This window comes from Hermetia illucens, chromosome 1 (genome assembly GCF_905115235.1).
Source record: "Hermetia illucens chromosome 1, iHerIll2.2.curated.20191125, whole genome shotgun sequence".
NCBI lineage: Eukaryota > Metazoa > Arthropoda > Insecta > Diptera > Stratiomyidae > Hermetia > Hermetia illucens.
This window is the reverse complement of record NC_051849.1, coordinates 115,725,955-115,870,133: the sequence shown is the minus strand read 5'-3', so window position 1 is coordinate 115,870,133 and position 144,179 is coordinate 115,725,955.

The window sequence follows — 144,179 nt, the reverse complement described above, 5'->3', positions numbered from 1 at the left end:
TTTGAGCAGGTAGAGGCTGCGTTCCACACTAATCACATCACGTCGGACGAAACAAGATTTAAGTACGTGATACAATTTGCCGAGCCAGAAATCCTTCCGCATGTGATCTCGATAGCACGCAATCCTCCGTCCTGGTGTTAGCGATTTCTAACGAAGCAGACGTCGATAAATTGGTGAAAATGGCGGATTTAATGATCGAGATGCAACAACTGCCTTGCATTTCCACCGTTCAGAAGGCATCCACGGAAAATGATGTCTTGGAGCAAATATTGAGCCGAATTGACCGACTGGAAATCACGACACGCAACCGGTCCCGATCCAAACAAAGGAGTACCAGAAGGTAAAGATCAGGTTCACGGAATCGAGGGTTTTGCTTCTTTCATCAACGGTTTGGGAAACAAGCGCGTAATTGCCGACCGCCATGTAAGTGGCAAAATAATTCCGCGACTTCGGAAAACTAAATTCGTCGTTCCCGAATTTCGGCGGTCGAGGACGACTCCTCTCACAGTAAACCCAGCCGATTATTAGTACTCGATCGGAAAAGCGGCATGCATTTACTGCTGGATACCGGTGCTGATATTTCAGTTTTGCCTAAAGACGAAAATCAGCACACGCCAATGCAATTTCAGCTTTATGCCGCCAACAATACGCCAACAATACGCCGATCAAAACATATGGACATCGCATCATAACGCTCGACCTCGGCTTACGACGACCGTTTACCTGGAGGTTCGTTTTAGCGGATGTTCGACAACCAATAATCGGTGTCGATTTGCTGCATCATTATGGCTTATTAGTGGACCTACGCAGGAGGAAGATAATCGACGAAAAGATCAACTTATCCTGCATCGCAAAGCTCACCGACACCATACATAACTTGTGGTATGACAACACTGAAGTCTAGCGAAAGTTATCATGACATTCTGAGAGATTTTGTCGACATCACAATTCCATCTGACGGAGCGAAAGTGATGGCTATATCTACCACCATATCCTGACTTAAAGGACCGCCTGCTTTTGACCGACCCAGACGATTAACGCCCGAAAAACTGCGCGAAGCAAAGGCCGAATTTGACTACTTCTAAATCGAACGAGGAGCATCGGAAGCACTTATTGACGATATTTAATCGACTCCGTGAATACGGATTATCCATCAATGTCGATAAATGTAGCTTTGGAACATCTTCTGCCGAATATTTAGGATATTTGGTGAGCGAAAATGGCATCAAGCCCCTTCCAGGACGAGTGGAAACCGATTTTGAATTTCGGAAAACCGTCAACAATTGCCGATCTGCGACGATTTCTAGGAGCTGTTAATTTTTATAGAAAATCGTTGCAGAATGCAGCCGGAATTCAAGCACCTCTCCACGAGTATCTCATTGGTGCAAGGAAACGGGATACACGCAAAATCGAATGGAATCCACGAGCAGATGTCTCATTTGAAAAGTGCAAACAGCAAATTGCCAACGCTGCGTTACTACGACATCCCATTGAGAATGCACCATTGGCCATCAAATCAGACGCATCGCACACGGCTATGGGAGCAGTTCTCGAACAGTGGAACAACGATGTTTGGGAAACGCTCGGTTTCTTTTCGAAGAAGTTCTCCCCTACACAACGTAGGTACAGCACCACGATCGAGAACTCCAAGCAATCTACAGTGCAGTCAAGTTTTTTCGCTACATGGTCGAAGGTCGTCCTGTTATTAATCAAAACCGATCATAAGTCGATAACATTTGCTTTCCAACAGAAAGCCGACAAAGCTAGTCCACGGCAATTAAGGCAACTGGACTATATCGGCCAATTCTCGACCAATATCATATACGTCACTGGCGGGGAAAACGTTACAGCAGACGCCTTGTCCCGAATTAGTGCTGTTAGATTGCCGGTTGCCATAACCACCGAAGAATTAGCTACAGCGCAACGAAACGATGAGGAACTCCAACATCTACTGCGTTCTGAAACGACCTTGGATTTGAAAAAGTTGCGAGTTGACGACAAGGATACAATGTTGTACTGCGACGTGTCAACTTCCCAAATACGGCCGTATATCCCAATACTTCTCAGGAGGAGAATATTTGAGATTACTCACCGACTATCTCATCCAAGCGGACGCGTCACGAAGAAGCTGATTTGCCGAAAATATGTCTGGCCTAGTATGTCCAAGGACATTCTCGAGTGGGCACGAACATGTCTAGCGTGTCAACGAAGTAAGATTGGACGACACGCAAAACCAATCGCATGGCCAAATCGATATACCGGACACGAGATTCAGTCACGTACATATCGATATTGTCGGACCGCTAACGCAATCACAAGGTCACTCGTATGTATTGACTATGATCGATAGATTTACGAGATGGCCTGAAGCGGTTCCGATACGATCAATTACGGCAGAGGTTATCGCAGACGCATTCTACACCAACTGGATTTCACGATTTGGAGCACCTACTATATTAACGTCGGACCAAGGATCCCAGTTCGAATCCTTGATCTTCCAGTCGCTGACGCACTTAGTGGGTTGCAAAAAGGATTCGAACCACTGCATACCATCCTGCTTCTATGTGCCACAACAACCGTGAATGGGTCGAAGTGTTGCCAACGGTTCTGCTCGGTCTTCGTACAAGCGTTAAGGAGGATATTGGCGCAACCGCTGCTGAGTTAGTCTATGGGACAACGATTCGCATTCCTGGAGAGTTTTTTCTTGACGAGGAAATGCCTCCCGATCCGAAATTTTTCGTTGAGAAATTTCGTCACCATATGACGCAAGTTCGTGCAGCGCCAATCTCTCGACATGATAGAAGGAAGGTGTTCGTCCACAAGGATCTTTCTACATGCTCACACGTGTTCGTGCGGATTGATCGAGTGAAGAAGCCGCTAGAGTATCCGTACCAAGGACCATATAAGGTGTTAGAAAGACTTTCCGACAACGTTTTTAAAATCGAAATTCATGGGCAAAGCAACAAATATCAGCGTCGAGCGACTAAAACCTGCCTATTTCGAAGTAACATCTGATCCAACGGAAGCAGCCCAACGACCAATAAGTTTGGACTCCCAAAACGTATGTAGGACCAAGAGCGAAACCAGCGAGTGAGAGGCGAGTAATATTCGATACGTAGTTTTCCAGCCGTTAACCGTCAAAACTACTCAGGAGGGAGCAGTGTAGCGACATGGTAATGACATGACAGCACCAACATGGCAACGCCTTTCAACAGCTGATATGCTCAACAAAGTAACGTCACTATATGTATCGGCAAGGATATAAATTCGACGTCATTCCGACTCTTTTAGGCACTCTTTCTCTCGACCTTCTCGGTGCTTGTTGAATAAATGGGTAGAACCTTAAAAACATACTTTTTCATGTTTCTACAAGTGGAGCGCCGGTGGCGTCATCTGTCCGCTTGGTATTCGCGACATTCGAAATTATTATTTCGAATGCCGCTATTATCCTGCCGCGCCACAGGCTTTTCCGAAACTGGTCCCATATTTGATATCGGGTGAAATGTAGGGCTCAAACTATGACCCCTAAAAAGTGTAATAGGTCCCGTTCTCAGCACCTATCTAGCCGAGAAATCGGAAAAAAACACAGTGGTGAATCTAAATGAAATCTAGGCCTAAAAATACACCCCATCTCGATATCTGCACAAAAAAGTTAATAATAAGATATTAATATATTTTAGAAATTTAGCCGGAAGCCCTCCTTAAGTTCATGTTTTATTATTATTATAGGTTCTGAGAATGAGACCTGTTATGCTTTTTGGGTTTCATATTTTGAGCCTTCACTCTCCATCGCTTCACCTGATGTCAAATATGTTTCGGAAGTACTGCTTCAGAAAGTGCTGATTCAGCCCTTTCATTTGATATCCCACATAGCCACTATCTATGAAAAAAACTGTTGCGCCCTCCATTCACATGTATGGGGAGCCTCCTCCCCACTTAAACTTAACCCAAAATGACGCAGCTTACTGCATATAAAGGGTACAATGGTCCAGCCGTTTCCCAATAAACCGGGTGTGATAGACAGACAGATAGGCGGACAGAGTCTGTGAGGAGTGGCCAGATCTCCCATCAAACGCGACCCCAGCTGGCGGATTGGGGCATACCTATTGATGTGTAAATATGTGTTCATGCACTTTTCTTTTCTGACTGTGCATGGGCTAGTGATTAGTCATCTCTGGTGCGGGGACCAGAATAGCTATGGGAAGGATACCCAGAACATAAAACCACTATGGAAGACGTGAGAAGGTGGAAATTTACATGCAGGGGATCGGAACCCCAGTACCGGTGACTTTTGGCAGTGAGCGATCGGGCTCGCGGTCGTCGATATCCCACGACCGCAGTGCCTCGGTGGTGGGCAATTTGGCTACCGTGGTATCTAATGCTTCAAGTATTTTAGATTTAGAAATGGAAGTGTTCAAGCGAAGGGAATGTTCACTCTACCAAGAACACCAGTAACCAAAATCAAAGAAGGATGAATTGAAAGTAGATCGCTGGACGACAAAAACAGCAACAACACCGACCACACATATTCAAGAACAGCAGCAGCAGAAGGTACTCCAGGACCAGGAAAAGGACCCATTCAGAAGAAGTTCGTCAACTTTGAAAAAAATATAAAACGGAGGGAAGATCAACGAATGCCAAATGTGAAGGACTATTTAAAAGTAGTAACCCGGTTAGGACTCAAGGTGAGCAGAGCCCTGAAGCAGAGGAATTACCCTTCACACAGCTTGGTGCAAAACTAGTGGAGCTGTCTTAGTTCACCAACAACAATCACAACGTACACCAAGCCATAAAGAATATGGTGAGAGCTATTAGAATGCTCTACATGAAAACACAACTAGGGGAACGAAATTCCAAGGGCAAGTCGAAGTCGGTGTCACAGGCGACGCAAGTGACACCTAATCGTATTGCAATCAATCTGTCATCAAACAGGAGAGGGCAAGAAACAGGAAAAACGCCATACAAATCGTTTTAAAAAACGGGACTAAAAGCAACGAAGGGAGAAATCAGGCCCCCCAAGTGCGAGCTCCGGCAATCGACTCGGTAAAATCCAAGGGGAATGAAAACGGTGGATGAACCAAGATAGTTTAGAATAAAGACGAAGTCGAAGGTTTGGAAAGGCGAAGAAGAAGGCAAAAGTGCGAATTCGCCCAGAAGCGATTGTGATCCCCAGCAATGAAAGTTTGTCATATGCGGAGATACTGAAAATGGTCAAAACTGACCCCGACCTAAAAGATCTAGGCGAGAATATCAGCAAGATTCGAAGAACCCAAAAGGGTGACCTCACGTTTGAGCTGAAAAAAAAAACAGCTCGGAGAAAACTGATGGCTTCTAAACTCAGGTGAAGATCTCACTTGGGGACAATGTCACAGTACGGACCCAAAAACATGAGCTCTATGTACAGTGCAAGAATCTCGATGAAGTGACATCCAAAGGAGAAATTTGCACTGACTTGATAGGACAGTTCATGATGGAGGAACATGGCGAGGAGGCCATTGTGAGTTTGCGGAAAGCCTATGGCAATACTCAAACGGCCACATTTCGATTACCAGTGGACGCAGAAGTTATTGGCAGCCGAAATGTTCGACTCGGATGGGTTGTTTGCCGTCTGAGAGAGCAAATTTATCTAAAGAGGTGCATCAAGTGCCTCGCGTTTGGTCATTTCGCGAAGGCATGCAGCAGCGGCATTGATCGGTTCGATTGATGCAGAAGGTGTGGGGAGAAAGGCCATATTGCCAAAGCGTGCAATAGGGATCTGAAATGCTTATTGTGCGAAGGAAGTGAAGGACGGGATTACCGGCATATTGCCGGAAGTGGTAAATCCTCGGAGTTTAGGAAGGCGCTGACTTCAATAAAAAATCAGGTTTATTCAGATAAACCACAATCATTGCAGAGTCGCTCAAGATTTACTCTTGCAGACCACCTACGAATCCGAGGTGGAAATTACCATCATTAGCGAACCCTATAGAAACCGTCACGGTAGTGTGTGGATTACAGATTCGACTGGTGGAGTAGCGATATGGGCATGTATGGCCGACAAGCTATACAATATACTGGGAGTCAGACATACACCGGCTTTGTATGGGCGAAAATAAACGGGGTATATGTATACAGCTGTTACGACCCACCAAGCCTGACACTGCCCGAATTCGAGGAAATGCTTGACAGTCTCGTTCTAAACGCAAGGGGTCGTAGTCCAAGGGTGATTGTTGGTGACTTCAATGCTTGGGTCCGTGAGTGGGGTAGCAGAGAGACAAATTCAAGGGACCGCAGTCTATTGGACGCTTTTGTACAGTTGGATATCATCCTGGCCAATGAAAGATATGTAGATACTTTTCAGAAAGAGGGGTCTGCCTCAATCGTAGACCTAGCTTCTGTCCCACAGGGTTCCGTACTGGTCCCACTACTGTGGAACATCATGTGCAATGATGTATTTAATCTTCCCCTTCCGGAGGAAGTCACGGTGGTGGGCTGCGCGGAGGATATAGCGCTGGTTGTGGTTGCAAAGCACCTCGAAGATGCTGAGTTATACTCATGCGAAGCAATAAGTGCTGTTAAGGGTTGGCTAGAGAGTTCTGGTCCGATACTTGCCGAGAAAAAAACGGAAGCGGTCTTCATCACCAAGCGCCGTAAAAGAAATTTTGCCCGTATTCAAATTGGGAATCATATCATCCATTCTAACCCTGCCAATACTTGGGGGTGATGATAGACGGGAAGCTTGGCTATAAGCAACACGGGCAGTATGTTTGTGACAAAGCATCCACTACAAGTGTAGCCTTGGCAAGGATGATAGCTAGGGTAGTGGGTTCGACCCTGCTCTATGGAGCTCCAGTTTGGGGAAAGGCTTTCCAAGCTAACAAACTGAGTTCAGTCTACAGAAAAACAGCCCTAAGGGTATGCTCGGCATTCAAGACTGTCTCAGATGAGGTAGCATTCGTCATTTCTGGAATGATGCCCATTGACATCTTGGCAAATGAGATGAATATATATAATACAATGCGAAGTCTATCTCCTTTATCGCAGACGAAAAACGAATGCGAAGTCTATCTCCTTTATCGCAGACGAAAAACACCGAAAGGGAGAGATCTCTAAATAGAGCGTTGAGAACGCTCGGGAAAGAGTCGGTGGACACAATACTACCATTAAGGAGTAGTTGGAGATACCGGACGGCGGGATTAATTATAATCTTACCCAGTTTCTCACGGGACATGGAGAATATCACCTGTTCAGCTTTAAACTAAATGCCTCAACCGATTTTCCAAACTGCAATGGAGTCCCAGAGACCCAGTGCATGTATTCTTCAACTGTCCAAGGTTTGTGGAGGAAAGGAAGAACCTAGCGGAGACTCTAGGAGAGGTACTCGTACCAGAGAATTTGGTGCGAAGAATGTTAAAATGTCAAGAAGACGGGGATGCGATCAATTCCATGTATCTATCCAGAGCAAATTGCGAAATGCAGAGCAGATTAGAGAAATGCGGCTACGTACGCCGCGTAGAGACGAAAGAGGACCAAGTTAAAATGAGCTGACTCCGCCCCATGATGTAGTACCTTATAGTGGTTCCATGGGGCTTGGGAGGAGTCGGGGGTGGTTTTAGTGGGTAAGAATCCCACGCGCTAGCGTGTCCAGGCCAATATCTTTCCACCTCCTCAAACAAAAAAAAAACGGACAGACAGACATCAAAGCAACTGTCAACTCTGTTTCACGCAAAACCTTAAAAGTGTGCGTAGAAAGTTTCTCACATAAGATGAACACAAAACCTTTATACCTGAAGCTTCAGTTTCCGGTATTCTGATTTGTTTGGTATAGGAAACAAACTCAGAAAAGTCTACAAGCATTCATTAATTCTCGTTGTTCTCCGAAGTCAAAACGCCCAGTAACTCCACTGTTTAATAGATTCCAAATTTGTAACTGCATCAAGCTCCTTATTTACGTGAAAATTTTCCGAGCTCATTATTCGAACAAAAATGGATAATGCATACATATATACATGCCAGACATGCAAGTGTCTCTAGATTGTGAAAAAATCAGATTTTCTCATATGCAAGGTATAGTACAAGTAACCGTCTGGAATGAATCAGGAGCTCAATTATGCCGCAGATCCAGTAATGGGCACTTTACTGGTACTGCACACATAAATACAAACACGATGCATGCCATTAAAGTTTCATGCGGGACGTTCTGTTGAGCTCCGGACATAAATTTTCTGCAAAACTTTCTCGTGAACATCTTGGCTACCTTGAGAGTGATCCATAATCTGCTCTCAAAGAACCTAACAAGTTCCGGGTAAAGATGTTTCCAAGCAAACTAAATTGCAGACTCACTTATTGGGGAGATAAAATAAGGTCAAGGAGAAACGTACAAGATACAATATTTGCAGCATTTGAAAAAGTCCTCTGATACCACCTCTGTGATATGTGAGAGACAGTACTATGAAGGCAATATTGCTCCTAAACGGAAAGACTCAGTAAATATGTATTTGGTAAGTAGGGTACATCGAAAATAAAATTATAAATAGTATGCATGGATATGTGTTACAAATATTACGCTAATCATATTGTATGTAGATATTCAGAAACTCATCCCCAATTTGACTTGTCGGCAATAATGAAGTTCGTGTTTGGCCGCTGGTAGTCAGTGCCGTATCCTTTGCTTGGCGGCTAGTTCCGAGTGGAGTGCTATTCGCTAGCTTTCCGATTTGCCACTTTCTGACCGTAAACCTCTTATCTATTTATCTAAACACTTTCGAAAAACAGTTCAACTTTTCCCAAATCATTAATAATCAATTTGTTTTCAACTCTCAGGAGAGCATTAAATTTGTTGATTGATTTTTAAGTAGTTTCCTGAAATTTGGCAAATTTTTCAATTCTTCTTTTAGGCCTTTACCTTGTGAGATAATTAAAACAGAGGCGAACTCGCCATTTTATTTTTAATGAACGAGGGAGAACCCCGCTTGTGAACAGGGCAAAGTCTAAAGAAAAAAGAAGACAAATTCTTATTCAATTTCTTCCTTGAATTATGCTCCACGCTCCGTCATACCGTTTTAAACAAGTCGGGAAACTGGAAGCTTCAGGTATTAAAGGTTTTATGTTCGAACAAATAAACAAATTCTAATTTCCTTTTCGGTAGCCACTGGCTGTTTTTTCAGCGGAATACCACTGAAGAAGGCAGAAAATTAGAATTTGTTTATTTGTTCGGACATGAATTCTGTCAATGCAATCACCCTTCAACGACGTGGCCAGGAGCCACTTACGTGTGGCGCTTGCGGATGGTAATTCTGCTAGCGGCAAACTAGCGCCGCAGGTGTGGACCAGTGTTGAGGCCAGGCTGTCGGAGATGGTCTTTGAGCATTTCCTGGACACCGAATGCAAACACACGGGATTCATCCCCTGCTTTGATTCCTCTCAGGTGGTCCGTGGGTTCCACGTTACAGCTTTCGAGGACCAAAAGTCTCCAGGGATTTTCTCGGTTCGTGCGTCGCTTAGATCAGCGACGCCTCGGAGGGGGTAAAGCTGAGATTGCTCGTATCTGTTTGCCGAAGATCCGCATGGATAAGTGCAAGCTCGTTCAATCCCTGCGCCTTAAAAACCCCAGGATTCCCATGGGCGACTGGGTTATTATCAAGGAGGAGGAACTTCAGACAAATAGCCAACCTTTTCTATTCCATATAAACGAAGAGTTCCTGGAGGAACGCAAATTTAAAAGTGTTCCGCTCTGCGAAACCGGAGGAGGACCCACAACCAATCGACGCTATCGAGGAGGAGGAGCTGTTGGAGGAGAGCAGGATCGACAGTCCAACTGACGAACCCCCACCGCAAGTTGATCATGCTGAGGGTAACGCAGATAAATCTGCAGTATTCGCAGTACGCCTGGCCTCAACCGCTTGTTTTCCTCCTAGAGGAGGGACATAGACATCGCACTAATACAGGAGCCTTGAGTGGGAGGCGACCAAACCATTGAAGGGTCCAAAGTAAATATTTTAATTTATTCCACAGTACAGAAGACGCTGATCAGGACAGACGTAGAGCATGTATCATCACTAGGAAGAGTGTGCACGTCTGAGTTCCAGCGAGCGACCTAGCCCGTGGTCAAGCAGCAGGTGCAGGCGGGGGCATAGACTTCATATTTGCTCGGCTTATACGGCTCATGATCGATCAGCTCCGCTAGAAGAACTACAGCACCTGACGAACACCATAGCAGCAAAGAAGGCCAACCTTTTGATAGTACTGCGACGTCAATTCAGGACATACGCTTTGGGACAGCTCGGAAATCAACGAGAAAGGTGAGTCATTCTTTGATTTTATTATTACTCCAAACCTATCGGTGTGTAACAGAAGCGGAATACCGAACCTTCCATTTTGCTAGCTTGGAGGACTGTGGTGATTGGGAGGAGGTCCTTGATGTCACCCTAATAACCGACAGTGGGATTCTTAGGGTCGGGATTATGGAAAAGGATATTCGATACCGCCTTTAAAGTCTCTTGCCGTACTAAGTACAGTAAAAAAACACTGCCACCAGGAATAAATATTGGCAGTCATACAAGGACTGCCTGAAGGTCATACCGAAAGCGGTCAAGCGCGGTCATAAGTCTGCGAAGGACTTTCGAACAATCAGCCACACCTCTTTCGTGCTGAAGACCCTAGAGCGCGTCCTGGACATCCACTTAAGGATGATTATGGAGGCAATTGGCACGATCAAGCTGCCTTCTTGGATATAGAGGGAGTTTTCAACAACGTACCAATGCCACCAAGGAAGCCTTGACCGGTATTGGATTGGAGGGTATCTTACGCATTGGATTATATCCATGCTAAGTACCAGGATAATCCAGTGTTCCTCCGGTGTTCTGGTTAATAATAATGGGCTAAATTTTAAGAATATTGAATAGCAGCGGGGTGAAGTTGGTGACATATGCCGACGACTTGGTGATATTAGTATAAGGGATGTTTCCCGCCATTATGAACGACATCATGGAAGGAGCGTTACGAAAGGTGTGCCTGTGGGCCGCAAGATACGGGCTCGGTATAAACCGCAATCAAAACGGAACTGATGCTATTCATCACCGAGCCAAGTATACCTGAATTTCACCTTCCACGGCTGAATGAACAAAGATTGGTCCTTTCCTCTAATGTAAAGTATCTAGGTGTAATCTTGGATCGAAAGCTAAATTGGAGATTGAACATAGAACTGAGGGTTAAGAAGGTCTGTATGCCTGCAAAAGAACCTTTGCAAAGAAATGGGGTCTCCGGCCGAGGATGGTTGTGTAGATGTACACCGCTGTGGTACGTACAATCCTAACATACGGCTCTATTGTATGGTGACTGGCTTTGAGCGAAAAATACAATGGGATGAAGCTTGAAAGAATTCAAAAACCGCGTGTGCCGGTGCTTCTGGGGCTCTGCAGTCCTGCCCGATAGATGCCCTCAATTTACTCCTCCCCCTAGACCTCGGGAAATCTGGGAATTCTCCACGGACTATGCCACACGCAAGCTGAACTTTACGAGAAACTTTGCTGTGGACTTTCCAACTAGGGACAAATGGAAGACCGGCGGCGTGTTGCAAGGTTATGACTCAGTATTCTTTACCGATGGATCAGAGGATGTTCCGTGGAGTCAGCGCGGGTTTTTTTTTTCGAATACTCACAGTGTATCCGAGTCGTATGGTCTCCCAGGTTTCGCCAGTGTATTCCACGCGGAAGTACTGGCGATATTCGAAGTCTGTCGATGACTTGAGCGAGATCCGAGCCCCAAGCGTAACATAGCCATTCTGACTGACAGCCAACCGGCCATCAGCGCCTTGTACTCAGCGACGATATCCTCCACGGTGGTGCGGCAAGTGCAGAGACGCGCTGTTCTCTTTCTTTGTTAAATTATCATTCATTTTGCTTGTTATGTGCTTGAGTTGAACATTTGAATATTTGTTGGCAGACGTTTTCTATCAATAATATTTCAAAAGTGAATGAAATTAAAATAAATGAATTATGACGGCCAAAGGCCTAAGCTGAGTGTTTACGTTGTTACAATGGGAAAAGTGCACCATTGAGGTAGCTCCCTGTAGTAAAATAATCTAATTGGTAGCGTTAAATGAATAAAGTCGTACCAAGACAAAAATGTCCCTCTTTAAAAATTAAAACAAGTCGGGAAACCGGAAGCTTGACACTTCAGGAATAAAAGGTTTTGTGTTTCCCTATATGAAAAGCATATCACCGTTCTCCATTGACTGGTAGCATTGACTCAAGATATTTAAATCGCTCAGTTCTTTTAGCGCCAGCGACCTGCCCAGAACTGAGCGATTTAAATATATCGGGTCAATGCTACCAGCCAATGGAGAACTCCGCAATGAAATTGCTTGACGCATTAAAGCAACCTGGATGATGTGGTGTTCCAGAACTGGTGTTCTTTGTGATCGGCGTATCAACGAACATCTCAAATCTAAAATTCACCGCAATGTCGTACGTTCAGTCGTTTTCTATGGTTCTGAGTATTGGCCGACTACAAAAGACAATGTGTGGCGTCTTGCAGTAATGGAGACAAAGATGTTGCGTTAGACTAATGGCGTGACAAGTTTTGATCACATCAGAAATGAGGATATCCGTGAACGATATGGGGTTGCACTGATCGTATGAAAACTGCGAGAGAGGCGTCTTCGTTGATATGGTCACGTAATTCGCGCTAACAAGAATTCACTTGCCAAGATTGGTGTGAACATCGAACTGGATGGTAAGTGGCTAAAAGGTAGGCCGAAACAATGGTGGCTTGATACGCTGGATGGGGATTTAAAAGCCTCGCTTACATCCGGATCAGAAATTTCAAAGAATAAAGTGATGAAACCGGTCACGACGAGTCAACCCCGCTTGTGAACGGGACAAATGCTGAAGAAAAAGTAGAAGATATAGACATAGTTAAAAATTCCATTGCCCTCTATTTTTTAGAAAACTGTTTAAATAAATTATTTGATAAAAAGCACTGTATTGATGATAGTCAAGCTCACACGCTTCACACTCGGAGTTTAATATTGAGGAACTTAACCTACAACAGATACGAAAAGGGCTAGAGAGAACTAGATTCTTCATGAATGGAATTTTTCTATTTCACTCCGATGTCAATTACTCTCGTTAATTATCAGGCCAGCATCTTATTAGTGTAGCAGTAAATTGGCACTAAATTGATAAGTTTGAACTGCTATAACTTTGACACTAACAGTTGCATTTTCATGAAACTTGGCATGCGTATGCACCGTACTGTCCTCTATGCAAAATTTGGTACTCTTAGGATGAACTTAAGTGTAGTTTTCTAGTCAATTTCTAAAAGGTGGTAATATACTATTAGTAAATTTATTTTAGCAGATATCGAGTAGGACATCTTTCCAGGCTTACATTTCACATAAGTGTTTTACACAAAACCTTAAAAAGAGCGCATGGCTTTAGAGGCAATAAATTCCCGAGAAATTGCTGAATTTGAACTACTATAACTTTGACGTTAATAACCCGATTTACATGGCACGTGTAAGCAAGATATTGTCATTTGGTATCCCACACGGCTATATCAGGTGAAAACTTTTTTAAACCCCACTTTGCACTTTAAACTCAACCTAAATTTATGCCACTCGGTGAATGCGTGAGATTTCATACTTCCTGTCTGTCCACGAAATTTCGTTCGGACCGGTTAACCGTTTTGGAGTGTGTGTGACAGACAGATAAAGAGACAAACAGTGAATCGATTTTAATAAGGTTTTGTTTTACACAAAACCTTAAAAAGGATACATTGCCAGCGAACGAAAATTTTAAAAACATAAATATTCAGCACAATTACCTGTTTTATAGGAATCCATGGCTTTCTTCTCAAAAACTTCACTAAATACTGAAGAAAATCCAGTTAAAAATGTCTCCACGCAGAGATCGTTCAAAGGAATCAGAGGTCAAATTGCACCAACTGCAACTAACTGTATTTGCACGATGAAAGGAAATCATACCTGGAAACAGTCCATTCAGGAGTTGTTTCAATTAAGGCCAGTTTCAGCAGTTTCTAAACAAGTCGGAATACCGGAAGCTCGCGCTTCGGGTATAAAGGTTTTGTGTTCATCTTATGTAAGAGACGCACATTTCTCTGTCCGTATATAGCTACAAATCCAACATAATCCTTCATACTTTTCCAAACTACGAGACATACGTACATATTAGAGCCATAGATATCACGCTCACCCTAAACAAACAAACTGCCTATTACCTGCTGTACACATATAAGTTAACCCGAACGGAAATGCTGCACGCGCAAACACACCTGTGTCAGCACCACATCCAAAAGCGACGTCTGCAACTATTGGGGTCATCGGTGCAATCAATGAAATCGCATGATTGCACATTAGGCAGAATCATATTTCTTTTATATTTCAAAAATTGTAGTCAGTTGTAATTAGAATGCCAAACAGGCATGAAGCAATAAATTGTTTTCTTTTTTAAATTAAACCCGATATTTTTATTAACTGGCGCCCGAGCAGGGACCGCTTCGCACGTGTGATTTTTTGATAAGTCTTATCCTTAGAATCTCTAGTAACTTCGTTACATTATCGCAAAGTTTCCGCGAATTTTAAAACGATACGCGATAACCAAGTAATCGTTTTCGTGTAAACGCGAATGAAAAGTTTTCGGAGTGGAAAAGATAAAACCGGAATTAACCAAAATTTCGAAGCACGCGTGTTTTTCCTGATTTAGCCCCAAGTAGCCTTTGAATAACCAAAGGAGGCAAAAAGGACAATCGCTGATTAAGGATCCGAAGCAGTTCACCATAAAATTCGAACAAAACAAAATTTCATCCGATATGAAAGCAAGAGCGTTCTTAATGTAAGTAATTACAAATTATTATTGTAAAATTACGCCAAATTGATTTCTCTAAAAAAGCTAACCAGATTCAATTAGAATAAATTCAAAGTTTTAAAGGTTCAATTAAGAATTGTATGTTTTGTTTTACCTTATATTCATTTATTAAAGCTATTGCATTATTGTCACTAAATTGTCTTTTATATACAAAAATATTTAATTCATTTTAATTCAAAAGAAAAATATTCGAAAAGCGAATCGTTTGAATTGACATAATCAAAAGTGAAATAATTAAAAGTGATTGAATTCAGGAAGTGAATAGTGAATATCTGCAATCTTTTTGAATTTATCGGGAAAGGTGATCTTTTAGTTATTCAAAAATGTCGAATCCTCATAATTTGATTCAACCACCGCGATTAAATCTCGATGGCCTTGCTGATGCTTTGCCCACTTTAGAACCACCGGTTAATGGCAATCATAATGAGTCTAATAATGCTCCGAACTACGAACTGCTCCAAACTATTTCCCGAGTAGTTGAGGAAACTCTCCGTACTCAAGGGAGACAAATGTTTAGTGCATTATTGAATCCCGCATCTGACATTGGAGATGAAGTAGACGTACCAGTTAATATCAGTAATAATGAGAATCTGTCCGAAATGGATAGAATTCCTGACGTCGTTAAGAGCTTGAGGACATTTTCTGGGGAACCAGGTGAATTCAGCTCATGGCGAAAGAGCGTTGATAGAATCCTTCATATTTATGACCATCTAAGAGGCACGCCGAAATATTACGGTATACTATCGGTTATAAGAAACAAAATTGTAGGTAACGCAGATATAGCATTAGAATCGTACAATACCCCTCTGAATTGGACTAAAATCTCCAAATGTTTAAATCTGCATTACGCGGATAAAAGAGATCTTGGTACCTTAGAATACCAGATGACAACCTTAGTCCAAGGTGCGAATACCGTTTCCCAATTCTATCAAGAAGTGTATAATCACCTATCTCTTATACTTAACAAATTAGGGTCGATTGAAATGAGTCAGGACGCGATGAATATCATGACTCAATCGTACCGCGAAAAAGCACTTGATACGTTTATCAGAGGACTAAAGGGTGATTTGCCACGGTTGCTTAGCATTCGCGAACCGGCAGACCTACCGCAGGCCTTACATTTGTGTTTCAAACTTCAAAACATGGATTATCGTGCCCAATACGCGAATAATTCCAGCACCAATCCACGGAAGGTTCTCCATAATACTCCACCTCTTGTTCCACCACGTAGAATGATGTCTATTCCTTCTAGACAGGCACCAATACCAGCCCCTAGGCGCGATTTTCATCCACAATTGGTCCATAATCCTCAAGTGTCACAGAGACCACGATTCTACTCACAAGGTTACCAACAACCCCAACATGAGGCTCCCCAAAATAAGTTACCTCCTCCTCGACCACCACGAGGACCAGTACCTATGGATGTTGACCAATCCATCAGGTCTCACGCCATAAATTATGCCAATAGACCCCAAAACCAATGTTGGCTACCAAAACGTCCCCAACAAGCCTCCCAGAGGCATCACCCTCCACCTAAGATACAAAGAGTGTACTACACAGAACCTGATGAAACCAATGATGTTACAGAGGAACAATACGAACAAGACATGAACCAAGAGGACCTTAATTATGACCAGACCCTAACTGACTATGTGGACACTAGTGGCGAACCAAGTATCGACCAATCCGAGCAGCTGGACGATATCTATTTTTTAGATTAACACGCTCTTCACTCCCATATTTCGAGCATGTACTACGAAGTGGAGAGCGTCTCAGATTTCTTGTGGACACAGGGTCTAACAAAAATTATATACAGCCTAGACACATCCGAAACCATATACCAAACAACAGAGCTTTCTACGCTAACTCCGTAGGAGGTAGCATCGAAATTACGCATCATGCATTTGTAAACTTATTTGGCCCTGATGCAACGAAAATTCAATTTTTTATCCTTCCAAGTTTGATTTCATTCGATGGTATAATTGGTAACGACACCCTTAAACAAATGAAAGCTATCATTCACACAGACGAAAACTATATGACACTTCACCCTAACTTACACATTCCTTTGAAACAGCATATCTCAGAGACTGTTAACAGCATTAACATCAGAACAACACATCTAAGCCAGGAGCAATCGAGTAGGTTAAATTTAATCCTTAAGAATTGCTCGAAACTACTCACAGAACCCGACGAAAAGTTAACGTATACTAGCACAGTAAAGGGAGAGATACGTACGAAGACCGACGACCCTGTATACTCCAGGTCATATCCCTACCCAATGGCCTTGAAAGGAGAAGTTGAGAAAGAAGTAAACAAGCTTCTCAAAGATGGAATAATAAGACCCTCCAAATCCGCTTATAATTCACCAGTTTGGATCGTTCCTAAAAAGCAAGACGCATCCGGTGAGAAAAAGTATCGAATGGTAATAGATTATCGCAAGCTCAACACGGTTACTATCCCAGAGAGATACCCCATTCCCGAAATAAGTGAAATTTTAGCGAATTTGGGCAAAAACAAATTTTTCTCTATAATCGACCTGAAGAGTGGATTCCACCAAATCCCACTCAAGGAGCGCGACATACCAAAAACGGCTTTTTCCATTAACAACGGTAAATTCGAGTTTACCCGTCTTCCGTTTGGGTTGAAGAATGCTCCGTCCATTTTTCAGAGAACCCTCGATGATATTCTCCGAGAGCACATAGGGGTGTGCTGTTACGTTTACATTGATGATATTATCATCTTTGGAAGAAACGAGGAAGAACACTTTAGTAATCTTGAAAAAGTGTTGAAAACCTTAGAAGCCTCCAACATGAAAATCCAGTCGGATAAATGCGAATTTATGAAAACGGACATAGAATTCTTAGGATTCGTAGTAAGTAAGGATGGTATCAAAACTAACCCTCAAAAGGTCCAGGCAATTGCGAATATGGCAGTACCTAAAACATTGAAAGATCTTCGATCATTTTTAGGAATGTCAGGATATTATCGACGTTTTATTCAGGATTATGCAAAAATTGCAAAACCCCTAACGTCTCTTTTAAGAGGGGTAGACGGACGAGTGTCCAAAAATCAATCCAAAAACAAAATCGTTCACCTCGACTCGAAAGCCTTAAATGCTTTTAATAATCTAAAAAATTGTCTTGTGTCTAAAGAAGTAGTACTGACTTATCCGAATTTTGAAAAGGAATTTCATTTAACAACAGACGCTTCTGACTACGCCATTGGTGCAGTACTCTCTCAGGATAAAAAACCCATCGTCTTCCTTTCCAGAACATTAACAAACACCGAAGAAAACTATGCTACCAATGAGAAAGAGATGCTTGCCATTATATGGGCACTGACCTCATTGCGAAGCTACCTTTATGGTTCTCGAAAGATTAAAATATACACTGACCATCAACCACTTACCTATGCTCTTAGCAATAAGAACACTAACAGTAAGATGAAAAGATGGAAAGCCATCCTAGAGGAATACAACTACGAGCTAGAGTACAAGCCGGGTAGAGCTAACGTTGTCGCAGACTCGCTTTCGCGGCCTCCTAAATCAACCCTAATCAATTCCCTTACCCCTACAGAACATAGTGATGAGAGCTCGTCACACAACCTCATCCCTACTGTCGAGTCACCCATTAATGCATTCAGGAATCAAATTATTTTAAAATTCGGCAATGAAGACAGCTACCAGCTACAAAACCCTTTTCCAAATTATTCGAGACACATATTTATCAAGGCGCAATATTCAAATAATGAATTAATAAGTATCTTCAAGCGTTACCTCAATCCTAACACCATAAATGGTCTTCTAACTACCGAAGAGAATATGGGCCGCATCCAAGAAATTTACCCTGAACATTTCAGTAGCTACCGAATACGCTATACGCAGAAATTTGTCGAGGACGTCTCTAACGAGGCCGAGCAAGAAGAGAGAATACTACAGGTACATAAACGAGCGCACCGCAATGCCGAGGAAAATCGGTTACAGCTATTAGAGCATTTCTATTTTCCGAGAATGTCGGCAAAAATAAAAAGCATAGTAAAACGATGTTGTACTTGTAAAGTAAATAAATACGACCGACACCCTAATAAACCCTTACTAAACGCTACTCCTATCCCCGCATACGCAGGTCATACAATTCATATCGATCTCTTTAGCACTGAGGGACATAGAGTTCTAACTGCCGTCGATAAATTTTCTAAATTTGCCCAGGCTAAAATAATTGCTTCAAAATCCATCGAGGATATTAAACAACCCCTTACAGACTTACTTTTCTTTTACTGTGTGCCAGAAATCGTTGTCATCGACAATGAAGGAGCGCTTAGGTCCGCCTCCATAACCTCCTTATTAGAAGATGACCTTAAAATCCGAATCTATAAGACTCCCCCTTATAAAAGTGAGATAAATGGCCAAGTTGAACGCTGGCACAGTACGCTTACTGAGATTATGCGATGCCTAAAGGAAGAAGGACCACCTAGATCCTTCGAAAATCTCTTGCAGCGTGCTGTTTACGAATACAACCTTACTATTCACTCCACTACGGGAAAAAAACCAGTTGAGCTACATTTCGGCCGAACTCCAAGAATAGACCCAGACGAATTAGAACGAATTCGGCTATCAAATATTGAGAAATTAAGACAGAAACAACAGACGGACATAAAAAACCACAATAAGACGAGACAGCCCACTAAGCAATACGAAACTGGAGAAACTATCTACGTAAAACAAAACAAAAGAAAAGGATCAAAATTGACAGCACGATACAAACAAGAAATTGTTAAAGAAAACAATAATACAACCGTTTTAACTGAATCTGGAAAAATCATACATAAAAGCCACATACGTAACTAGTCTTCCCTTTTCAGGATCTTACCCTACTTGGTAAACGCCAAAATTGAGATTTTGGACTTCTCGAACTCCCAAATCGTCTTGTTTCACACAGGAAGAGCAAAAATACAAGACGGAAATTTTAAATTGATCCACACTATCAACATCGATCAATACGAGCGCTTCGTAACAGATATTGAACCTGTTCTTAATCTCCCAGAAGTCAGGCACTATTCTTTCTCATCTCATTTATCTTACGAGCTCAAGCAAATTCAGGAATTTATTCGAAATTTAAAACCACGAAAAATTGAAAGGTCACTTGATTTTATCGGCAGTACTTGGAAATGGATTGCAGGTAATCCAGATCACGAGGACTTTGTCACTATAAAAGCAAAAATTAACAATATGTTAGAAAATAATAATAGACAGGTTCTAATCAATCAAATGTACACTGAAAGAATCAATAATATTACACAAATTGCAAACGAAATTCAGAAATTATTTAAGGAAAGCAACAAAACAAATTATGATATGATATTAGATGTTAAATTCAGATTGTCAATAATTAAAGAAGAATTGAAAAATATAAACCTAGCAATTCATTGGGCAAAATTAGGCGTCGTTAACTCAATTATTTTATCAAAAATAGAAATGAAATTGGCTACTGACATTTTAGATAAAGAATTTGTACCGTACTCCACAATAGAAGAAGCTTTAGATTTCGCGGAAGTAAAAATAATAACAAATTTGTCATGTTTACTGTACATTATAAATATTCCTCTGACGACTAAGCCTATCTATGAAACATTATTAATTAAAGCTGTAAAGAAAAAACATATTATCAATTTCATCGAATTTAGTAAAATTTTGAAAAATGATGAACAAGTATTTGGCGTAATTGAAAACTGTAAAAATGTAAATTCCCTAACCATTTGTAAATCGGATGAAATTTTGGATATCTCAAACACCTCTTGCATACCAAACCTGATGAAAAGCCTTACAGCCACATGCAAGACAACCAGCAATGCGCACATACCAACCATTGAAGAGATTGCATCCGGTACCATTTTGCTGAACCAATTTACTGGTACAATCGAAGCTGAGCAGATAGCCCATAAACTAAACGGTACCTATTTAGTCAAAATCCATAACACGAGCTTAACGGTAAATGGAAGGACCTTTGTCAATCGCGATATAACAACGATGAATGTGCTACCTGCCATATTACAACCATCTCCAGAAGTTAACACTTACCAGGAAGTACTCTCACTACAAATGATGAAGAATCTCCACATAAACAACACCAGCGAGATTCAACTTATGCGTACCGAAACTAGCATCCATCGAATAACAACATACTCAACACTTACCATAATTGGCGTTTTTATCGCTTTCATCATTTCCTTCCAGTTATGCTTAAAATTCAAAACTAAGAATATCGTTTCAGAAATAAAGGTTAAGCAATCGACGGAACTACCATCACCGGTTCCGACATCATCGTCGTCTTCGAAATCCGATCCAGAACCGCCAACATCAATTCCAACATCAGATCCACGATCAGCAACTACCAAGGTCAGGTTCAACGACATACGATTCTTTTAGCGATTGGGGACTATCGCATTTAAAGCCGGGCGAGTTAACCCGAACGGAAATGCTGCACGCGCAAACACACCTGTGTCAGCACCACATCCAAAAGCGACGTCTGCAACTATTGGGGTCATCGGTGCAATCAATGAAATCGCATGATTGCACATTAGGCAGAATCATATTTCTTTTATATTTCAAAAATTGTAGTCAGTTGTAATTAGAATGCCAAACAGGCATGAAGCAATAAATTGTTTTCTTTTTTAAATTAAACCCGATATTTTTATTAACTTATATGCATGTATCTAAATTTATCGTACCCATATTTCCGATTTACGTCTTATATCTATCTGAATTAGGCACTAGCTGCAAAGTTCATTAGCACGCATATATTATATACCTACATATACACATGTCTGGTTGGCAAATAACTAAAAAACTAAAACAAAATAATTCTCTGGGACCCAATTCATAAGAATTCATTTCGTTGTGGTATTGACGAATTGATATGTGATGATGACGTCATGCGGGTTGTAGAGTGCACGAAATTCACAAAAAATTGTAAAGTTTCACCCCCAATAACTTTGTTAATAATAATTGGATTTTCTTCAAACTTGACCAAACTGTGCATTATATTCTTCGTTACACTCATGCCAAATTTTGTATTTCTGGGATGAACATAAGGGGGGGTGCCGGGTAAATTTCTAAAATGTGGAAATATACTATTATTAACTTTATTTGTGCAGATATCGGAACCGGATATATTTTGAGGCCTAGATTTCGTAGAGATGCACCACTGTGATTTTTTCCAGATTTTTCGGTTGGATAGGTTCTGAGAACGAGACCTGTTACACTTTTTGTGGGTCATATTTTCAACCCTTACTCCCCTATGTTTCATCTAATATCAAATATTGAACCAGATTCGAAAAGTACTAATTGAGACCTTTCATTTGATACCCTACTTGGCTACATTCTGTGAAAAAAAAATTTGCACCCTCCATTCACATGTACGGAGAGCCCCCCCTTAAACTTAACGCAAGATGGCGCCACTTACTGCATGTAAAGGGATCACCAGATTACATACTCTCACCAATTTTCGTGACAATCGGTGTAGCCGTTTCCGAATAAATCGGGTGTGACAGACAGACAGACAGACAGACAGACAGACAGACAGACAGACAGACAGACGGACAGACAGACACCGTCACCATTCTAATAAGGTTTTGTTTCACACAAAACCTTAAAAAAGGGTTTTGGCCGCTATGTGCGCCGTTCATTGTCTGTTATAGTCGCCCAAGACTAAGAGCCTTAGCAGGCGACAGGGTGGACCACATTGCGGTAAATTTTAGAATTCAGACATCCGTTCATATGTCGATTACAAAGATCGCCAGTGGGGAACGCCACTTCTTTCATGTTGCGCTAATGTGTCAAGCAATTTCCCAACGTAGTTCTCCATTGACTGACCCGAGATATTTAACACGCTGATCTGCGAAGGTCACTGCCACTAATAGTGATCCCACTTGTTTGATGAGGATCGGTTGACTGGACGGGAATGCCTATGAAAGGCCAGAAAGTTCCAGTTGAGGAATAATTCGACTTACAGAGGTTCGACTGTATATATAAGAATTTCATATTAGTAATAAAACTAATCGCTGCCACATCAGCCCAATTGGATCAGAGCAGGTACACTGAAGTCAACTGTCGGTGCCAATGTAGTCACCATTGCCCTCGCTCGATATTATTACCCTAATTTGACGCAGGTACTGATTCGTAGCCTGAGTCGACCGGTATCCGAAGTGAAATCACAATATAAATCCTAGCTTTGAGCCGCCCACTCACTCGACACTCAACATATTCTCATTAAACTTCATGATGATAACTTTAGGCGTTTTTAGTAACGCCAGGCAGATTGATAAGAAGATAACCTCCGTCCTAGCGAAGGGTTCCCCAGCACACAACAATCTTTTCGATAAATGGCTGCAAGCCTGAAGCAATTTATGTGTTGTCCATGCACTTACAGGGAACTCGCCTGCTGTATGCTGTATGACCTCCTACATTCAGTATCATTCTTGCAAAAGCCATACTTGCGGAAAATACCTTTTCGCAAGTACTCCACGTGCTGCTTAAAACTGAGCTTTGCTTCTATCATCACTCCCAAGATTTGATGGCTGGCTTGGAAGTGATGAGATTCCTTCACCAACGTTTGGTGCATGAAGACCAGTTGCGTTATTTGCGCCTTTCCTCAGGAAAGTGTCAGTGCAGAACTCTCAAACCACACCTTGAAGCACTGACTGCTTCGTATCAGTATAACTCAATATGTTCGAAGTACATGGCGACCACAACTAGAACAATGTCGTCGACGTGACCGTGTCCTCTGGAATCGGAAGATTAAGTACATCATTGTCAGGATTTTCCAAGTGTGGAGCCCTGTGAACACGCGAAGGCACCTGTAATCCTGAAGTCCGTCATCGGTGTCATACTAGAGCATCTGTTCTTGCAAGTAGCTATACACAATGGCAGTGAGGTAGAAGCGAACACCAAGAGTCGGCAGGGACTATTGTATAAGGTCCCAATTGGCCGAATAGAAGTGCATTTTGCAAGTCCAGGGTTACTAACATGTAATATTTGGTGCTACCCTTTTCGTGAATTGTATTTTCGCCCAAGTCAGTAATCAATTTGATGGCACCAATGGTTGGTTTGGCTTTACGGAAACCATACTGCCTACATGACAGGCTTCCTTGGCTCTCAGAAACCCACTTAATATTTTTCTAATAGCTGTCTAGAAAATATATAGGCCCTACAGGAGGACGCAGGAAAGTTTGCCAAACTTAGGCAACAGTACCAGCTTCTGCCATTTGTATGCTGTTGGAAATACCCCCCGGACGTGTATGCTTTGAACAACTCAGCGAGCATATCCAGTCTGGATTCCACGGGGAATAACAATTGTATGATTTTTAACAAGAAAATAGGGCACGTGGAATTTTTCCATGGTGGACTTCAGTCACTCGAATCAATAACACAATATACAAGTAATTTTAGTTGCAATAACGACATATCAGCAAACAGTGTAGACGCAGATACATAGAGCCTTGGAATACCTGGTCTATGCAGGGAGATCCATTTTCGGGAATTTGCTCTTCCGAATCCACCTCGAACTCTCAGCGGAAACTTCAGTCTGTTGCTCCTCAGTGCTGCGTGACATTGTGGTTGCCGCCGTCTCCACCATCGACTGTTGGTCAACAATCCCCGCGATGATATCCAATGTTAGCGGTAAAGCGGTTCCTACCCTGCGACCCGCTGCACAGTCAAGTGCCCGTATTGCGAGAAACAATTGTCAAATCTCTGGCGGCACAAGGGGCGGTAAGATGTTGTACCTGTCCTTGCCGTTATATCGTAGTCGGAACTGGATGTTGATGAGGTACACTTTCTCAGTTCACTTCATCAAACCGCCGAACGATTAGCGACTTTCGGCTCCATGTCGTCCATTACGAAAGCCCGACCAAGTGACAAAGTCACACGACCCCCGCCTATTATCCGTAGCCGACCTTATATTTCATTCTTTTCCTCATTTAGTGGATTTGCATTTTATATTTAACTGCGAAGCGTTGCGATAGTTTACTCAGTGAATAATTTGCAAGACTACAGAGCTCCTCCACCGTCCTCGCTTATCCTTGAGACGCTTGTCAGAGATTTATCTTATGTACATATAATCAAAGTTAAGTTAGAATTATATAATTTTGTAATTCCTTATGTTGTAATATCTTTGAATGTCAAGACGAGTGTGAAATAAAACCTTATTAAAATCGATTTCTGCTTAACCCTCCGTCTTGTTTGGAAATTATCCGGTCTTATCTCCCTCCGATCTCTTTTTCCTCCTCTAATATCAGCCCCATTAGACGGTCCCAGAATGTTGGAGCTCAAAAAGTCGATGGACAAATTTTTGAGCTAAAGCGTAAACTCGTTATGACGGACCTAAGAACTAGCAGGCCGGAGATCACTACAGCCTGCATAAATATAGATGGGCTCACCACGAAGAAGGAAGTTCGCGAAGCGCGGGAGAAGCAGTTCGGTCTTGTTGGACTACAGGAGTCACTAGGGAAAACGTTGAGGGAAGCCTATGGAGGAAAGCAAACCGCCAGGATCAGTCTCCCAGTAGAAACGGTTCAGTCGCCATCATGCAAGCGGTTGTTCGGTTATTGCAACACAGCGTGCATTTCGGAATCGCTTTAATTTAGCCCCGTTGGCTCCCGTCCCAGACCGTAAATCAATTGTTACATGGGTCACTACATTGAGACAAACTGCAAGTGCGACAAAAGGAAGAACTGGAGTCCCTCGGCCCGTTAGATCACCTGAGCACATTGAAGCAGTGAGAGCGTCAATGTTGCGATCGCCACGGCGTTCTGCGCGCAAACACGCATCTGCCCTTGGACTATCCGATCGTTCTGTGAGAAGCATTCTGCGTGATGATCTTCATTTTCATCTTTATAAGATGGCGATAGTGCAGGAACTTTCAGAACGTGACTTCAATTCTCGGATGAACGCGTGTGAGCTTCTTCTTGATGTCGTTCCCGAGGGTGCTATTGTTTTTTTTTAGCGATGAAGCCCATTTTCATTTGTGTGGGTCAGTTAACAAACAAAACATGCGGTACTGGGCTGACACCAACCCTCGAGAATTGCATCAAAAACCTTTGCATTCACCCAAAGTCACAGTGTGGTGTGCAATTTCCTCAGCTGGAATTATTGGTCCCTGGTTTTTTAAGGAAAATGAGGTTACAGTGACAGTGAATTCGGACCGGTATGTAAACATGCTACAGAATTTTTTTTCCCACGGCTAGAAAATTTGGATTTGAGGGGACACTTGGTTCCAACAAGACGGTGCAACAGCACACACTTCAAGAGCATCGATGGCTGTTTTGAGGGAACACTTTCCAGAGCGCCTTATCTCAAATAGAGGCGATTTGGAATGGCCGCCACGTTCTCCCGATCTGTTCCGTTGTGATTTTTTTCTATGGGGTTTTTTTGAAATCCTGTGTTTATGTGAACCGTCCAAGAACCCTACAAGATTTGAAGACCAACATCCAAGAAGAAATTGCCAACATAACACCTGCTATGCTAACCAGAGTCATGACAAACACCAGAAATCGGTTTACGCAATGTATGGAGAATGGGGGACGTCACTTAACAGATTTGATCTTCAAAACAATGTAAATAAAAACTTTAGACATGTACCTACATTATAAAATATAAATAAATATTTTCCGATGCGTACAATAGTTTCTATAGAGTTTTGAAAAAAGGAAGTTATGCTGCCGCACCCTGTACTATACCAGCAAGTACTGCGGAACTGACCCAAATTGCTTACTATGCGAAGGGATGGAAGGTGTGAACCATTGGCAACCATTGCAGGCAGCAGCGAGTGCCCAAAATACAGAAGAGCCCTTAACAAAAATCGCACTGCGCACTGCATCAACTTCAACCACTGCCAGGCGGCGCAGAACCTACTCCCGCAGACCTTATCGCAATCATGGTGGTGGCATGGGGATCAATGCCCAAAGGGGCCAATTAGAGAACAGGTTCTCCAAGAAACAATGGAGCACTCGGAAGAAGCTTTCATTATTGCGAAGGTGAAAGGAGTTCCTATCTACAGCTACTATGGTACACCCAGCGAGGTACTTGTCGAGTATGAGCAAATGCTGAGCGCTCTGGTTTTGGCTGCAAGAGGATGTTGAGTATGTGCGAATTTATCAGGCCAAATCATAAGTCGCCAGGAGGCGATGGAATTACAGCCGAATTGGTTAAATATTGAGGCGACCAGTTACACCAAGTGGTTCATCCACTTGTGCTCAAGGTATGGGACAGCGAATCAATGGCTGACGATTGGCAACGAGCCATTATCGTCTCATACATAAAAAGGGAGATATCACACAGTGCAGCAATTATAGAGCTATCACGGTACTGAGTACCATCCTGTTATGCCGGATAGCCCCACACACCCTGAACGTTATTGACCCATACCAAAGAGGCTTTCCAGGCAAATCAGCAACAGATCATATTTTCTCTCTGCGGCTAGCGATGGAAAAACTGTTGGAATATGGACAACAGTTGCATCATCTATTCATCGACTTTAAAGCCGCCTATGATAGCATGGCCAGGTTAAAACTGTACACGGCCATGAGAGAAATCAGTATCCCTACGAAACTAATAAGACTGACCCTGACCAATGTGCGAGACCAGATAAAAGCAGCAGGATCACTCTCAAGACCATTCGACATCAACAACGATCTACGACAAGGGGATGCGCTATCATGCGTCCTCTTTAACCTGGCCCTCGAGAAAGTGATCCGTGATGCTGAGGTAAATGCAAGAGGTACGATTCTCTATAAGTCCACCCAACTACTGGCATCGGCTTAAAAACCATTAGCCACCAGGAGCCACTAATGACTAGCATTTTCAGTCCCATACATAAAAACCGAGATATCATGCAGTGCAGCAATTTTAGAGGTATCATGTTGCTGAGTACCTTCTATAAGATATCCTCCACTATCTTGCTGGGTCGGATAGCTTCGCATGCCCAGAACATCGGTGGCCCATATCAAAGAGGCTTCACTCCAGACAACGGATCACCTATTGGAAAATGGATCAACTGTTGGGATATGGACATCAGTTGCACCATCCTTTCATCGACTTTAAATCCGCCTAAAACTAACTAAACCAGGGTAAAACTATACACGGCCATGAGAGAATTCGGTATCCCAATGAAATTGTTACGATTAACTAGGCTGACCCTAACTAATTTGCGAGGCCAGATAAAAGCAGCAGGATCACTCTCGACATCATTCGGCATGAACAATGGTTCTACCATTCGTCAGCTCTAACCTGGCTCTGCAAAAAAGTTATCCGTAATGATGAGGTAAATGCAAGGGGTACGATTCTCTTTAAGTCTATCCAACTATTGACCTATGCTGACGATATCGACATCATGGGAAGAACCACCCGAGACGTGCACACTGCCTTCATCCAAATTGAGCAGACGGTGGGAGATATTAAGCTGCACATCAATGAAGGCAAAACAAAGTGCATGGTGGCCATGTCAGCGCCAAAAACCAAATAACCAACAACATCAAACCGCACTGGTCAAACAGAAACAATGAAGATAGGAGACTACAACTTTGAGACCGTTGATAATTGCACCTATCTAAGGTCGAAAATCGCAAATAGTAACAGCTACTACGGCGAAATCTGCGCACGGTTGTTGATAACCAACAGAGCCTATTTCAGCTTACAAAAACTATTCCGCCCGAAACAACTCACCATAGGGTCAAAGGTCTTACTGTGCAAGACAATGATGATGCCAGTCCTCATGTATTCCTCGGAGACTTGATTTCTTAGCAAGAAAAATTGCGTACTCCTAGCCGCGTTGGAAAGAAAAAGTTTCCACAGCATTTGTGGTCCCATACACATGGATCGACGATTCCGTAGCCTACGTAACGACGAAGTTTGAATAAAAATATTAATAAAATCATATCCAATAGGTTGCGGTGGTCTGGTTACTTAATCCGTATAGATGAGGATGATCCAGCCCAACTCCACCATACTATTAACATAGTATGCTGGTCCCAAGCCCACGTAAAGGAGGAGGGTTTGAGGCAACGTCCTCTATACTATCCTCAGTAAAACAAAAACAAAATGCTGAGATCAGGGAAAGAGATAAATAGCGTATAGTTAGAGGGGGGAGGGGGGAGTTATTCTACTGTTCTCCTATAGCTAAATCCTATCCTGATCTCTCCTTGGTGACAGGTCCCGCCGCATGCCGACCGAAAAAATGCATACAATGTCGTTACAAACATGATGATCGGATTGAGTCACAAGCCTCGGAGAAATGCTAGGGCGTCCCACAATAGTCAACGCGGCAGGACGGGCCCCAGTCCTGTCGAAAAATGGGCAGGGGTTCTTAACGCATGGACGGCGTCAGGACATAAGCAGGTTAGTCCGAACAAAAGAAATACGTATCTGCACGCAAAATGTTGGTACCCTAACTGGAAAGACCGAGGAACTACGCTAGAGTCCCTTCGGAAAGGGTGCATTGATATCTGCGCCCTGCAAGGAAACCCGATGGCCTGGTGCCAAAAGCTGCGACATTGAACGCGAACGCAGAAAAAAATGGCTATAAACTTCACTATTTTGGTAACCCACACACTCAATACGGTGTTGGCATTGCCATCTCGAAGGGTTTCCGTGATGCCATGAAAGAAGTTGAACGATTTGATGATCGTCTGATGAAGCTCACCATTATATCACGTCTATGTTGGTGTTCATCAAGGAAGCGCCCTCTCACCACTCCTCTTTGTTCTTGTTATGGACACCGTCACACGGGATATCCAACGTCCAGCGCCCTACACACTGCTTTATGCAGATGATGTTTTCCTAGCATCTGATAGCAAAAACGATTTCGAGCAACTTGTTCAAAAATGGAATAATCGCCTCATGCAATACGGTCAATACAGATTGAATTTAAACAAAACTGAATTTTTGACGACCGATCACCATCAAACAGGCACAATCACTATCAGCGGCAATGATCTGCCCAGAACTGAGCTATTTAAATGCCTCGGGTCAACGCTATCAGCCAATGGAGAACTGCGTTATGAAATTGCTGCACGCATTAACGCAACCTGGATGAAGTGGCGTTCCACAACTGGTGTTCTTTATGATCGACGTATCAATGAACGTCTTAAATCTAAAATTTACCGCAATGTCGTCCGTCCAGTCGCTCCTCTATGGTTCTGAGTGTTGGCCGACCTATAAAAGACTAATGAACGGCGTCTTGTGGTAATGGAGACGAAGATGCTACGTTGGACTGGTGGCGTCACACGTTTATATCACATCCGAAATGAGGATATCCGCGATCGTTATGGGGTTGCACCGATCGTGGAAAAGTTGCGAGAGAGGCGTCTTCGATGGTATGGTCCACGCAATTCGTGCAAATGAGAATTCACTTGCCAAGATTGGTCTAACATCGAAGTCGATGGTAAACGACTCAAAAGGCAGACCTAAACAACGGTGGCTTGATACGCTAGATGGGGATTTGAAAGCCTCGAGATTGCACCCAGATCAGGCATTCGATAGAGCCAAATGGCCGAAGTCGATCACGACGAGGCGACCCCGCTTGTGAACGGAACAAAGGCTGAAGAAAGACATGTTCATGCGTAGGTTGGGTAGGTGGAAATTAAACGCCCACCAGTGGAAAAAAATTGGGTATGGAAAGGATACCCGCAAATGAATCCAAACATGGAATTACGATGCAGAGCTCGGGAAACCCAGCACGGGCTTTTTTTGGAGTAGGACAAGCTAATGTTACGAAGGCGCAGGGGGGACTAGAGGTCACGACAGACCCGTTCAGAAGACAGATACCCTCAGTGGAGAATGTGAAGAGAAAAAAAGAAACGTTGGCACCGAACAGTGCAAAATGCAGCAGCATAATGGGAGCTGGCTGTTTCTCACTGCGTAAAAACATTATGGAACTTTGTAAACTCACCAAAGCGTGCCGGAATATTCACCACAACACAAAGACATGGATAGCAGCCATCAGGTTGGTGCAAAGAAAGGAATGAAAGTGATGAAAACACGAGGGAGGAGAAACCGCAGAAGAGGCTACACGAACAGCTGAACGAAATAACATGCCAGCAAACTCCGAAGAGAAAAAAGGGCTCAATTTTCAAAAAACTTGAGCACGTGGCTGGAGCTGCCGACATGTGGCTGCAACTCTGGGAAAAGGAAATGAATCTCTCACAAAGGATTCGGAATGAATATAGAAAGATTAGAGTTAGATAAGACCGGAGCTTACCGTCATCCCAAAACAAGGTGAAGCGTCATTCAATGACATTCTCAGGAAAGTGAAGGCAGGCCCGAACTCATTCAGAGGGGAGAGTAAGAATCGATGTGGCTGTAATCAGTGAGCCGAAATCACGTTAGTGGCAGTTAGGACGAAGACCACATGGAGTAAGTAACGGTATACTTCCCAATCCAATAAGCCAACTGCAGATCCAGCATCATATTATCTGATTTCCATATTGGAGACAATGAGGATACAATAGACTGCTATCCACCGTCGAAAGTGGCAGTGGTCTGCCGCAGTCCTGGGGGGGGGCTACGACTACAGGCTTTGCGATGACCTCGCTTGTTAGAGCACTCAGAGGATGTGGAAGTTCACTCGAAGAATAGAGTAAAAACGGTAAACACTTGCCCTGAAAAAAGCCGGATCCCCGCTTACGATTCTTCTTCAGCTATTGTCGCCTTCAGAAGTGGGTCAGCTCCTCCTGGTTGGTTACGCCATTTTACTCTGTCAAAGGCCTGATCTGGATGCAGTGGCGACGCTTTCAAATCCCGATCCAGCGTATCAAGCCACCGTGGCTTCGGTCGACCTTAGGATAATTTCCCATCGACTTTGTTGATTACGGATTACGTAACCATACCATCGAAGGTACTTCTCTCGAAAAGTTTATCACTATCGGTGCAATCCCATATCGATTACGGATATAAAGGGGTGTTACGCTACCAGTCCGGCATAATATACCTTTTCTGCGAGATGTCGTTCATAGTCTTTTATATTCAACTGATACTCAGAACCATAGAGAGCGATAAATTTTAGATTTGAGACACTCGCTGATACTCCGACCACATTGATTGTGAGTCGCCAATTCACCCAGGTTATGTCAATGCATGAAACAATTTCACAATGCAGTTAACCGTTGGCTGATAGCATTGATCCGAGATTGTTAAATTGATCAGTTCTAGACAGACAACCGCCACTGACAGTAATAATATCCGTTTCATTACTATTGGACGTCAAAGCTTCGGTTTTAATCAGATTCAATCTAAGACAGTGTTGCATATCGATCATTCTATTTTTGAACAAGTTGCCCTGGATCAGTTTTGCCATGAGGTGCTAGGAGAAACTCAGTGTAACAATTCCCATAATGAACCAAGTCGGGAAACCGGAAGCCGGGCGCTTCAGGCATAAAAGGTTTTGTTTGCTTCTTGTGTGAGTATATTTGAGTGTAGAACTATCCCATTTGCACGTAGCCCATTTAGCATACCACTACCAACTTTTATAACTCTGAGATAAACTTAAGGAGGGTTTTACTCAATTTTCCCAAAAATATGGTAATATACTATTACTAACTTAATTTGAATAAATATCGATATGGAGAGTACTTTGAGGCCTGGGCTCCATATAGAGGCAGTTGCATGATTCAAAATTTTTCGGTTGGGTAGTTTCTGAGAATGGGTCCGTTAAATAAATCATCACTTCCCACCCCTCTCACTCATCGCCATTTTAACAAATCTCAAAACTAAGACCGGCTTCGTAAAGTACTAATTAAGACCTTTCATTTGATACTCCACATGACTACATTCGGTAAAAAAAAATTTACACCCTCCTTTTACGTGTATGGGTCCCCCCTAAATCTCTCAATCACTCACTGCATGTCTGGGGGTCCACATTTCCCACCTTTTCACCAAATTTCGTGTCACTCGGTATAGCCGTTTCTGAGGAAAGTGCCTGTGACAGACAGAGATACAAAAAAAAGACACTGCTAGTATGGCCCTATCGAGGATGATGCCGAACGTGGGAGGGCACGGCATACCTCTAGGCTGCTTATAGCAAGGGTGGTGGCCTCAATCATGCTCTATACGACCCCAGTTTGGAGGGAGGCATTGCAGATGTCAGTTAACAACAACAAACTGAGTGCAGTATACAGGAGGACAGCCTTGAGGGTATGTTCTGCCTTCAGGACTGTCTCAGATGATGCAGCATTCGTCATCTCTGGAATGATGCCCGATTGACATCTTGGCAGATGAGATGGCGAATATATGCAATGCGAAGCCAATCTCTTCCTTATTACAGACGAAGAACGCTGAGAAGGAGAGATCCATAAATAGATGGCAAGAGCGGTGGGAACTGCTTGGGAAAGGGCCGGTGGACTCACAGGCTCATTATTGCCATCAAGGAGTGGTTGGAGAGACGACACGGTGAGATTAATTGTAATCTCACCCAGTTTCTCACGGGGCATGGAGGATATCTTCAATACCTGCACAGCTTTAAATTGGCGACCTCACCCGATTGTCCAAATTGCGATGGAGTCCCAGAGGACTCACAGCATGCATTTTTCCACTGTCCCGAGATTTGTGGAAGAAAGGGAGGAAACTAGAGGAGACTCTAGGAGAGGTGCTGGTACCAGATAATCTGGTGCCGAAAATACTAGCACATCAAGAAAATTTGGATGCAGGTCAACTCCATGATCGCATCTGTCCAAACCAAACTGCGAAAGGCAGAGGAAAGGAGAAAAGCGCGGTCGCGTGCGCCGCGTATAGAAGAAAGGTGACTAAGCTAGAGTGAGCTGACTCCGCCCCGTGATGTAATACCTTATGGTGGTTCCGCGGGGCAGGGAGGGAGTCGGGGGTGGTTTTAGTGGGTAAAAATCCCACACGCTGGGGTGTCCAGAACAAAGTCTTTTGAAGATTTCCACCTCCTGAAAAAAAAAAGACAGACAGACAGACGTTGAACCGATTTAATAGGTTTGTTTTGCAAATAAAACGTTAAAAACAAACTTCAAACTTGAACAAACTTCGAACTTTACTTTTCGAATCGTGATAGACCAACTTAACCCAGTGCAACTGTTATCGTAGAGCATTCCAGATGAGTTTATGTAGCACCCGATTAAATGCTTTCTCCAGATCAAGAAATGCAATGCTCACGGTGTTTCGCGATAAGTAACTACGCAGCATGTAATGGTTCAAATGAAAGATCTCGATTAGTACTTTCCGAAGCCGGTCTTAGCTTTGACATCTGTTGGACAGGTGGGGAGTACGGGGGTCGATAGTTAACATTTATTTAACGGACCCATTCTCAGAAACTACATAACTGAAAAATCTGAAAAAAATCAGGAGGCTGCCACTATATAGGTGCATAGATTCCGAAATGCGCTTCATACCGATATCTGTTCAAATAAAGTTAAAAATAGTATATTGCTATGATTTTTAGTAATTGGTTGCTAAACCCCCCTTAAAGTCATTCTAGCACCATGAGATAGGGTATCATATAGATCAATACCCTAGCAAGTTTGGTGGAAATCACAGTACTACTAACAAAGTTATGATAGGTCAAAGTTGTAGCTTCTTTGCAAATTCAAGGCAGAATGTGGATATTCTCACATAATATATATGCATACATATGGTACGTACTAATGGGAAAAATGCCCAATCAAATGTCTTTATAAAAGAAATGCCCAAAAACCTTTCCGACCTTTCCACTTCCCGACTTGTTAGAATCGAGTCGATGTCTGCCTGTCTGTCTGTCTGTATGTTACACCCGATTTGTTCGGAAACACCTAGACCAATTGTCACGAAAACTAATGAGAAGCGTGTGATCTTTTGTTCCCTTTACATACAGCAAGTGGCGCCATTTTGTGTTAGTTAAAAGGTTGGAGGCTCCCCGTACTTGACAGGTATCAAATGAAAGAATTCAATTAGTACTTCTCGAAGCAGGGCTATATAATTCATCTAGAGGGAAAAGTAGGGGAGTGAGGGCTTAGAATATCACCACCGAAAAGTGTAACAAGTCTCGTTTTCAGAGCTTATCCAACAGAAAAATCTGAGAAAATCATAGTGGTGTATCTAAACGAAGTCTTGGCCGCAATATACATCCCGTTGCGACATGTTCACAAATAAAGTTAATAATGGTATATTAACATATTTTGGAAATTTAGCCAGAAACCCCCTTTAGTTCAAACTAGAAATACACAATTTGACACAAGCATAAGGGATAATGTAAAGCATAACTTTGGGCAGTTTGAAGGATATTCAGCTATTATGAACAAAGTTATAAAAGGTGAAATTTTTACATTTTATGTGAATTTCGTGCATTCTAAAACGTGTATGACGTCAGCATAACATATCAATTCGTCAATTCAGAACAAAGTAAGCTCTTGTGAATGGAGCTTCCACGGAAACATTTCGTGTTAGTTTTTTAATCATTTACATATCAAAATCATTTACCTGAGACAGATATAGGTATGTATTTATATGTATCTGCTAATGAAGCTTTGGAGTAGTGCCTAATTCATATAGACATATCCCTGTGTGGAGTTGCCAAATCTCCCATCAGGCGCGTCCCTTCGTGCGGATAAGGGAATGCTCGGCGAATGTGTCATGGCCATGCACATGCACGCACCCGGAGATGTGCGTGTATGGGCATGTTTATGCGCAGGCCGGGTAGGTGGGAAGTAAACGCCCACCCGTGGATAAAAATTGGCTATGGGAAGGATACCCAGAAATAAAACCAAACATGGAGGAGCAGAAGAAGAATGCAGTTACGGTGCAGGGCTTCGGAAACCCAGTGTCGGCGGTTTTTGGGAGTGAGCAAGCGGGCTCCCGGCTGTCGATATCCAACGACCGCAGTGCCTCAGTAGTGGGAACCTTGGCTACTGTGGCATCTAATGTTACAAGCGTACGGGAGGAACTTGAACTGGCTCCAGTGATGGATCCGTTCAGAAGGAGCTCGATTTTTCGCAGATCCCCTCCTACACGGGCACAAGCCCCCACGATCACTACCCCCAGTGGGAAGCGTATAGCGGGAGTCTTCGATGAGGAAGAATCGCTGACACCGATTCACCCGCGCGATGTTTTGGGCAATGATCAGTCTGGAGCTGCCTTTACTGCCCTCGGTAAAAAGATCATGGAGCTGTGTGAGTTCATAAAGGAGCGCAGGAACATTCACCAAAATATAAGGGCCATGATAAGAGGCATCCGTTTGACGTACGGCAAGGCCCAGGATGAACGAGTTGGGAAGTCGCCGATTGGAAAAGTGAACCAGGCAACTCAAGTAACGCCGGTTCAAAACACAAAAGGGGAGAAACCGGGGAAGAGGCTGCGCGAGAAGCTGAGTGACTCAACAGGCCAGCAAACCCCGAAAAGAAAAAAGGACTCAACTCCCAAAAAGGCGGAGTTCATGAAAAGTACGTCTGAAGCTACCAGGGAAAATACTGCAGTGGCTACCTCGAGAAAAGGGATCGAACCTTCAAAGGCGGATGCGGAAGCTTGGAGGAAGGTAGAACCGCGGAAAAAAAGTTATCGGAGGAAGATTAGACCGGAGGTGATTTTCATTTCCAAACGGGGCGAAGGGTCATACGCCGACATTCTCAGGAAAGTGAAGGCACACCCTGAACTCACCAATTTGGGAGACAACGTCAGCCGCATTAGACGGTCCCAGAAGGGAGATCTTATGTTGGAACTTAAGAAATCCAAGGATGTAACCGCGGACAAATTCTTGAGCCAAATCGGCAAGACTATAGGACAGGAAGCCGACATAAGAGCTAGCAGGCCGGAGATCACTATAATCTGCAAAGATATAGATGAAATCACGACGAAGGAGGAAGTTCGCGAAGCGTTGGAGAAACAGTTCGATCTTGTCGGACTACAAGAGTCAGTGGTGAAAACGCTAAGGAAGGCCTATGGGGGAACACAAACCGCCATCATCAGCCTACCAGTGGAGAACGCACTCAAACTGTTAGCAGCAGGGAGAGTGAGAATAGGCTGGGTTATGTGTCGCCTTAGGGAACAGGTGGCGTTAAAATGGTGCTTTAGATGCCTTGGTTTTGGTCACATTGCGAAGTCATGCACTAACCCAAATGATAGGTCAAAGCAATGCAGGAGATGCGGAATGGAAGGCCACATCAGCAAGGACTGCGGAGCTGACCCAAATTGTCTACTGTGCAAAGGAAAGGAGGGTGTGGACCATCGGCACATTGCAGGCAGCAGCAGGTGCCCGGAATACAGGAGAGCCCTTAGCACAAATCGCAGATGAGGTTAATATAAATCAACCTCAACCACTGCGAGGCGGCGCAGGATCTACTCGCGCAAACCATCCGCGAGAAAAACGTCGACCTGGCCATACTAAGTGAACCATACCAAAACCGCGGTGGTAGCGTTTGGGTCAAAGACCAAACGGGCCAAGCAGCGCTGTGGACTTGTGGAGAACAAGCCTTCCAGGAAATAATGGAGCACCCGGAGGAGGGCTTCATCAGAGCGAAGGTGAAGGGCATCCACATCTACAGCTGCTATGCTCCACCCAGCGCTACACTCGTCGAGTATGAGCGGATGCTTGCTGCTCTTGTTTTGGATGGAAGAGGACGTTGGCCGATCATAATAGAAGGCGATTTCAATGCGTGGGCTCTTGAATGGGGCAGCCGGATAACTAATGTGAGGGGACGTGTTCTCCTCGAAGCATTCGCGGAGCTGGACGTGGTACTGGCGAATGTTGGGTCTTCGTACATTTTCCGGGGAAGGGGCCTGGGGTCTATAGTGGACCTGACATACGTGAGTGCACTTTAGCCAGTAGAATCGCTTGGCATGTCAGTGAGGACTATACTCACAGCGACCACCAGGCAATCTGCATAGAGATCAAGGACGGATCGAGCTCGAAAAAGAGTTTTCGCAAAATGCCGGGTGGTATGCTTGGCTGGACAGTGAAAGCGTTCGAGGGGGACACGTTTTCCGCGGTGCTCAAATCCGAGATATCCCTGAATGGTACGGCTGGAGAGAAAGCCACCCAGATCACTCGATGGGTGACGGAAGCATGCGATGCTACTATGCCCAGAAGGCGATTGCTCCCCAGTAGGCAACCCAACTACTGGTGGAACAACGAAATCGCAAGTTTGCGAGCCGCATGTTTTCGAGCAAGGAGGCTTTGCCAGAGGCTCAGGGGAAAACCCGGTAGCGACGGTCGAGAGGAGGCACACCAGCAATTGCGTGGCCGCCTAAAGGAAGCCATTCGGAGGAGCAAAAAGAACTGCTTCAAACAGCTGTGCGACCATGCCGACATAAACCCTTGGGGCGAGGCTTACAGAGTGGTGATGAAAAGGCTGCGGAAATCACCCCAGGTGACCTGTCCGCGCCTCCTGAAACACATTGTTCCCACTCTGTTCCCTCACCACGAAAATAGGGGACGGCAAATTTTTGTCCAGCCAAATGACGGCATAATACCGCCTGTAACTGCGGAGGAGCTGCGGGCAATATGTGGTAGGTTCGGTGATAACTTGGCCCCAGGTTTGGATGGCATCCCCAACCGAGCTTTGAAACTGGCAAATAAGACTAGGCCCGACCTTTTCGCCAACACTTTCGAGGCGTGCCTAAAAGAAGGAATATTCCCTGCCCAGTGGAAAAAGCAAAAGTTGGTGTTGCTTCCGAAGCCTGGCAAGCAACCTGGAAACCCAGCGTCGTATCGTCCTATCTGCCTGTTGGATACAATGGGGAAGATGATGGAGAGAGTCATCTACAACTGACTCCTGCCCATCGTCGAAGCCAGCAATGGTTTGTCGGAACGCCAGTTTAGTTTCCGACGCGCCCACTCTACGGTGGACGCAATTGGCATGGTGGTAAACCTGGCAAAAGGTGCACTGATTTCTGGCGGCTGCTGTGCCGTGGTGGCGTTGGATGTCACAAACGCATTCAACTCGGCCAACTGGAATAGAATTAAAGGGGCGTTGGCTGACATAGGTGTCCCCGGATACTTAGCGAATTTGGTGGAAAACTACCTCTCAGAGAGGACTCTCTGGTACGGGACGGATGAGGGCCCCAAAGAGTACATTGTCACAGCCGGGGTACCACAGGGATCGGTACTTGGTCCCCTGTTGTGGAATATCATGTATAATGGGGTGCTTGCTCTTCCCGTCCCAGAGGGGACTATGATTGTCGGCTTTGCTGATGACCTAGCTGTGGTTGTTGCAGCAAATCACCCAGAAGATGTGGAGGTTTACGCAACGGAAACAGTGAGAGCGGTAAAGTCCTGGCTAGAAAAGGCCGGGCTGACCTTGGCGGACGCGAAAACGGAAGCGGTCTTGATAACGAAATGCAGGAAAAATAATACTGTAAAAGTGGAGGTCGGTGGACATACGGTCGTATCAAAGCCGGCTATCAAATACCTGGGGGTAATAATTGATACCAAATTGAGTTTTAGGGAGCACCTAGAGTATGCATGCCAAAAGGCAGCCAGTGCCACCACGGCACTTACAAAAATGTTGCCAAATATTGGTGGGCCGAAACATTGCCGGAGGTTGGTGCTAGCCGGAGTGGTGCGCTCCATCCTGCTCTACTCGTCGCCTGTGTGGGCAGAGGCGCTTGCAAACTCTCAGAGACGGAAGCAGGTGAACTCGGTTTACCGGTGGATGGCTTTGAGGGTTTGCAGTGCTTTTTGAACCACATCAGATGAGGCAGTATTGGTGGTGGCAGGCATGATCCCGGTTGACATTCTGGCCAAAGAAATGAGTGTCCTGTACAATGCAAGACATATGGAGGGGCATGCACAGCGTAGAAATGCGGCAAGGTCAGGGTCGCTTGATCTGGCAACGCAGATGGGACGAGTCTGCGAAAGATCGGTGGACGCACAGGCTCATTCCCAACATTAGGGTGTGGCTTGAGCGAAAACATGGGGATACCAACTACCACATTACCCAGTTCCTCACGGAACACGGTGGTTGCTGCAGGCAGTATCTGCACCGCTTTGGGTTGGATGATTCTCCGAACTGTCCCAGATGCGATGGCATACCGGAGGATCCAGAGCATGTGATGTTTAACTGCCCATGATTTGCGATGGAGAGAAGGAGCTTGAACCAGGTGCTGGGCAGGAGCGGGACCCCGGAGAGCTTGGTTACTGAGATGCTGGAGTCCGAGGAGAAGTGGCTTGCGGTTAGCTCCGCAATCATCCAAATGCAGGAGGAGTTGCTGAAAGAACAAAGAAGGAGGAAAGCTGCAAATAGGAGAAGGATGAGTGCCTAAGAGCAAACCTACCCCGCGAAGTAATACCTCAATGGTGGTCCCGCGGGGCTGGGGCTGGAGAGACCGGGGGTGGTTTTTAGTGGGTGTGAATCCCACACGCGCCCGCTGTTGTTCCGCCGTTCGGGCGGCGGAGCTGCGGCGGACGTGTCTTTCTAAGATTTTCCACCTCCGTGTACGCACAAAAAAAAAAGAAAAAAAATATATATAGACATATTTGTACATTGAACAAGCGGTATTTAGCATACGTACTTAACATGTACATATGTATACTTTTATCATCATCATCATCAATGGCGCAACAACCGGTATCTGGTCTAGGCCTGGCTTAATAAGGAACTCCAGACATTCCGGTTTTGCGCCGAGGTCCACCAATTCGATATCCCTAAAAGCTGTCTGGCGTCCTGACTGACGACTCCATCTCAGGCAGGGTTTGCCTCGTTTTCTTTTTCAACCATAGATATTCCCTTATAGACTTTCCGGGCTGAATTATCCTCATCCATACGGATTAAGTGACCCGCCCACCGTAACCTATTGAGCCGGATTTTATCCACAACCTGACGGTCAAGGTATCGCTTATAGATTTCGTCGTCATGTATCGGTTATAATTTTCGACCCTAGATAGGAGAAATTATCAACGGCCTCAAAGTTGTAATCTCCTATTTTTAGCCTTCCGCTTGACCAGTGCGGTTTGATATTGTTGGTTGGTTGGTTTGTAGTGCTAACGTTGCCACCATATATTTTGTCTTGCCTTCACTGATATGCCGCCTGCTCGACCTGGATGAAAGCAATTTGTACGTCTCGGGTCGTTCTACCCTATGATGTCGATATCGTCAGCATAGACCCCTCGCGTTACCTTAGCATCCCGGATCACTTTTTCGAGAGCCAGATTAAAGGGGACGCATGATAGGGCATCCACTTATCGTAGACTGCTGTTCATGCCGAATGGTCTTCAGAATGATCCTGCTGCTTTTATCTGGCCCCGCACGTTGGTCAGCCTAGTCAGTCTTAACACTTTCGTTGGGATACCGAATTCTCTCATGGCCGCGTCCAGTTTTACCCTGGCTATGCTATCATAGACGGCTTTAAAATCGATAAATAGATGGTGCAACAGATGTCCATATTCCAACGGATTTTCTATCGTTTGCCGCAGCAGGAAAATCTGATCTGCTATTGATTTGCCTGGAGTGAAGCTTCTTTGGTATGGGCCAATGATGTTCTGGGCATATGGGGCTATCCTGCCTAGCAAGATGGAGGGGAATATCTTATAGATGGTACTCAGCAACGTGATACCCTTATAATTTCTGCACTGTGTGTGTGTGTATGTGTGTTTGAAGCGGGTGGGGGAGAGAGAGGCAGAGCTGTACTCGATTCCCCCCTTCTAATAGAATATCCTGGATTCGTTTATGAATCGCAGGATTTTCGTTCATGGATGTGATGCTATTCGCTGCAGTTGGACCCATCAACACCGAAAATCTGATGTCTGCTGTGTCTTTACGCGGGACAATCACATAGAAAATGTCCCGTGGATTCCGCTTCCTCATTACAGGATGGATACGTATCACCTTGGATAATTCCTATTCTGAACATGTGCCCAGCTAGTGAATTATGGCCAGTCAGGATGCCCAGAATTCTCCTGCAAGCCTCCCTGCTGACAACACACTTTTCAGTATGTTTGTTTGGTTCTGACAGGAAAAGTTTGGTCTGTGTAGCAGCATTAAGGCTTCGCCACCTGTCATTATGGGTTGCTTGTTCCCAGTTTTAGATAGCAGTATCAGCTGCTGCAATGCTACCGACACCCCAATCGTTGATTCCGGTCCGGGCATAGGGAAAGTTGTAGCTGAGGCATCCGAGATTTAATTTGCCTGTACACGACTTGTTACCAGATAGCCAGAGTAAATCCACCGTATTGAATCTAGAAACAAAATCCAATCGGTCTCTACATTCCTGAACGATTTTTGAAGTGATCAAAGTGCCACTCAACGCCCCCAATGCAGATTGACTATCGCTATAGATTGAGATTCGCCTGCCCTTCAACCGCTCCTTCAATCATCCAGGTTCCCGTCCTTTAGGATAGGATACACTTCAGCTTGAAAGACCGTTATATATTGTCCCAGGGGACAATATCAAGAGGTAGACTCCTGCTCCAGAACCATTTTCTATCTCTGAGCCATCGGTATAGAAGCCGTAGGTACATCCTGGCACGCATTCTTCTGGTTTGTTTCAGTTTTCACCAAGTTTCAAGATAACATAATATCTTCTATCAAATAGATGTATGGGGATCTGAGAATCGGAAGGCATTGCGAAAACTATATTCAGTTCTCCTAATGACTCTTCCAATGTTCTGTGCCCCCCACGTCCACTGTTTCCTATAGATCTAATCGAATTAACCTATGAGCTGCTCCCATTGCAGTGCTCTGAATAAACAAATGCTGCACTGTGTGATGTCTCCCTTTTTAAGGTTTTGTGTAAACACAAAACCTTATTCAAATCGGTTTACCGTCTGTCTGTCTGTCTGTCTGTCTGTCTTTTTTTTTTCTTCCCGATGGAAGGTGGAAGGCTTCAAAAGCTACCGCAGGCTCCTGCCACACGGTTATGTGGGACTCTTACCCACTAAAACCACGTCCTTCTCCTTCCACTCTCCCCGCGGGACTCCCATTTGGTATTACGTCGCGGGGCTGGATCAGAATTTATTCTGCGCTCATGTCAACATTCGTGTTCCTCTCGCGTTCATTCTTTCGGATGACTTCCTCCTGCCTAAGCTTCTTTCCGATGGCTGTAATCACTTTTTCAACTTCGGTCCATATCCCCTTGGCTTTCACCATAAGCTCCATGATATTTTCGGGTGTAAAGTGCTCCCCGGTTGTAGCTTCTAATGTAGCCCTTTGGGTTTCGAATCTGGGGCAGTGAAAAAAGACGTGTTCTGCGTCCTCTGGAATGTTTACACACTGTGGGCAATATGGCGAATCATCGCGCCCAAATCGGTACAGATATGCTCGATAGCCTCCGTGTCCGCTCAAGAATTGAGTTAAGTCAAAACCTACTTCGCCGTGAGGTCGCTCGATCCATTTCCGGATATCCCATATGATTTTGTGAGTCCAACGGCCTTTTTCTGACTCGTCCCACTTCTCTTGCCATTCCGCGACAGTTTCAGCTCGTGCGAACTGTCGCCGACGGTCAGGAGATTCTCCGGTGAGGTACGTTCGATCGTAAAGTCTTTGTATTTCTTTCGCCAGAATCTCAATCGGGATCATTCCTGCTATCACGCAAGCTGCTTCATTAGAAATTGTTCTGTAAGCGCAACATGTTCGGAGTACACTTATGCGATACGCAGCTCCAATCTTTTTTTTATTTATTATATTTTCCAGTGCATCTGCCCATACTGGGGCTGCATACAGTAGGATCGAACTGACCACCCTTGAAATAAGGAGTCGACGGCTCGGCCTTGGGCCACCTATATTTGGTAGCATTCTCGCAACCAGCGCTCCGATGTTATATGCCTTGGTTGCTGCACCCTCCACATGCAATCTGAAATTCAACCTCTGGTCAATCATTACACCTAAGTACTTAAGTGCAGGCTTGGAATAAATTGTTTGCATTCCAACTTTGATCTTCATGGAAGTGCACTTTCTCCGCTTGGTAATAAGTACTACTTCCGTCTTATGCTGTGCGAGCTGTAGACCAGCATTCTCTAACCAGGATTCAATCTCATAGACTGCTTCATTTGCATAGAGTTCGGCTTCCTCGAGAAGGCGTGCAACAACCGTCACACCAATATCGTCCGCGAAACCAATGGAGGCCACACCAGTAGGAAGGTCTAGGGTCAGTACCCCGTTATACATAATAATCCACAAGAGTGGCCCTAGGACAGACCCTTGCGGAACTCCGCATGTCGTTTGGTAGGATTTCATTCCTTCATCTGATTCGCAGCACAGAGTCCTATCGATTAGGAAGTCGGCAACAATACGCACCAGGTACTTCGCCACGCCTAAGTTAATTAGGGACTCAAGTATCTTGCTCCATCTAGCGGAATTAAAGGCATTCTTCACATCAAGTGTAATCACTGCACAACATTACCGTCTGTCTGTCTGTCTGTCCGTCTGTCTGTCTGTCTGACTGTTTGTCTGTCTGTCTGTCCGTCACACGCATTTTTCTCGGAGACGGTTATAGCGATTGATACCAAATTTTGTACAAAGGTGGGAACTGTGAACGCTCACGCATACAGTGAATTACATCCTTTTACGTCGAATTTAAGGGGGGGTTCCCATACATGCAAAAGGGGGGTGTAAATTTTTTTTTCATCAAATATAGTCATGTGGGATATCAAATTAAAGCTCTCAGTTAGTACTTTTCGAAGCCGGTCTTAGTTTTGACATTTCTTGGAAATGTGGGGAGTGCGGGGGGTTGAAAGTGATCATTTCTTTAAGGGGGCCATTCTCAGAAACTACCAAACCGAAAAATCTGAGAAAAATCGGGAGGCTGCCACTGTATGGTGCCTTGGCTCCGAAATACCTTTCATACCGGTATCTGTTCAAAGAAAGTTAATAATAGTATATTACTATATTTTTATGTAATTGGCTGGAAACCCCCCTTAAATTCATCCTAGCGGCACGAAATTCTACAATGATGTAGGCTATAATGTAGAGCATGATCATACCAAGTTTCATGGAAATCGCATTATTACTAACAAATTTATAATACATCGAAATTGTTGCTTCTTTGAAAATTGAAGACTATCAATGTCAATATCACCCGAAAGTGGACATATGCTTATATTACGTGTTACGTACTAAGAAACACACAAAACCTTTCGTACCTGAAGCGTTCAGCTTCCGGTTTCCCGACTTGTTTATGTATGGGATAGATAATGCCTCTTTGCCAGTCGTCAGGCATTAATTCGCTGTCTCACACCTTGAGCACAAGTTGATGAACCACTTGGTATAATTGGCAGCCTAAATATTCAACCAATGTTTTTTCAGCCGATGAATTGCACGGACTGTTTCTTCTACACTTGGTGCTTGCTAGTATTTGTTCAGTCGTCTTCAGTTGGCCGGACCTCCAACCCGCCGATGTTGTGGTTGTTCAGTAGTTCACCAAAGTACTCATCGCTCCAATATGCCCATTCTGTTGGAAATCAGATTTTCCTCTTTGTCTCGGCAGGCTGAACATCGAGGTGTATAAGGCTTTTCATCCTGTTGATTTGTTGGTAAAACTTCCGCGTCCTGGGGCGGTTGTTGTTGTTGTTCCCTGTAAATTTCGAGTTCACAAACCTGTTAGTTCTCTCAGTGTGATAAGTCTATGCGCGTGACTGCATTCTTTGAGAATGCAACATTACTCGGTGTGCAGCACTCTTCTGTCCCATTGCTAGCTTACATTCATCGTCAATCCAGTCGTTCCGACTCATTTTGCGGCTGTGGCCAAGTATGTTTGTGGCCGTGTTTATGATGACGTTCTTCAGGTGATTCCGAAGATCATTTGTTGATGCTTCATCTCCGAGATCTCTGTTGACTACAGTTATTGCGGCATCCATTTCCATTATAGTTGTTGCGGAGGGATGGGTTGTGGATGGCTTCAGTGTTAACACTTGATTGCCAGGGGGAATTCTGGGTGGTGTTGTTATTCGAGCTCGGAGCACCATGCCAAGGCGATAGTGATTCGATTCTATATTGGCCCTCCCATATGTTCTGACATTCATCAAGGCTAATAGTTGGCGGCGTTCGATCAGCACGTGGTCAATTTGGTTGAAAGTCGTCCCATCTGGAAAAGCCCACATTTGTTTGTGGACCGCTTTCCGCACAAACCAGGTACTTCCAACAACCATTTCGTGTGACACTGCTAATTGAATAATTCGCAGTCTGTTATTTGTATTTTGATGATTTTGATATCAAATCTGGGACAGGCTTCGAGGTTCGTTTTACTGCCATCGTAGAAGGTATCCTTCTCTGACTCCGCAGTCTCCTCCATAGGGGCGTGAACGTTAATGAGGTTTATGTTTCTTAATTTGCCTCGCAAGTGCAGAGTGGATAATCGTTCACCTATGTCTTCAAAGCCGATAGCAGCAAGTTTAATTTTTTGACTGACAAAGAAATCTACTTAGAACACATGGTTTACTGGATGGCCACTATAATATATGGTGTAGTGACTCTTCTCCAGGAAGCCGGTCCCTGTTGATTACATCTGCTACAATGGTGTAACGTCAACCCTATATTTGGACAGTGTATCGGTTAACTGCTTGGCAGCTCCATCTCGGTACAGGGAGTGCACGTTCCATGAGAAAATGCGCAAATTCTTATTCCTTTTTCGTTTCCGAGTTTGTCGTTGTATACTCAGTCCAGTCCGAGGCTCCTGTTGTTGCTTCGCAACGTTAGTTTTCCATGTAGGGTTGTCAGCCCTACCCCACCCCCAACCTGGAGGATCAGTTGATACAATTTTTCCTTCTCCGTCTGCAGCTTTTCGTTAAGAAAGAGCTCCCAACGGTTATCACGTGGAGATGGAGATAAGGTTTGGTAGCAGAGTTATTGATGTTGGTTCAGCAGGCATTTCCCAGGTTTTATGCTCCATCGTGGGTATCAATCCAAATTTCGCCCTGGGACCTATACTACCATTTATCCACCGTATTTTATGCACAAAGTAAATCGAAAAGAGGTGTTCGAGTAATTTATAAACCTGCATGTATAAGTATAGTATTCGGTAATAGGCATTGTTTGCTTGGTTAGGGTGAACATAATGTCTACGCCTATAATATGTATGTCTTTTTTTTTAGTTTGATGAAATATGAAGGAATTTTTTAGGTTTGCAGCTATATGCGAATGGAAAAATTTGCGTAGAAAGTTTTCCACATAAGATGAACACGAAAATTTCATACCCGAAGAAGCACCTTCCGGTATTCCGACTTGTTTCGATATTTGATCGATGGTGCTTTCTTGTCTGTCAGATGGTGACCTTTGTTACCTTCCTTAGTAATCCGATGGAAGAATTCGCTATTCCTACATGTTGGGTCCCAAGCCTTCGCCTTGAAGAGTTCAGACTCAATGTCGTCAGGTCCTGTTGCTTTCTCCGATTTAATTCGTCTCATCGCTTTCGTGATTAAGAAACAAAAGCTGTCTTGATAACGAGCCGTAGAAAAAAAAGTGGTGAAGGTAAAAGTCGGTGACAATACGGTCGTCTCTGAGTCGGCTATCAAGTACATGTGGGGTGATAATTAACGACAAACTGCGCTCTAGGAGGCACCTAGAATATGAATGTGAAATGGCAGCTAGTGTCTCGGTGGCACTTGCGAGAATGTCGCCAAATATCGATGGGGTGAAACATTGTAGCAGATTTCTTTTAACCCGAGTGGTGTGATCTATTCTGCTTTACACGTCATCCGTGTGGGCGGTGGCGCTTGCAAAATCTCAGGGTAGGAAGCAGATGAATTCGGTTCACCAGCTGATGGCTTTGATGTTTTCAGCGCTTTGAGAACCACGTCAGATGTGGTTGTATTTGCATTGGCGGGTATGATCCCTGCCGGCATTCTGCCGAATGAAATGAGTATATAGTACCATGCAAGACGAATGAAGGGGCACAAAATGCAAGAACACGGCAGGATCAGAGTCACATGATCTCTAGCAGCGATGGGATGAGTCTTTAAAGAGTCTGTGAACGCACAGACGCATCCAAGTTGTGGCTTGAGCGGAAACACGGGGAGACTAACTATCACATTACCCAGTTCCTTACGGAACACGGAAGTTGCTACAGGCATTGTTCTAGATGCGATGACTTACCAGCGAATCCGGACCATGTGATATTTCAGTAATTGAAGTTCGCAACGGAGAGGTGGAATATAAGGCAAGCGCTGGGAAGCAGTGTGAGCCCGAAGAATATAGTAACGGAGATGAGATCGAAGGAGAACTGGCATACGAATTCCTCCGCAATCGTTAAAACACAGCAGGTGTTTTTGAGGAAGGAAAATAGAAAAAGCAAAAGTACGAGTGTCTAAAGGCAAACCCATCTCGCGAAATAATACCTAAACGGTGATCCTATGGGACTGGAGAAACCTAGGGTAGTTTAAGTTGGTGCGAATCCTACACGTGCTCGATCTATGTAATTGAAGCGGACGTGCCTTTCTAAGATTTTCCACCTCCGTATACGAAAAAAATACACGTATGCATGATTTGACGCATGGAGTTAAGGGTAGGATTTTGTGTAAAACAAAATCGCATTAAGGTAGGTTTAATTACTAGTCTGTCTGTCGGTCATGCGCGGCTTTATCCAAGATGCCCGTATCGAAATTTTGTGGATATTTGGAAATTATGAAACCCTCATAATAATTTGAGTGGAATTTAAAGGTTTTTTTTTCTTCAATCGCATCATATGAGATAACTAAATGGCCTAAATTAGTATCTTTTCGCCAAAATTTGAGTTTCGCTATGAAGCTGCTAAAATCCAACAAAATTGTTCGAAAAACAGATAATCAAACATTTTTCGTTCCACGGCAAAATGGTCATGATAGATACACGACACCCGCACAATGCCCCATACTCAAGTCAGTGACCTTCACCACCACAAACCAAAAACTATGTACGAAATTTAGACTATCCCATTCTGATGTCAGCTCAACAACAACAACAGCATATTACCAAATTTTTGAAATTAATCAGGAACCTCCTTAGAAGAATATAACATATGGTATGTACATATAAACATCAGCAAGCAGCTCTTGGACGTTAGACTCAATTCGCACATAGGTAATTGTAATTCGTCAATATCGTGGAATCAGGAAATAGTAATTACTCTAGAGTAGAGAGAGAGCTTCGTATAAGAAGCTGTTTATAAGAAGACTATATATATGTGCCAGAATGATTAGTAGTCGAACTTATTATTCCTTTACTTCTTAATTGAGGAAGTATTCACACGCTCCTTGCGGAAGCCAAGATAACCATTAAAACAATCCTGGAGCACAGCTAAGAAGACCTCAAAAGGCTGATCGGCAGAAAGCAGGCTGGTTTCCTGCTCTGAATCCTCCTGCACCGACCACGCACTAACATGTCTCGGAAGATTGTAAAGTATTCTTAGAATCTTAGATTCCTACTCCATTGTTTTTAAAGGTTTCGTTGAAAACAAAACTCTATTACATGCACTCAGAAATGGTTATATCTGTTGACATGAAATTTGGTGAAAACGTGGCAACTATAGACGTCCATGCATGCAGTGAATTATATCATTCTACGTTGAATTTAAGGGAGGGGTCCCCATACATGCAAAACAGGATTGTACAATTTTTTTTACAGAATATATTCACGTCGGATATCAAATGAAGGTCTCGATTAGCATTTTCCTAATCAGGTATTAGGTATAACGCCGGTTTGGGAAACGGAAAGGTGAGGGGGCATAAAGGGGCCACTTAAATTAAGGGGCAGAACTCGCAGAAACCGCACGCCAGAAAAATCTGAAAAAAAAATGAAATAAAGTTAATAATGGTAAGAAAATCTCTAGCAAACGCCAACTTAGAAATGGGTTGCAGGCAACATTCTAGTAGTCGGGTTACAGCGACGACGAATGTAAAGTTGTAGATCTTGCGGAATTCAAAACTTTTGTGTACTAAGAGATGTGGTAGTTTCGAAATCTACTTCATATGATCCATCAAGAGGCCGCACGGATAAACGATTATGAGCTACGCTCGTTGCTCCATGAGAAGCATATCTTTTTTGAGCCTCTTGTGATATTATTTACCATTGGTTAGTTCGATGTTGTGTTTTGAAAGCGCATTTCTTATTTTGTTCATTAACTACGCTTTCAAAACACAGCATTGAAGTAGTAAGTACAAGCACTACCAGACAACTGAGGACTAGATTCAACCAAAGAGAAATTGAAACAAGTCGGAATACCGGAAGCTCGTGCTTCGGGTATAAAGGTTTTGTGTTCATCTTATGTAAGAAATTTCAATGCACATTTTTCTATCCGTGTATAACTGCAAATTCAACATAATCTTTCAAATTTTTCCAAACTACGAGATATACGTACATATTACAGCCATAGATATTCCGCTCACCCTAAACAAACTGTCTATATTCCGAATACTGTACACATATATGCACGTATATAAATGGATCGTACCCAAATTTCCGATTTACTTCTTATATCTATCTGTATTTGAATTGGGCACCACTCGCAAAGTTCATGGTTGACAGATAACTAAAAAACTAAAACAAAATAATTCTCTGCGACCTAATTCATAAGAACTCATTTCGTTGTGGTCACAGTTAGATACTAGACAGCTACCTCACTCCCCATTGCCCCTCAAGGGGGAAATCAGTGCGAGTACACACGATTTCAAATTGTTTTGCCCTTGAGCATGAGCGAGATGTACCGAAAATCCCGATCAGCTGTGTTTGACATACCGCCCGGACTTGCCAATGTATTGGTGAGATCGGCAAGTTTTTGCTTATGTATAAGTGAATACGTGAAACAACTTTTTGCTATATGGGTGAGCACTCCGTAGTACCAGAATAGCAAAAGCTCACCGATCTCTCTCTTACCAATACGATTTGACGAAGATTATGCCTTTTCCTTGTTTAGCGTCTCTGATGTGTACAGATAAGCTTCTGCAAGCACATTTGCAAGTGGGGTAATTTTTGTAAGGGTACTGCCTATAGTAGATCTACTGTGGTTGTGGTATTGACGAATTGATATGTAATGATGACGTCATGCAGGTTGAGAGTGCACGAAATTCACAAAAAAATGTGAAGTTTCACCCCCTATAACTTTGTTAATAATAGTTGGATTTTTTTCAAACTTGACCAAACTATCCATTATGTTCTTCACTACACGCATTATGTTATGTTATGTTATGTTATGTTATGTTCTTCACTACACGCATTTCGTACTTTAGGGATGAACATAAGAGGGGTGCCGGATAAATTTCTAAAATGTGGAAATATACTATTATTAACTTTATTTGTGCAGATATCGGAACCGGATATATTTTGAGGCCTAGATTTCATAGAGATGCACCACTGTGATTTTTTTCAAATTTTTCGGTTGGATAGGTTCGGAGAACGAGACCTGTTACACTTTTTGATGGTCATATTTTGAGCCCTCACTCCCCTATATTTCACCCAACATCAAATATTGAACCAGTTTCGAAAAGTACTAATTGAGACCTTTCATTTGATACCCCACATGGCTACATTCTGTGACAAAAAAATGTGCACCCTCCATTTACAGTTCCCCCTTAAACTTAACATAAGATGGCGCCACTTACTGCATGTAAAGGGAACAGCAGATTACATGGTCTCATCAATTTTCGTGACAATCGGTCTAGCCGTTCCTGAATAAATCGGGTGTGACCGACAGACAGACAGACAGACAGACAGACAGACGGACAGACGGACAGACGGACAGACGGACAGACGGACAGACGGACAGACGGACAGACAGACACCGTCTCGATTCTAATAAGGTTCTGTTTCACACAAAACCTTAAAAAGAAGGGATGAGTGGAATTTATAAGGTCAGCTACCCAGAATGTGAAAAAGTATATATTGGTCAGACTAAAAGGCTAATGACCACAAGATTCGAGGAACACAGAAAAGAGTACACCAAACGAAAAAGCGATTACCCTCGAAACATAAAGTCAATGGTAGCAAGACATATTATGGAAGAGGGAAATACCGTAACAATGGACAATGTGGATGTTATAAAGCGGGTGTGGAAACACACCTTTTGGATGCAGCGGAAAGCATATGTATCATCAAAGAAGGAAGGCATGGGAAGGGTTAAATCACAATGAAGGAAGCTGCCCAACGACCTTGATAAAAAGAGGTATGCAGCAGGTCATAAAAAATAGAAAAAAAAATCGCACTGGAAATTGAGGTGGAATTCTACCTATTATTAACGTAAAGTAGGTCAAATTGTTAAAATGTCAGTATCCCGCTAAGATGTTTTTTTTTACTCTGGCAGGTCACAAGCCTTTCATTTGCCCGATGTAAATCTGTAAATTGTGAAATTGATGGGCCAGTAGTTTACTCCAAACTACAATCTTTATTTTTTAGTGTAGATATATATATTTCGGGAGCAACTTCAACACCCCTTCATCAAGTACAAAGCTACTCTAAGTAAATCAATTGTGTAAAACAAAACCTTATTAAAATCGGTTTACTGACCGTCTGCCTGCCTTTCTGCCTGTCTGTCTGTTTGCTACACACAGAAACGGTTGTATCGATTGACACCAAATTTGACGAAAAAATGGGCGCTTTGAACGCCCACGTATACAGTGAGTGCCATAGTTCTATGTGAAACTTAAGGGGAGTTTCCATATATGCGAAAAGGTGGTGTAATTTTTTTCGTCCAAATATAGCCATGTAGGGTATCCAAATGAACGATCTTGATTAGTACTTTTCAGTGCTATTAGCATTTAATGCAAAAAGGCGGAAAGCGGGACGGGAAAGTTATCATTTCCTTCATAGAACAATGCGAAGCAGCTACTTGGCCGATCTGAAAAGAATTACAAAGCAAGGCCTTCAAATACCCTGCATACCAATATCTGTCCAAACAAAGTTAATAATAGTACACTACTACAATTTTTAGTAATAAACTGCAAAGTCCTACTTCATCCTGGAGTCATGGGTGTATAGGCTATCCTAACAAGTTTGATGGAAATCGTACTATTACCAACGAAGTTATATTCGATGCGGAACATAAAAGTCTATTAAAAACAACAAGCCAACAAGTCGTAAATAAAATTACTGAAAATAAATTTTCGATCGCGGGATCGGATATCTTTGGTTTGGTAGATCAAAATATACTGTTGATTCGTGGCCAAATACCAAATTTGGCTGATACCGATAAAAAAGGTTAATCGCTATGCCATAAAACTCCTGAACAATTATATTTCCCGTTGAATAATCTCAGCCAAACTGATTTCTGTTAATATGTCCTAAATTTTACCACAAAAGTCAAAAGCTACACTTCTACAAAAAACAACACAACTGTTCCGTACTTCCCAATATCAATACATGGGTGGTGCTTAAACTTCATGGAGTCCATTCGAAATGCTGGAAGTGATTTTGCGGTTATATATGAAGCACAAGTTGCCACAGTGCGGTGATGGTCGCAATCAAAGAACCGTTCTATTTTGAGGATATTTGCTGCAATTCTCTCAGCAGTAATGGTACATATTTTATTTTTGGAGTAATTCAAGCTTTTGCCCAGGTTCCCAGATTTACATAAAATTCGTACATACATATATACATACAATAACCAGCGGCTAAATAATACAAGATTTGAAACATCTCGTACTGGGTAGCACCCACGATGTAGTGTAAGTGCTTCAACCCGGTGAATCCGGGGCACATGTTCCAGCATCTAAACTCTTTATCCAATGAGATTAAATAGCAGTAAAGTATCCTTGCAATGAGCACTTTCAGGGGACACTTACTGAAACGACGAAAGTCATAAGCACCCACTTTGCAGTGATTCCTGCACAAGCATCAAATGTCCACATGACTTTCTAAGTGTTTGACTAGCTATAAAAGCGATGAAAGGACATTGTGCAGGAAGTACTTTACGGAGCTTATCGTACATACGTGCATGATGAAACATAGTTTCCAAGCCCCTAGATTTCAAAGCAGACTGTTTATAGCACAGTGCTGAACGGCGGTAGAGCACTGCAAGTAAATAGCGTGGTAGCAAAGAATAATTAACTTCTTGTCAGAAAAAGTGTAATCACATGAAGTAGAAGAAAGTTGGTGCCCATCAGACATGCATTTGTAAGATTAGAGAGCGAAATCTTAAGAAATTTGAATCAAACAATGCCAGGACTAACAGTGGCGTTAACTAGCTTTGAATACATCATAAAATGGAAACTTGCAGGGGCTGAAAAGGCAATTTTAAGCAACAACATAGAACATGTTTGCGGACTGCATCCTGTTCAAAGTTTGAAGTGACAACACCGCAAATGATACTAAAACTTCTCCTCCTTGTACTATTAAAAGGAGTAGGAGGGGAAGATATTCAGTTAAAGGTTGCAATTTCTATCTACTATTCTAATGACCATGTAATCCAAGCGAAATTTTATTTTGTCAATTGAAACTATCATGTCGTAAATGTGAAAGTAACATCCCGTTGAGCTCAAACGTATATGGGAAGCATCCAGCTTATAGTCGTTGCGGGTTCAATTCGAGCGAAAGTTAGCCTGTTCTTCTGGGTCTATCCCATGGGATCTCCTGGTTGGGCTTTCGCTAGGTCCTTTTTAGTTTTCAATGCTTCCTTCAACCTCCTTCTCTTGATCTTGAATCTGAGTGAATGTGTTACCACATCTTCGACAATTTAGGGATATTCTCATCAAACGCAGCATAGGTACAGCCTATTTCAGCATGCATTTCCTGAAAGAAACGCAGTATAAGAGCCAATGTTTTGGAACCGTTTGCAGCTATCGAAAGAAGTACCATAAGATTGCTTTTGGTGAGGACTGTGGAACGTAGGGTGAGATTAGCTCATATGGAAGTAAAGTGTGATTTAAACAATTCAACTCCAGTTGAGGATTTAAACATTCGACTACAAAGTTGGAGAAGTCTGGTAGGTAGGGAGAAGTATGTATAAGATAAGAAAAACTTGGGACATTTAAAGAAAAATGGTACCCATCTTTTATCGCGATGATGATGAAATAATCTAGAGGGAGAGAGCAAATGTATTGATATCCCTTTATTCTAGCAAAAGGTTGTGAAATCCATTGAGACCCAGTCTAACGCTAGCATTAAGCCTGTTAATTTAGTACTCGACAAGGGCAGTGATAAGGAAAGATACTCCTAAACACTTATGGTAAACTACACCCAGACGGAAGAAATCGGAGTTCTATACCGAAGAAAAGTAATTACAAGGTAAATCATAAGATAATTAAGGCAAACTTGACGAAACCAAGTGAGAACTGGATGGTATTAAAAAAATGTCGGGCGATGACGGCTTTACAGTTTGTTACCAGAATAGAGGACAATCGTCAGACGCTGCCTCACCTCTGCCGGGGGGAGCAGCGTGACCGAAGATGTTAAGTGCTCCTTTATATAATTCGCAGAAAACAACATGACTACGAATTATATTGAGCACAAATCTGCCTTATTGACCAGAGCCTGGCCAGAGCTGGAAATATTTTTTTTGAGAATTGTGGGGTCCTAGTCCGAATCAACTGGATGGTATTGTTCAAGTTAATTCACTGCTACGGCTTTCGGATGAAGTTTTTTATGGATATTAGTGGTGAAGCAGACTAGGTAAGAGCATAAGGGAGAGGGAGCATCTTCATCTAGTGGAGTTCCACAACTGATTGTCTATGGGGACGCTTAATATGCGATGACCACATCCGAAATGAGGGTATCCACATCGCCATGGGTTTGCACCGTTCATAGAAAAACAGGGAGAGCCATCTTCGATCATCTTTTCGAAGGCTCGGCTCCACGCTCTTCGGGGATATATCTCTTATTCTCGCTGCCGTTGAATCCATCCGCTCTCTACTGTACAATAAATACAAGTTATTTGGGAAAACATCCGCTACAAATAATGAGTTTGTAATCGCATCGAACTATATCAGTGGCAGGCACAGCAATATGAATCGTACCACTTCATTCATTGTAGAATCTAGGTACGGTTGAATGTTTTTGGCGTTAATCATCATCCCCTCGTTTGTGTCTTCAACTTTGTCAAGAAGACGGCAATGGATTCTTTGAAATCTCGCCGCATCTTTATTCCCGCGAATTTAGCATCTTCTGCGACGAAATCAATCGAAACAAGTCGGAAGACAGGAAGCACTCGCTTTGAGTATAAAGGTTTTGTGTTCATCTTATGTAAGAAACTTCAATGCACATTTTTCTATCCGCATCTAGCTACAAATCTAACATATTCCTTCATCATTCATTCATTCATTCTTTTCCAAACAAGATATACGTATATAGTACAGCCATAGATATTATCCTCACCCTAAACAAACAAACTGCCAATTTCCGAATACTGTACATATATATACACGTATATAAAATGATCGTTCGTGCATAAAAGCATACATATGTATATATATAGTACGCATATTAAATACGACTGGCTTAATGTACAAATATGTCTATATGAATTAGACTCTATCTGCACGCATCATACACGTTGTAGAATGCAGAAAATTCTCAAAAAATAGCAGTTTCACCCCTTATAACTTTGTTAATAGTAATTGGATTTTCTTCAAACGTGGCCAAATTGTGCACTATATTCTCCCTTCTGGAATGGACAAAGTAGGGTTACCGAGTAAATTTCTAAAATGTGTAAATATACTATTATTAACTTCGGATCCGGATGTATTTTGAGTCCTTGATTTCGTAGAGATGAACCATTGTGATTTTTCGGTTGGATAAGTTCTGAGAACGAGAACTTTTACCGTTTTTGATGGTAATATTTTGCGCCCTCACTCCCCCATGTTTCACTCGATATCAAATATGGAACCAGTTTCGAAAAGTACTAATTGAACCCTTTCTTTTGATACCCCACATGACTACATTTTATGAAAAAAAATTTCGCACCCTCCATTCACGTGTATGGGGAGCGCTCCTTAAACTTAACACAAAATGGCGCCACTTGCTGCATGTAAAGGAAACAGCAGGTCACATGCTCTTACCAACTTGCGTGACAATCGATCTAGCCGCTTCCGGATAAATCGGGTGTGACAAACAGACAGACATCGACTCGATTCTAATAAGGTTTTGTTTCACACAAAACCTTGAAAAGGCAAGGTTTGTACACTTCTGTAATTTTTATCGCTTCATCAACAGAAAGCCATCCGCGGGAGCACCTGATATAAAATCTTCATTTTTCCTGACATATTATTATTCACCCGTATTCAGGCGATACGTCGGTGCCCATAGCTTACATAGCGGAAAGCTGTCCACAAACATACGTGGACCTCTCCAGGCCGGACCACTTTCAACCAAATTGAACACGTGCTAATTGAACATCGCCACCTCTCCGCCTTGATGAATGTCAGAATATATAGGAGGGCCAATATAGACTCGGAATACTATCTCGTTGGCATGGTGCTCCGAGCTCGAATTACGACACCACCTACAATCCCCTCTGACAACCAGGTGAAAGTGAATACTAAAACCATTCACAACAAAGCCCTTCGCAATACCTATAAGGTCGAAATGGATACCGCAATAACCGCAGTCAAAAGAGATTTTGGAGATGAAGCATCAACAAATGATTTTCACAACCACCGGCCATAAAGATACTTGGCCCCAGCGCAAGAAAAGTCGGAACGGCTGTTTTTGAGCGGAGAAGCCACTTCACAGACGGAAAAAGGAAGCCTAGCAGAGCCAATAGGACTACGACCTAGAAAGGTTCACGGAGCAACCGCACCAGGCGCAGAAGTTTTACTAATAAGTCAGCAGGATGAAGCCTTAGACACTTGGATGCTCATTCTGCCGAGACAAAGAGGGGAATTGGATTTAGGACAGGATGGGCATATTGGGGCAACCAAAATATCGGTGAGTTGGAGGTCCCGCCAACTGAAGGCAACGGACAAATACTGCCACCACCAAGTGTAGAAGAAACAGTTCGTGCAATTCATCGGCTTAAAAACCATAAGTCGCCAAGAACCCATGGACTTACAGCGGAATTGGTTAAATATGGTGGCAACCAATTTCACCAAGCGGTTCATCAACTAATGCTCAAAGTATGCGACAGGGAATCAATATCTGACGACTGGCAAAAAGGCATTATCTGTCTCATACATAAAAAGGCGATATCATGCAGTGCAGCAATTATAGAGGTATCACGTTGCTGAGTACCATCTATGAGATATTCTCCTCTATCTTGCTAGGACGGATAGCCCCATACGCCCGGAATATGGTTGGGCCATACCAAAGAGGCTTCACTCCAGGCAAATCAGCAACTGCCTGAGATGGAGCGATGGCATAGGTCAGAACGCCATACAGCTTTTAGGGGTGTCTGGAGTTCCCTATTACGGCAGGCCTAGACCGGACACCAGTTATTGCACCCTTTCTGATGGTGATTATTTACATAATATGCCAGTCCCAAATAAAATGCTGAAATAAGATAAAGAGAAATAAAGTATAAAAGGAGTCGCTTCAATTTGCTGAATCTTACCTGATTTCTCTTGGTAGCATGTCCCGCGACAGGTCGACTAAAGGGTATTCAAGTGACCACGTTGGACAAAAAGCGTCGGGAAAAATGCAAGAACGTCCACCTGCCCGGTGTCAGGACATTAGCTATTTAGTCCGAGATATTTTTTTTTCAAAATAACCACAGAAATCGATTAAATGGTCAATTCTAAACAAAAAAGTGTTTAGTGAAAATTTATCGTGCAAGTAGTAGTTTGCCAGTTATTCATGTTCAAACATGTCTTTTTTTCATCGAAGAAATGCATGTCTTTCAACGGTTTCTCGCAAATAACTCGAAAACCATACATTTCGTGCAGAAACAAAGCATATTAAATAACATGGCTATTTCCAAATACTGTACATACATTTGCACGTATATAAACTCGTACCCATATTTCTGATTTATTTCGTGCATAAAGGCATACATATGTACATAAATAGTACGTATATTAAATACGGCTGGTTTAATGTACCAATATATCTATCTGAATTAGATACTATCCGCAAACATCATTAGTACGTCTGGTTGGAGTAATTGATACTCATATACAAATGACTAAAAAACTAAAACAAAATAATTCTTTCCGACCCCCACTCATAAGAACTCATTTCATTGTGATATTGATGAATTGATATGTGATGATGAAGTCATACAGATTGTAGAATGCACGAAATTCGCAAAAAATGGCAAAGTTTAACCCCCTATAACTTTGTTAATAATAGGTGAACTTTTCCTCCAACTTGACCAAATTGTGCATCATGTTGTTGATTGCACCTATCCCAAATTTTGTACTTCTGGGATAAACCCGGCAACCCCAAGTAAATTTCTAAAATACGGAAATATACTATTATTAACTTTCTTTGTGCAGATATCGTAACGGGATGCATTTTGAGGCCTAGATTTCGTAGAAATACATCATTGCGATTTTTTTCAGATTTTTCGGTTGGATAGGTTTGGTGAACGCGACCGGTTACACAGTTCGTGGGCCCTATTTTGAACCCTCACTCCCCTATGTTTCACCCAATGTCAAATATGGAACCAGTTTCGAAAAGTACTAATTGAGACCTTTCATTTGATATCACATGGCCACATTTTCTGAAAAAAACATTTTACACCCTCCATTCACATGTATGGGGAACCCCCTTAAACTTAACACAAAATGGCTGTATGTGAAGGGAACAACAGATCACACACTTTTACCAATTTTCGTAACAATTGGACAAGCCGTTTCTAGATAAATCGGGTGTGATAGAGAGACAGACAGACGGACAGACAGACACCGAATCGATTCTAACAAAGTTTTGTTTCACACAAAACCTTAAAAATGATGAATTATGTGGAACTCTTCCTGCAATAAATTTGATGACTTTGAATTGTAACCGTCTCGTGTTTGATTACGCATTTGGGATGAATAGTCAATATTCAGGATCCTTGTAACTGCACGTAAGCTATAGTCTTTTCACAAATTGCACTGACTTGAATAGAAGGTTTTACCGAGTACAGTTAACGGTTTTAATTTCAAAGTTAAGTCCAAGTAGAACTAGTACTCACACAAGTGGGGCAACAGTTCTGTTGGGTTTCTTGTAACGCTGGAACCAATTTGCGCCCCTTTGTGATATACAGTGACTCAAAGTCAAAATGATCCACCCGGTATAAAGCAGTTAAAATGTGTTGTACTGATTGAAAATAAGTAAATCATGAACTACTATAAATAAAAAAATGTTGCTTAAGATAAACTCGTTTACTTTTAAGTTTGTAAAAAATAAAAAATTTATTTCATTTATAAATATAATAACATAAACATAAAAATGCATAATTCCTAGTCAAAGTGAAAATGATCCATTAAAATAAAAAAGGCAAAAACAAAGTAAATTCAAAATTTTTTTTAGCTAATTAATATTTAGTATGAAGCCCTTTAGCCACCCTAACAGCTGACAGTCTTCTTGGCATTGACTCAACAAGTTTTTTTGTGAATTCTGATGGAATTTTTGCCCATTCCTCCAAAATAACCTGCTTTAAGTGATTTCGGCTAGATATTCTATGTTGCCTGATTCGATTGTCTAGAAAGTCCCACAAATGCTCGATAACATTCAAATCTGGTGATTGTGGTGGAGTTTCGATAACCTTAGGACAATTGTAGAGCATCCATTCGCGAATGAGAAACGATTTGTGTTTGGGGTCGTTATCTTGGTAAAACTGGAAATTCCCTTCAAGACCCAAATTTCTGGCACTGGCATGTAAATTGTCCTTTAGAATTTGAAGGTACATAAATTTGTCCATATTGCCGTCTATGACATAAATATTCCCGACCCCATTGGCTGCCATGCAACCCCAAACCATTACTGAACCGCCCCATGTTTTACGCTCGCTTGTAAATTTTTCAAATTTAACTCTTCATTCTTCTTTCTCCATACTCGAACTTTTCCGTCGGATCCAAAAACATTAAATTTGCTCTCATCTGCAAAGATAACGTTGTTCCAGAATTCTGGACCGTGTGAATAGTAACGATTTACAAATTCTAGCCGGCGTTGCTTATTTTTTGGACTAATTAACGGCTTTATTCGAGGGGCTCTGTTGTTAAATCCATGATTTCTCAAAACGATTCGGATTGTTTCGTCGCAGACCTTGATACCTAAATGATTTTCAACTTCTACACGTATTTTTGGTGCACTTATTTTAGGATTGTCTCGAACCAAATTTAAAATCCATCGTTCGTCACGCTCGGAAAAAGCCTTTTTAGGACTTATACGAACTTTATTACCGATGCGATTTTCTCTAAATCGCTCAATTATATGTTGTACAGTTGAAAGACTTTTATTAACAATATTCGCTATCGCTCTTTTACTTTTTCCAAGCATAAAATGATGGATCACTACCTCCCGCTCTTCGTACGTCGTGTGTCGACCCATTTCACTAGAAAAACTTGCCGAAATAGAAATGTAACTGATGACTGCACTCAGCGAAGGGCTATAGTCAACTGCACAGTTGCACAGCTACGCATTTTAACAGTACATCACAAAAGTTTAGTACCAAGTTCATTGGAATAAGTTGCCTGGATCATTTTCACTTTGACCCCATATTCGGACCAATGACAAATATGAACAAGTAACTGCAAAGAAAATACACTAATTTCAAATATATCTTGAGTATTTATTACTAACATATCAAGAATTATTATTACGTTGAAATAAATTCATTTGTATTATCTATACTTTAATCTAACTCGACTAAAGTCATTTTCAATGGGTGGATCATTTTCACTTTGAGTGACTGTATAAAATTTGAAGTTTCTTCTTTCATCGAACTCATTTTGACAGTTCCTCGGGTGTGAAATGCATGTTATTGATCCCTAATCGTATTAGCTGCAACGTATGGAGAACAGGTTGTCATCACCGCGTAGAGGTTGGTAATTATAGTTGGTATCTTGATGACTCTTATAACATCAAACTGGTGTTCATCAATCAACGATAGTTTTACATATGTTAGAAATTACGTGATCGATGGAAAGCGCACTTTCTACAGACATTAGCTGGTAAATTTGTGTAATGCTCGCAAATGTAAGAATATTGGTAGATGGCGGCCATTAAGTATATTTTAGAAATTTTATCGGATACTCACTCTTAGTATAAATTTAAATTTGGCATAATGATTTGGTGGAGACATGGGAACTATGAAGGGCCCGACCCTTACATGGAAACGGGAAATGTAAAAATTTGTTTCTCCTAATGTACCTGTGTGGGGCATCAAAGACAAGAGTAGTATAAATATGTATGTTCTAATCCACTTTCATATAAAAATCTTGCGGTTTTGAGACGGCATGTATGTTCGAATCCAGTTTCATATGAAAATGTTGTGGTTAGGGGCGGCCGGTTTGGCGCGTGCCGGGGGCGACTTTTAGGGAAGCGTAGTTCGTAGGGCGCCGTCCGCGGGGGTTCGGGGATCCTCGTTCCGGGCCGGGGCGGGTTTTGTTTAGGTATTGGTCGGTTCGTTGGCCGTTGTTTTGAACTCCCTACAGTAGTATAAATATGTATGTTCTAATCCACTTTCATATAAAAATCTTGCGGTTTTGAGACGGCATGTATGTTCGAATCCAGTTCCATATGAAAATGTTGTGGTTAGGGGCGGCCGGTTTGGCGCGTGCCGGGGGCGACTTTTAGGGAAGCGTAGTTCGTAGGGCGTCGCCCACGGGGGTTCGGGGATCCTCGTTCCGGGCCGGGGCGGGTTTTGTTTAGGTATTGGTCGGTTCGTTGGCCGTTGTTTTGAACTCCCTACAGTAGTATAAATATGTATGTTCTAATCCACTTTCATATAAAAATCTTGCGGTTTTGAGACGGCATGTATGTTCGAATCCAGTTTCATATGAAAATGTTGTGGTTAGGGGCGGCCGGTTTGGCGCGTGCCGGGGGCGACTTTTAGGGAAGCGTAGTTCGTAGGGCGTCGCCCGCGGGGGTTCGGGGATCCTCGTTCCGGGCCGGGGCGGGTTTTGTTTAGGTATTGGTCGGTTCGTTGGCCGTTGTTTTGAACTCCCTACAGTAGTATAAATATGTATGTTCTAATCCACTTTCATATAAAAATCTTGCGGTTTTGAGACGGCATGTATGTTCGAATCCAGTTTCATATGAAAATGTTGTGGTTAGGGGCGGCCGGTTTGGCGCGTGCCGGGGGCGACTTTTAGGGAAGCGTAGTTCGTAGGGCGTCGCCCGCGGGGGTTCGGGGATCCTCGTTCCGGGCCGGGGCGGGTTTTGTTTAGGTATTGGTCGGTTCGTTGGCCGTTGTTTTGAACTCCCTACAGTAGTATAAATATGTATGTTCTAATCCACTTTCATATAAAAATCTTGCGGTTTTGAGACGGCATGTATGTTCGAATCCAGTTTCATATGAAAATGTTGTGGTTAGGGGCGGCCGGTTTGGCGCGTGCCGGGGGCGACTTTTAGGGAAGCGTAGTTCGTAGGGCGTCGCCCGCGGGGGTTCGGGGATCCTCGTTCCGGGCCGGGGCGGGTTTTGTTTAGGTATTGGTCGGTTCGTTGGCCGTTGTTTTGAACTCCCTACAGTAGTATAAATAATCTTTTGTAAATAATCTTTGTAAAGTATTCCACATATCGATTCTGTTTTTTGTATGCTACCCAATGAGTACCAGAACCCTGCATATTATCCAGATTTACAATACCACATTCGTTTTGCTTTGCAGCTCCCCTCGGTAAATTATTTCGCATGAAAACTCCTCTGAAGTTTGACAAGAATCTGGCGAATCTCTTTAAATCATTCTCATTTAATGCTCTCTTGGGTAGCGTTTTTAAAAGTTTTTTGAAGCAGGATTCAAAAACAACCCTAATCCTTTTCTGTACGGTTTTAAATGCAATCCTCGGCCTAATGTTATCTCCTCCATTTTTTGGTTATGACGCTGTTTTTCTTCTAGGGTCCGACCTTATCTCCGCCCAACTGCTTCATCTCATACAGCAGTTGGCTCGGGATGTGGTCGCCTAAGGGGAGTTTCGTCCGCAAGTGATTCACCTTTGCTGACTCACTTGCCTACAGTCGCTTGATGAGGATGCCTTTTAATTTCGAGCAGGAACACTTCTCCAAAACGTCGGCGAAGATTCCAATCGATTCCCCGTCCAGGCCGACGAGTGCGAGATTGAATCGCATGGCATCAGTAGTAAGCCCCCCATGATGTTGTCAAACGACATTTGCGAAATGGATGGATTTAGTTGGTGGTGGACAAACAATAACGATTGGCGAGTGCAACTTGGAAAGTGTAGACAACTTTATATACTTAGGTTTAAGATTGACGGAAAATGGAACTCAATTTGACAAAATAAAACGACAAATGCAGCTCGCAAATAGAATCTTTTATTCGACCTTCCCAATTTTAAAAGCCAAGTGGATTCGCAAGCAAAGCAAAGCTCCGAGTATACAAAACGATAATACGACCTGTGCTATGCTACGGATGTGAAACATGGACTTTAACATAAATTTCCGGAAAACTGAGGAACTAGAGAACGACCAATGCCATCAGATACAACCATGAGCTGTACCAAATATATGACGACCATAAGTCTCCCGCTGTTTCAACTCCGAAAGTTCCAGTGGACTGGCTACGTTCAGCGTATGGACAACACCCGAATACCTGAAAGGGCAGAAGGGCGAGGACCTGTAGGAAAATCCCGAAAACTTTGGGCAGATTGCGTTGATGAAGACAGCGCATCACTGCTCGGATTTCGTAATTGGGGAACACGAACGATGGATCGACATGGTTGAACGCCAAGGCCTGAAATGAAGTGTAGAATCTCGATGACGACGGGTGCGTTGCATGACGGATCATTCAATTTTTGGACACGCGGCTCGAAGGTCAGCTTTGTTATGAGATGTGAAAACGTCATCTACAGCAGTAACAGCCATCGCTTTCTTTCGTCCCAGTTTTTATTTTTGTAAATTTTCCAATTGATCAGTATTTTATCGAAGAGTTAGAGGTAAGTTATGTAGAGGCCGCTTACCATATTTGACACAGAAGATTGTATAGACTGTTTTGTAGATTGTGGTTTTAGCTTCTCCGACATTCGTAATGGTCGGCAATAACTTCTCTTCACGAAATCGCCACCACTTATTGACCAGATATAATATAGAGGCAGCTTGGTTTTTTTCAGATTTTCAGCTTGGAGAGTTTCTTACATGATGCACTTTTTTCTTTCGCAACTAATGTCAGACTACAATTATTTCGGAAGTAACATAGCAGACAAGACCTTGCTTTGACACCTCGTATGACTATATTTGGTAAGAACACCTTGCCTTTGAATGTACTTTCTTAACAATGGGACGAATTCTACGTCGTTCAAAGAAGAAAACCATATAATAATCTTTACATCATGTTTCTTAGTCTCCACTGCCAATTTCCATTAATTAATTTGCTGTTGTTAAAAATTAATTTTTTTAGTATAGAAATTGTAGAAGCTTCTTAGAAAGACTGACAAAAAAGGGAAATATTTCCTTATTATTCGTTGGACAATCTTTGATAATTATTAGGGAAAATTTGCTAAACGATAGGTGAAGATTTACAGGTATATCAATTATTGATGCGAACGTCGTTCAGTTCCAATGCCCACAAGAGTAGCATTTCAGGAACTGTGCTGGACCGACTAGCTTTTCTTAGCTAAAGACGATTTGTGTAAATGTCATAAATCTTCCGCGAGTGTCCATTATCCAGTTTGTTGATGTGATCAATTTCAAAAATACTAGACACAAAAATCACCAGCCAAAAAGGAATATTTCATAAGAAGTCCATTTTTAGTCGTTGCTTTCATTCCTCTGCTTCATTCCCTTATATTGAAGGCAATTCCGTGCGGAAATAGCTCCGAAGAATTTACACAATATCCTTTCTCGTCGTTATGGCCCCAACTATGTCGATGGTATTCTTTGTGCTGACGACAAAAGTTGATTTTTGAAGTTTTCTTGATGTTTTTCGAATCCATTCCGAATGATTTTTAAATAGGCTTACAGACGCACTGTAAGCGTCGCGGAACTGTTTAATAGAGGCTTTTGCGTCCTTGCTTTGCTTTGCGTAAAACTTAATAAATTACGTCTTCGCTCGTTTTATATATAAAAAACTTTTATAGGCAAACTTTTTTTGCGGCAAATGGCTTATTGCTGATTTCCATAACATGCTGAATTACAGAAGATTTGCATTCTGGAAAAATAAAAATGTGTAGGCACGTCAAAAATAGCGATAGGTTGTCCTTATTGCTTGGAACTGATGTCACTCCCCTAACTTATTTCTGTGTGTAGACCATGTGGCAGCTGGTCAGAACCAAAGCTTTACCAAATTCTATAGATTGGCTCCCGTTTGTCATCCAAGCGTCCATAGCCGATAACGAGGAGAAACGCTGAAGGGTACTAAATGAACAGCAGTTTTCATACATTCTTCTCTACTACTTGGTTGTCCATACCCACATAATCCCTTGTTACGGATAAAATATTTCCTTATGTGTGTAGGCGACTAAGTGCTGCGCTACACCATATTCGATATCGGTATCATATGTACATACATATACTATATGTATGTATGTTTAGTTTAGAGTTCTGAGTCGTTCAACTACTTATAATTATTCAACTTCATCAAAAAACATAGCTTCCCCTGCTAAAATGGCAATGGCTGCAGTACCATTTTGGGGAAAACAATTTACTGTGCAATTACCACAACGATTTACCTGTAAAACCAACTTGGAATCGGTATATTTATTTATACTCCTGGAATTATTGCGTATAAGCTGAATGCCAATGATAGATAAATTCGAATCACTTTCGGTTTTATTGCTACTTCCGTCTCTCCTGCGTCCATTCGCTTGAACATTGCTTGCTATATTATCTCGTGAATGTATGTTTACATGGGGTATACGTCAAGGTCACAACATGATTTGCTGGAACTACAGGAAGAGGGTGTTAGCACTTCCCCACATAAGGTGGCAGCTTTTCTACCGAAAAGAAGACTCGAGTAGCAAATGCCTGGAGCTGCAGCCATAACCATATAATCAAATCGATGTCAACTAAAGATAGCAAGATTCGAAATAGTGTTTGCTGTAGATTTTCGTAAGTACCAGATTACATTTTTTACGGAAGGACTTGTTGATGAGACATTTTCGTAGGCTTTCGATTACTACCCATGAATGAGCATCGCTCGAATAGAAAAATGAATGTTTATTAGCTCGTTAACATATCATAATTGTGTGTATCTGCTGAATTTCCACGTGGCCATTTGTCCGATTTAAGTTCATTGAAGTGGGATAATAGGTACCAGGCTAATGACATTGATATTAGCAAGAACGTGAATAAGTACGAGTAATTCTGTCATTGAACAATTCCAATCCAATTTTAAGTGCGAAGTTGCTGAAAAAAACTGGAACTCGACTACCATATTTTCTCAATTGTCCTTGTACATATCAATAATTAAGGCAATGCCATCCAGATGTGAAATGCGCGAATCTATACTGATTTGACAAACGCCCAATTAAGGAAATTAGCCAAATTAAAAGGTCAGGGTAGAAATGAGCAATTCAGCAAACTGAAAGCTGAACGCTTCAGGTGTGAAAGGTTTTGTGTTTTTTTATGTGGAACAGTGAGCACACGATATTCTCAAAGAACCATTTACACAACTAATTTTTTTCGAAACTGCTGCATTGATAACTGTCCAAAGGCGAATCTGGCTTCACAATGAGGGCTGAGCATTATTTTGCAGGTGTGTGGAAATTTACTTAAAACAGATACTAAAAAGAAGTGAGGAAAAATAGATGCTTGTAAGTCTCTTCCCGTTTATTATGACTTGGATTGACCATCTGAATCAAAACTCGTGACGAATGGTCAGTAAGTTAACTTGATGCATAACTGTGCATTGTTGTGGTGAGTGGTTCTCGGATGAGAGTATCGTGGTAAGAGAGCTGTTATGCCGCCAGGTTCGTCTGATAATGCCCAAATTGGGCACGAGCCGCCGTGGTGACAGTACACAGTACAGTAGCTATTCGTAAATTTGTGGCGCGGCAGGATTCGCAACATCCGAAATTTATTTCGAATGGTGCGAATGCGAACAAATAGATGGCGCGGAACTCTCCACTTTTTAGAACTCGCCACGGGAGTGGAGGACTAGCGGTGAGACAGTGCCGTTAGTTGGGACAGGAAGAGACCGCATGGAAATAAGCCGGTCTTTTCTGTCTCCAACCTCGCCTGCGGACAGCCGTGCTTTTGTTGGTGATAACAGTGAACTAAATCAATTTGGAGGGATTTGTGTTTCCCCGAAAGCCATTTGGGATCATTGTCTGGAATTCGATCTTCGGAGTGAGGTGTTTTGTGGCTGCTGGTTGAACCGTGATCGCATCCTCAGGATTGATTCGGATTAACGTTAATTGAAGTACAGGAGATTGTCGGTGAGGATTCTCGCTCCGCTGCAAGAAACTAAAAATTAATGATGCCAAAGGAAAAATCTGTTGAAAAATGTTTTTTTGTTGATTTGATTTGCCACTTTCCAAATTTCTCCAAAGTGTAGACTTCGAAGTAGGGTAAAGTCGAATTGAATGCCCTTTTGAGTCACCACGCTGTTAATCCTCTCTCGGGAATATTCATCTTGAAGGAGAGCTTACAATTCCTTAAATTGGTTGCGTGCATCAACAAAACTTGCAGTGTCTTGTCACAATATATGTATGTATATTCCAGCGGTATCCACTTCTAGCTATGAACTGTTTTAATAGGGCACACCTACGTTAGGAGGTTTTCAGCATAGCATTTTTTTATTACATATATCGTTACCTTAGCTATCCCAGAAGTAGGCTGCAGAAATTTTAAAGTGAAATTCGTGTTTCTGTAGATTTTATTTGTTATAGAATCAAGCAGTCATCGGATACAGGCTCAAACTCGAGCGCCCAGCAGGTAGTAGGCTTATGTCCTTATGTAATCCTGTAGCGTTATATCAATAGCGTATTTAGTATTCATTAATATACTTGGCGTGAGACCCTTGTGTTCCCATTCGTACTTTTAAGGTTTTTCCATATTTGATATCGGGTGAAACATAGAGGAGTGAGGGCTTAAAACATTACCATCAAAAAGTGTAAGAGGTCTCGTTCTCAGAACCTATCCAACCGAAAAATCTGAAAAAAAATCACAATTGTGGATCTCTACGAAATCTAGATCTCAAGATACATCCGATTCCGATCACTGCACAAATAAAGTTAATAATAATATTTCCATATTTTAGAAATTTACTCGGCAACCCCCTTACGTCTATCCCACAAGTACAAAATGGGTGGCATGGCATGGGTGTAAGGAATAACAAAGTGCAAAATTTGGTCCAGCTAGCATTAACAAAGTTAAGGGGATGAAACTTTGCTATTTTTTGTCAATTTCGTGCATTCTACAGCATATATGACGTCATCATCACATATCAATTCGTCAATACCACAACGAAAGAAATATTATGTTTTAGTTTTTTAGTCATTTGTATATGAATATCAATTACTCGAAACAGACATCACTGTATGTAGGTATATAGTATATGCGTGCTAATGAAGTTTGCAAGTAGTGATTATTTCAGACAGATATATTTGTACATTAAACCAGCCGTATTTAATATACGTACTCTATCTGTACATATGAATGCTTTTGTGCACGAAGTAAATCGGAAATATCGGTACGATCAATTTATATACGTGCATATATATGGACAGTATTCGAAAATAGGCTGTTATATGTACGTAGGTCTTGTAGTTTGGAAAAATATGAAGGCGTACGTTGGATTTGTAACTGAAGTTTCTTACATAAAATGAACACAAAACCTTTATACCCGAAACGCGTGGTTTCGGTATACATACTTGTTTGTAACTGTATTTTGCTTGTGATTAAGATTGAGAAATGTCTTCATATCCGAAATGAGACTTTTAAGCTCGTTTTTCTAAAAAGGGCTTTTTCACATTTTCGAGAATTCTAAATAAAAACGAATAACCCGATCGTTATGAAATTTGGAGGTATGATTCTTTACAATCGTGAAGAATATAAACGAACATTTGTGATGATACCATATTTTTAAGGCTTTTCTAGCATAATTAGTAAAAAACAAGTCGGGAAACCGGAAGCTTAACGCTTCAGGTATAAAAGGTTTTGTGTTTCCCAATGTGAGGGATATAACGCAGTTCTCCATTGGCTGATAACATTGACTAGAGATATTTAAATCGCTCAGGTCTGTTAGCGGAAGTGATCTGCCCAGAACTGAGCTATTTAAATGCCGCGCTACCAATGCTGTCAGCAAATGAGGAGCTGCGGTATGAAATTGCTTCACGCATTAAAGCAACCTAGATGAAGTAGCCTTCCACAACTGGTGTCCTTTGTAATCGACGTATCAGCGAAGGTCTCAAATCTAAAATTTATCGGAGTGTCGTCGCTCTCTATGGTTCTGAGAATTGGTTGATTATAAAAGACAATGAAAGACGTCTTGCGGTAATGAAGACGAAGATGTTGCGCTGGACTAGTGGCGTGACACGTTTTGATCACTTCCGAAATGAGGATACCCGCGATCGATATGGGGTTGCACTGATCGTGGAAAAATTGCGAGAGAAGCGTTTTCGATGGTAGGGTGACACAACAATCCATATTGGATCAATACCTTGAAGTGTGTTAGAGCACTTCATTCAAGACCGTAACGGTACACTACAGAACACTATAGGAGGCAATGTGGTCAGCATTACGCTCGCCCGAGACTATTACCCTGATTTGACTCAGGTACTCATTCACAGCTGAGTCGACTGGTATCCGACGTCAAATCACGATACAAATCCCATTGCCGCCAGCGAGATTTGAACCACGACCTTCCGTACCACAGCCTTGTGCTCTAACCACTCAGCTATCCGGACACAATTTTAATTTTAATATTTTAAAATTTAAAATTTTAATTTTAATTTTAATACTTGATTTAATATTGTTGCGCTGTTGATGATGATCTGATGAGTCATATCATTATCCGCAACCCATGACACGCACTTGGTCGCGTGCAGCTCTGCAGTTGCAATTCAAGTTGGAGTTCATCTGGTACGCGTGGTATATATATATTGGATTTTACCCCATTAATCTTCTATACTGGATCTAGCCACTTTTTGTTTTACATAAGTTTTAATATATAGTTATTTATTTTGTATGTCACAAAAATTATTACGCCTATTACGGTTGTCGTTACTGCAATGTAGATCATCTTGTCTTTGGTTCAGCCTCATCATTTTTATCTGTTCCACGTTGTTGATAACTTATACTGTCTGCTGCTATTGAAGCTTGCTGACTGTTTTTCCCATAAATGATGGTTTTTAGTCCGTGGGAAATAACTTTTTTATAATCGCTTTTGGCAATTCTCAGTGGTCCTTTGTTTTCAGCCAAAGAATGATTTTCTTTAACTTTTTGAGCTCATCTGGTTTTTTTGGTTACTTGTGTCTCCTTTGGTGATATAGAAACAGGTTTGTTTTTAAATTACCTTTCGTTGTAATGTTTGATTGTTAGCTGTTTCCGTTCAACGTTATCTAGAAGTGGTTGAAGAAAATATTCTTCCTGGATATCCAGATCAAAATCAGAAAATGCCATTAAGTTGAGTGGGCAGAAAGCCATGTGGTTTTAACATAATTGCTTGTTGCAATCATTCGGGGGATTCGCATTCGTAAGCGTTACTCAGACTCTAAGCAGTAACTGCTTTATCGATCTGAGAGATTGTAGAAAATACCAAAACCAGAGTTCAGGTCAAAACTGACTTTATCTTCATTTCGAACAGTCTTTTATACAATATTTCTCATGACATTGTAAATACGTGGTCATTTGGCTTTCCCTATGTTCCACTGATTTTGGGCAATAATATGTCAACAGTTTGGACTACTCCTTCTTAAGGTTTTGTGTGAAACAAGAGCTTACTAAACCCGATGCTATGTCTGCCTGTCCATCTGTCGCTCTGTCTGTCCGTCCGCCAATCAGATTTATGCATCCGCCAAAATCATCGAGTGTATGCTCACAATTGTTATGAAGCCAAAGAAAATGCTCCGCAAGTCCAACGTCGTCACCATCCAACTTTTTCATGGCATGGTGGGGCGTCTCATATCACGAAATAACTGATATTCATTTCTGCGAGTCCAGCGTCAAAACCAATGCGAGCGTGTACGAAAAGATGTTAGAGGTTGTAGTCGAGCCATTGAGCGGTGCTTCTAGCAGGACTCGGTCCCCACTCACAAAGCCAAGATAATTCAGCAATGGTTAGCGGCGCATAACAGCCTGTATAACTGCTAACGGCGGCCATTTTGAATATTTTTTTTTTCATTTGAAAACTGTATGTTTCCCTTTTCTAATGGTGTACTTTTCGATGGGTTTGGTTTATTACTTCGTGAGAAATAAAGATTTGTTTGACTAGCAGAACCTATGGCTATACTATGTAATATGCTATGTACGTCCACTAAAACCGTTAGGAACCAGCTACATGTCTATTGTATAGGTACTACCCGCTTTACTGGCACATACATATACATGCACATGTCTATCTCGAGTAATTGACACTGATATACAAATAATTCAAAAAAGCGAAGAAAAGAAAATTAAAATGCTCTCACTAACCCCGCCGTTCATATAAGCTCACTTTATATGGTAATGATGTTATACACGCGTTAGGGTGCAATAAATTTACCTGAAGTGCAAAACTTTGACCTTCAAACTTTTCAGAATTGCGTCCTATGCTATCGTCTACAATGAAACCTAATTTTGTCCTTTTGGGATGATCTTAACTGCGTTTTTAAGGTAAATTTCTAGAACATGGTAATATACTATTATTACTATTATTATACTATGCAGATAAAGGAACGGGACTGTGGTTTTTATCACATTTTCGGTTGATCTGCTCTAAAAAGAGACCTGTCTGCCTTTTGGGCCGCATATTTTGAGGCCTATCTCCCCTATGTTTCCCCAAACATCAGAAATAAAATCAGTTTCGAAAAGCACTAATTGAGCACTTTCATTTGAAACCGCACATAACTATATTCTGTGAAAAAATTACACTTCTGTTTCGCATGAATTCGGAGCCCCCTTCAAAGTCAACACAAAATAGCGCCACTCACTACATGTAAGAAGACACACAAACTGCATGTTCCTGCTTCGTGACAATCGGTTCAGTTGTTTCCGAGTAAACTGGCTCTGACAGACAGACGGACAGGTGGACAGGCGGACAAATGGACAGACGGACAGATGGAGAGACGGAGAGACGGACAGACGGAGACGATCGGCCTCTGAATCGTCCTGTCACGATTTTATAGGCGCTACCCCACGAATGTATGTTCGCTTCCGAACAGAGCTCCTTAAAACATTCCCTCTGAATAGTGAGCTTGAGGTTCTTGCGAGCTTCCCTATAGGCATGCTCCTTTTGCCCCTGATCGATCCTACCTACTGCCCTCTGAGCCATTCGTCTGGCTCTGTGGCAAATCGATCGAAGGCTGGCAAGTTCACTATTCCACCAATTATTGAGTCTTCTACTGGGGATCGTCTCCGCAGATCATGTGCCCTATACTCTTGTTGAAAATAATCCAGGGGTTATTTCCCCAGCAAGAGGGGGGTACTGACACCTTCCAGCGCCCCCTGAATGTGACGCCGATTCCACCAGTCACCAGGGACGAGCTGATGGAGATCTGCAGTCGAGTAGGCGATAGTGAAGCCGGGTATCGACGGCATACCCAATAAGGCCCTCAAACTTCCCGTCAAATGTAGAGCGGATATGTTCGCGGAGCTGTTCGAAACGTGCATGTACGAGGGTATCTTTCCTGCACCATGGAAGCGGCAGAAGCAGGTGCTGATGCCTAAGGCTGACAAACCTCCAGGGGAACCGTCCTCCTGTAGTCTAGACACACTGGGGAAAATGTTTTAGGGGGTCATTTACAATAGATTACTTCCAGTCGTCGAGAGCCAAGGGGGCCTTTCAGATAGGCAGTATGGGTAAAGCCAGATCAACCATTGATGCCATCAAAATGGTTACTGGCTTGGCCGAAAATGCAATTCACGGAAGGGGTTGTACCAGCAAATATTGTGTGGTGGTCATCCTGGATGTGAGGAATGCATTCAACTCGGCCAATTGGAACCTTATACGAAAGTCTCTGGCGACGATTGGTGTTCCCACCTATCTTGCCGCTATATCGCTAGCTACTTGAAAGAGCGGACACTCTGGTATGATACCGATGATGGACCTAAAGAGCACGTTGTCTCCTCGGGTGTCCCACAGGGCTCTGTACTGGGCCCTCTACTGTGGAACATCATGTATAATGATGTGCTTAATCTTCCGGTTTCGGAGGAGGCTACGGTGGTGGGTTACGACGATGATATAGCACTGGTTGTGGTCGCAAAGTATCTCGAGGATGCTGAGTTGTACTCAAGCGAAGCAATCAGTGTTGTTAAGGCTTGGGTGAAGAGTGCTGGATTGGCACTCGTGGAGGAAAAGACGGAAGCGGTCCTCATTAATAAGCGCCGCAAAGGAAATTAGGCTTAATTTTAAGCAGCACGTAGAGCATGCTTGTAAAAGAGCATCCACGCCAGGATGATGCCGAACATAGGAGGCTCGCGGTACACTTGCAGGCTGCTCATAGTCAGGGTGGTGAGCTCTATCATGCTGTATGCAGTCCCAGTTTTAGTGGGTAAAAATCCCACACTCTGGCATGCCCAGGCCAGAGTCTTTTGAAGATTTCCACCTCCTCAAAACCAAAAAAAAACAAACGACGGGCAGACAGACGGGGCAGGGAGGGAGTCGGGGGTGGTTTTAGTGGATAAAAATCCCACACGCTGGTGTGTCCGGACCGGTGTCTTTTGAAGATTTCCACCTCCTCAAAAAAAAAAAAAAAGATGGACAGACGGACAGACGGACAGGACGGACCTGTGAGGAGTGGCCAGATCTCCCATCAGGCGCAACCCCAGCTGGCGGAATGGGGCATAACTATTGATGTGTAAATATGTGTTCATGCACTTTTATTTTCTGACTGTGCATGGGCTAGTGTTTGCTCATCTCTGGTGCGTGGACCAAAATGGCTATGGGAAGGACACCCAGAAAATAAAACCTAAGATGGACGAATTGAGAAGGAGTAAAGTTACGGTGCAGAGGCTCGAAACCTCAGTACCGGCGACTTTTGGGAGTGAGCAAGCGGGCTCCCGGCCCCTGATATCCCTCGACCGCAGTACCTCGGTGGTGGACAGCTTGGCCACCGTTGCATCAATACTGCAAGTGTTTTAGATTTGGAGAAGGATGTGTTCAAACGAAACACAGCTCTGCCAAACACCAATTGCAAAGGCAAGGAATGATGGGCTAAAAGGAGATAGCTGGCCAAAAAAAGCGATTTCGACACCCATCGGATTCGATCAAGAGGTACTCCAGCAGCAGCAAATTGATCCTTTCAGGAGAAGCTCATCAATTTTACGATCTCCTCCAATATCAAGCCGGCAAAAGAGAAAGCACATAGGAAGCTCAGCAAGTGAAAAAGGTGAAGGAGTCAGTAAAAGGAGTAATCTGGCCAGGACTCACCGAGAACTAGAGCCCTAACCCAGAAGAGTTACCTTTTATGTAGCTTGGGTACTAAAATAGTTGAGCTGTCCGAATCCATCAAGGACAATCACAACGTGCACCAAGCCATTAAGAACATGCTGAGAGCCATTAGGGTACTTTACAATAGGTCTCAGGAAGAAGTAAAAAAGCCTAAGGAAAAGCCGGACATCCCAGCCCCAACAGTGTCACATTCGATCTAACTTAAACCAAAGCACAAGGTCACCGAACTTCGATCAAGTAAGCGAGTGCGAGACAAAGAGGGGGAAATTTTGGGGAATCAACAGGTACTAAAAAGGAGTCTTGACCAGTCCAACAAACGGAACTAAAAGTTCAGAAGGGCCCAAAGTGGCCAAAGTAGGAATGTCGGCTAGCGAAGCGAAGCCGAAAGAAAATAAGAGCGGTGATTGCACTAAGGTCGTGAACAAAAAAGGAAACAGGTGGCAATTGTGATCTCCAGCAGAGGACATTAACATATGCGAAAATATTGAAGAAGCTGGAATCTGACCCCAACCTAAAAGAGGACCCAGAAGGGGGATCTCATGTTTGAGCTGAAAAAATCCAGCGTGGGGAACACTGACGGCTTTCGTAACCAAGTTATAAACTCACTTGGGGAGAATGTCGCGGTTCGTTCCAAAAGCGTGGGATCTATAACCAGTGCAAGAATCTCGATGAGGTAACATCCAGAGAAGAGATCTGCACTGCCTTGAAGCAACAATTCAAGTTGGAGGAATTTAGCGAAGGATCTATCGTGAGCCTAAGAAAATCTTATGGCGATACTTAAACGGTCACAATGCGACTGCCAGTGGAGTTAGCGCAGAAGTTGTTGGCCGTGGGGAAGGCTCGGATTGGATGGGTTGTTTGCCGACTAAGGGAGCTGATCTCTTTAAAGAAGTGCTTGAAATGCCTAATGTTTGGATACTTCTCGAAGGTATGCACTAGCGGCATCGATCGATCTGATCGATGTCGAAGGTTTGGGGAAAAAGCACTATTGCCAAGGAGTGCAATAGAGACCTCAAATGCATTTTGTGCGATGGAAAAGAGGGACGGGATAACCGGCATATTGCCTGTTAGACGATCTTATTCCCGACGTATGGGGACGAAGTCCAAAGGTGATAGCCGGTGACTTTAATGCGTGGGCTATCGAGTGGGGCTGCAAAGAGATAACGCAAGGGGCAGTGTTTATTAGAAGCATTTGCCCAGTTAGATGTAGTTCTGGCCAACGAAGGCGATGTAAACATCGGAAAGTGGGAACTGATTCAATTGTAGATCTGACTTTTGTCAGCGCTGCGCTAGCACGTGACATGTCCTCGCAACTTAGCGAGGACTTCACGTACAGCGACCTCCAGGAGATCACCTTTGAACTAAGGACGGAGCCATAAGTCAGAAGACCTGCATCCAGGAAGCCTAAGTCCGAAAGAACACCACCAAAGCAATGGATGAGGAAACATTCGTGGAGGTGTGCTTAGATTTGCCCAGCAAAGCAGGCACCTTCACGGATAGAGCTCTCCATGTCACATAGAGCATTTCTAAAGCATATGACGAGTCGGTGCCTAGGAGATGCTTGTTCCCCACTAAATGACCCAATTTTTGGTGGAATAGTGAACTTGCCAGCCTTTGATCGATTTGCCACAGAGCCAGACGGACGGCTCAGACGTAGGATCGATCAGGGGCAAAAGGAGCATGCCTATAGGGAAGCTCGCAAGAATCTCAAGGTCATCATCCAGCGGAGTAAGAGGAAATGTTTTAAGTAGCTCTGTTTGAAAGCGGACATAAATCCATGGGGTAGCGCTTATAAAATCGTGACAGGACGATTCTGAGGCCGATCATCCCCGCAGATCACGTGTCCTATGCTCTTTTTGAAAATAATCCAGGGGATTGACACCTTCCAGTGTTCCCTGAATGTGACGCCGATTCAACCAGTCACCAGGCACGAGTTGCTGGAGATCTGCAGTCGAATAGGCGACTGCAAGGCCCTGGGTCTGAACGGCATACCGAATAAGTCCCTCAAACTTGCCGTCAAATGTAGACCGGATATGTTCACGAAGTTGTTCGAAACGTGCATATCAGAGGGTATCTTTCCTGCACTGTGGAAGCGGCAGAAGCAGGTGCTGCTGCCTAAGGCTGGCAAACCTCCAGGGAAATCGTCCTCCTATAGACCCACATGGCTTCTAGACACTATAGGGACAATGTTGGAACGAATTATATATAATAGGTTACTGCCAGTCGTCGATACCCAAGGCGGCTTTACAGGGGGTTCGGTAACGCCAGGTGAACCATTGATGCCATCAAAATGGTTACTGGCTTGGCCGAAAATGCAATTCACCAGCAAATATTGTATGGTGGTGACCCTGGATGCGAGGAATGCATTCAACTCGGCCAATTTGAACCTTATACGAAAGTCTTTGGCGATGATTGGTGTTGCCACCTACCTGTGTTGTTAAGGCTTGGTTAGAGAGTGCTGGACTGGAACTCACGCAGGAAAAGACGGAAGCGGTCCTCATCACTAAGCGCCGCAAAAGAAATTACGGCTGTTTAGTTAAATTAAAACATTTTATTTTATTTTACGATATTTACAATTATTGTTTAATTTTAGATGAAATATAAAATGAAGACGACCAGTTCGGTCGATGGTTGGGAACTGAATATCAATTATTTTACACAATTTAATTTGGATGGTCAGGCCTACTACGCCACGGAGAACACCGGCGGTGTCATCTGTCAGTCGTATTAACAAAATTCGAAATAAATTTCGAATGTTTTAACCCTACTGTACCACATCACTCCGCCCTAAGAGGTTTCAGCGACCGAATCCGGAAATGCGTCCTCCATCATTCCACGAACCGAACGCGATGTCAATTTGGGGCGCAAACGGGCTTCAGCCTGGATATAGAGACAGCTTTTTTGTGACCCCCGATTTCGAGCTGGAAGAAATACTCTCCCCGCACGAGAACACAGTACGGGCCTTCGTATGGAGGCTCCAGCGACTGTAGCATTCGTCCTGACCAGGACGTGCGTGCACGCGTCCAGTTCGTTTGGAGCGCAGGCAGGTACGGACGTGTGTCGGGTTGGAGGTGTAGTTCTAAAGCGATGGGGATTGTCTCTCATCAGGCGCAGCAATCCCGAGTCTGCGAGACCCGATCTCTTGTCGAAGACCATTTAGTTTGTTCAAGTTGTACCAACTCATCTTGGCTGGTTTTTGTTTGTTACTTCCACACAAAAAACCAGAAAATACCAATCAAGTCTAAACATCATAGTACCACGCGTCGACGGGTGATATTGAAAGAATCTTCGTAGCGAATGAAATATATCCTTTAGATGTATATGTAAATATATTTATTAATATTTATAAATTATTTATTCTATGATCTAGTATGTATTTTATATTTTGTTTAATTTAGGTTGATCAGCACACACTCGCTCACTGTTTCGTCGAAGAATTGATTAATTTCCGTATTTATATTAAAATAACTCGTTTTCTACGTTCTTCGGTTGTATCAAATGACTTGCAATTCTTCACTACTTAAAAACGCGGCTGTCCGTTGTCAAGGTTGGAGACAGAAGAGACCGGCTTATTTCGATGCGGTCTTTTCCTGTCCCAACCAACGGCACTTTCTCACCGCTAGCTCTCCACTTCCGTGGCGAGTTCTAAAAGGTGGAAAGTTCCGCGCCATCTATTTGTTCGCATTTGCAACATTCGAAATAAATTTCGAATGCTGCGAATCCTGCCGCGCCACATCCAGATCACTTGGGAGCCTTGGGTTCTCTCCATATACCAACTCCGCGGGACTGGCAGCAAATTCGTTTCGACGGGTTGTTCGGAGGCCAAGTAGGACGAGAGGCAAGAGTCCAGGACGGATCGTCGTGGGCCATAATAGCGGCTTTTGGCGTCCGGTGCCAACGCCCTAGCATCCCATTGGATTGCGGGTGGTATGCTGGTGTCCCCTGGCGTTTTAATCCAAGGAGTTTGCGTAACTCCGAGACAAGGGTGGACATCAAATTGCATTCCTTAGTCAGTGATGACCACTGTAGGGACACCAAAGCGAGAGATCTACTCTCGACAAAGGGCTTCAGCACAAGATTGCACCATAATGTCCTTCAGAGGTATTGCTTCAGGCCACCGCGTAAACGATGATTGTGAGGGAATACCTGAAACCGTGCGAGTCTCGCAAAAGGCCTACGATGTCGAGATGTAAGGTGTGGAAACGCTTGGTAGTGCGGGGAAATGAGCCCACTTCTTTTCATACATGCCTGGTGACCTTACACTTCTGGCATGCGATGCATTCTCTGGCCCAGGAGTTGACGTCCTCATTAATGGAGGGCCAGAAGTATTTCTCGGTGACTTACCGATTTGTCGTCCTGACTTCCTGGATGCGCTACGTCGTGAACCGCGTGGAATACTTCCTTGCGAAAGGTGCCGCAATGTACTGACCGGGGTCTCGTTTCTGAGTATTCGAAGCAGAGAGAGAGATTCGAGCCGAAGATGGGCAACTCCCGAAATTTGTAGTTTGGGGTTGGAATTTGAGGCTCTGAAGTACTGCATCATCCTCATGCGCCTTGGCAATAGTCCGAGAAGTCGAGTGAGGCGGGGATGCTAACCTTGGAGACACGTGACAAAGCATCAACAACTATGTTGTTCCTTACCGGACACGTGCTGTATGTCGGACGTGAATTGGCTTATAAAACTCAGGATATCGAAGCTGACGGAGGGACGCTTTGCCGGGCTTCAGTTTCAAAGCATACTTTATGGTCCGTGAACGCTGTGAACGATCTGCCTTCTAGGGAGACACTGAAGTATTTACTGCTCAAGTACGCGGCGAGCAGTTCTCGATCATAGGTGCTAGAGAAGAAGCTTAATAGCTGCCAGACTTGTTTCAGCTTTTGGTGAAGAGCAGCACCTACTGCAATGTCAGAGGCATCAACAAAAACGGCAAGGGGCGTATCTTGTCGAGGAAATGCCAAGAGTGTAGCATCAGCTAGTTGTTGTCCTGATTTATCAAATGCGCGGACAGCCTCTTCAGACCACACAATCTCTCGTGTGTCCTTTGTTCTGGGGCCAGACAAGTATGCATTCAAAACGGACTGGTGTTGGACGGTTTTGGGCAGGAAACGACATAGAAGTTTAGCATGCCCAAGAACCTCCGCAAATCCTTCACAGTTTTCGGACGCGGGAAGCTTGTAATTGCATCCGCCTTGTCTGGGTCGGGCTGTATTCCGTCAGGGAAAATAAAGTGGCTGAGGAATCTCACCTGTGTTTGGAGAAACTTGCATTTCTCAACATTTAGGACTAAACCGGCCTCAAGGAGACGTTGAAAAATGCATTCGAGATGGGCTAAGTGCTCAGACGCTGAGGAAGAAGCGACCAAAACATCATCCAAATATACGAAACAGAAGTCGAGGTTTCGCAGGACCGGGTGGATGAACCTTTGAAAGGTTTGCGCCGCATTGCACAACCCGAAAGTCATCCGTGTGAACTCAAAGAGTTCAAAGGGTATGCATATTGCCGTCTGTGTAATGTCTTCTGGAGCTACAGGGATTTGGTGATAGGCCTTGGTTAAATCCAAGGTCGAAAAAATGCGGCAGTTTGCGAGATGATGCGCAAAGTCGTAGATGAGTGGAATGGGATATCGGTCAGGGACAGTGTGTGTGTGCCTTCTATAATCCCCATAGTGGCGCCATTCTCCGTTTGGCGTAGGGACCATATGGAGTGGGAAAACCAACAGCTGTCCGAAGGTTTGCAGATACCCTGTTGCGTAAGTTGTTCAAATTATTTCTGTGCGATGGCCAGCTTCTGGGGTGGTAGAGGCCGGACCTTTGAGAAGATAGGGGAACCAGTAGTATTAATATGGTGCTGCACACTGTGCTTCAGTATTTTTACATCTGAATGTTGTCTTGGCAAATACTAGTGGCGTCAATACTTTTCGGGAATGGGATAGACCTCGATGATAGACCTTACGTTTGTTAGAGACACATTATCTAATTATTAGCAGTGGCAAGTGAGCGAGGAATATACGCACAGCGACCATCAGGCTATCATCTTCCAAATGGAGCGTACGATAGGAGCGAAATGTATCAAGAAAATTACAGCAGGACGTCAAGAAACTTGACAAGCAAATGTTCGAGGAAAAACTTCTGCAGGAAGCGTTGCCGATGGGAAACGCAGAAGAAAAGATGACGCAGGTTCTCAAAAGGATACAAAAAGATGTGACGCTTCCATGACACGCCCTCACTGAACTCAAGAAATGAATGCTCAACTTTTGGTGGAATCCCGAAATCAATGAACTTCGCAAAGTTTGCCTTAAAGCCAGGAGACACAGTCAATGTAGCAGAAACCGGCCTGTGTTCTGAAGAGTTGCACAACCCATATACGAAAGCGAGGAAAGAACTGCAAACAGCCATCTCTAGAAGCAAAACTGAACACTTCAATAGGTTGTGCAAGGAAGCGGACTCCGACCAATGGGGAGATGCATAAAAGACAGTCATAGCATTAATCAAAGGTAAACGCTCGCCATCGATCATCAACCCTGATTTGCTGCCGGAGATCATTAGTACCCTCTTTCCAACAGTTGCAAACGAATCGAACCAGATAGATTCCGAGGTAGCCGGAAATTAAATTATAGAAAATAAAACTCCAAGCTTAGATGGCATTCCAAATAAAGCTTTGGTAGTGAAAGTTAACATAGCTCCAAGGTAATTCGCTGAAACATCTACGACGTGTCTGAAAGAAAGAGTTTTCCCTGAAAAGTAGAGGAAACAGAAGCTTGTGCTCACCTCGAAGCCAAAAAAAAAACCTTTGGGTGATTCTTTGGCACATAGGCCTATATGCCTATTAAACTTCGTTGGCAAGCTTTTGCTTCTACCAATCACAAAAAGGGAGAGGCCTACCGTCAATGCGATCAGTACGGTGGCAAAAATTGCTGCGGAAGCAGTAGAGACGAATAAATCGTGCGCGACAGTTATTCTCGACGTGAAGAATGCCTTTAATACTGCAAAATAGAGCAAAATAATTGCGGTTTTAGCCAAATTGATCGCTCCCAAATGCCTGGTGCGCATGGTCATAGACTTTCTCCGGGAGAGGCTACTATATTACGATTCGAGTGATCGACGTAAGGCAAAAAGAACAACCTGCGGGATTCCACAAGGGTATTTAGTGGTCTTCTGGAGCTACAGGGATTTGGTGATTGGTTAAACCCAAGGTCGAAAAGATGCGGCAGCTTGCGAGATGATGCGCAAAGTCGTGGATAAGTGGAATAAGATATAGGTCTGGACCAGTCTGCGCATTTAGAATTCTGTAATCCCCGCAGGGGCGCCATTCGTCATTTGGTTTAGGGACCATATGGAGTGGGGAAAACCAACAGCTGTTTGAAGGTCAGCAAATACCCTGTTGCATAAGTTGTTCGAACTCTTTCCGTGCAATAGCCAGCTTCTGGGGTGGTAGGGGATGGACCTTCGAGAAGGTTGGGGAACCGGTAGTGTTAATGTGGTGCTACACATTGTGCTTCACTGGTTTAGAGAGACTACATTCCGTAGTAATCTGACTGAACCTTTGGAGGAGTGCCCGAACACGAGAGTCAGTAATGTCCTCCAAAAGTATGGAAAGATTGTTGTTGGGAAGAGGTGAGATTCTGCCTGACGAATTAAGGTTGGTTGTGGGGTCTATAAGGGACATGTCCTGCAAGTCCACCAGCAACCCATAGTTACACAAGAAGTCTGCGCCTAAAATGGAGAAGCTGACATTCGCCAGGATAAATCGCCACGGGAACGTCCTACGCAAGGCAAGACTCATGTCCACTGGTCCTGTGTTAATACGCAAGGAATTTGCTACCGCAAATTTGAAGGTTTGCGGGAATAGCCGATGGTGCTGGGGTACGGGAGGAACCGAAACCTCCGCACCTGCGTCCTGGGTGGCCGTTCCCAGGACCCCCGCGGACCTAATTTTTCGAGCAGTAGAATGCAAGCGGGCTTGTGATCTGCCGCCCGACCGCTGAGCGTCCAGTGTCGCCCTCATCTCCGTCATGCTGGCCATAAAAGCAGTCATCCCACGCATCAGCTCGCCTAATTAATCTGAAAGCTACTGAACGGCCGCTATCGTGGGACGCGCGTGCACCTCATACACCTTGTCAGCCGCAGGTGCCAGCGCCTCCAAAGAACCGGAGACGCACGCGAGGACCGCCTGGGTGCCCTCCGAAAGTCGTCGCAGCCAAAGCGACTTCAATAGATCGTCATCGACCTTGCTCCCACCCAATTGCCTCATTTCGCGAAGCAATTGCCTGGGACTTCGATCGCCCAATGTCTAATTTGCCAGCAAGTGATGCAGCTTAGCTGACTCTCTTACTGACAGGCGCTTGATTAACTCTCCATTTTACGATGTCGATGTCAACAGTTATTATTAATGTTAACCAAAAAAAAACTTGCAAAAAACAGAATGATGACTTAAGCTATTTCACAATTTAGGTTGTTGTTGATGATGCGCTTCTTGTGGCCTGTTCTGAGTTTTCGCTGCGGGGGCTTGCACTGACAGCGTTATTTGAGGTTGAGGCTTCTGAGCGTACGGATGATCCAAGTGGGCGGCTCCGGCTCCCTACGGTGACGTCATCGAAGTTAGCTTCCGCTTCTTAGCGGCTGGTGCTATCTGCTGGTGATCGAACGGCTACTGTGTGGCTACAGGTCGGGGAGGATGGAGCTCTTGCACTCAGGCTCCTTCTGCTGGGCTGCGACCCGAATGCGAATTCGACTGCAGGGCTTTGCCTGGGCGCTGATACGGGGCGTCCTCGCAGAATTTAACTACGTGGCGGCCACGTGCACGAAATGAATTCCTTGCGATCAGTCAATCGCAGCCACGTTCGTGGTGCTACGTCTGACTCCTTCTGGGGCACGGTTTAGCAACCATACCCCGTCTTCGCAACGAGCAGCACACTGTGTTGTTGAACCTGAGCTCGTAGCTGCAATCACGGAAGCGCAGTTCGGTTTCTTCTTATATTATAACTGCGGGATGTTCTTGAATTTGCACTGGACTTTGGAATGCAGAAAATACTCGGGAAATGCAGCAGTCGCGGAAATTTACTTGTATCTTCCTCCACTTCACGGCACGAGCGATCGACCGAGAATTCCGTTTTCTGTCAGCTTGTTTTCAATTTGATGATCCTTGCTTTGTTGCACAGAAACTTCTGAACAACACTTTACTGCATACGTGCCTTAACACAACAATTTAGATAAATTAAAACAGTTTATTTTATTTTACAATATTTACAATTATTCTTTAATTTTAGATGAAATATAAAATGAAGACGATCAGTCCGGTCGATGATTGGGAACTAACTACTAAAAACATTCAACTATTTTACACAATCTAAATTAGTTGGCCAGGCCTACTACGCCACGGAGAACGCCGGCGGTGGCATCTGTCAGTCGTATTAACGACATTCGAAATAAATTTTGAAATAAATTTCGAATGTTGTTATCTCTGCTGCGCCACACCTGCATTAGAATCGAGAATCATATCATCAGTTCCAAGCCGGCCATAAAATACTTGGGGGTGATGGCAGGTGGGGGTGGTTTTAATGGTTCAAAATCGCACACCCTGGCGTGCCCAGACCAGAGTCTTTTGAAGATTTCAACCTCCTTAAAAAGAAAGACGGACGGGCGGACAGACGGACAGATGAACAGACGGACAGAAGGACAGCCAGACAGACGGACAAATGGACATCCGGACAGACAGTGAATCGATTTTAATAAGGTTTTGTTTAACACAAAACTTTAAAACACATCTAACCAAATGGTTAAATAGATAGATATGTATAAATTATATTTAAGGATTGAGTCCGGGTTCACTTGATGTCGGACCGGACCAAATGGAAAGCAACTTACTCCCTCTTTTCTGGTCCACAGACACCTTGTTTAAGGTTCGGCATCCAAACTTCAAAAAAATTAGGCGAAGACGGCTTTACAACCAAGGCAGAGGCAAATTGTCAGACGATGCAGCACCGTGATTGAAGCCGCTCGCAGATATTGAATGCTCCTTTATCTGATTCACAAAACACGACATGGCTGCGAATTATGTTGCGCGTAAATACGCTTTGGCGCAAAGTATGGGCGTCTGAAGATTTGCCTCTGCCCTGCTAGGGAACCGTAAAGCCGTCTTCGCTTAATAGATGGTTATGTGTTTGTAGAATTAATGGATTGTTCCCCAATTTCACTTTCGCTTTATTGTTAACTGATTTCATCCTACCAATACTTCCAATCCTTCCTTGTCGGTTACGGTTTATTTACTGTTTAGAACTGGTCCAAACCATCTGTTGCTTAGATGCAAGCATTTCCTTGTGCAGCAATCCGACTTAATTGCCTGATTTGATCATCCTTTTCTCATTAACTTTCGTCACTGTATACTAAATCGTCTTGAAGTAGGGCATGTGGATAATTTAGTACTTCATTAAGAAATTCGAAACTTCCTTATAACGGATAAACGGGTATAGCGAAAGTCGACATTGAATCATTCACTCCCAAATGATTCGACAGCCTTTGGAGCTACTTTTCGATCAAAACTCATATATGTGTTTCCATCGAACCCAAAAAACCCCAAATATCACTTGAGATTTTTTTACTATAAATGGCTTCGAGATGGTGTTTTATATAGCAGGCGCTTTACCATGAACAACCCGTTTTATAAACATTTCCCGTGGAATCCTTTTGCTCTCTTTTGGTTATTCGCTGCTTGTCAAACGAGTCACTATTTCAGCTTTATATGAATGTTGAATCCTCTTGAAAATCCGGGTAATATTGTACGTACATATGTCTGTAAACATTCATGGCATTCCAGACAGCGTTGGAGACGCGTTCTTGAGACATGCTTCATCTTAAAGTCACAACATTGGCAACATACTAGGGACTTGGGCGAACATGCACATATTCATACGCATATACATACTTATATACCCATGCAAACATGATACACGAGAAAGTGAAGCGTTTCTTCCTTTCATCGTAAGTTATTTTCTCATTATTAGTATTCACATTGAAAAATAGAGATGCGAAACGGAATTGAATATTTTTGCGAAGGCGTCCAAATTTCAGATCCGAAGATTTCAGAGAACATCCGCATTCTCAATAGAAATAGAGACATATCACCGTATTTTTGGATTGAACTATTACTTTATGACTGTGAACCTTCATATGTAGGCCCTTGATGCAGGATCTAAAAAATGTAAATGGAGACCCATATGGAAGCATTTGGAAACGTTTTCGATTTTCTTGAATTCTCTATTGCCAGGTAGAATTTTAATCTGGGCCGTGGGTGTTTATCTCTGATTTTATCTGGCGTTATCGTGTAGGCTTATCAATTTCTGAGCATAAATAAAGTAACTTCCGCTTAACTAGTGCATTTCAATATTTTTATATAAAAAATGGCGTATGCCACCACGAATTTGAAGCTGCAGAAGCCGGTTTTCGCAAAGCGATTAACTTTCTTGTGGAATCCCCCGATGATCAGGGCTCCATTTTGTAGCTGCATGTAGACATTCTATTCTTTTCATAAAAGGAACCCTAAAATACTACTTTTCATAAATATATAATTTTTCTGTAGAGTGCCGTTGTTACCTGCAGTCGACAGATTGAGATGATGCTTTTTGCAGACGGGTTTTTATAGACTCTCGTACGGTTTTTAAGGTTTTGTTTCCAAAAGAAACTTTATCAAAATCGGTTCAATATCCTGCCAGTCCGTCCGTCTTTCTGCCTGTCTTTTTTTTCGATGAGTTGTAAATCTTTAAAAAACACTGGCCTGGACAGACCAGCTTGTGGAATTTTTACCCACTAAAACCATCCCGGTGGTCAAAGGGTAGTATAGGTCCCGGGGCGAAATGTGGATTGGTTACCCACGATGGAGCATAAAACCTGGGAAATGCCTGCTGAACCAACACCAACAGCTCTACTACCAAACCCTATCTCCACCTCCACGTGGTGACCGCTGGGAGCTCTTTCTTGACGAAAAGCTGCAGACGGAGAAGGATGAAGGCGAGTCTCCCGCGCCTAAAAACGGGACAAATTGTACCAACTGGTCCTCCAGGTTGGGGGTTCGGTAGGGCTGACAACCCTACACGGAAAACAACTTGTTACGAAGCGACAACAGGAGCCTCGGACAGGAACGGATTTTAAAACGACGGACCCGGCAACGACAACGTTACAACGACTTGCGCATTTTCTCATGGAACGTGCGCTCCCTGTACAGAGATATCCCTGTCCCAATATAGGGCTGATATAACAGCGTTGCAAGAGATGCGATGGACAGGGACCGGTTTCCTGGAGAAGAGCCACTACACCATATACTATAGCGGTCATCCAGTAAAGCCATGTGCTCGGAGTAGGTTTCTTAGTCAGCCAAAAAATTAAACCTGCTGTTCTCGGCTTTGAGAACACAAGCGAACGGCTATGCACTCTGCGATTGCGAGGCAAGTTTAGAAATATAAGCCTCATAAACGTTCACGCCCCTACAGAGGAGACTGCAGAGTCGGAGAAGGATACCTTCTACGAGGCAGTAGAACGAACCCTCGAAAGCCTGTCCCAGATATGATATCAAAATCACACTTGGGGACTTTAACAGCCAAGTAGGGACGGAGCCCGTATTCAGGCGATACTGTTGGCTCCCATAACTTACACGAAAAACAAATGATAACGGACTGCGGATTATTCAATTAGGCAGGGTCACACGAAATGGTTGTTGGAAGTACCTGGTTTGCGCGGAAAGCGGTCCACAAACATACGTGGGCCTCGCCAGACGGGACCACTTTCAACCAAATTGACCACGTGTTGATCGAATGCCGCCACCTCTTAGCCTTGATGAATGTCAGAACATATAGGGGGGCCAATGTAGACTCGGATCACTATATTGTTGGCATGGTGCTCTGAGCTCGAATAACACCACCCAGAATCCCCTCTGGCAATCAGCTGAGAGTGAATACTGAAGCCATCCACAACACAACTCTCCGCGACACCTATAAGAGGGAAACGGATGCCGCAATAACCGCAGTCAACAGAGGACCTGGAGATGAAGAATCAACAAATGATCTTCACAATCACCTGAAGAACGTTATCATGGATACAGCCACAAACATACTTGGCCCCAGCCGCAAAAGGAGTCGGAACGGCTGGTTTGACGATGAATGTAAGCTCGCCACGGAACGGAAGAATGCCGCATACCGAGTAATGTTGCATTCTCAAAGAACGCGGGCACGCGCAGAGACTTATCACGAACTCCGTCGAGCGGAGAAGCGACTTCACAGACGGAAAAAGGAAGCCTGGCAGAACCAACAAGCCTGTGAACTAGAAAAGTACAGGGAACAACCGCACCCGGCGCGGAAGTTTAACCAACAAGTCAGTAGGATGTAGCCTTATACACCTCGATGCTCATCCTGCCGAGACAAAGAGGGAAATCTGATTTTCGACAGGATGGGCATATTAGAGCGATGGGTTGAGTACTTTGATGAGCTACTGAACAACCAGAACATCGGCGAGTTGGAGGTCCCGCCAACTGAAGACGACGGACAAATACTGCCACCACCAAGTTTATGAGAAATAGTCCGTGCAATTCATCGGCTAAAAAATCATAAGTCGCCAGGAGCCGATGGAATTACAGCCGAATTGGTTAAATATGGAGGACGACCAGTGTCACCTAAGTGGTTCATCAACTGGTGCTCAAGGTATGGGACAGCGAATCAATGCCTGACGATTGGCAACGAGGCATTATCTGTCTCATACATAAAAAGGGAGATATCACACAGTGCAGCAATTATAGAGGTATCACGTTGCTGAGTACCATCTATAAGATATTCTCCACTATCTATGCTAGGCCGGATAGCCCCATGCGCCCAGAACATCGTTGGTCCATACCAAAGAGGCTTCACTCCTAGGCAAATCAGCAACAGATCAGATTTTCTCTCTGCGGCAAGCGATGGAAAAACTGTTGGAATATGGACAACAAGTTGCACCATCCGTTCATCGACTTTAAAGCCGCCTATGATAGCATAGCCAGGGTAAAACTGTACACGGCCATGGGAGAATTCGGTATCCCGACGAAAGTTAATAAGACTGACTAGGCTGACCCTGACCAATGTGCGAGGCCAGATAAAAGCAGCAGGATCACTCTCAAGACCATTTCGACATCAACAACGGTCTACGACAAGGAGATGCGCTATCATGCGCCCTCTTTAACCTGGCCCTCGAGAAAGTGATCCGTGATGCTGATGTAAATGCAAGAGGTACGATCCTCTTCAAGTGCCACCCAACTACTGGCCTATGTTGACGATATCGATATTATGGGGAAGAACCACCCGAGACTTACAAACTGCCTTCATCCAGATCAAGCAGGCGGCGCGAGATCTTGGGCTGCACATCAATGAAGGCAAGACAAAATATATGGTGGCAACGTCAGCACCGAAGACGAATCAACCAACAACAGTCAAACCGCACTGGTCAAACACAAACATGAGGAAGAATAAGGATAGGAGAATACAACTTTGAGACCGTTGACAATTTCTCCTATCTAGGGTCGAAAATCATAACCGATAACAACTACGATGATGAAATCCGCGCACGGTTGTTGTCAGACAACAGAAGCCTATTTCAGCTTACAAAGACTGTTCCGCTCGAAACGTCTTACCATAGGGTCAAAGCTCTTACTGTACAAGACTATGATCTTGCCAGTCCTAATGTATTCCTCGGAAACATGGGTTCTTAGCAAGAAGAATTGCGAACTCTTGGCCGCGTTCGAGAGAAGAATCCTCCGAAGAATTTTTGGCCCCCTACATGAGGATGGACGATTCCGTAGCCTACACCATGACGAAATCTATGAGCGATACCATGACCGTCCGGTTGTGGATAAAATCCGGCTCAATAGGTTACGGTGGGCGGGTCACTTAATACGTATGGATGAGGATGATCCCACCCGGAAAGTCTATAAGGGCAATATCTATGGTAGAAAAAGAAGACGAGGCAGAGCCTGCCTAATATGGAGCGATGGCGTAGGTCAGGACGCCAGACAGCTTATAGGGATATCGAATTGGTGGACCTCGGCGCAAAACCGGAATGTCTGGAAGTTCCTTATTAAGGCAGGCCTAGACCGGATACCGGTTGTTGCGCCGTTGATGATGATGATGATAAAACCATCCCCGACTCCCTCCCTGCCCCGCGGAACCACCATAAGGTATTACATCACGAGGCGGAGTCAGTTCGTTCTACCTTAATCACCTTTCTTCTATACGTGGCATACGTGACCGCGTTTTTCTCCTCTCCTCTGCCTTTCGCAGTTTATTCAGGAAAGCTGCGATCATGCAGTTGACCTCATCCCCATTATCTTTTCGCCACCAGATTTTCTGGTACCAGCACCTCTCCTAGAATCTCCTCTAGATTCCTTCTTTCTTCCACAAATCTCGGACAGTGGAAGAATACATGCTCGGGGTCTTCTGGGACTCCATCGTAATTTCGACAGTCGGGTGAGGTCTCCAATTTAAAGCTGTGCAGGTATTGGCGATATCCTCTATGCCCCGTGAGAAATTGGGTGAGATTATAATTAATCTCACCGTGTCGTCTCTCCAACCATTCCTTGATGGCAGTAATGAGCCTGGGAGTCCACTGACCGTTTCCCGAGCGTTCCCACCGATCTTGCCATCTATTTATAGATCTCTCCCTCTCAGCGTTCTTCGTCAGCGATATGGAGAGATGGGCTTTGCATGGTATATATTCGCCATCTCATCTGCGAAGATGACAAGCGGCATCATTCCAGGGATGACGAATGCTGCATCATCTCAGATAGTCCTGAAGACAGTGCATAACCTCACGGCTGCCCTCCTGTCGACTGCACTCAGTGTGTTAGTATTAACTGATACCCGCAACGCCTCCTTCGAGGTCACCACCCTGGCTATAAGCAACCTAGAGGTATGCCGTGGTCCTCCCACGTTCGGCATCATCCTCGCCAGGGCCACACTAGCAGTGGATGATTTATAGCAAACATACTGCACGTGTTGCTTATAGCTGAGCTTCCTGTCTATCATCACGCCCAAGTATTTAATGGTCGGCTTGGAAGTGATGATATGATTCCCGATCTTAACACAGTCGTAATTTCTCTTCCGGCACTTGTGATGAGGACCGCTTCTATTTTTTCCTCCACAAGTGTCAGACCAGAGCTCTTTAGCCAACTTTTAACAGCACAGATTGCCTCGCTTGAGTACAACTCAGCATCTTCGATATGCTTTGCCACAACAACCAGGGCCATGTCGTCAGTTCAACCCACCACTGTGGCTTCCTAGGGATGGGAAAGATTAAGTACATCGTTGTACATGATGTTCCACATCGATGTTCATATCAGACCCTCCTTTCAGTTAAATTACTATCGACGATAGCAGCCAGATGGGCGGGCATATCAACCTTCAGCTAGAGATTTCCGTATTAGATTCCAATTGGCCGAATTGAATGCGTTTTTCAAATCCGGGGTTACTACCATGCAATATTTGCTGGTACTACCCTTTCCGCGAATTGCATCTTTGGCCAAGCCAGTAACCAATTTGATGGCATCAATAGGTTGATCCTTGCTTCACAGAACCCATACTGCCGATCTGAAAGGTCCGCCTTGGCTCTCAGAAACCGCGAGTAATCTATTATAGATTACCTGCTCAAACATTTACCAGACAGTGTCCAAAAGGCGAAAGGGTACTGCATGAGGATGGTTCACCTGTAGGGTTACCAGGCTTAGGCAAATGTACCAACTTCTACCGCTTCCATGCCGCTTGGAAATATCCCCACGGACATGCACGCTTCGAACAACTCAGCGGACATATCCGGCCTGGATTTCAAGGGCCTTATTCGGTACTCCGTCCAGGCCCGGTGCTTTATTGTCTCCTATTCTACCGCAGATGTCCAGCAGCTCGTCTCTGGTGACTGGCGGAATTGCCGTCACATTCATAGGTGTCTGAGTGTAATTATGCGGTGTTTCCAATGATTAATTTTCCGAAATAATAAAAAACTTGTTGTTTCTTTCTCGTTGGTGTTGATATTTATTCTTGCAAATAACTATATTTCGGGGACCACTTGTTCCCTTCATCAGTGCTAACAAGTCTCTCCTCACATTCAGAAGTGGTTGGAATGTGTCTGCGCTCTCGTCTTGCTGGGGAAATAATCCCTGGATGATTTTCAGTAAGAGGGTGGGACACGTGACCTGTGGAGATGAACGACCTCTAAATCTTCACTTCGCGATTCTGTTGGCGCTCCCCCATGGGTTTACGTCCGCTTCTAAGCAGAGCTCCTTAAAGCATTTCCTCTTGCTTCGCTGGATGGCGAGCTTGAGGGTTTTGTGAGCTGCGCTATAGGCACGCTCTTTCTGCTCCAAATCGACTCTACCTTCCGCCCTCTGAGTCAGTCTTCTGGCTCAGTGGCAGGCTGACCGAAGGCCCGTAAGTTCACCAATCCACCAGCAGTTTGGTCTTCTACTGGCGAATGAGCACCTTCTAGGCATGGACGCATCACATGCTTTAGAGATGAATTGAGCCAGATGGACGGCTCTTTCCGTAGAGGCGCCTACTTTATCAAGTTGATCTAATCACACCTTTATGAAAGTCTGCTCATCCAAAGATTTTGCAGAACAGCTTAAAATCTTTTTCGGTTTCGGGCATGATAGCTCTTTGCCCCGTGGCTCGCTGTGATCGTAGCGTTTGCTGACGCACCAGGACATACTACGCGCCAACGCAGGATTGACAAAGGTCAGGTCTACAACCGAGCCTGGACCCCCTTTCTGAAAGGTGTTTACAGCACCTTCTTTAGCCAAAACTATGTCCGTCTGCGCAAAAACTTCTAATAACCTGCTCCCGTAGCATTTGATTCTCTGCTACTCCACTCTAGGGCCCAAGCATTGAAATCACCATTCCTCCCCTTGCGTCGAGAACAAGATTATCAAGCATTTGCTCGAATTCAGACAGTATCAAACTTGATGGGACGTAGCAGCTGTATACACCGCTTATCCTTTAGCCCACACAGAGTCACTGGCTGCCTGACTTGCAGTACATTGTATAGTCTGTCGACCGCAAGCCCGAATCGCCGTTTCACCAGTCGAATCTCTGACCCATATGCCACCGTGACGGTTATCCTGTCTCTCTTTAACTTCGCACAATAGGCATTTGGGGTCCCTAATTGCACTCTCTGGCTATATGGCCTTTCTTCTGACACCTTCTGCATCGACCGTGTCGATCAATGCTGCTGGTGTATGCCTTTGCGAAGTGCCCAAACATAAGGCATTTAAATCGCCTCTTTAGTGAAGTTTGTTCTCTTAAACGGCAGGACAACCCATCCAATCCAAACCCTTCCGGCAGCCAATAACATCTGTCCCTGCCTCCGCTGGCACTCGAGTTGTGGCCCATCACCACAGCCTTTTCGTAAGCCCACAACAGACTCCTCGACAAGTTCTTCCAACTTGAATTGCTCATTCAGAACAGTACAAACTTCTGCTTTCGATGTCACTTCATCGAGATCCTTACATTGTATGTAGATTTTTTGGGCACATACCGTAGGCATTCTCCCCAAGTGAGTTTTGACTTGACTGCGAAAGTCATAAGTTTTGCCTACGCTGGACCTGTTTAGCTCGAATATGAGATCCTCTTTCTGGGTTCTTCGAATTCTGTTCACATTTCCGCTCAGATCTTCTAGATTGGACAGATTGCCCTTACTGGAGATAACAATCGCATCTGGATGATTTCGCGCGTTTGCTTTTCCTTCGCAACGTTGGTCGAGTTTCCCTTCTGAGCTGTTGTGCTGGTTTTCAGAATGTCCTGTCCGCCTTTTCTTCACTTAGGCGCCTGCTGATTATTTAGAGGATCTCCCTCTTTCTCACCTGCTCGTTTATTCCGTCGTAATTCGATAGTAATACGGTTAGGCGTCACTTGGGTCGCTTGTGGCACTGTTGGCACAGCAGTATCCTCATTATTCTTTGCCTCCATCTGTGATCTATTATAGAGGTATTTTTTTCACCGAATATAGTCAATGTTGGGTTTCAAATCAAAGGTCGTGATTAGTACTTTTCGAAGTCGGTCTTAGTTCGACATTTGTTTGAAAGGCGGGGAGTGGGAGGAGTCAAAAGTGTATGATTTATATAACGGACCCATGTCTCAGAAACTACCCGACCGAAATATCGGAAAAAAAATCATGAAGCTGCTATTATATAGTGTCCAGGCCTCAAAACACTCCCCATTTCGATATGTGCTCAAATTAAGTGAATAATTTTATATTACCATATTTTAAGGAAAATTGAGTAGAAACCGCCCTTAAGTTTATCCCAGAGTTATAAAAAGTTGTGGTAGTATAGAATGTAATATGAATCATATTACAAAGTTACAGTAGCTTAAAGTTGACCTTACCGTATAAATTTACTGGAACTAAATATCAGTATCACACTAAAGTGAGTAGTCTGACATGCTAAATGCATATACATAACGCAGCACTCAAATATACTCACAGAAGAAGCAAACAAAACCTTTCATACCTGAAGCGCCGAGCTTCCCGTTTCCCGGCTTGTTTACTCTATTGTGCTTAACCTTTTCTCTCTTCGCCGCTTTTGCTAGCTCTAAACTGCAAATTCAAGTGAAGTGTAAGTTCCCAAGCTGAAAAGAGAGTAATAACTCATTTTATTATCGATATTATTTTTATTACAATTTCAATATCGTAACAATGAGCAAAACATACAACTACAGGATGCGAAATTCCAGTTTAATTGCAAAATTTTAATTAGGTAACCATGAAGTATTCAAATCGGGGCGTAAACTTTCAGGAAGGCCAGCTTAATATATTAGTCGTTTAAAGAGTACGGCCAACAACAAAGCCTGAGGGTTTTTGAAAGCTCTCCTAGCAATGCCAAGACACGATACGACCAATTTGTCTAAGGCTGTGGATACTATGAATGCGAGTCCTATCGAAAATGTGTTCTGACTAATTGTGACGAATTCGTCCAAACAAAAAGTGCCCGCTTTTGGATAAAAGTGCTTATTATTGAAGCGAAAGGCATGTCAGAGTTAGCCATGTTGGATTTCGGAAGTACTAGTCGAAACACATTTAATAAATAAGATTTTGTTTCACACATGAAAATTATCTTTTCTTTAACGGACCCATTCTCAGAAAGTATCGAACCGAAAAAAAATTAGTAGACCGCCACTATATGGTGCCTAGGCTCCGAGATACCCTTCATACCGATATCTGTTCAAATAAAGTTGATAATAGTATATTACTTATATTATTTAGTAATTGACAGCGAAACACCCATTAAGTTCATCCAAGAATCATGAAATTTTGCAGAAATGTAGACTATAGTATAGAGCATGATCCTGCCAAGTTTGGTGGATCGCACTATTACTAACAAAATTATAACAGGTCAAAGCTGCCGTTTCTGTGCAAATTTAAAACTTTGAATATTATTATCACGCGAAAGTGAATATTCTCTCATAATATATACATATATTACGTACTAGATTCTAATTTGATAAATGCACATTCAAAAGAGGAACACAAAACCTTTCATACCTGAACTTCCAGGTTTCCCGACTTGTTTATTAATTAAGAAGGGGAAACCGTAGCAATCAAGTCTTTAGTAGGCCCAGGCATTTAGTCCCCTTAGTCAGTCACAAACCTACATGCCTATATTGGCGAAACCAGAGCACGACGTCGAGATTGTGAAATTGATGCCCCACCCATCACCCCGTATGGGACCCATACTGTCGATGTGAAATGCTTCTTTGGTTGTCATCAACCGCCTGGACGCAACCACCATTGCGCTTGCCCGAGATTATTACCCTGATTTGAATCAGGTACTCATTTGCAACTGAGTCGACTGGTATCCGACATCCAGTCACGATAACAAATTCTCCGCCACCTGTGAGATCTGAAACGCGACCTCCCGATACGACACCCGGCGCTCTAACCACTTGAGATATACAGAAATTGCAACAACACTTGATGGCGGAAAATATCACGTGGTACAAGGGAGTACCATGCCAGAAGAGTTTGTGGTAGAAAGCAGAGTTTGCATAGATTTCCATTTTATCACCGACTTCTTTCTTTAAACAGCCTAACTACTGTAATGATATCTGTTTGCTTCCTCGCCGGGGTCATAGACCCTCGGTCAAAAGACTCTCGATTTCGAAAGAAGATTGGGTTGTGGATAGACACCAACAAAAGCAAGGTTCTCATTTTGCCAGATTATTCTACTATTAATGTGCAGAACGTGCATATCTCGACAGCGTCATTTCTACGAACTTGATGTCACTCCACGAATCCATAATCCAAAAATACAGTTATTTCAACACCAAGATTGAGTTGAGACTGTGCTGTGCTAACCTTTTTTCAGTGATGTTATATAAGAGTAGAATATTTAAAGCGAGCAAGCTTGCAAGTTTTCTTTGAAATCTGCGTGCGAAGTGTTATCGGGATACGCTGGCCAGATAAATTTTCAAACGAAAGGCTTGATCGGCAGACAGGCCTGGAAACCGTAGGTAATGTAATCGGATGGCGGAAGTGGCGATAACCTCATTGCAGGCAGCGTCCTGTATTCGAATCTACCATCTTGATTTAGGAATATATGGCACAGAAGAATTGAGGAGGAGTACAATCATCTTTGGTAGCCATGGAATGAGCTGAAGTGCATTTCAGCAAACCGTAAACAATGGCGCGTGGTTGACGTGGTTGATGGGTTATGCTGCTCTCGAGGGTCATATATACATATACGTACATATAACAAAAGACCACGATTACTATTCCACCTAAAGATGGACTGAAGGCAACATTCAGAGGCCGAATGACAGCGGTGATACGTTTCTACGCAAAATATGGGCATCATGCCAAAGTATATTTCAAAAAACCTCGATTTGCGTAAACGCTTCAAGCGGCGACACGGTGGTTCTAAGCTACAGAGACATGTATGTAGATGATATTTTAAATCTAAAGTAGAGCTTCCTAGGCAGTATTGTCATCGAACAGGACTCTTCGGACTGTAGCACAGGTTGTAAGAATGAAAACCTTATGGAGTTCCACGTATAGTCCCGTCGCTGATATTACAACTGGGACCACCTGGATCATTTGCAGTCTGCCTATTTGTTTCATATTCTGTGCCAAGTGGTCGCAGTTGCGAATTTTATTACTGTTTTTCAACAGTGTTCCCAACCAACGATGCGATCCATTGATTATGAAGCGCGTTGGTTCTTTCTTGGAAACAGAACTAGGTCAAGCCTATAGTCATCAATACTGTGATTGGTGGGTGTAGTGTGATCTCACAGCAGTTTGACCTGGTTATTTGCCAAAATTCACTGCAGAGTATACTTACGAAAAGGATTCTAGTTTGCCACTAAGTTATATTTCAAAACAAAGGATGGAGGATCTTATAGTCTGAGTTATGGCGGCTGATGTTCTCAGTACTCCTCAACATCCTGCACGTAGATGTTATATATATTGGATGGTCTTCTCTTCTCAGTTGCATGACCTACAACTGGAGTTGGCGATTGAGGAGTCATAAAGTTTGCACCGTTTATATTTTTTTGTTATGAGCGAAGCATTCCGAATAGAAGTGATGAATGCTTCAGTCGCGTAAAATGATACTATACGGTATCACGCCGAAAGAATATAGAAGAACGGGAATGAAAATGGTGTTGATTAGCATGTTTTCAGGACAAGATCCAGGTAATTACAATCATAATTTCAATAATGGGGTCAGTTCCGCAAAATTTGCATCAAGCGCTGCAGCCGGAACATACACGTAGATAAAAGGTATCATCATTGCATTCTGCACTACTACTCGAAGGGTGCGGTATCAGTCTGGGTTAGTGGGCTTTAATCTTCAGGAGCAAGTTTGAGCATACACTATGTGTTAGAAGCCAAAGGGGACTGAGAATTACTAGTATCTGGTACAGGAAGGTGCGGCTGCGCATTAATGCAGCCAAGTCCCACCATAGTACCATTCAGTAAGCTTGATCACTTGGAAGTGAAACGAGAAACAGAGGTTAAATATTTGGGAATTACATTTGACTAAAAATTACTCTGGAAGACGTTGGAAACATATGTCGGAAAGCCTTCAAGGGCTCTGATTGCTTGCAGATCCATAGCAGGAAAAAAATAGGGATGCTAGTTTGGATACACACTGCAATACTAATGCCAATGATTACCTAAGGGGCTAACCTAGGCAGATAGAGCTATACTCAGTATGACATCCGGGGACAGTGTTTTCTGAAGCAGAAAAATTATGGCATTAACAGATATGACAAAAAAGGACTAAATGGTACATGAACCTACTTAGGCTGAAGCCAAATGAAAAATTTTCATCTCTGCGGTTGTTATATTTTCTGTCACGTGCATGTATATCGCGTAGTGTGGCAACCAAAATTGTTGATACATTGGGAAAAATTGTTTTAGGAGAGGGGAAGTTGGAGAGGGCGTATCTAAACACGTATGAGACGATATAATAAGCAAAGCAAAAGCATTTATTCCCAAGTAATACAGGTAATACAAGAAAGACAAAGAACCTAAACTTATCCTGGTGCAATAAAAGTACTGGCGCAGCAAGAACAAGTCGGGAAACCGGAAGCTGGTCGCTCCAGGTACGAAAGGTTTTGTGTATTTCTTAGTATGTAGCACGTAATATATGTATATACAATATTATGCGAGAGTACTCACTTTCTGGTGATATTGACATACATGGTCTTGAATTTGCAAAGAAGCAATAACTTTGACGTATTATAACTTTGTTAGAAATAGTGCGATTTCCACCAAACTTGGTAAGATCATGCCCTTTATTATAGCCTACATGAGTCTATGGTGCTAGCCTATGCCAATTACTAAAAATTATAGTAATATACTATTATTAACTTTATTTGAATGGATATCGGTGTGGAAGGTATTTCTAAGCCCAGGCACCATATAGTGGCAGCCTCCCGATTTTTTTCAGATTTTTCGGATGGGTGGTTTCTGAGAATGGCCCCTTAAAGAAATGATCACTTTCAAGCAGAAGAAGTGAGGAAGACGCGGTTATGAACCCCGCGGGAAGACGGAAGGAGACCTGGCTAAAGTAAGCTAACTCCGCCCCCTGATGTAATGCCTAAAGGTGGTTCCACGGGGTAGGGAAGGAGTCGAGGGTAGTTCTTTTGGGTAAAAATTCCACACTCAGGCTTGCCCAGGCCAGAGTATTTTGAAGATTTCACCTCCTTAATAAAAAACAAGTCGGAATACCGGAAGCTCGCGCTTCGGGTATAAAGGTTTTGTGTTCATCTTATGTAAGAAATTTCAACGCACATTTTTCTATCCGTATATAGCTACAAATCAAACATATTCCTGCATATTTTTCCAAATTACGAGGCATACCTATATATCACAGCCATAGATATTACGCCCACCCTAAACAAACAAACTGCCTATTTCCGAATACTGTACACATATATGCACATATCTGAATTAGGCACTATCCGCAAAGTTCATTAGCACGCATATACTATATACCTACATACGCACATGTCTGGTTGGAGTAATTGATATTCATATACAAATGACTAAAAAATTAAACAAAATAATTCTTTCCGACCCCATTCATAAAAACTCATTTCGTTGTGGTATTGACGAATTGACATGTGACGATGACGTCATGCAGGTTGAAGAGTGCACGAAATTCACAAAAAATGGTACAACTTTGTTAATAATAGTTGGATTTTCTTCAAACTTGACCAAATTGTTCATTATATTCTTCATTACACGCATGCCAAATTTTGTACTTCTGGGATGAACATAAGGGGGGTGCCGGGTAAATTTCTAAAATGTGGAAATATACTATTATTAACTTTATTTGTGCAGCTATCGGAACCAGATATATTTTGAGGCCTAGATTTAGTAGAGATGCACCACTGTGATTTTTTTTAGATTTTTCGGTTGAATGGGTTCTGAGAACGAGACCTGTTACACTTTTTGGGGGTCATATTTTGAGCCCTCACTCCCCTATGTTACCCGCGATAGAAAATATGGAACCAGTTTCAAAAAGTACTAGTTCAGACCTTTCATTTGCTACCCTACATGGCTACATTCTGTGAAAAAAAAATTTGCACCCTCCATTCACATTTACGAGGAGCCCCCCCTTAAACTTAACACAAGATGGCGCCACTTACTGCATGTAAAGGGAACAACAGATTACATACTCTCAGCAATTTTCGCGACAATCGGTCCAGCCGTTTCCGAATAAATCGGGTGTGACAGACAGACAGACAGGCAGACAGACAGACAGACAGACAGACAGACAGACGGACAGACGGACAGACGGACAGACGGACAGACGGACAGACGGACAGACGGACAGACGGACAGACGGACAGACGGACAGACGGACAGACGGACAGACGGACAGACGGACAGACGGACAGACGGACAGACGGACAGACGGACAGACGGACAGACGGACAGACGGACAGACGGACAGACGGACAGACGGACAGACGGACAGACGGACAGACGGACAGACGGACAGACGGACAGACGGACAGACGGACAGACGGACAGACGGACAGACGGACAGACGGACAGACGGACAGACGGACAGACGGACAGACGTACAGACGGACAGACGGACAGACGGACAGACGGACAGACGGACAGACGGACAGACGGACAGACGGACAGACGGACAGACGGACAGACGGACAGACGGACAGACGGACAGACGGACAGACGGACAGACGGACAGACGGACAGACGGACAGACGGACAGACGGACAGACGGACAGACGGACAGACGGACAGACGGACAGACGGACAGACGGACAGACGGACAGACGGACAGACGGACAGACGGACAGACGGACAGACGGACAGGCGGACACCGTCTCGATTCTAATAAGGTTTTGTTTCACACAAAACCTTAAAACGAAAATAAAAAAGAAAATAAAAAAAAGAAAATAAAAAGGAAAATAAAAAAGAAAATAAAAACAATGACTCACCCAGGTCGTCACTCCGAGCTCGGATTGATGCTGGTGTACAAATTCTAAAAAAAAATTTATAAAAAAAACAATTATGTAAAAAATTAATTCATCCTTATCTATTTATGTTACTCTAACTTGATGATTCGTTCTTGGACAAAATATGAACCACTTGGCATCCAGCAGGCGTATTGCTTACAGAAACGATCAATATATTATGCTAGAATCCGCAAGTTTCGTAGCTGTTCAAAATCTGTCCTTTTTCTACTAACGAAAATTTTTCCGGAATTTCTCCACAACGTTTGAAAATCACAACCAATTCCGTCACACAAAGCAAAGCACTCTACTTTCTTCTGCCTGAATTTATTCAGAATAATTCCTTTAAAATACACTCGAATTATGGTTTAACACGATGCGCCGTCAGTGTTCTGGTTCGGATTCCTCTCTTTTCCTCCTCTTTGTTCTCTCATTTTCTTCTGCACTCCTTTAACGTTCCCAAAAGAAAAACCTCCTCCTTACGCACCGCTTCACTCGCTTCTCCAAAAAAAAACCCAAACTCTCCCCGTTCTTTTGTTCGCGCACCGCTTCACTTCCCGCTACATCGCCTCTCTCACTCGCTAGGCAATGTTGCGGCAGCATGCGCATGCGCCTGCGGATGCTGCAAATCATTCGCCTCTTGTCAAGATCAACATCAATAATGTGCAATCTGCGGTGAACATTACGGCAATTGCACACTATTAAATGCATTGTTTAAGCAAATTAATTAAGAAAGAGCCGAATGAGATTCCGCTCCCGTCTGTCCACTCTGTCGTCTGTGCCGCTTCGCCTCCTCTTTGTTCTCTCATTTTCTTCTGCACTCCTTCAACGTTCCCAAAAGAAAAACCTCCGTCTTACGCACCGCTTCACTCGCTTCTCCAAAAAAAAAACCCAAACTCTCCCCGTTCTTTTCTTCGCGCACCGCTTCACTTCCCGCTACATCGCCTCTCTCACTCGCTAGGCAATGTTGCGGCAACATGCGCATGCGACTACGGATGCTGCAAATCATTCGCCTCTTGTCAAGATCAATTCGCCCGAATGAGTTCAATAATGTGCAATCTGCGGCGAACATTACGGTAATTGCACACTATTAAATGCATTGTTTAAGCAAATTAATTAAGAAAGAGCCGAATGAGATTCCGCTCCCGTCGCGCAGCCGCGGTCGCTACAATATATAGTATATTAACTTTATTTGAACAGATATCGGTATGGAAGGCACTTCGGAGCAGAGGCCCCATATAGTGACAGCCTCCTGATTTTTTTTCAGATTTTTCGGTTTGGTGGTTTCTGAGAATGGCCCCTTAAAGAAATGACCGCTTTCAACCCCCCGCACTCCCCACCTTTCCAGCAAATGTGAAAACTAAGACCGGCTTCGAAAAGTACTAATCTAGACCTTTAATTTGATACCCCACATGACTATATTTGACGAAAAAAAGTTTTACACTCCCCGTTTGCATGTATGGGAATTTTTTCTATTTCACAAAGTGACGCTGCCAGTTCAATCAACAACAATTCAATTGGATCAGGGCCTTGAAGTGTGTTAGAGCACTTCAGTCAAGGCCGCAACGATACACTACAGGGTTACAGGACCCTGAAGGAAGCAAGTCAGCATTGCGCTCCCCCGAGATTATTACCCTCATTTGACTGAGGTACTCACAGCTGACAGCTGAGTCGACTTGTATCCGACGTCAAAGCATGATTCAAATTCAACTGCGACCAGTGAGATTTGAACCGCGACCATCCGTACGACAGCCTTGATATTGCCAAACATTAATCATAATTTCTGTTGAAAAGCTTTGAAAAGTACCAATTTAACTAAAACAAGCCGGAATTTCGGGAAAAGTTTGTGTTCATTTTTATGAGGAACTCTCTAGGCACGTTTTTCCATACTTACATGCATGCATATAAATTGATTGTACACATATTTCCGATTCACTTTGTGCATGAAAGTATACATATGTCTCTAAAGTACGTATATTGAATACCGCTTGTCCAATGTACAAACATATCTATCTGAATTAGGCACTACCACAAAGTTTCATTTATATATACATATGTACATATAAATACATATATATACATGTCTGTCTACAGTAATTGATATTGATGTATCAATGATCAAAAAGCTAAAACCAGATGGTTCTTTGTGACCCCCCATTAATGTGAGCTCACTTTGTTGCGGCATTTACGAATTGGTATGTTATGATGATGTCATACACGTTTAATATTGCACGAAATTCACTCAAAATGTATAAGTTTCACCCTCTACAACTTTGTTAATAATAGTTGGATCTCCTATCCAAAATTTCTAAAATATGCTAATATACTATTATTAACTTTATTTGTGCAGATATCGGAACCGGATGTACTCTGAGGGCTAGATTTCAGTTATATTTCAGTTACACCCCTGCGATTTTATTTTCAATTTTTTCGGTTAGATAGATTCTGAGAACACTTACCACACACTACTTACAATTTTTGGGGTTCATATTTTGAGCCCTCGCTCCCCTATGTTTCACTCGAGATCAAATATGGGACCAGTTTTGGAAAGCACTAATTAAGCCCTTTTATCATATTTGATATCCCATTTAGTGAGAAAAAAATTTAAAATCTCCATTCACATGTATGGGAAGCCCCCCTTAAACTTAACGCAAAACGCCACTATATGTAAAGGGAACAACAGATCACTCACTCTCACCAATTTTCTTGACAATGGGTCTAGTCGTTTTCGAATAAATCGGGTGTGACAGACAGGCAGACAGACAGACGGACAGACAGACAGACAACGATTCGATTCTAATAAGGTTTTGTTTCACACAAAACTTTAAAAATAATGAAAAGTCATTGAAATCTCAAGCGCCATACTGTACTAAGTGGCTGCTAACACAGTTGCGCTGGTGATATTTAAGTGATTCGTTCCTTGACGTGTGCTAAGCAGGTTCAATGATGTTAGTGAACAAATTTGAGACTAAGAGGAGAAGATTTTATTTATATTATTTGTGCGAATTTGACATCATTCTTCTACCCAGTTTTATTTAATGATCAGCTTCCATTTTGGAAACCTTGCGAAGTAAATCATTATACCTGTATTAGCCTGAATTCTCATTCTCGGAACTTTGGGATTTCCAATGCAATATTAACAAATGAATATTTTGGAGTTACTGAAAATTGTCCCTTTTGGCAAACATAAAAAGTTTACCATATGGGCGAAATATCTCCCGCGCCTCGAGCTGTATGGAATAACTGGTTTTGCAATAACTCAAATTTGATATAGAAAATTAAGAGTTATTGTCGTTACTGCTCAACCACAAACTGAGGCTACTATAAATTGTAGGGAATGTATGCAACTGAGTTCAAAATGATTTCAAAACTGATGATGTTATTTTGCTAGTTTGTGCTAGAGATGTTGAGAATTTTCACCCAAGTACGTAGGAACATTACCAAATGGATATTCCATATAATTCGCGTTCCCCACCAGATACTCAATCCCTCTAATTTTCTCACAAGTTTTCAGTCATGCGCAACGTGAATTTTCCAGGAAGGCTGGAAAATCTCCTACGTCTTTGCCAACGTTCTAAGCAATATTGTATCATTGTCACTGACACATTAACGGTGTGTGGTAGCACCAGCATTGTGCACATTTTCAGCTCCAAAGTTTGAAATAAATCGTCAGAAAGGCTTGAAAAACTTCCTCGGAGTTTACCTTCCGTTTCAGGTACTTTAGAAGGTCACGCGGAGCCAACTATTGATTTTTGTCTTCAATTTTTGGTATAAGCAGGTTAGGAAGACAATGTGTTTTCAAGTTGTTATACTTTTGCCCTCTCAAAATTCGCAACGAAAGAAAACAATGTTATTCAATTTGCACGAGAGGCATGAAATCGGGTTACTGCTTTCCGTTCTTAAACAAGCGGACTATCTTTGCAAGTCAGCGGAGGACGGCAAAAAGAAGTTTGTATAGAGATTTCAATGAAAAATAGGGATTCTAAGGAAACGAAAATGGAATGAAACGCTCACGTCAAGGGAGATCACAGATGAATGGTTCCGAATGAAATCTTGATTAATGCATATAATCATCAACGATTTCGCATGAGTGAGTGGGAGTAATTGAATTTGAATTTGAAATCAGTATTTTACAATGAATCAAAATAAATTCATAATTCTCTGTTTCACTGTATAAATTTTGGCGATTCTGTTATTTGAATCAATCAATGGCGGCTGAATTTAGGGACCTCTAATAGATACGAGCTGAAGCTCTTTGTATAAGGGTACAAAGATCTTTGTATAAGGGTTACAAAAGATTTTCTTACGACATCAGAAGGAATACAAGAGGCGGGAAAACATATAATTATTGCGCTTTTATTCCTTTAATACTCGTTTCTACTTGTGTTATTGGCTTAAGTGTACCTTTCCAATAGCAAAGTTTAAAGTATGATCTGTCGTGGACCTCGGCGCAAAACCGCGATGTCTTGAGTTCCTAACTGAGGCAGGTTACCAAGCCCATACTAGTGGTTACTCCGATGATCATGATAATGATCCAACTATTAAAGTCACCTAAAATACCGTAAACTTGAAGTCATCTAAAATAACTTAACGCCACGTTATTTAAGGTGGAAGAAATAAATGAAGCAGGCCCTACCTCCTCCGCTTTCTCCGGGGTCAATCTAATAAGAGAATGCATTCAATAATGTGTTCCTTCTTTCTCACACTTTTTTACACCCTTAGCTTCCCCAATCATCAATCTCAATTTCATAATTTCTATCCCGATTTTTATTTACAATAAATAAAATTAATTACTTGAAATGTTAGATATTATAATATTTCAAATAATTAATGTTATTTATTTTTAAAATAACCTAACAATTGTTCGCCTTCTCCTAAATTCAATAACCCAAATTCATTTGAGCAATTTTTTTTTAATAATTTTTAAATGCTGCAAGCGAAAATTGACCAGGCCAATCGTTCGTTGACCCTCAAAAACTTGCCCAATTTATGTATTGTTAATGCTTTTTAAAGTGTTTTGTATTTAGACAATTGGGCAGCGGTAGGTTGATAAGAATCCGCTGACGCATACACTTAAATTAAATTGAATAGATTCGTCAGTTTTTCTTGAGGAAGTGATGTAGAAGTTTTTCTTTTATTCGATTTTTGTAGTTGTTCGTTCATCAGGCACCTTTCATTTCTGAGCAACCGTCTTCCTTTTCTTCAGCCTTTGTTGCGCTCAAAAGCGGGTCGGCTCGTCGTGATTGGTTGCGCCATTTCATTTTATCAAACGCCTGAACTGGCTTTTAAATCTCCATCCAGCGTATCAAGTCACCGTCGTTTCGGCCGGCCTTTTGGCCGTTTACCATCGACTTCGATTTTCAGACCAATCTTGGCAAGTGAATTCTCGTTAGCGCGAATTACGTGGTCATACCATCGAAAGCGCCTCTCTTGCAGTTTTTCCACGATCGGCATAACCCCATATCGATCACTGATATCCTCATTCCGGATGTGATCAAAATGTGTCACGTCACTAGCCCAACGCAACATCTTCGTCTTCATTACCGCAAAGTCGTCGTTCATTGTCTTTTAGAGACGGCCAACACTACAGAACGGACGACATTTCGGTAAATTTTAGATTTGAGACATTCGTTGATTCGTTGAAGTGGAACGCCACTTCATTTAGATTGTGTTAATGCGTGAAGCAATTTCATAAACGAAAGGCTATGCCTTCTGCATTTGCGAGGAAAATTTGGAAAAATAAGCCCCATAAACGTTCGCGCCCCCAGAGAGTCGGAGAAGGATACCTTCTACGAAGCAGTCAGGGGACCCCCGAAGCCTGTCCCAAGGATGATATCAAAATCATACTTTCAGATCAGGAGATTTCAACAGTCAAGTAGCGACTGGAGGCAGTATTCAAGCGATACGTTGGCTTCGATAGCTTACATACTGACACCAATAACAACGGACCACGGATTACTCACCACGGAAGAAGGAAGTCTGGGAGAACTAGCAGGTCTGTCAACCCGAAAAGTACAGGGAGCAACCGCACCAGGCGCGAAAGTTTTACCAACAGTCAGCAGGATGAAGTCTTATACACCTCGATGCTCATCCTGCCGAGACAAAAGAGAGAAATCTGATTTCCGACACAATGGATATATCGGAGCGATTTGATGAGTATTTTGATGAACTAGTCAGCAGCCAAAATATCGGCAAGTTGGAGGTCCCGCCAACTGAAGACGACGGACAAATTCTGCCACCACCAACCATAGAAGAAACAGTCCGTGCAATCCACCGGCTTAAAAACAATAAGTCACCAGGAACTGATGGAATTACAGCCTGAATTGGTTAAATATGAAGGCGACCAATAACACTAGGGCGGTTCATCGACTGATGCACATATTGTGGAGTCAAATGTCTGACGGCTGGCAACAGGGCATTATCTGCCCCAATCATTGAAAAGGGGATATCACGCAATGTAGCAATTATAGAGGAATCAAATTGCTGAGTACCATTTGTAAGATATTCTGCGCTGTCTTGCTAGGCCGGATAGCCCCATACGCCCTAGAACATCATGAGCCGCTACCAAAGAGGCTCCACTCTAGGCAAATCAGCAACAGATCAGATTTTCTGTCTGCGACAAGAGATCGAAAAATTGTTGAAATATGGACATCAATTGCACCATCTATTCATCGACTTTAAAGCCGCCGTATGACGGTATAGCCAGGGTAAAACTGTACATGGCTATGAGAGAATTCGGTATCCCGACGAAATTCTTACGATTGCCTAGGCTGATCCTGATCTGTGATCTGTGCGAGGCCAGATAAAAGCAGCAGGATCACTCTCGAGACCATTCAACATCAACAACGGCCTAAGACAAGGAGATACCCTATCAGGAGTCTTCTGCAACTTGGCACTGGAGACAGGAATTCGCGATGCCGATGTAAATACGGAAAGGTACCGTCCTCTTAAAGTCCACCAAATTACTGGCCTACACTGACGATATTGACATCATGGGAAGAATAACATGAGATGTATAGTTTACCTTCATCCAGATTGAGCAGGCGGTGTGAGATCTTGGGTTGTACATTAATGAAGCCAAGACGAAGTGCATGGTGGCAACGTCAGCGACAAAAACCAAAGAACCAACAACATCGAATCGCACTGTTCAAACGAAAACAATAAAGATAGGGGACCATTGAAAATTTCACCTATCTAGGGTCCAAAATCACAACCAACAACAACCTTGAAGAAGAAACCCGCGCATGGTTGTTTACTGAAAAGAAATTTCGGTTTACAAAAACTGTTTAGCACTGTACAAGACTATGATTTTATTTCCTCGGAGACCTGGGTTCCTCGGAGAACTGGGTTCTCAGCAAAAGAAACTGCGAATCTATTAGCCACTTTCGAGAGAGAATCCTCCAAAGAATTGTTGACTCTCTACGTGAGGTTGGACGATTCCGCAGCCTACATAACTACGAAATCTATGAGCGATACCACGACTGTCTGGCTGTGGATAAAATCCGGCTGAACAGGTTCCGGTGGACGGGTCACTTAATCGGTGGAGATGAGGGGGATTCAACCCGGAAATCGGCAGTATCTATGGTAGAAAAAGAAGGCGAGGCAGACCCATGCCTGAGATGGAACGATGGCGTAGGTCAGGACGCCAGACAGCTTTTAGGGATATCAAATTGTTGGTGTCCGGATAGCTGAGCGGTTAGAGCGCAAGGCTATCGTACGGAAGGTCGCGGTTCAAATCTCACTGGTGGCAGTGGAATTTGTATCGTGATTTGACGTCGGATACCAGTCGACTCAGCTGTGAATGAGTACCTGAGTCAAATCAGGGTAATAATCTCGGGCGAGCGCAATGCTGACCACATTGCCTCCTAGTGTACCGTTACGGTCTTGAATGAAGCTGCTCTAACACACTTCAAGGTCCTGATCCAACATGGATTGTTGCGCCAACGATTATTATATTATAAATTGTTGTTTAATATCTTTACTGTTTTTAACGTATTTCTATTATTTCGATTATAATTTAAAATTATTTTTATTTCGCTTATTTATTTCCCTTATCTGTTGTTATTTATTAAGAATATGAATTTTAGATAACTTCTTTTTGATTTGAGGACCTCCTTTTCCTTACTGCCTCTCTAGCTTCGCAATACTTTCACTAATGAAGGACATCCTCCGATAGTATGACAAGGGGATGCCAAAGCAGGGAGGGAACATCTTAGGCCGCGCCTTACCATACATCGCGGATGTGATCCGCTGTGTATCCTCCTTTTCGATCGTAGAGTTTTACGGCTATATGGGCGCGGTGAAGCCATTCTTTTGTTTTTATTTTCATTTCATGAAATATCTACAATAATTCCCGTTAGAGTTATCAAGCGGGTAGGGAACTTTAATTTTGTATTTATTCTTTTTATAAGATAAATATATACTTATGTATGGAGTCATGGCTAACTGCTCCGTTCAAACGAACAAATTCAGCCGGGCGTAGTTCCTTTCTTTGAGATTTGTGGCTATTTACCTACCTAGCGATATGTCGCCAAAGCGACTACAAAAGTGAAAACCGGAGATCTTTTTTTTTTATTGAGCCTTTGTCCCTTTCACAAGCAGGGTCGGCTCAACAAAAGTGAAAGCTGGAGATATGTCGACATTAACAACGGTCTGGAAAGAAGTGACTGCGCCTGAATATTCAGTTCGGCAAAGGTGAGTGTAGGACTGAATGAGATATCTGAGTGAAATTATGCGGTGTTTCCAACGATTAACTATCTGAAATAATAAAAAAAACTTGTTGTTTCTTTTTTGTTGGTGTGGATATTTATTCTTGCAAATACCGATATTTCGGGAAACTACTTGTTCCCTTCATCATTGCTAACAAGTTGTTAGCACTCCACACCAACGAAAAAGAAACAACAAATTTTTTTTTTTAATTATTTCAGTGAATGAGATATACCAAGGTCTATTTATACAAGTTTAGATACAACCGAATCAGGATACAGAAAAAATGTAAATCAGCCTGTGATTAGATCAGGCATGCCGGAATTAAATATTTCTTGGGAAAGCCCTCATCAAGGTCAAATTTGTGGCATTGGCGGTATTCGGTATTTAAATTTTCAGCATACGAGTGGTTGACATTTTCGAAACCAAATGTGAAGTGGGAAACGTGACAGTGGTGTCATGCAAAATTTACATCGCCAAGAGTCAAGTACCACAATCATGGGAGAAAATAATCTCCATAACAAAAATTAGAAATCATTGTCAATTGGCTGCAAAATAATCCCCAAAGCGAAAATATATTTTCATTAAAAGTAAATTTAATTATTGCTACTACTACATATTGTGCAACATTTATTTATTTATTTAATTTAAAGAGCATACACGGGGAGGTGAATTTCTAATTAGGTATTATCCCCAGAAGGAGGAATAATTATTTAATTATCTTTAAAACTACGGAAGGAGGAAGAGACAAAGCTAAGGGAATTTTGTCTTTTAGGACCAGCATAACCTCAGGATCAAAAAACAAAAGTATTTGTTGTGTGAAGGGAATTTGAAAAATGCCCGCACTACTTGTGCTACGGGTGTGAAAAGGATACGCTTATCAAGGAAGATTCGGCGTTATTGCAGGTTGAAATTGCAAAGCTTGGAAGGATAATCCATACAGTAGTACAGTAGTCCTTTTTAAAAAGGAGGGATCGAATGAATCATCTACCATCTACCAAATTTGGTGCCAATCGCTACAACCGTCTCCGAGAAAAATGAGTGTAACGGACAGACAGACAGACAGACAGTAAACCGATTTTAATAAGGTTTTGTTTTACAAACAAAACCTTATTTTACAAACAAAACCTTATTAAAATCGGTTTACAGTCTGACTGTCTATCTGTCTGTCCGTTACACTCATTTTTCTCGGAGACGGTTGTAGCGATTGGCACCAAATTTGGTAGAAAGGTGGGAACTGTGAACGCTCATGCATGTAATGTGTTACATCCTTTTACGTCGAATTTAAGGGGGGGGTCCCCATACATGCAAAGGGAGGGTGTACATTTTTTTTTCATCAAATATAGTCATGTGGGGTATCAAATTAAAGGTCTCAATTAGTAATTTTCGAAGCCAGTCTTAGTTTTGACTTTTGTTGAAAAGGTGGGGGGTGCGGGGGGTTGAAAGTGGTCATTTTTTTTAACGAACCCATTCTCAGAAATTACCCAGCCGAAAATCTGAAAAAAATCAGGGGGTTGTCACTATATGCTCCGAAATACCCTCCATACCGATACCTGTTCAAATAAAGTTAATAATAGTACATTACTATAATTTTTAGTAATGGGCAGGAAAACCCCCCTTCAGTTCACCCTAGAATCACAAAGTTTTGCAATAATATAGGCTACAACATAGAGCATGATCCTGCCAAAGTTGGTGAAAATCGCACTATTACTAACAAAGTAATACTAAGTCAAAGCTGTCGCTTCTCTGCAAATTCGAGACTATGAATGTCAATATCACTTGAAACTGGCTATTTTCACATAATATATATGCATATTTTACGTGCTACATGCTAATGGGTACAAATGCACACCCAAATCTCTTTATAAAAGAAATAAACAAAACCTTTCATACCTGAAGCGTCTAGCTTCCGGTTTCCCGACTTGTTTTAGATTCAAGAGCGTGGCAGACATAGTTGCGGAATGAAGGCCAATATTGAATGCTGTTTCTAAAAAGAGGGTTGAAAACTTTTAAGGAGGGCCGGAATGAGGCTAAGCCGGAGGAAGAACGTACAATAAGACCAGATATTTTAGAAACGTGATTGATGGTGTCAGCAAAGTAGCAGTTCAGGGGTCTTGAAAGGAGCTCAGAAGTGATTGTTGTTGTCCACCAAGAGAGTAGGAAAAGGATGTAACGTTCGAATCAGTCGGTTCGCCGAAATTCACATATCAGCAAAAATTATTTAATTAGTTTATTAAAGTAAAAGGAATCGGTTTTGATTTTTAATTCAACCAGCACATCTTTAGTTAAACGCTCTGTTTAGGTTTTAAATTGCAAGAACGTACAGACCAGAGGAGAAGAAATAGAGGCAAATAAATTGAGGTTGAGTGTGAAAGCAGCGGGTATAAACGCTTAGTGTTTATCTTTTAGGACTTAGCTGTGAAGGTTTTTCAATTCATATATAGCTGATCATATAAAATATTTCTCCATATATTGCCATACTTCAAGATAAACTTATCAACATATTAATGACATAAATATTGTGCCTATCCTAAATAAACAAACATTGTCTATACCACATACTGATGTATACAGAGGTATACTACATTTGAGTTGATCGGCAGCATCGGAATATTTACGCTTTGTTCCGTGCACATAAGCATACATACGTATCCATATGTATGTATATACCATATGTAAATTGAATACCGGTGGTACTAACGTACTTACATATCGATCGTAATTAAGTACTAACCAAAAATTTAGCATATAAAGTAGTATCTATAACAGTTGGGTTAAAACACAGACGACACTACTATAGTATTTAATCCACATAATTTTTAGTTAACCCCAACCTTCACATATACGTGTCTTGTATGAATTTGAAAGCTGCCAGACTATTATTATGTAGGATAGAACATTTTGTGTGAGCTCTTTTAAAAATGGGTGGCGCACGAGCTCACAATCAACAAAAAACAACAAAGAGTTGACGATTCTGAGCAGTGTTTGAATCTCTTCCTCCATAAACAACCCTAATTTATTGATCGATATGTAACAATGGATGAAATATGGCTCCATTATTTCACATCAGAATCAAAACGATCAGCATCTGTGTGGACTGTACATGGTGAACCGACTCCAAAGCATGCAAAGAAGCAAAAGCCATAGCAAAGTTGCATTAATTGGGTTTCGAACTGCTTCCGCATCCGCCGTATTCTTCACACCAGGGCTCTAGCGAAATTTTCCTGTTCTTAGACCTGAAGAGAATGCTCGCTGGAAAGAAATTTAGCGCCGATGAAGAGGTAATCGCCGAAATTGAGGCGTATTTTGAGGCTAAAGAGAAAACAGTACGATTTGGTATCGAAAAATTGTATGACCACTATAATCGTTGTGTCGCCCCGAAGGCGATTGAGTAACAAAAATGAAATTTTATCAAAAAAAGTGCGCAATCCATTCGCATGAAATAGACCACTTTCACCTTCTTATAGTAGTTCAAACTTTCCAGAATTACGTCCCACATTATTACCTATATTGGGCGTTCGGGTTAAATTCTAAAACATGGTAATGTACCAATCTTAACTTTGTTTGGTGTGGTGTACAGGCTCACACGGTTATATTGAGTGAAACAAATGTTGCACACTATTTTGCATGTACGGGCCTTTATTATTTGTAAAGGCGCCACACACTCCCACTTCCGCATGTATTGGGGGCCCCATACATGCTGCTAACTTGCTATAAGTATAAAAAAATCACAGACCAGATCTTCTCACTAAATTGCGTGGTAATAGGCTCAACCGTTTCCGAGTAAATCGGGTGTGACAGACAGACTTGGAATCGACTTTGATAAGGTTTTGTTTCACACAAATTAAAAATAATTGTCAGAAAAACCCCTTAAATTCATCCTAGAAGTACGAGATTTGGTATGACTATAGACTATATTTTATGGCATAATACTGGGACATTTTGTAGAAATCCTGCTATTATTAACAAAATTATAGGATGTCTAAGCTTCCCTTTTCATACCCCCGCCCCCCCCGCTTACATTCTTTTAAAGAGGGAATTGTGGTTCCGCACTCAAGGCCAAGTCCTAACCACCTCGGCCATCACACCGTACATAGAATGTGCTGCACATATAGACTGTTATACTAAATATAAATACCACAAAAGGACTGATATTTGTTGTACTAAAAGCCAAGCCATATGAGTTCATTACGTACGTTGAATTTTTCGTTTGCTATTAATGATTCGTGTCCGGATAGCTGAGTGGTTAGAGCGCAAGGTTGTCGTACGGAAGGTCGCGGTTCAAATCTCACTGGTGGCAGTGGAATTTGTATAGTGATTTGACGTCGGATACCAGTCGACTCAGCTGTGAATGAGTACCTGAGTCAAATCAGGGTAATAATCTCGGTCGAGCGCAATGCTGACCACATTGCCTCCTAGTGTACCGTTACGGTCTTGAATGAAGTGCTCTAACACACTTCAAGGCCCTGATTCTACATGGACTGTTGCGCCAATGATTATTATTATTACTAGTTATTAATGATTCGTAAATAAACTTTAGTTACTCGCTCTCATGTGGCAGGTAAATCGAAACCGCTTGATGCCTCGGCTTGTGTTCATTAAGGAAGCGATCCTCTACACCCTATCTTGGTTTTTGTTATGGGTGCTGTTACACAAAACATACAACCTGTGTGTGTTTGAGGTGAGGGAGAGGCAAAGCCTCTGAGCACTGAGGCCTTAGTGGTACATTGTACTCGATTCCCCCGTCTAACGGAATATCCCAGATTCGTTTATGTATCGTAGGATTTCCGTTATTGGGTGTGATGCTACCCGTGTAGTTGGAGCACATCAGCACCGAAAATCTTATGTCTGATGCGTCCGTAAGCAGGGCGCTTACATAGAAAATGTTCCGAGCATTCCGGTTCCTCATTACAGGATGGACACATATCATCTTGTATAATTCCTAATTCTGAACATGTGCCCAGCTAGTGTATTATGGCCTTCTGACTGGCCATAATACTTCCGCAAGTCTTCCTGCTTTTCGACAGGATAAACTTTGCAGTATGTTTGTTTGGTTCTGACAGAAAGAGTTTGGTCTGTCAAGCAACATTAAGGCTTCGCCACCTGTCATAAGCCAATGCTACCGACACCTCAATTTCTGGTTTCTGTCCGGGCATGGGGAAAGTTGAAGCCTCTTTTGCTAATGCATTCGGCATTTCATTTCCCTTACACCACAATGACTAGGTACCTAGAGTAAATCTACTGGAAACAGACTTCAATCGGTTTATACATTCCTCAACGATTTTTGAAGTGATCAAAGTACTACTCAACGCCCTAAATGCAGCTTGACTATAGCTACAGATTGCAATGCGCCTGCCTTCAATCGATGGTTAATCATCCAGGTTGCAGCCTTTAGGATCGTATACAGTTCAGCCTGGAAGACCGTTGTGTATTGTCCCAAAGGAAAACCCACTTCTCGTTTTTATTGGAGAGGTGGACCCCTGCTCCAGTTCTATTTTCTGTCCTTGAGTCATCGGTGTAGAAGATGTCATTATATGCTGACACGCATTCTTCTGGTTCGTCCGTTTCAAGATAACATCATATCTTCTACCAAATAGATGTATGGAAATCTGAGAATCGGAAAGCATCGCGAAAACTAGATTCAGTTCTCCCAATGACTCTGCCAATGCTTTGTGTCTCTCACATCCATTGTTTTCCCATAGATCTAATCGAGTTAGTCTATGAGCCGCTCTCATTGCAGTGCTCTGAATAAACAAATCCAAGATTGTAAATTGAGTAATGCATTCAGAGCTGCGCCGGATGTGGTGCTCACGGCACCGGTGATACCCAGATAGACAGTTCTTTGCAGTGTGGCTAGTTTACTGCAAAAACTCTTCTGTTTCACCTTAAGCCACCACACTACGGATGCATAAGTGAACATCAGCCTAATGAGAGCAACATATATCCACATTACTACCTGAGGGTCAAGGCAAAGGTCCGCCTACACAGCGCATAAGCTGTGAGAGCTCGTTTCATCTTTACCTCTACATGTTTGTTCCAAAGAAGAAGAAGAAACAGTCATTGCAATCCACCGGCTAAAAAATCATAAGTCGCCAGGAGCCGATGGTTAAGTTCGTCAACTTATACTCAAGGTGTGGAACAGCAAATCAAGCCAACAGCGCCTATTTCAGCTTACAAAGACTGTTCCGCTCGAAACGTCTCACCATAGGATCAAAACTCTTATCGATATCAAATTGGTGGACTGTCTTGAGTTTCTTATTAAGGCAGGCCTAGACAGGATACCGGTTGTTGCCCCTTTGATGATGATTTATTTATTCCGCACGCCATGCGCCTTATTTCTTCAGTGTTTTTCCAACTTAGTAGAAAGGAGCAGGAAAGTAGTGGCGCTAATATATATATTACGTACCACGCGTACCAGGTTTATCCTAACCTGAGTTGCAAACGCAGAGCTGCATGCGACCAGGCGCGTGTCATGGGTTGCGGATAATGACATGACCTACCGGGTCAGCTACGAATATCGCAAGTTAATCTTGTAAATAAGTAGCCGCGGACAATCAGAACGTTTCCCTTTGTGTTCGTTCTCCCTTACCGATTCTTCCCTTTCAGGGGGAGCAAACCTCCTTAATAAATCCGTAATCCGGGGTGAAGGGATCGACGCGCCTATCGGATGAATTGCATTGACAGTACACTGTATTTCAGCGGCTCCTCTCCAAATACCTTCTCTACCTTTGGAGATAACCATGGGACATTGCAACATTGGGGCTCTGTTGCACGATTGACTGCCTCCCCAACACTCGGGGGAACGAAATTGGGGAAAATATTTCAAATTCTTTTGGTGGGACCCCTTGGATGTTTTGGCGGTTATGCCGTCAACCGCCTGGGACGGGAGACCTAGGCGTCTTATGGTTTGGAGGAACCAACTTAACTAATTTATCGTCCGCGCCTATTACCGTGTCACGGATTTGGAACGGAATTCACCAGGGTACAGACATCGTCTCCATGACGCGTTCATAACCCGCTTCCCGGAACTAAGTCATGTTCCGGAGCAGAACGTGGTCAATCAATACTGGGTCATAGTGAAAAATAATCGAATTGCCCTTCCAACTAGGCAACAAATATTCCAACAGGTTTCACTTGAGCTCGGTCTGGAGTCACCAACTTACCGGACTGAACAAAGGAACAACACGAATACTCCACTTATAAGGCACTCCATGAACCCAGTAGTCAGGAGAAGCTTAGTGACTGGAGATGTCGACCCAATTTATAATGAGGCTTTGACCGCATTCCAGGTCGCATTCACAGAGTATGCTGAGATTCTCCCAGACGCTAGACCAAAGATCCCAAAATTGAAGTTTACTTCGGCGACTGCTAACATTATTGCTGCCGTTGACAAAATTTTAGCTGATCGTTTGGCTAGCGAGATTACTGCTACAGAGGCTCACAGCCTGATCTACGTTGCAGCTGCCACGGTTGTTCGTCTCCATAATCAACATCTTAGAGCGAATAACAGAGGTATGCGCAGAAGGACTTTACCGTTCTGGGTGTTTCGATTCAACAAAAGAGTCGAAAAGTTGAGAAAGGAGATTGGTCGTGTGACGCAAGCGCTCCTTGGAAATCTATCGCCAAGAGTGCACAGATGCGTTGCGAACATCATTGGAAACTACCATCTGTCCAATGATATGCCAATCGAAGAAATCCTCGAAGGTGCTCAAGCAGAAACTTGCGGTATGCTCCAATCGCATCCTTAGGTATCAAAAAAAGCTTTCAGCGAAGGACCGACAACACCCTGTTCTTCCAGAACCAACGGGGATTCTACAAAAATCTCAGCAACTCAGATAGGGAAAGTAACTTCGATCTGGATCAGGCAGAAAACTTCTGGAGAAGTGTTTGGAGCGAATCCAGCCGTTGCAATTTAGAAGCAGCGTGGCTCCTATACATTATGCATTCATGCGAGGCCCTCCCCGAAATGACCATGCCTGACGTAATTGAAGTCGACGTAGAAACAGCCCTTGACAAGGCAGGTAACTGGAAGGCGCCAGGAGTTGACAAGATTCACAACTTCTGGCTGAAGCGGTTCAAGACCACTAAAAGGATATTGGCAAATCAATTTACCCAGATGATTGCCGATCCTGATTTAGTTCCACCATTTTTCACCAAGGGGATAACTTTTCCCATCCCCAAGGAACAGGGTGCCTCTTGCCCTTAAAAATGTCGACCAATTTCTTCTCTTCTTGCCATCTACAAAGTCTTCACTTCAATTTTGTGCGCGACCATCTCAAAACATCTTGATGTTTATAAATTGATAGCTGAGGAACAAAAAGGATGCGCGAAAGGCTCCCGGGCTGCAAAGAACAGCTTGTAATCGATACGGTCGCTATAAAGCAGGCTGTCCACTAAAGACGAAATATCTCGACAGCCTACATCGATTATAAATCAACCTTTGACTCCATATCACATTCGTGGTTACTGCAAGTGCTACGCTTGTACAAAATCAATCTGAATGTCGTTCTTCTCTTCAGAAGAGTAATAAAGAATTGGAGCACGAAGCTATCGGTATCCTGACAAACGCCAGGAGAGATACCAATCAGGCGTGGCATTTTCCAAGGCGACTCTCTAAGCAGTTGGATTTGGAGAAATGTCGCATAAAAACAATTGTTCGGGGAAAACACACCGACAACGAAGGATACAGCCAAAATAACATCCAAATTGAGGGTATGCATTCGGACGACGTGTACAAATACCTCGACATATTGCAAGCAACAACACCTGCTGTGGCAATAATCAAATCTAAGTTCCTGGAGGAATTTGAACGGCGTCTGGATCTTGTCCTTAAAACTGAGCTGTATGGGAAAAATAAAATCATGGTAATCAACACCTTCGCCATTCCCGTCCTTTTATACACTTTCGGTGTGATCCAGCTGAGTAATTCGGATTTAGAATCTGTCAATAGACGGGTAAGGGTAGTTCTTGCAAACAACAATATGCACAATAGAGCTGCCGAAAAATTGACGGATCACTATCCTACGTCATCAGGGAGGAAGGGGGGTACTTGATTTAAAAACGTTGTAATACAATCAAGTGCATTCTCTTCGAGAGTTTTTCTTTGAGAAACCATCCTCTAGCTAAATACATCAGGCTACCGTCATGGCAGATAATAAATTGTCTCCTTTGAACTTGAGAAACAGAGAATGGGATCCCATGTCGAATGTTACTTCAGTCTAACAGAAGATCGACATGTGGAAAGAGAAACCCATTCACGGAGGTCATATCAAAAATTTGTTGTTGTCAGGCATTGACACCGAAGCCTCCAACAAATGGTTGACTAATAGTGTACTCTTCTATGAGACCAAAGCATTCCCAGTTTCAATTCAGGATGCCCAACAAAAATTATAAACGGTACAGTTCTTCACGACTCCGCAATCACCAACTCTAGTTGAAGGTTATACAACTGTGAAGAGGAGACCATCCAGCGCATAACATCTGCGTGCAGGATGTTGAGCAGTACCAAGTATACCAATCGTCACAACTCCGTCTGCAAGATTCTCCATCAAAACCTTGCGTTGAAGTAAACTTAGTGGCAACCTGCCATCCTCATTATAAGTATACTCCGCAGAGAATCTTGAAAAATGATCGGGTCAAACTACTACTGCCACCGACCACAGTGTTAATCACAACAGACACGATCTAGTTCAGCTCCTGAAGAAAGAACGAGTATGCTTCATAATCGATGTGGCCGTGCCGTTGGACCGGAACACTGTTGAAAAACTTCACGAAAAAATCCGGAACTACGGCCCCATGGCGGATGATATGAAGCAGACTTGGAGACTACAAAAGATCGAAGTAGTCCCAGTGGTAATTTGAGCGATTAGTCCCGAAAAATATACATAAAGCGCTGAAAACGCTCGATATGAGGGCTGGACTATACATGGAGATGCAAAAAGCGGTTATCCTTGCAACCTGTGCTATAGTCCGAAGAGTCCTGTCCGGTAACAATCTGACCAAATGGGCTTCAGCCTTGATTCGTACTGTCTTCCATTTAAGATCTACGTCTCTGTAGTATAGAACCATCGCGTCATTGCTTGAAGTGTTTGCGACAATGGGGATGCATCAATACATTTCCTCATTGTCGCACACACTTTGCGTTCAAACGCATCATCGCGGTGATGCGGGTCTTTGGATGTTGCCTTTAACCCATCCTTAGTTTAGTCGCCTCTCGGTCCGGTTGGGCGGAAAGAGGATCCGTGGGCTGTTGGAACTATATATATACATATATAACGGTGAAGAAATTACCTTACGTACTGCGATTGTTTTTTATAAACTTACGATATCCCAGTACTTTCAGCTGGATATTGTTTACAATGTGAATAGTGTTCAGCATCAGAATACTTTCATTGAAGAACGATACGAGCAGAGTTGAGTATAAGTTGCCTACCTCTCTGTTGATATTCCAACTCCTCCATTTTCCGCCTCGTGTGCATGTTGGCAGGCTTCCTGATTGCTCGCGTACGCGAGCTCAACTGGATGCCTGCCGCTCCAGTCGCCTCTTCATCTTCTCGGTGGAAGGGAAACCTGTCGCCTGAGATCGGGGATAATATTGTTCAACCATTATCACCTTACGTTTGTTGGCCGCTGAGGCTGAATCGCTGGCTTTCAGATACCCCTTTGGATCTGGCGTAGGAGAAGTTATAACGTCATCCCTTAGTTTAAATATGGTTGTAATTCATCCCGTGGTGGGGTATAGCCTGTGAACCGTACGTACGCGTCATCGTTCATATTCCGCTGAAATGGGCTTCAAACCCAGGACTTCCCCAGAATTCGCAATTCTGACCTACTGCTCTGTGCCGAAGTGCTTTTGTGGTGACCCATTCGTCGGCCACCTTGGAAGAGATGGTTTCATTGAATGTCATAGCCAGCAATAGAATTGTCACCTCTCCTTAATGTCTGATTTATAAATTGCTACTTTACTTTGTGATCACATCACCTATGCATAACTGGTCTAGGCGCCGAACAATTTCTTTACTCAAAATACTATCAGGCTAACGTACTTCGACGATACGTAGGAGACAGTTATTCAGAAAGGCTTTGCACTTTTGAGTAACAGTGGTGGTTACTTTCCATCTGCCACTCCCGTATAGCAAAACAGAAACAATACTGGGACAAAACAGCCTCACCTTGATCTCCGTGTTGAAATAACTGTATTTCCAGATTTTAAACAAGGCAACGGAGTCAACTAGTTGATGGGTTGATGGGTTGAGCGGTACCAAGTACCAAGTTCGGTCCCATGACTCGGTGAGAGAGCAAACGGGTTTCATCAGCGAAGTCTTCGACTGGAGGAAAAATATGTAGCGCATTGAATTCCTCAAAGTTCACCGATAACAAGAAGTAATATTGGATTACAAGTTCCTTTCAGATTTTACCTGTCACGTGCAGCGACATTTTGCGTCATTATATGTTCCCTCTAATAATAGCTATTAGTTTCTCCTTGAAGTCCTTCCGGCGGAGAGTGCAGCACTTACACAATCTGTAATCGTTGAAGAATTGGTGAAGCGAAGGTCTAAACTCTGTGCTCTGTTCCACAATGATCCATATAGTGTTGATGTAATCATTACAGGAGAATTCAGAGCGTAAACCAGCCTGCTCTCTGTCAACCAAGCTTTCGAGGTGTTTTTTGATGCATTCCAGGAATATCTAGCTAATATCTGACGGCAGGTAGCACGCAGATAACCATCCAGTTGTCGCACTCGAGACGGAATATCTTCTTTGTATTTCATCTACTCTTCAGAAAAAATCTCGGATTGCCAGGATTTCCGCAGAAGTGGAAACAGCACATTGGCAAAAACCGGAGGTGCAGCGATGAATAGCTCTGTAGGAGGATCATCAAACCCGGCCGCCTTACTACAGTTGAGTTCATTGATGACCGAAATGCTTTCCATTCTGTTTGCACGAGCAGTAAATAAATATCCACACGTTACGGGGACTAGCCATTTTATCTACAATAGACTGAACTTCCACAATACTTTTACCAACCGTGGTAAAGTGTTCCTTGCACCACTTCAACTGCTCTTCATTGTGAATGAGTACTGGACGGTTAACATCCCTCACAAAATCATCAGAATGTCGGTCTAAAAAACATAAATTTTTATTCTGCACTTCACTTAAGTTTAGTTTTTTCTTTTCCTTTGTGGTTTTTATAATCATGGGAAGGTTTATAACGTATACAGTTCTTCGTGACCAGCGAAATTTAAAATACATACATATATATAGGCTATGCACTCCAGGTTGCGTTGTCGCCTAATGTCTGCATCAATGCATTTCCCTGCAGGGGCAAGCGAACTGTGCTGATGACTTATTAACCGGACCTAAATCCAGTCGAAATATGTAGAAGCTGCCAAAAGGCCAGATCAACCGAATATTTCGGCGCTAGTACTTACTTATTGTAAGTACAATCGAAATGTTGAAATGGATGCCGTGGTCTTACTAGCTGTTAATCGAAATTTAAGGATGGTGCGCGAAAATGTACAACGCAATTTGATTGACGTTTGATGCTTCGGGCTTGGGCTTTCAATAATCGAACGAACTAAATGATCCTCGTCCTCCAAAAGGAAGAAAATACGTTGGCACCTTTATTATTCAATCTAGCACTAGAGCAAAATATAAGAAAACTGCCTGTGGACACAAAAGGCACACTACTCTGTCAGCCCTCCCAAATCGTCGTATATGCGGGCAATGTAAACGTCATGGCTCGATCTTTTAGATCAGGAAATGGGATTTTTATAAACCTCGATAGAACAGCGAACGAAGTTGGACTAAAAATTAACGAAAACGAGACAAAAACAAGTCGGGAAACCAGAAGCTCGGCGCTTCAGGTATGAAAGGTTTTGTTTGTTTCTTCTGTGTGAAAATTTAAGTGCAAAACTATCCCATTTGTCTGTCCGCCCGCTATGTATATGCATTTAGCATGTTAGACTACTCACTTTACTGTGATATTGATATTTAGTTCCACGGTAAAGTCTACTTTGAGCTACTGTAACTTTGTTAGTAATAGCATGATTTTAATCAAACTTGGGGAAAATATGACTCCTTTTATATTCTATGTTACTACTTTTATAACTCTGGGATAAACTTAAGGGGGTTTTACTCAATTTCCCCAAAAATATTGTAATATTCTATTATTAACTTAATTTGAGCAGATATCGATGTGGGTATTTTGAGGCCTGGACACCATAAATAGGCAGCTTCATGATTTTTTTCAGATTAATATTTTCAAGGTCAAATATCGCAAAATTAGTAACTTTTGATAAAAATTGATTTAGAGCTCTTTTGAAGCGCTTAAAAATATCTTTAAAATTAGGTACGATAAAAATCCGTGGGTTAAATAATAACGGAACTGGGATTAAAATAATGTAATTACCTGAATTTTTGATATAAAAATCAATAAAATAAAACCTGCTTTTCTCATATAAATTGAAAGTAAGACGAATCCTTTGAGAATCTACTGTATTTAACCCTTTGCAATAAATTCTGAAAACTTGATGCCCAGCCTTCCTATATATATTCGGAGCACAGGAATATAGGCTTTAGTTAGGGAGAAACAGGGATGCGAGGGGTATGGAGCAATAGAGGAGATATTGCGAGAGCTGAATCCAATTCTTGTAATCCCTTCTGATTCTTGGATCTCCATATATTTGTTTAGTATAAATTGTAACATTATTCTCAAATGCAGAGAAAACTGAGATAGACCAGGCATATAATAAGTTCTGAACACGGGTTTGAAGCACGAGCTTGACTTTCAAATAAAAAGAAGAAGTAGACCTTTTCCTTGGGACAATATGTATGATAGTTGTCTTTCAAGCGTCTTCATAGGAATCTTAGCGATCACCCCATTCTAACCCTCATTGGGAAAGACAAGATATTCCCACCGCTTACGAGTGAGTGTTCATTAAATCAGCCATTGTTAGGGTTTTGTGTAAACACAAAATCTTATTAAAATCGGTTTACTGTCTGTCTGTCTGTCTCTCTGTCACAAGCATTTTTCTCGGACACGGTTATAGCAATTGGCACCAAATTTGGTAGAAAGGTGGGAACTGTGAACCCTCACACATACAGTGAGTTACATCCCTTTACGTTGAATTTAAAGAGGGTCCCCATACATGCAAAAGGGGGTGTAAACTTTCTTTTTTCATCAAATATATGTGGGATATCAAATTAAAGGTCCCGGTTAGTACTTTCTGGAAGCCGTTCTTAGTTTTGACGGGGTGGAGGGGGTTGAAAGTGACCATTTCTTTAAGGAGGCCATTCTCAAAAACTACCAAACTGAAACATCTGAGGCTGCCACTATATGGTTCCTGGGCTTCGAAATACCTTACATACCGATATCTGTTCAAATAAAGTTAATAATAGTATACTACTATATTTTTTTGTAATTGGCTGGAAATCCCACTTTAAGTTCATCCTAGCGCCACGAAATTTGCAGCGATGTAGGTTACAATATAGAACTTAATCCTACCAAGTTTGGTGGAAATCATATTATTATTAACACAGTTATAATACGTCAAAATTGTCACTTCTTTGGAAATTCAAGATTTTGAATGTCAATACCACCCGAAAGTGGATACTCTCACATAAGATATAGATATATTACGTGCTGCGTACTAAGAAATACACAAAACCCTTTCGTACCTGAAGCATCCAGCTTCCGGTTTCCCGACTTGTTTGTAGTCAATTTTTAGTTACGAGAAACAGCTTTCAAGAATATCGAATTGATGGACTTCGATGCGAAACCGAGACGTGTAAAGATCCTTACTAAGGCAGGACTAGACCCGATACCGTTGCTGCGCTATTGATGATGATGATGAGTATCTGTATTTTGCCCAAGGGAAGCCACTATTGTATGGCTTGGCACCCGAACACCCATATCGCCGGTTCACTGGTCGAATCTCTGTCAAGTAGTTTTTAGTCAAGAAGTAGTTTTCACTTACGATAGAAATTTCGATATTGGGTTCATAACTGTTCTGTGTGAGCAGATATTGGCGATCCCTGCATTTGAAGCCCGTCGTTAATACCTGTCATTCACATGCGGTTTTCTTTGAAATAGTTAGACATATTTGGTGGACATCTGGATGTTGAGAAACACAACGCATATGATGAAATGCATGATTTTCTGTGGAATTGACATGAGAGGGGTCACAATAAGAGTATAGTATAGATGTTATAAGGTGTTCACGCAGATAACTAAAGTGAAAGCTTTATAAATGGTGGGAAGATAAGTAATTGGTTTACATTTTGATGGGGATAAGATAAGCTATCCATTGGTGAAAAATGGTACAAATAATTTGGGATCAGAATTCATTTGATTAAAACGCTTTTCCAGTACACTGCGAGTTCTCCTGAACCACTTTAGCGAGAAGTCTTGAATATTATGCCTTCCAATTACCTGTCGTTTCAGAAATAGTTTCAATGTCAATTTGAGGTATATCAGGCATTGTAATCTCGGAGAAGATCTTGCCTGAATAAATAAAGTGTGGGAGCAATCACTTCTCCAGAAACCTATTGCCTAATCCAGATCGAAGTTACTTTCCCGAATTGAAATTTTTATAAAGCCTTCCTTGATTTCGAAAGAATAACTTTCAAACCTGTAGATACGATAGCCGCATACCGCAAAATTTCTGTTTCAGCACCTCAGGGATTTCTGCAATTGACATATTAGTGGTCTATGCGTTCTTGGTGAGCTGCTCCCATGATACGACCAATCTCCTTTTTCAACTTTCTGATTCTTTTATTGATTGTAACATCCAGAACGGGAAAGTTCTCCGGCGCATACTTAAATTATGCGATCCAAGATGTTGATTGTTGAGACGAACTACCGGTCTAGTCGCAAAGTATACTTCAACAAGGCTTATGAACCTTTGTCACAGTAATCTCGCTAGGCCAAACGATCATCGAAAATTCTGCCAACCGCGGCAATGGTCTTACTAATTGCCGCAGTGTTGCCTTTAAAAGCACTCTATGAACCCAGTAGTTACAAGAAAGTTGGTAACTGGGGTATCCAGTTTTTAAAGATATTCCCATATACCAAAAGGCATTCAGAGGATATAATAAGTTGCTTCCATACACTAGACCAATAGATCCCAAAACTAAAGATTACTTCGGCCAGTACCAACATCATTGCTGCCATTGACAAAATTTTGGCTGATCGTTAGGTTAGCAAGATTAATGTAACAGAGGTGCAATACTTGATATAAATTGCGGCTGCTACCGTTATTCGTCTCAACAATAAACAAGCAAACGAATTGAAATGTTGAGAACGGAAATCATCATCAGCATAGCAGCTTTGAAAAGAGTTCTTTTCAGAAAGGACAATGCAATACCTTGTTCTTTCAAAATCAAAGAGGGCAAATCTGTCTCAACTGAAGTCCGGAAAATAACCACGATGTGGTTCAAGCAGTAGTATTCGAGGAAAATGTTTGGAAGGAACCCAGTCGTTGCAATTTAAAAGTAAATGCAAGTGAAGATAGAGGAAAGTGGTTCGTGAGGGTTTCTTTGAGAAACAATGTGCCAGCCAATTACGCCGGGCTACCGTCATGGACAGATGATAAATTAGTCCCCTTTGAACTTGAATGGAAACCCATGCTTTATGTACCTTTATTCCAAGAGAAGAAGCCAGGGACTGAAATTAAAGCTTTCCAACAAATGGTTGATAAACGGTATACTATTTTATGAGCTAGGAAGTGTTCCTCCCTTCATTTCAGGATGCTTTCGCTCCCAAATGAAAATGTATGAATGGTACATCCCTCACAACTCCTCAATAATCAACCACAGCTGTAGGTGGGAACGGAACTGCAGAGAGGAAGCTATTCAGAACATAACATCTGCATGTAAAGAGTGTACAGTCACCAGTCATAATTATGTTTGCAAGATTGTTCGTCAAAACCTTGCGTATAAAGCAGAAGTTGGTCACAAATTACCATTGTCATTGCAAATTTACCCCACAGTCAATCCCAGAAAATGATCGGATCAAACCACTAAGGAACCACACAATAACCACCGACCAAAGTATTGATCAGGGGGCAGGGTTTACCATCTAGTTCTGCTTCTCGATAATCGGTATAGTAGTACCGTTGAAGCGGAACACAAGGTAACAAGAAAAAATCCAGAATTATAACCCCTTAGCGGACGATATGACGCAGGCATGCAGGGAATAGGAGATCCTGGTAGTCCCATATGTAATTTCAGTGACAGGGATTTATCCTCCAAATTTCATATAAAGCGCTGAAACAGTCGATCTAAGGGTCGGAGACGTAAAAAGCGGTCATCTTTGCTACCTGTGGTATAGTCCCAAGAGCCCTGTCGGACAACCGTCTGGTCTAATGTGCTCTACTATAGATTTGCATTGTTTTCAGTTCTACACACCTCTTTAGCTAAGAACAGCCGCGTCACTATTAATCTAGGCCTCAAAACACATCCCACTCCGATATCTTCTCAAATAAAGCTAACAATAGTATATTACTATAATTCAGAATTTTATCCGAAAACCCCCCTTTCTTTAAGGTTTTGCGTAAATACAAAACCTTATTAAAAGCGGGTTATTGCGATTGACACCAAATTTGGTAGAAAGGTGGAAACTGTGAACGCTCACACATCCAGTGAGTTGCATCCTTTTACGTTGAATCTAAGGGGGGGGGGGGCCCTGCATGGAAAAGGGGGGTGTACATTTTTAAGGTTTTGTGTAAACACAAAATCTTATTAAAATCGGTTTACCGTCTGTCTGTCTGTCTGTCTGTCTGTCTGTCCGTCTGTCTGTCTGTCTGTCTGTCTGTCTGTCTGTCTGTCAGTCCGTCACACGCATTTTTCTCAGAGACGGTTATAGCGATTGACACCAAATTTGGTAGAAAGGTGGGAACTGTGAACGCTCACATATACAGTGAGTTACATCCTTTTACGTTGAATTTAAGGGGGGGTCCCCATACATGCAAAAGGGGGGTGTAAATTTTTTTTTCATCAAATATAGTCATGTGGGGTATCAAATTAAAGGTCTCGATTGGTACTTTTCGAAGCCGGTCTTAGTTTTGACATTTCTTGGAAACGTGGGGAGTGCGGGGGGTTGAAAGTGATCATTTCTTTAAGGGGGCCATTCTCAGAAACTACCAAACCGAAAAATCTGAACAAAACTGGAAGGCTGCCACTATATGGTGCCTTGGCTCCGAAATACCTTTCGTACCGATATCTGTTCAAATAAAGTTAATAATAGTATATTACTATAATTTTTTGTAATTGGCTGGAAACCCCCCTTAAATTCATTCTAGCGGCACGAAATTCTGCAGTGATGTAGGCTATAACGTAGAGCATGATCGTGCCAAGTTTGATGGAAATCGCACTATTACTAACAAATTTATAATACGTTGAAGTTGTTGCTTCTTTGAAAATTGAAGACTATCAATGTCAATATTACCCGAAAGTGGACATATGCAAATATTACGTGCTACGTACTAAGAAATACACAAAACCTTTCGTACCTGAAGCGTCCAGCTTCCGGTTTCCCGACTTGTTTTTAATTAAATATAGTCATTTGGGATATCAAATTAAAGGTCTCGGTTAGTACTTTCTTAAGCCGATCTTCGTTTTGACATTTGGGGGAAAGGTGGGGAGTGCGGGGGGTTGAAAGTGATCATTTCTTTAAGGGGCCATTGTCAGAAACTACTAAACTGGAAAACCTGAAAAAAACCACGAGGCTGCCACTATATGGTGCCTGGGGTTCACAATAACTTCCATACGATATCTGTTCAAATAAAGTTAATAATAGTATATTACTATAATTTTTTGTAATTGGCTGGAAACCCCCCCCCCCTTAAGTTCATCCTAGCACCACGAAATTTTGCAGTAATGTATGCTATAATGCAGGGTATGATCCTGCCATTTGTTGTTGGAAATCGCACTATTACCAACAAAGTTATAATACGTCAAAGTTGTTTGCTTCTTTGAAAATTCGATTGGGGTGCCTTTAACATACGCTCGGAATTTGCGCACTGCCTCCACCGCTGCCAGACATTCCTGCTCAGTGACAGTGCAGTTTCGCTGAGGCTGTGTAAGCTTCTTCGACATATACGCTATAGGAACTTCATGTCCCTCCTCTGTCTTCCGCATCAGCACCGCTCCTATACCATGTTGACTTGCGTCACAATGTATGGCGAAAGGCTTGGAGAAGTCGGGGCTATGCAGAACTGGAGCCGAGAAGAGACTCGTTTTCAGAGCGTCGAAGGCCGAGATAGCTTCCTCAGACCAGCAAAACTGCCGCTTCTTCTGAAGCATGTCTGTCAACGGTGCAGGCAGCGAAGCGTAATTTGGCACAAATCGCTGATACCACCCACACATCCCAAGAAACCGCCGCAGTTGCCTGACGGTCTTCGGCCGCGGAAAATCTTTGATGGCGTGTACCTTGTCAGGATCGGTACAAATCGTCCCGTTACCGATGATGTGCCCCAAGTGTCGAACTTCCTTCATGACAAACTTGCTCTTCTGGATGTTCAACGTCAAGCCAGCGCGTCACATACAGAGAGCCACTTCGCTTAAGAGCAGCAGGTGCTGATCGAAGGTCTCTGTAATAAGTAGCAAGTCATCTAAATATACAAAGACCTGATGACGTAAGTGAGCAGGGATGACCTTATCCATCAGTCGCTGAATGGTTTGAGGTGCATTGCAGAGCCCAAACGGCATGGTCACAAGCTGATAGAGTGGCCGACCTGGGACGGTGAAGGCAGTCTTATACTTGGACGCCTCATCCAGAGGAATTTGCCAGAACGCATCCTTCAGATCTAGACTCGTAATGAATCTAGCCTTTGGGAGACGACTGAAAATCCCCTCGATGAGAGGTAAAGGATAAACGTCCTTCACTGTTACACTATTCACTTTACGTGCATCAAGGCAAAGTTGCACTTTACCAGGTTTCACCACAAGGGTAACTGGCGAAGACCAGGCGCTTTGCGATTCTTCGATGACTCCCAAAGCCAGCATCCTATCAATCTCTTCGTAGAGGAGCTTTTCGATGGCGGGAGAGACTGAGAAGTGTCTCTGTTTAATGGGTTTGTTCCCGCCGACATCGATGACGTATGTCGTGAGACTTGTACGTCCTAAGCCCTCCGACTCGAAAGATGGAAAACTGCCAATGACAGCCTCGAGCCTTGCTCGCTGGTGTGTCGTCAACTGGTGTTGATTGACGTTCTCAACATTTTCGATTGAACAAACGGAAGGTACAAATAAGTCCTGTGCGAGATCGAACTTGCGCACAAAATCAGCTCCAAGGTGAAGATTTTGCGTTAACGACGGGATAAGGAGGAACGACATCGATTCCGTCCGATCACGAAACGTGATGTCAGCCGACACTCTGCCTACTGTCGAGCGGCTAGTCCCGTCAGCTGTCCTGAGATCGATGCGTAATCTCTCCCACTTGTACCGACCGTCGTTAATAATTTTCCGGGCGAAATCCGAAGCTAAGCAACTTACAGTGGCTCCGGTATCAATCAGTCCTGAAACACGCTCACCCAAGACTGTGACATCCGCATACGGGCGAATATCATTAGTGGACCGACTCGTGAGAATGGCAGAGTAGTAAAGACGACGGTTGCGTATTATTCGCATCCAATATTGGCGTAAGTGAAGAGTTGAGCGCTTCGGTTTTTTCGTCGCCATCTCTGCTACTCCGAAAATCCGTTCTCTGGCCGCTTGATATTGTTGCAGTCTTACGTGCAACGGCCTCAGAGCCGAAAGCATCGGTCTCCTTGAAACAATTGGTGGTGGGGTCAAATCCGGGTAGGTCATTTCTAGTTTATCGGACCGCTTCAAGACGGTAACTTTTGGAGTTACTGTGGAAGACTTTGTCGCAACGCCTGCGCAGTCAAATGCGTCCAATGCAGGAGCACCCTGATGACTGGGGCTGGGCTCTTGAACTCGACAGTTTGGACATACGGGCTTACGGGCGCCCGCAACCGAAACAAAAGACTTCGGGATCCTCCCAACAGTCTTCAAACAAATGTCCAATATGCCGACAATTCCAGCAGACCAAGTCCAAATCACGATCCTGAATCTCAGACTGAGGATTTCCTGAAATGTTCTTTATGTCAACACCCTCTTCAGATTCAGCAGAATAGCTATGTAATTGGTGAGAGAGCCTGCTTGAGAGACGCTCCTCTAAAATTTCGCTCTGCTGCACTAACTTACGCAGCTCGCGAACCGTACTAGCCGGAAAATAGAGAAGTTGCCTCTGAACGTCGGGTCTCAGCCCACGACGTAGCAACTCTACCAATTTGTCTTCCGTTAAGGAATTTTCTAGCCTATTGGCTAGCGAACGCACAGCTTTATAATAACTGTCGAAATCTTCGGATGGACCTTGTATGCGCTCCCTCATCAGCTCAAGGATATCCCAGTCATCTAGAGATTCCTTAAACTACTGGCGAAGAGCCTCACGAAAAGAGGTCCACTCGATTCGTCCGACAGATTGGTGGTAGTCCCAGTACCAATCTGCTGCTCTGTCTCTAAAAAGGGTGTGTACATAAGAATACAGCAGGCCAAAATCCCCCTGTAAGGTTGTGTTGGTCAAGGCCTCCACGCGGAAGAGGAATTGGTTGATGGGCAAAGTTTTCGATGTGCCATCAAAAACCAAGTCCCAGGATGCCAAAATTGAATAAACACGATCCACTGATATGGTACTAAGCGGTCGTGCCTGGCATCCATACGGCGAATCGTCCTCGTCAGAGTCGGTAAAATCGTACATATAGTCGAGTCCGGATCTGTCGTCATGTCGTTGAAAGTTCTCGGATTCGGACCTGTCGTCAAGTCCGTAAAAACCAATGTCACGTCTATGGTCATGTATGATCTTTATTATGTCCATAGTCACGTCTGTCTTCAAAATGCACTGCACGAGTTGAAGCAGGCTGATGTTGAACTGCCTGATGCACTGAGTGCGTGTTCGGGTTCGAGTCTCGGAACGGAACAATTTGCTCTCGAACCAATTCCTCAACTCGTGAAGCGTCCGTCTCCCTAGCATCCCGCTTGGAAGGATCAACCCAGCCCACAGGATCTCTCCTCGCTGCCTCATGCCACCGTCAGTCGTCACGGCGTGCTGGCAGGTCAAGCTCAGTTGAGGTCCATTGACCTGGAGGTAGCGTGGAAGGAAGGCGATAAAGGTCGCGAGACCCGTGATCTCGTCGATGTGGCATGTCGTTATTAAAAATTCAAATAAAATAGAATAAAATTGGAAACAACCAAAAGGAAGTCCAAGAAAAAAGAAAAAGGAAAAAGAAGCGAAAAGAAGAGAAAAAAAAACGAAGTATATAAAATAAAGCAAAAAAAAAATTAAAATAGTTGAATGAATCGAAAAGAAAAAGAAGCAAAAAAAAACAAGGCAAAAGAAAGAAAATAGTGAAAGAGAAGAACGAAAAAAAATGAATTATGAGGATTCCTCTCTCCCTAAATTTTCAACTCCACATTCAACTCCCGCAGAACTCACGGATGACCAAACAGCCATCCCAACCTCATAATTTTTTTATCTGTGTGCAGAAAACTTCCACACACAGTGTTTTTCCAAGAAGAGACAACAATCGAGTTGCTCCCCGTCGCAGAATATTAAATCAAAAGAACAAGCCAAAAAGGTATCGCGAGAATTCAATCTTCCTCGTCTGGAGTCAGAGAACAAAGTAAAGATGAATCATTGAGGACGGAACGGCACAGCATATAGCCGACTACCTCCGCATTCCATCAAGGATCCATTTCACCCGTCACTTCATCCCTACGAAAAAGAAAGAATATTTAATTTTCTTCAAATTCTTAAACGAAGAGATAGCCGTTTCACATAAAGGTAGGGAAGGACACTCCTCAGAAGCTCGGACGGCAATACCTTTCAGTTTATAGCCGCAAAGGCCCGTAGATCCAGAGGCTTCTGGAAGGCAATCACCTACGAGACGTTAAGTGTCAAGCCAAACACAACAAACGACTAGCTCTTTTGGTATTCTACCAAGGATAGGACAGGAAACTCTACGTTACAAGGAGAAATTGAGGCTTAGAAACACTTGCTTCCGGGGAAAAAGGCGTGAAACCTACAACTAGAAATCTGAAGGCAAGTGAATGTGGAGCCTAGCCGGGAACAATATTGAGAATCTATTGATTCTCTATCCGACACCATCAAACGAAGTTGTGAGCCGGAATAGGCTATCTTCCACTTGAATCAGGAAACCTGCAAATAAGAAATTATGCCTGAATCCAGGAAATGTTGGGCCCCACGTTGGACGCCATTTGTAATGCTTAGAGTGGAAATAAGAGATCAGGTCGATCATCCTGAGTGGCCGATAACGACCTAGAGGGCAGAGCTATCCCAGAAATCTAAACAAATTGGCTAAATTGACCATGAAGGTCCGCCCACAAAGATTGAAGCTCCATCAAAGTGCTCGGTCCATACGTTCTTGCACGCCTCTGTGCTAGCCAGGCTCGGAAATGTGGGGGGGGGGTCCATTGAGCGCTTTGATCCCTCACGCTTCATTACTCGAAAAAACGTGTCTATTCCGATGCGTGGGTCCGCACCGGATTCAAAATTCGACATTACTACGGATTTCGCGATGGCCTATCGAAGGACAAACAGAACGCGAACTAAAGTTGGAAATTAAAGGAGAGAAAAAAAACGGCTCGACCGCGCACGTGGAGCCGTAAGTCTCCGGACCCGAGTGCCGCGATCAAGGAGGGGAAGATCCACGACGGTTCACTGTCTCAATGATCGTCTCTTCCGCCTCAGATCTGATATGAGGCACGGCCTCTGAGGTTCCCACCCTACTTCGACATCCTCAGGCCGGTTATTCACTTTGAGGATGTCCCTTTAAAAAAAACAGTTCTGCGGAGGGAAAAAGGAGGATTTGAAAGGGAGGAAGTCCTCAAACCACCATCACTCTATTCACATTTCATTGTTTATCAAATTTCATAACATTAATCAACACCTAGTGCAAGTTATGCAGGTGGCAACTTTCGCCGTTGCGCATGCTCTGTGTCCTTTGATGTTACTAGTGATAATATACACGAAATATTGAATGCATAAAAATCTGATCGCTATTTATGTCACAGGACATCATCAATATCTAACGCCGTAATTTTTACTCTTGTGTAATGTGCTTGTGTACTTTTAGATTTATTCTAATTTATATTTCGAATATTTCCCGTTAGAGCACTAACGTTCGTGCACCGCTTCTATTCCCGCTACATAGCCTTTCTCACTCGCTAGGCAATGTTGCGGAAACATGCGGATGCGGCAAATCATTCGCCTCTTGTCAAGATCAATTCGCCCGAATGCATTCAATAATGTGCAATCTGCGGCGAACATTAAGGCAATTGCACACTATTAAATGCATTGTTTAAGCAAATTAATTAAGAAAGAGCCGAATGAGATTCCGCTCCCGTCGCGCAGCCGCGGTGACTACAACTATGAATGTCAATATTATCCGAAAGTGGATACTTTCACATAAGATATGGATATATCACGTGCTGCCTACTAAGAAATACACAACACCTCTGTTTGGGAGTAGGGTAGATGAATGCGTTTACGCACAAAGTGTTGGACTCCCGCAACAGCACGCTGTCGTACCGCCAACTAAACACCTCCCTGCCATCAGAGAACTAGCCTGGACACATTACTTCGGGCTAGCCCTCGCTCTCTGCCGGCACTGGGAGCCTTCAAGTTCACTGGGAGCCCTTACCATCCAATCCATCCGCCGGTCGAGTTCAATCTTCTTCTCGATAAGAAGAGCCCGAACATAATGCGCAATACGATTCCAGCTGCCCGCGCTCTTCAGCATCTCTCTGACAATGTTGTCTGGAGAGAGCTCCCCTGTGTCTGCATAAAGCTGCTGACGAAAGTCGTCCCACCTCTCGCTAGAGAAAAAGGTGTGTTCAGCGTCGTCTCACATTGCAGAACACACAATCAGGAGCTGGCGCCTTCCCAATCCTGTGCAGGTAACACTGACAACCTCCATGCCTATTTACAAGTTGGGTAAGGAAGTAGTTAATCTCACCGTGCGTTCGGTTCAACCATGGGTTTATTTTTTCGATGAGCTACGCAGTCCAGCTGCCCCTTGGCTCATTTTGCCAAGAAAGTTGCCACTCGGTAATGGTGCGCTGACGTTCTTCACGGGCAACCACCTCTCTTAAGTTCTCGCCAATACCTCCGCAGCATAGTGCAGAACCGACTGCATTGCTCCCATAAGGAGGCATCTCCTAGTTGATGTGGGACCCCCGACATTCGCCATTAGCCCACCCAAGGCTGCGATTTCAGCTGCAGCACTGTCCACTGCTGCTTTCAATTGCTCGAAGAGAGAGATCATCTTTGAGTCGAGCAATAAACCAATGTATTTAATCACAAGGTTTTTACTCTGTAGTCAACTCGTCGATCGATAAGGAACGTAGGGTCGGGATTCCCCTTCTGGTCAAGATGACTTCTTCGGTTTTTTTTAGCTCAAGGCTCAAATCGTGAGCAGTCATCCATCCGCTTACCCGTCGCATCAATATACCAAGTCTGCTTTGCGCCTGTTCAATAACCGACCAGGCGTGACACTTCGGGCATATCGAGTCTCAACAGACTACTATAAGAAGCGCTCCAGGGGTCCGAACCAAGGATGGATCCCTGTGCTACTCCCGACGTGATTTCCATTCTCCTTTGGCCAGCGTGCTCATAGAGCAGGAAACGCTCTTTAAGATAATCCTTCAATATCCGCAAGAGATATCCTGGCACGTGAAATGAGTTTTCTAGGCATTTCTGACATCAAGCGTTATGAGGAGCTATCTGTCGAAATCGGCCTGCTGTGTGCCTCAGCTCGATGAACCACATCTACGACCTCAATAACAGCATCCAGTGTAGGTCTCCCTGTTCTGAACTCGAACTGCCTTGGGGATAAGTTCTCGATAACGCGGATCGCTTCAGCTAGTCTACTCCTGATGAGCTTCTCAAGCACTTTTCCAACCAGTGTCAAACATACACAACGGTCAGTATGCAGACGGGAGCTCTGGGCCTCTTTTGCCCTTGATCAACGCGAAGTCTGGTCACTTTCCGGCAACAAGGAAAAATTCCCTCCTTCAAGCAAGTGTTGAACACTTCAAGAAGCAATCTGGCCATTGACGGAACACCAGTTTGTAAACTTCAGCCGGGATACCATCAAGGCCTGGCGTCTTCTTTTTCTTCATAGTGAGAACGGCTTCTTCGAGCTCTCTCATTGTGAAAACGGGGTAATCCTCGACGCTTTCCGCGGTATTTACATCAATCCGTACAGGGTGTCTGGGGAATAATGCCCGCATAATGCGGTCCATCTGGTCAATACCGTTGTGCCAAACGGCGGAGTTTATGACACTCGCTCTGTAGGTCGCTTGTCGCCCCTGGGGCCCTCCGGGGCCACACGCCGTCGCTATCAGATTCATCACTGAGTTTACAGCGGTGTCAGCTGCGACACTACCACCCCCCGGAGCACCCTACAGCGCGGCCCTGCCAGCTCGACGAACTTTCCGATGTTCACCCTCACAACATTCCACAGGCGGGGGGAGCGTTGCGTTGGTGTTCGCTGGCAAGTAGCGTCAACCACTTCCAACGCGATGTACTGGTGATCACTTGCCGAGAAGTCTTCTAGGACTCGCCACCCGTCTACCGATGATGCTGTGGCGCAGCAGGATCAACAACATACAGCAGAAATATAATTTACAGTTGAAGTATAAAGCTAATAAGTGAGAAATAATTCAAACCCAATAAACTTAAAGATAAATTTTATTGCCAAAGAACAACAGCGATCCATTGACAACTGGCTCCATTACGATTCTTGAAATTAGAAAATGGTGTGCCATGTAGTAATTAGCAATTCTAAGTGCTAAAATGCCAGAGATTCCAACGCAAAAGTGATAGGTTGTTGTTTAGGATGCAGTCAGGATGTCAGGAATGCTTCTTTCACAGCCTAGGCGTCGAAACGTTGGCGTGGATTCGGTGTTTAAAACTACGAGCCCGGTTCTCGCCGCCATTTCTGTAATCCGTTTCCCTTTGGAGTCTGACTGAGGCATGCCCCATTCAAAAGCACTGGCATTAAAATCACCGCCTATCAGAATTTGTCCCTCCGTACTCGAAAAGGCGTCCTCCAGAACATCAAGCCTGTGCCAAAAGTCCGGCATCGTCTCGTTCGGCGTCAGATAAACGTTAAAAAAACGTTCTACCTAAACACCGTATCCGGACAAAGCTGTTCCCCCGGCCTTCGGCAAGAACATGAAGTCGAACGTCGTCCTGAACCCAGATGGCAGCTGTGCCCGATAAGTCGAGATGCCATGAGGACGGGCCCTTGTTTCGGTATTGCTCGCTAATCAGCACTATATCAGCATTTACTTCCGCAGCGAACTGGGCTAGCACCTGGTGAGTAGTTGCACTCCGGTGCATGTTAATTTATAAAATGCCGATCATCCTGTTCGCGCCCTAGCCCTCCCCAATTTCGCCCTGAAGATCGGACTCCGTCCCGAGCCCGCAGTGTGTGCGACGCTCTCACCTGACGCGCCACAATCACTGCAGAGAACGCAACTCTCGCTTTCATTGCATGTCTTCGGTTGATGACCCACTTGGTCGCATCTCCGGCATGCCGTTCTCCTGTCCAGTTCCTTGCAGGCTGTTGACGTATATCCATAGTCCAGACACCTGTAACACTTAGTGAGGACTATCCGCAGTCGTACCCTGCATATTATCGATCCGATTTCGATTTTCTCGCTCGCATAATGCTTGGGGACTCCCACCACGGCGAACTTTTGGCCTCGAGCATTTACAGAGGTGATACCTACCCGGGCATTGGTTACCTCTGGATATTCACGCTTTATCACCATCCTCGACTTCGACCTTTTCTGTGAGGCAGTCAAGATCTTGGATTTCCAGAGAGCATATGGGCCCTAAGATGGAAACAAGAGCCTTCTCCCCCAATAACCCCTTGAGCACTTCGCAGAACGTACTATTGTTAGTCGTCTTTGGGCCCAGTTTGAGGAGAACTCCGTCACTCCTCGTTTTCCGTATGGAAGACACCTCTGCTCCGTTTTCTTCGGGTTTATCCTGTAGCGGATTTCACTAAGGATTTCCGCAAATGTCTTGCTTCAGTCGGTTTATTGAGCAGAGCCGACGGTATAAATCACCTTCGTTTCCTCTTCTTTTCTGCTCCTGATGTTTGGTTGGCAGCCTCCTTGTCTTTGGACGGACGTGTCTCTGGCGGCGAAGTCAGTTGTTTCTTTTTTTCTTCTTGGTCTTCTTTTTTTGGGCCCTGGAAACTACTACGATAAAGTCTCCTTCGGGAATGTCGTCTTCTTTCCACTTTTTCCCCAGTTCGCTTTACAGTGGGCTATCTGCGGTTCAGTGGGGGGCAAGCAGTGTTCTCAGCGGGAGTGCGGCTGTTCCTGCTCTCCAATCGTCTTCCACTGCTCTCCACGATGTTGTCCAATAGTTCCTTGCCGAACCGGAGGAACCTTGCCAACCGCATACGCTTCACCACTGCTGCGCATTTCCTGATGAGCCTTTCCACTTCCACTCGGTTCGTGGCCGAATCCATCTGCTCAGGACTAGTGATTCTGGCTGAACTTTCTTCCGGAACAGGGGCACTGCAAGCTATTGGAGTTGCCATCGCAGCACGGTCAGCCGCGCCACTTGGTAAGGTTTCCTCTTTATTTGGGCGCCCTGATGTCACATCGGGTATGTCAGCCCTCGTTGCCCCTTTCACTGATCGCTGCGGAGAATGACGCATTTTTGTGCTCCGCCTAAACGTACTCAGCTCTTCCTCCTTCCCTGTTTTTCCCACATTACGGTCCCATAGGTTATCATTTGCGTTACTATTGCAGTGTATATCCAAAGTAGTATCTTCGGGCTGTAACCCCATTTTTTCCTGCTATGTACCTACAAGTTATCCTGCTGTCGAGTTGGATGTTCAGATATTCCGACTCCACTCTCCTTCGCTCGCAAGCCTACCAAGTTCAACTTTTGTAAAGCGAACTTCGAAGGTCTGAACTCAGCCCTGGCGTCAATCAACTGAGTCCCCCTCCTCTCTCCATTTATGTGTGACCAACAACCATCAACACTTTCTATACCATTTTATCTGATCTTCTTCCTTGTTACGTTCCCTCCTCTCCTTAGTACTTACGCTCTTACCCCGTCTGGTTCACCACTGAAATTCACAAATTTTTTTCAAATCTCTTCGTTTCTCGGTCCAATCACTAATACGTAAGTCCAGAAACGAATACTTGTCTAGCGTGGAAGACTCACTAAAGCGCGGAAACCTGAAACCTTTCTGGTCTTACATTCGCAACTCCCGCTGCCCTGCCCAGTTATCCACTCCGTCCATTTAATTCTCTGGCTTCTCAGCTAGCTCCCCCCAACTATCTTCTGATTTACTCTGCCGCTACTTTTCGTCAATCTATGTTCCCCCTCCTTCCTCCGATTCCCTCCCGATAGTGGATATAGCCAGCCCCGCACAGCCTACCATTCCCCTCCTTACCCCTATCTTGTCGAGTACCTCATTGACAAACTTGATGCCAATGTCGGACCTGGCTACGATGGTCTTCCAAACCTCTTTTTGCTCAAAACTGGTTCATCTCTCCTCCCCCATCTCTTCTTTTCAACAAAAGTCTCGAAGAAAATCATTTTCCCGGCTTTTGGAAAGAGGCTGTCATCATCCCCATTCACAAAAGTGGCGATCGTATGCTTGCCAAGAATTATCGTCCCATTTCCCTCCTCCCCTCCTCTTCCAAAATCCTGGAAAGATATGTCAGCGACTGGTTGTTCGTCCACTTTGGTCAACACATAGTGAAAGAGGCTTCCTTAAACGTACGTCCACTGCCTCCAACCTGCTTGACTTTACCAACTTTGTCGCCAAATGTTTAAATTCACGGCAAGAAGTGCATACGATTTACACTGACTTAGCTAAATCATAAGATACTTCTATCCAAACTTTCGTCTGTAAACGTTCCCATACCACTTGTTTTATGGCTTGCCTCTTTCCTTTCCAACCGATCCTGCCGCATCTTTTTTGACAGCTCTACTTCCCGCTCCTTCTCCCCTTTCTTTGTTATTTTTATTTTTTGTCAACGACCTTCCTCTAAAGTTTTTATTTACATTATTTTGAAGACCAAATCTGTTAGGTGACGTCCCCCATTCTCCATACATTGCGTAAACCGATTTCTGGCGTTTGTCATGATTCTTGTTAGCATAGCAGGTGTTATGTTGGCAATTTCTTCTTGGATGTTGGTCTTCAAATCTTGTAGGGTTCTTGGACGGTTCACATAGACACGGGATTTCAAAAAACCCCATAGAAAAAAATCACAAGGGGACAGATCGGGAGAGCGTGCCGGCCATTTCAAATCGCCTCTAATTGAGATAAGGCGCTCTGGAAAGTGTTCCCTCAAAACAGCCATCGATGCTCTTGAAGTGTGTGCTCTAGCCGTGGAAAAAAAAAATCTGTAGTATGTTTACATACCGGTCCGAATTCACTGTCACTGTAACCTCATTTTCCTCAAAAAACCAGGGACCAATAATTCCAGCTGAGGAAATTGCACACCACACTGTGACTTTGGGTGAATGCAAAGGCTTTTGATGCAATTCTCGAGGGTTGGGGTCAGCCCAGTAGCGCATGTTTTGTTTGTTAACCGACCCACACAAATGAAAATGGGCTTCATCGCTAAAAAAAACAATAGCACCCTCGGGAATGACATCAAGAAGAAGCTCACACGCGTTCATCCGAGAATTGAAGTCACGTTCTGAAAGTTCCTGCACTATCGCCATCTTATAGGGATGAAAATGAAGATCATCACGAAGAATTCTTCTCACAGTACGATCGAATAGTCCAAGGGCAGATGTGTGTTTGCACGCAGAACGCCGTGGCGATCGCAGCATTGACGCTCTCACTGCTTCAATGTTCTCAGGTGATCTAACGGGCCGAGGGACTCCAGTTGTTCCTTTTGTCGCACTTGCAGTTTGTCTGAATGTAGTGACCCATGTAACAATTGATTTGCGGTCTGGGACGGGAGCCAACGGGGCTAAATTAAAGCGATCCCGAAATGCACGCTGTGTTGCAACAACCGAACATCCGCTTGAAAAGTAAACCTCAACGGCAAAGGCATGCTCCTCACTATTCCAACGCATGATGGCGACTGAACTGTGTCGGGACAAAACTTTACAGTATCCCCTCTTGAAGGAGACCACTAGCGCTCCGCTATGACATCAACTAACTGAGTGGCGCGCATTTTAAAAAAGGAAGTGCTGCCGCACTCTGTATTTCGCTCCTCCTCTGATTTTGACTCCTTCCAACCCTCCTTAGCTCTCTTCAATTCCCTCGTGAGGAATACCCTCGAGTATTGCTCCGTGATCTGGTCAGCCCTGCCGTAACTGTGATTGTCTTGTCCTTGAAAATGTGCAACGTAAATTCACCCGTTCCCTCTTCTTTAAGAAAAACTTCGCTCGTGTGGACTACCCTTCCCGCCTCCACTTTTCTGAACCTTCCCTTCCTACAACAGCGTAGATCCTATCTGGAACTATGCACATTTCTTTGAACTTTCCTCGGGTCTGATGGACTGCTTCGCCGCTGACGGACAGGACCTGCCGTCATTGCGGTTACAACACACGTAGCGCAGATATTTACAACGTGCCGTTCGCAGAGCTCTAAATCTACTTTTATTCCCCGATTCCTAGGCTTTGCCGAAGTTACCACGTAGAACAGCTTGGTCCTTTTACCTTCTCTACTTTGAGTAGTTTTAAATGTAGGATAAGATTTTTGCTTTTCTCCTCCTCCTGAGGACAATAATTAATTGGAATTTACTCTGTTTGTTGGCCGTTAAATTAAATAAATAAATAGATAAGTCATCAGAGCCCTCGTGGCCTTCCGACAAGTGTTTCGGACATTTGGCTTCCAGATTAATTTTTGGTTTAGCGTAATACCCAAATATGATATTTATCTCTGTTTCTCGTTTCACCTCCATGTCATGTAACCCTATAGCTCTCAGATGATCAACCTTACGTTTCCTACTGAATGGTACTACGGTGCTATTGGCTGGATTGATCCGCTTCCGCCAAATAATTATAAATACGCTATTTACATAGCCTTACAAGATTACGTAAGGGCATAAAGCAATTACCTCCTGAGCGCTGGATCCGCGCCCGATTAGAGCTCGGTTCCACCGTCATAAAATCTAAGGGAACTAGAATTTCGCTTTGAAATTTTCGCAGGACATCCTGGGATAGCTAAACTAAACATCTATACAATAAAAACAAAATGATTCTGAAAACCTCCTAATGTGGTTTCCCCCTTAAGTGATTGACTAGTAACATTAATGTTTTCCCTGCAAGGAGAAAATATAAAGGAAATCCATCACTTGTAGTTGCCAGGATTTAATATATATAACCATTAACAGAAGATTGAATACCATTTAATGTTCTTGACTGAAAAAGGAGTTTATTGTAAGAGAAAATCTTGTATCATACCTATAAACTTGGCCCTCTAGTTCTGATATTTGCGCCGTTTCCTAATTGCTTCTATCCGTTCCAAATTTGTCATAAACCCATTTTACCAGTAATTAATAGAGGAAACCGTAACCATCGAATGTTAAATGATGCGGCAAAAGAAACTACTTCGCTTAGTGTTTCCCCATTTCCGGTGCTCATCCACCCACAATACTTTTTTCAAATAAAGAAACATTTTATATGCAAGTAATTGGTCTACATGTAGGGTAAAAGGATTTGCAGAAACCACTACGTTCCAATCAAATGAAAACAACAACAAACCATACATCTTAGAAGCGTAAGCCCGCCCTTACGGAAACTCCTCAGGGTGGACAGTGAAGAGTGTGGCTTTTGCTGATTGCGTTTCAAAAGCTTTTCATGATATGACTTGGTGTCAAGGGTCGATTTTGAATTTATGAATGATACTAGACTTAGTTAAAAAGTATGTGATGTGGAGAAGTGTTACTAATGGAAAAATTGAGCCTTTTAATAAGAAAATGTCTGTCCATCTTTCATATGAACTTTTCTCGAAAATAATTGCATCGATTGATTTAATGAACATATGGAAATTGCGAAATGACTCGTAAACAGCGAGTAGAGGTATAAGGCGGAACTGATTTCAGTTTCGATATCAAAATACTGGCTCACTCTTCCAAGCTAACCTACCCAAATAGCTGAAAGAAATTCACGATACTACTCCCCTACAATATCTAAGCATCAAAATAATCCCCATACATGTAAAAGGGGGGTGTAAACATTTTTTTACCGAATGTAATCATGTGGGATATCAAATGAAAGGTCTCGATTAGTACGTTTCGAAGCCGGTCTTAGTTTTGAGATTTGTTAGAAAAGCGGGGAGTGGGAGGGGTGGAAAGTGATGATTTCTTTAACGGACCCATTCTCAGAAACTACCCAACCCAAAAATCTGAGAAAAATCATGAAGCTGCCTCCATATGGTGCGCAGGCCTCAAAATACTCCCTACATTGAGATCTATTCAAATTAAGTTAATAATAGTATATTACCATATTTTTGGGAAAATTGAGTAAAACGCCCCTTAAGTTTATATCTCAGAGTTATAAAAGTTGGTAGTAGTATTATGAAACATATTATCTCCAAGTTTGATCATAATAATACTATTAGTAACAAAGTTACAGTAGCTCAAAGTTGTCTTTACCGTGTAAATTTACAACCCGAATAATTCTGACATGCTATATGCATATACATAACGGGCTACGTACAAATGGGATAGTTCTACACTCAAATATACTTACAGAAGAAGCAAACAAAGCCTTTCATACCTGATGCGCCCAGCTTCCGGTTTCGCAACTTGTTTTTAAATTTCCTAGCGAGAGACTAATATATCAATTTAACGCACCATAAGATGACACTAGCGTTATAGAATGGCATAAAACTAGAGGTCTGCTGCTTACCCGTAAATTCTTTTTGTATCTATTTAAGGTGAACCTCTGTATACTGGCCGAATGATACTCAATTTTGACCATGAAGCCAGGTATTAACGCAAATAGACTATTGATGATGCGGCATTATCCAGAACGAATTGACAATGTAAAATGGTTTTGATAAATATCATAGTACGTGATTGCGATTTTAAGGTTTTATGTAAAACAAAACCTTATTAAAATCGGTTTACTGTCTGTGGGTCTTGCTGCTTCA